A 140,805-nucleotide genomic window follows, 5' to 3' on the forward strand; every position below is an offset into this window, starting at 1 on the left:
TCTGAAGATCTACCTCCCATGTGTTTCAGCTTCTATGCTATACTGCCCTTTGCTCCCTCTGTTCCAGCACTGGCCTTCATTGGCTCCCTTATATCTGCCATAGTCCCTTCTGCTTCTGAGTCTTAGCACATACTATTTCTCCCTCCTATCTTTACTTCTCTGTACTCCCTCAGGGAACTCTCTTATTAGAATCCAATAGCACACAATTTTACATTCTTGTTCTTTTCATAGTTTACCATTTACATTTTATGTGATTATTTGGTTGACTAAAAAGTTCTCTCTTAGAACTCCAGTTGAGAAAAGCTGACCTTGACTATATATGACCCCAAAGGATAAAATCCACCTGTTTTTATGCACAAATATGTTCTCATCTACCTGAAATACAACAGGTGTTTAGCTGAAAATTGCTCAGTGATATGGGTATGGTGGCTGGATGTGGTGGCACATACTTGTATTTCTAGCTTTCAGGAGGCAAGAGGATCATAAGGGAGGCTAAGGCAGAGGCCAGCCTATTGAAACCTGTCTCAAAAAACAGGCTCCAGTGGTAGAGCATCAGCTATCAACCATGAGCAAGCAGGCTGAATGTGCACCTTACATGGACCTTACACAAGTCCAATACCAGCAAAATAAATTACCAAACAGTTCAATGAGTGAATAATTTTTAAAACACTCAACAATTGCTGGGTGCTGGTGGCTACTCAGGAGGCTGAGATCTGAGGATCACAGTTCAAAGCCAGTCCAGGCAAGAAAGTCCATGAGGGGCTAGGAAGGTGGCTCAGTGGTAGAGCGCTTGCCTTGCATGCATGAGGCCCTGGGTTCGATTCCTCAGCACCACATAAGCAGAAAAAAAAAAGCCAGAAGTGTCACTGTGGCTCAAGTGGTAGAGCGCTAGCCTTGAGCTGAAGAGCTGAGGGACAGCACCCAGGCCCAGAGTTCAGGCCCCACGACCAGACCCAAAAAAAAGAAAGAAAGTCCATGAGACTCATATCTCCAATAAACTACAGAAAAAGCTGAAAGTGGAACTGTGGCTCACGTGGTAGAGCACTAGCCTCAGGGTAGGCTCAACGACAGAGCCTATGCCCTGAGTTCAGTCCCTGGCATTAAAAAAAAAAGAAGACAACAATTTTTTAATGTATGTGTTTGCTTCTATACATTTAAAAATTATATAAAATATTATTGAGAGCTAAACACCTGTGGCTCAGCCCTATAATCCTAGCTACTCAGGAGGCTGAGATCTCAGAATTGTGGTTTAAAATTGCCCACCAAAAGTCAGAAGTGGAGCTTAAACAGTAGAGTGCTAGCTAGAACACGGAAGTTCAGGGGCAGCCCTAAGAGCAACATACATATCCACATTTTTTAAATTAAACACACATACACACATATGATCACATTATACATACGTTTTTTTTTTAACACTTGTTTTTGTGGTGCTAGGAATAGAACCCAGGTCCCACATGTGCTAGACAAGTGCTCTATCACTGAGCGTTGTTTGTTAATTCTGTTTTTAACTATGTCTTGGAACTCATTACAAAAAGATGTCATTCTTGCCAGGGACCGGTGGCTCACATCAGTAATTCTAGCTACTCAGGAGGCTGAGATCTAAAGATTGCAGTTCAAAACCAGCCTGGACAGGAAAGCCCGAGAGACTCTTATCTCCAACTAACCACCAGAAAACTGGAAGTGGCACTGTGGCTCAAGTGGTAGAGTACTAGCCTTGATCTGAAGAGCTGAGGGACAGTGCCCAGGCCCAGAGTTCAAGCTCCACAACCAGAAATAAAAAAAAGATGTCATTCTTTTAAATAAACAGTACAGATTTCCATTGTGCAGAGGTACAATCCATGCATGGACGAAAGGGTGACAAAGCTGAAATAATCATTTATTCTATCAAAACCTGCTTTTCTATGTGTGTGTGTGTACATGTGTGTACATGTCTACATGGTGTGTGTGTGTACATGTGTGTACATGTGTGTGTGGTGTGTGTGTGTGTACATGTGTATGTGTGCCAGTACTAGAACTTGAACTCGGGGACTTGTGCTCTTCTTTGGCTTTTCCATTCAAGGCTGGCACTCTACCACTTGAGATCCACCTCCAGATTTATGCTAGTTAAGTGGAGGTAAGAGTCTCTTGTATTTATCTACAGGCTTTGAACTATAGTCTTCAGATTTCAGCCTCCCAATTAGCTCAGATTATAGGCATGAGTCACGAGCACCGGCTTCTACTTTTCCTCTTGATTGCCCTCTATTCTACCATGAACTCAGTTTCTACGTAGAAGTCACGCAGGACATTCTCCATTCATACGTTTTCTACATCCATCAGAAATAGACTAGTCCCTCCCACCTCTTCAATATCTCTTGAATCATCTTTATTCTACCCCACCTCCACCACTTATCTTCAGACCTTCATCACTTGGCACATGAAAAACCACAACAATGACCTAATGGGTTCCTCTCTTTCTACCTACCCTTCATAAATCCTTCCTACAAGCTGCAGGTAGAGTGACCTTATGTAGTACATGATAATTATGACACTTTTCTGTTTAAAATCCTTAACTGTCTCCACATTTTCTTCAAGATTAAATTCAAGTGGGCTGGGAATGTGGCTTAGTGGTAGAGTGCTTACCTAGAATGTATGAAGCCTTGGCGTCAATTCCTCTGTACCACATAGAAAAAGCTGAAAGTGGTGCTGTGGCTCAAGTAGTAGAGTGCTAGCCTTGAGCAAAAGGAGCTCAGGGACAATATCCAGCCCCTGAGTTCAAGTCCCAGATTAAGTCCAAGCGCCTTGGAAAGGCCACAAAGCCATCCATGATTGGGCTGTACTCTCACAAGCATTATTACCAGGCCTTATGTCATGTTACAGTGTATCACCAGGTCCTGTATCCTAATACCATTCTGCACTATTTAGTATTTCCCCCAAAGCACTGTATGTATATGTGTGAATATCTTATCTGAGCATAAGCATGTACCTGAGATGCTCATTTGTTCCCTTTACCCTGTCTCTCCAGTCAAGGTTAGACGTCCCTCTGTGATGCTCCCAGGTCAGCCTGTCCATGTTACAGAAAATACCTGTTTTTCTGCTTCTCCCAATGAAATGATATTTCATTGAAGATTATTCCTCTATGTACACAGAATGCCTAGCACAATGCCTGGCATATGAGTAACAATTGTTTGGTGACTAAATGGGTAAAGATATAAATATATACATAGTGTTTTAGAGATGACAAGTTACTTAGGAATCGTAATCAAGAATCAGACATGATTCATTTGCTCAGTAAACAAATTTTTTTTTAGTAAACAAATTTTTGAGGTGAGTTATATGCCAGGCATTGGGGATAGAGAGACAAAACAAAAAAGATTCTAGGGCTAGGAATGTAGCTCAGTGAAAGAGTGCTTGCCTAATATGCATGAAACTCTGGATTTGATCCCCAATAACAATAATAACATTTTTTTAAGTAGGGAAAAGATCCAGCATTGATAGGGCTTATATTTTAGTGGGGAGTAGTGAGAAGGACAAGGATAATAAGTTTCAGATATATATATATATACATACATACATACATACATATAATAAAGACTAAGCAAAGGAAGTATTACTTTAAACTGAGTACTCACAATAGCCTCATCAAAGAGGTAATAGGTTAGCTGAGATCCAAGAGACAAAAGGGAGAAATGCAGGACAAAGGCAAAACATAAAGACAGGACATATTTGGCATATTTGTGATAGAGACAGAAGGCCCACATAGATGAAGGGTATGAAAATCACAGGATAAAAGAACAGTTAAGGAAGGAGGAATCAAAACACATAGAGTCTATAAGCATAACATTTAGCCTAATTTTTAAAAAAAAAAATTTTGTTGTTCCTAAGGCCTGAATGCTGTCCCTGAACTTCTTTTACTCAAGGCTAGCACTCTACCACTTGAGCCACAATACCACTTCCAGCCTTTTTTTTTTAATTGTGAAAATACCATACAGAGAGGTTACAATTACATGGACAAGACAGTGAGTACATTTCTTACCAAGCATTGTTGCCTCCTCCTTTGTTTCCCCTTCCCAGCCCTTCCTCTCCCCACTCCCCACCTCCACACCCCCCTCCAGTCTTTTTGAGTAGTTTTTTGGAGATAAAAAGTTTTACAGACTTTCCTGCCTGGGCTAGCCTCTAACCTCAATCCTCAGATCTCAACCTCCTGAGAAGATACAAATGTGAGCCACCGGCACCCAGTTTAGCTTGGATTTTATGCCAAGTGGGATGAAGAGCCATTGAAAGATTTTTAAGGGGAAGAGTAAGCTGGTGCCTTTAAATCACACCTGTAACCCTAGCTACTCCTTGAGGTTGACATCTGAGTATTGTGGTTCGAAGCAGCCCAAGCAGGAAAGTCTATGAGACTCTTATCTCCAATGAACTACCAAACAGCTGGAAGTAGATCTATGACTCAGATGGTAGAATGCTAGCCTTGAGCAAAAAAATACCCCTCAGGAACAGTCCCAGGTCCAACATTCAAGTCTAAGGAGGGCATAAAAAAAAAGTGAATAATAATATGATAGATAGATAGATAGATAGATAGATAGATAGATAGATAGATAGATCAGGGCTAGGGACATAGTTCAGTGGCAGAGAGTTGTCTAGCAAGCATGAGGCACTGGGATCAATCTTCAGCACAAAAAGAAACAAAAAAATCCAGGTAGAGTCCCAGCACTCAGAAAAGGTTAAGGCAGGAAAATCATGAGTTCAAGTCCAGCCTGAACACTATAGCAAGACCCTCTCTCAAAAAGTAAAAAAAGCCAGGTACTGGTGGCTCATGCCTGTAATCCTAGCTACTCAGGAGGCTGAGATCTGAGGATCACAGTTCAAAGCCAGCCCAGGCAGTAAAGTCTATGAGACTCTTATCTCCAATAAGCCACTCAGAAAACCAGACGTGGCACTGTGGCTCAAGAGGTAGAGCACTAGCCTTGAGCTGAAGAGCTGAGGGACAGTGCCCAGGCCCAGAGTTCAAGCCCCACAACCGACCAAAAAAAAAAAAAAATGTAGAAGTAACAAATAGAAGAGTATGTCTTTGTAAGAGAAATAAGAGTAGAAGGCTACCGGTTAAAAATTTGCTTTAATCTAGGCAAGAAACAATGGTAGTTTCATCTTGAAAAGATAAAAATAAATAGATTTATGATATACTCTGGACATTGTCCAATTGATATCTGAAGTATATTCTAGTAGCTGTATGGAGAATAAACTGAGAGCAGTGGTAGAAATGGAGGCAAAAGGTCATTTAGGAAGCTGTTGTAATAATCTAATGCAAAATACCCAATGGAGGGTATCTGTATGAGAACAATTAAAAAATATAAAGATGTTTCCCCTCTAGAAAGATGAAAGATCTTTACTCTTCGAAGTAATTCTATGAAGTAGGTATTAACCCATTTTATAAACAGGAAGAAACTAGAGTAGAGTTTTGTTTTGGGTTTTATTTTTGGTGTGTGTGTATGTATGTGTGTATGTGCGCATGCATGCGTGGTGTGTGTGTGTGTGTGTGTGTGTGCGTGTGTGTGTGTGTGTGTGTGTGTGTGTTTGGTGGGGTTTTTTGGTTGCTGTTTTGAGGGGAAGGCAGTCCTGGAGCTTGAACTCAGGTCTTGTACCAGCTAGGCACATCAAATAATTTGCCCAAAGTTATACTCTGGTGAGCCAAGACCTGAATTCTATAGACTGAGCTATTTTTAAATATCATATCAGCTCAAGGGGAAGAGGCAGGGCCTCCTGGTGTACGACAGAGGCCCACTCAAGGGAGGAGTTAGATTTGCAATCCACATGGGCCATAGTTTCTGTGAGATGGGGAGGATAGAGGTGATTCTTTTGGACAGGCCTGCTGCAATCACCATATTGGGCTGCTTCTTAGGGACCCTGTCTGGGAGAAGTGTGAAGAAGAGGCAGAACCAAATCCAGGATTACAGCCTCCTCAGCTCTCTCGCTGCCACTTCAGGTCACAGAATGACAGTGTTATTCACGTGCTTGTAGAGGTGACCACAGCCCAGGGTGCTGTTCACAGCTACCTAAGATCCCCTTTCTGGATCCACCAGGCTGGTAAGATCTTCCCTATTCCTCCCACACTGTTCTCACTCCCACCAAATGTATGTATGTGATTCCTTTAACCCTTCTGACCGATGCCTCATGCACAAAAGGGCTTAACCCAGGCCCTGCTGAATTCCCTGTAGTACTCCTCCCCACCCCAAGCTTGCACTGGAAGGAGGTGTCCAGCGGGCAGCTGGAGTTGGAGTGGCAGCACCCATCCTCCTGGGCAGCCCAAGAGACCTGCTATCAACTTCGATACACAGGAGAAGGCCATCAGAACTGGAAGGTACAATCAAGTAATAAATATCCACAGACTACTGCACATACCATTCCTAAGGTCTTCCACGTCTATACTGTGTTCCTCTATCTATGGTCAGGCTTGTACATCTATGTTAATCTGATTCAGCTGTAGCTGCTCTTGGGCCTGTGACACTGCTGGTTCCCCTGATTCAAATGTTCTTTTCTATTTATCTTTGGAATATCAGGCTCTGACTGAATTTTCTCACGCTCCTATTCTGGCTCCAGTCGTTCATAATAGCTGCTGTTTCCTAGAGTCTCATGTTAGACACTTTGCCTCTACGTAAACATATACATCTCTCTAGGTGAGTGCTTCAGTCCCATGGTTACAATATCTATATCCTAATAATCCCAGTTTTACCATTCTAACACACACACACACACACACACACACACACACACACATGGGTTTTAAGTAAGGGTCCTGCTTGCTAGGCAGATACTCTACCAATTAATCATGCCTCAGCATCTTTGTTGCTTCTATATAGTCTTGTATTTATGCCCAGCAAGCCTAGGGCAATCCTCCTACTTACACTTGCTGCATAAATGTGGTGATTAGGTAAACACCACTGCTCTGGCCTTTTATTGGGTAAGATGCAGTCTCTCTGACTTTCTTGCCAGGCTAGCTGGAGGACCCTTGATTTTCCTTATCTCTGCTTCCCAACTAGGACTATAGATATGAGCCACCATGGCTAGCCTAACTCCACTCTGAAAAGAGGTTAAGAAACATAGGCAAATTACCTCAATTTTCAAAGTCTGTACTTCCTTGTTGGTAAAATGTAAATAATGCCATCTACTATATAGAGTTAGAAAATAAACAAATAAATACCTAGCATAGTGCTTGGCATACAGAAGGTGCTCTAATACACTAACGTTATTTCTCTGCCTACTTTATATATATACAATAGAGAGAGAGATACACACTTCTTACCAGAAAGCTGTACCTAAAACAACCACCCTATCTCACACAGTTCAAATTCATTGTATTCAAAACTAAACTCATCTGCCCCCTCTAATGTACTAAGATTTAGCTCACATACAATGAAGTGTACAAACCTTAAATGTTGAATTGTTTTTACATACATACAGCTATGTGTCCATTACCAAGACCAAGATACTAATTATTTCCAGCATCCCATAAACTACTTTTGTCCGCTATTCACCTTACCACCAAAGAGGAATCACTATCTGACATTACCATTAATTGGTTTGGATGTAAACTTTTTTCTTTTTTGAGACAGAGTTCACTATGTAGTCTATGCTGGCCTGTAACTCAGGATTCTCCTGCCTCAGCATCCTGAGTGCTGGAACTACAAATGGAACCCACTAAACCCAGTAACTGTTAAACTGTATAAACTAGAACCATACAGCACTTCTTCAAGCTACTCCTGCTTCCTGTCTCTGACATTGCCACTACTTATTGTGTAACAAAGCCTGGAATCATATAGTCTTTTCCTTTCTCTTTCCTTCCTATTAATCAACAAGTACATTAAATAACATACTAATTCTTCAAATCCTTACTACTACTACCTTAGCTTTCTCTTTGACCATCCAACTTTGCCATCTGTGGCCTTAGCATACTGAACTATCCTTTAATCCCCAACCAAGCAGCTCAGGCAGCATTGAATGTTTCTTTGGGTTACCATGGTGCTTTGTACTAATTAGTTGTGATTCTTTGTTTGGCTGCCTCATTAGATACGTGAGACTGTGGGTCATTTATCTTTGCCTCCAGTGCCAAGCACAATGTTTGCATATTCTGAGCAATTCTTAACTTCCTAAGCCGTTAAGTTAATACGTCTCCCACTTGGGTGTGTCTCTGGGTGGCCAGGGCCCAATTAGGGCCGCATCTCCTTGTCAGAGATCTCTGTGCGGGTTGGGGGGGGGGGGTTCCCCACATGGTCCAGTTGCTTGGCTCTGGGAAGGTCAGGTCTGAGTAAAGGGTGTGTACTCTGTCTGGTGGGCTTCTCTGGCAACAGGGGAGAGGTCCAGGTTCTGCACCCGGGTGCTAAGGGAGGAAGAGCGTTTTGCAGGCAGTCAGGCCCTGGGTGGAGATCCCAGCCTTCCTGGGGATTTGACGCGGTGGGATTTTGGTCCAACTGGAGCAGAGCGCTGGAGGCCCGCTGCAGGCCCGAGCGCGGCCCACCGCTGGCTTCCCCGCGCAGGTGCTGGAGCCGCCTCTAGGGGCCCGGGGAGGAAGCCTGGAGCTGCGACCCCGATCCCGCTACAGCTTACAGCTGCGCGCCCGGCTCCACGGTCCCACCTACCGGGGCCCGTGGAGCGCTTGGTCTGACCCTGCGAGGGTGGAGACGGCCTCGGAGAGCGGTGAGGCAGGGCGGACGGGGCGCAGCTCCCCGGGTGACCCGGGCAGGGCAGGGCCGGGGGGAGGCAGGGGCGGAGCCGGGAGGGGGAGGGGGGAGCAGCCAAGGTCAAATGATTTTTGTCCCCTAGCCTGGATCTCCTTGGTGACGGCTCTGCTCCTGGTGCTGGGCCTCAGTGCCCTCCTGGGCCTGCTGCTGCTGAGGTGGCAGTTTCCCGTGCACTACAGGTACCGTCCCTGCCAAGGGGGAGAAGGGCAGTGGGCCCGGCCTGGCCCCGGAGCCTTGTTTAGAAGCCGCATCCTAGGGTCACTGGACGCCACGCCAAGTCTACTTCTGCAACTTCAGCTGTTTCCTGCACGCCCCCGGAGTCAAACATGCTCACTTCAAACAGCCCCTTCTCACTGCGCACGTCAGTGATCTGGCCCCCAACCAGGACACTTTAGCGCCTCCCCCTCCACCCCAGCCCATCCAATAGGCCATCATGTCTGGTCCTTTCACCTCTAAACCCTTGTTCAAACAATGACTCCCTTTCTCCAACCAGACACACGACTTGACTCGCTGAAACAGAGCCTCTTCTCTCTCCCATCTAGCCTCAAAGCCACCAGAAAAACCTTTCCAAAAGGCACTTGTGAGCCTGTCATTCTCCTCCTTAAATCCCTTCAATAGTTCCCCAGGATAAAAGCCAGACCAGTGAGTCTTGCATGCCCCACACCCTCTTCCATCCCGTGTATCAGCCTGGCTAAACTGTTGGGTGATTTTCGCCACAGCCTGTTTTGCTTCTCAGCTGCTTTGCACAGAATGTCCTCTGTGCCTTGATTATTCTCCTGGCTAAGTAATACACATTCATCTATAAATAACTTCACGTACTCTTAAAAATCTCTTCCTGATCTGCCTTTATTGACTGCTCTTCTGTGCTTTCTTATGGTTTTATTGTGTTTTTTTCTTTCTTTTTTCTAAAAAATGAACTCAGGGCTCATGCATAACGTTAAGCACACACTCCACCACTGAACCACCCCCATCTCCCTGGTCTTGTATGTATTTCTTTATGTCTTCTCCATTATACCTTACTTGGTCATTTTTAAATCCTCAGCACAGAGCCTGCCAAGTAGCAGGCCCTTAAATAAATGTTAGTAATGAGTAACTCACTTTTGTGAGGGCTGAGGAGAAATGCCACTGGAAATTATAAGCATGAAGGATAGAATCCATACCACCTCAGTGCTCCAACTGGTACAGTCTGCTGTTTGTGAACACTTAGAAGTGAGCTCCTCCAATCATTGTGTTTTCATAGTCCTAGGCTAGATTAGGTACTCCTCTTGTGGTCTCACAGCTCTCTTTGAACATGTTTCTCTTAGAACTTTTAGTCTGCCTATGTGTATGCACAACTTGGAATGAAACCTTCATGCAGATAGCAGATCCAACAAAAATATTAGGGGGGGTGGGGGTTGCTGAACCAGGAATACTGCATTTCTTTTCTACAATTAGGTAAGTCACCCTATTTTCTTTGAGGACATAGAGGTGACGTAATGGAAGAAGCCAGAAATGTTTAGCTAAAGCCCTGCATAGAATTATAAGGTTAAAGAACTGGAGGGCTCCCCAATTCATCTTAGACTGTACTCCCAGATAGATGGCCCTGTGTAGGAACTTTTTCTTCCTCTGGTACTAGGGTTTGAACTCAAAGTATTAAGCTCTCACTCAAAGTATTAAGCTTTCTTGCTCATTGCTGGTACCCTACCACTTGAGTCATACCTCCAGTCTAGCATTTTGCTAGTTTATTGGGGATGAAGTCTCATAAATTTTTCTGCCCAGGCTAGCTTTGAAGTGAAACCCTCCAGGTCTCAGTCTTCTGACTAGCAAGGAGTACAAGCATGAGCCACTGATACCCAGCTCAGTTCATAATTTAATAAGAAGCTCCAGTGGTTTTGTACATTCACTAAAGTAATTTCTTAAGCACTTACTATGATCCTCCAGATGCTGAAGATACAGGAGTGAAAAAATACACAAACTCTGTTCCCAATGAGTTTGATCTAGGGAGTAGACACACACACACACACACACACACACACACACACACACACACACACACACACACACACACACACCAATACAATAAATATAAAACAAATAAGTCAAGTGCTATAAGGAAAAATGAAACCAGGCATGGTGGTACACATCTGGAATCCCAGCACTCCACATACTCAGAAAGATCCCAAGTTGAGGACAGCCCAATCAATTATACTGAGACTTTGTCTTTAAAAAACAAAAACAAAAACAACCACCATAAAAAAGAAAGGAATGAAGGAAAATAAAGCAGAGCATAAAATAGTGAGGAGGAAGGGAAATGGTAATGTTAGCAACGAAGAGGGCATTGCTTATCCGGATAACATATTAACAGAGATGTAAATGAAGTGTGGGCCAAATGTTTCAGGAGAGAGAAGATCAAGTGCAAAGGTCCTAAAGCAGGACTATTTGGGGAAGTTCTGCTCAATACTCTGAACTATTTTTTTTTTTTTGGGTCAGGTCATGGGGCCTGAACTCTGGGCCTGGGCGCTGTCCCTCAGCTCTTTAGCTCAAGGCTAGCGCTCTACCACTAGAGCTACAGCGCCACTTCCGGCTTTTTTCTTTTTGCTTATGTGGTGCTGAGGAATCGAACCCAGGGCCTCATGCATGCAATGTAAGGGCTCTACCACTGAGCCACCTTCCCAGCCCCTCTGCACTATTCTTTTTGAAGCAGCCCACCAGTGACCACCTCCCTCTCCTACCTGAGGTTTCCTTATCTTCCTTTACACCTCTATCTCTCCAAGCTGTATTTCTCCACCTCACTGCCGACCCCACTGTCCTGCTTCACTGTTCTCTTCATCCATCCCAACTCATTCCCACAATTCAGGCTCCCCATCTTTCTTTACCCCTAGGAGACTGAGGCATGCCCTGTGGCCCTCACTTCCAGACCTGCACCGCGTCCTCGGCCAGTACCTTAGAGATACTGCAGCCCTGAATCCAGTGAGTACACCCTCTCTCCTACTTTCTCCTCTCCTCACCACCCGTGACCCTTGTCACCACCCAATGCAACTTGTTCAAGGGTCTTACCCAGCAGTGTACCACCCCCAGGTACTACCCCTAGCCCAATTCTCCTTCCACTGCATCCAGTTCACCAGGATCTGCTCTAACCCAGCTCCTTTTGTCCATTTCTCTCAGCCCAAGGCTACTGTCACAGATAGCTATGAAGAAGTGGAACCCAGTCTCCTTGAAATCCTACCTAAGTCCTCAGAGAAGACTCCCTTGCCCCTGTGTTCCTCCCAGGCTCAGGTGGACTACCGAGGCCTCCAGCCTTCTTGCCTGGAGGCCATGGCTCAATCTGGATCCTGCTGTACCACCCACATTGCCAACCATTCCTACCTACCACTAAGTTGCTGGCAGCAGCCCTAAAAGCAGGCCCCTCGCTCCCAGTTCCCTGGACAGATACAGGACTCTGCAAACCTTTTGACCTTGATCCCAAAGCCTCAGACCTCACACCTATTCCTGTCTACTTCCTTGGGCTTTATTGCACTGATCTTTCTAACCTCTTCCTGACAAATCAAGGCCCTGTTGTAAAAGGTATTTAAAAACTACTGCTGAAAAACATGACTCCCTACTTAGACCTCCAAATTACTTCAAGGCAGAATAAAAGCTAGGCATCCCTACCATGTATCTATGTCCTTTGCTCTGGATATTCTCTCCTGCAGTCACAACTATCTTGGAAGCTAGGAAGGAGGAACAAACCACTGAACCCACCAGGCATTATTATTCTTACTGTAATAAAATCCCATCTGACAAATCGTGACTGTCATAGCACCTTTGACCTGATACTGGGACTCTGACTCATTCCTCTGACCTAGGACTACAACTGCTTAACCCTGCCTTTCATCCCCTGCTCCTAGTTCTTTGTCTATTTAAACTTATAACTCATGTCGATAGCCCGAAGATGGCTGGCTGAAATGCTATCTTCCTATAGCATGTCCATACCATGTAATAAATTTCCTTTCTTTGCCCTTCACCATGTCTCTTTATTTGGCATTTAGAGGCAAGTGGCTGGACCTGACACATGGAAGCCTAGGAGTTTCCGCCTGAGATCTAAAATACCAGTTCCATTTTCTCCACAGGCAGGTTTGTTTAACTAAGTCTCTCTGCTTTTTACCTTACTCTCTCTCCTCTCAAATGTCAAAGTCATCAAACAGAAGCCTTATTCCACTGCTACTTTTTAGAATACTTCAATTGTTCCTCTAGTACCTACCACTTCTTAGTGAAACCACTCAGGTGAAGTTCACATCAAATCTTTTTTTTTTTTTTTTTTTCTGTCGGGCTTGAACTCAGGGCCTGGGTGCTATTCCTGGGGTTTTTGTTCAAGGCTAGTACTCTACCTCTTTGAGTCATAGCACCACTTCCTGTTTCTAAGGGTTAATTGAAGATAAAAGTCTCACCGACTTTCCTCCCTGGGCTGGCTTTGAACTACAGTCCTCAGATCTCAGCTTCCTGAGTAACTAGGATTACAGGCATGAGCCACTAGCACCAGCTCAAATCTTCTCATTGCAAAATCCACTAGGATTTTGTTAATCATCTATTTATTTGATCTCTCTGTGATATATGTCATAGTTGACCACTCTTTTCTCCTTTAAATTCTCTCCTACCTTAATTTCCCACACCATTGTTGCCTTCTCTCCTGGTCCCTGCTCCTTCTGAGTATACAAGCAGTAAGGTAGATAAAATTGGAGCCAGAGCTGGGTTTAATTCAGGTCTTTTACACTTGCTAACTACAACCTTAGGCAAATAATTGTCTCTGGACCTCATTTTTCATGTGTATAAAACAGGGAGAAAGCCAGGTGCCGGTGGCTGATGCCTGTAATCTTAGCTACTTAGGAGGCTGAGATCTGAGGATTGTGGTTCAAAGCCAGCCGGGCAGGAAAGTCCATGAGACTCTTATCTCCAATTAACTACCAGAAAACTGAAAGTGGTGCTGTGGCTCAAAGTGGTAGAGCACTAGCCTTGAGCTGAAGAGCTGAGGGACAGCGCCAAGGCCTAGAGTTCAAACCCCACAACCAACAACAACAACAACAAAAACACCAAACAGGGGCTGGGAATGTGCCTTAGTGGTAGAGTGCTTGCCTAGCATGCATGAAGCTCTGGGTTCCATTCCTCAGTACCACATAAACAGAAAAGGCCAGAAGTGGCACTGTGGCTCAAGTGGTAAAGAGCTAGCCTTAAGTACAAAGAGGCTCAAGGACAGTGCTCAGGCTTGAGTTCAAGCTTCAGGACCGGCAAAAACAAAAACAAACAAACAAAAATCGGGGATAATAAAAGCAATCCCACAGAGTTGTAAGAATAATTGAGATAATATAAGTAGAGGACAGTACCTATCTATAGTAAATGCTTAATATATCTTTTTTTGGGGGGAGGGGGGGGGGGTCCGGTCATGGGGCCTGAACTCTGGGCCTGGGCGCTGTCTCTCAGCTCTTCAGCTCAAGGCTAGCACTCTACCACTTGAGCCACAGCGCCACTTCTGGCTTTTTCTTTTTGCTTATGTGGTGCTGAGGAATCAAACCCAGGGCCTCAGGCATGCAAGACACGCGCTCTACCACTTAGCCACCTTCCCAGCCCGCTTAATATATCTTAAGTTGTTGTAACGATTTCTTTTTCATCTCTTTTTCTGGCATTTCTTTCATTCTTCTATTCCTTAATTATTGAAGTCTCTCAAGATTGCATTATGTCAGGTGCTAGTGGCTCACGCCTGCAATCCTAACTACTCAGGAAGTTGAGATCTGAGGATAGCAGCTCAAAGCTAGCCTGGGCAGGAAAGTCAGTGAGACTCATCTCCAATAAACTACTCAGAAAATGCCAGAAGTAGAGCTGTGGCTTTTAGTGGTAGAACGCTAACTAGCATTGAGCAAAAAAGCTCAGTGACAGTGCCTGGGGCCCTGGACCAGCAAAAAGAAAAGATGGTATATTTATTTTTTTGGTAGTGCTTAGAATTGGCCCTAGGATCTTGCACAGACTAGGCACATATACACATGCTTGACCTCAGAGCTACATGCCTAGTTCTTTTGTTTATCCCTTAAGACAAAGCCTTGCTATATAGCCCAGGGTAACCTTGAACTCTAGATCCTCCTGATTTAGCCTCCTATGTACTGACTAGACTCCATTCTTAATTTAATCTCCAATTCCACCTGCTTTTGCTGCCTTTACAGTATGTTGACCATTCGAAAGTTCTTATCTCTAGCCTAGACTTCTACTATACTTGTGATGCTTTGTGGAAATAGCTATTTACATGTTTGTTTCTTGCTACTTATTTCTTGAGGGCAAGGGCCATGATTTGTGCTGTTCCTCCAACAGTAGAATATTTCTTGGAGCACAATGGTAGACCTTCAATACATACTTTTTCTTTCTTTTCTTTTCTTTTTCTTTTCTTATTTATTACCAGTACTGAGGCTTAAATGCAGAGCCTTCCATTCTTACTTGGCTTTTTTGCTCAAAGCCTGGTACTCTACCACTGAGCTACACTTCCACTTCTGTTTTTTTATGGTTAACTGGAAATAACAGTTTCATGAGCTTTTCTGCCCAGGCTGGCATCAAATCACAGTCTTCAGATCTTAGTCTCCTGAGTAGCCAGGATTACAGGTGTGAGCCAACAGCACCCAGTCAAAAAAATGTTTTCTGGACCCCACACCAATTTCCCTCATCCTCTAAGCCATTAATACGCAGTGGTAAATGTACTTAAACTACTGAAATTAGGGAATCCCCTAACATACTCAGATTCTCAAACAGATGTTCTTCTGTTTATTTGGTTTTTCCCCCCAGATCCAAATATATCCAAATATATCATGGTCTTGGCAGAGCAGATGGTGCACTACTGGGTAATTTGATTCCTTTAATATAAGATATATTTCCAAATGTGAGGACGATTTGGGAAAACCATCAAGAAATAATGCAGTATTCCAGGGCTAAAACAGAGAGCTGGCACCAATCCTAGACATCAAGGGGTCAGAAGTGACCCCTTGTGATTACCTAGAGAAAATAACTGTGAGACAGGCCTTCTTGGCAGGAGTTGTGGCCTGTGGGAGGAAGATGCCACCAACCTCTGGGGACATGCAAAGAGGTAGACAGGGAAATAACAGTGCAAGTTCATGTTTCTCAGGAATCAGTGTATTTAACATGTCTGGGGGAGTGGATTATGGATATGCTCTATGCCATCTATTTTCCCCAACCAGATCCTCTCTATCCTTCTTCATTTTAATTTGTGCTCTGCAAAGCTGATTCATGTGGTTTGTATAGGTGGATTTCCCTGGACTCTGGTTTCTATTTACATGTTGAATTATGTGCCCCTCAAAATTCAGATGTTGAAGCTTCAACCCTTAGAACCTCAAGTGTGACCTTACTTGGAAACAGAGTCATTGTATATACAATTACTTAAGTTGTGATAATTAGCCGTAGTCTAATATGATTAGTATTCTTTTTTTAAAAAAAAAAAAAAAGGAAAAGGAAAACTCATAATCCTAACTATTTGAGAGAGGTGAAGATCAGAAGTGCAGTTGAGACCAGCCTGGGAAAAGAGTTAAAAGAAACTCCATCTCAACAGCAAGCTGGGTTTAATGGTTTATGCCTAGAAGCCCATTTATGGGGGAGGCCTAGATTAAGAGGATCAGTCCAAGGCTGGTTCCAGGTAAACAAAATTAAGACCCTATCCAAAAAGTAAACAAAACAAAAAGGAATAGAAGTATGGCTCAAGTGGTAGAGTGAATGCCTAGCAAAGGCAAGACTCTGAATTCAAACCATAATGATCCTTCCCCACCCTACCCCCACCCCCTATCCAAAAAAAGAAAATTTGACTACCACTACACTGGGAGAACGTCAAGTGAAGATGAAAGCAAATTGGGTGCCATCAAACCATAGGAGGTTAAGGCAGAAGCTTGGAACAGATTCTTTCTAATAGACAAGTGCTTGGACTATAGTTACTTATCACTGCACTTTGCATTTTTCTCCTTCCTTCCTTCCTTTCTTTTCTTCCTTCCGTCATGGGGCTTGAACTCAGGGCCTGGGCTCTGTCTCTGAGCTATTTTGCTCAAGGCTGGTGCTCTATCACTTTGAGCCACAATGCAGCTTCTGGTTTTTGAGTAGTTAACTGGAGATAAGAGTCTCACAGAGACTTTTCAGCCTAGGCTGGTTTCAAACCACAATCCTCCCATCTCAGACTCCTGAGTAGCTAGGATTACAGGCGTGGGCCACCAGCACCCAGCTTCTTTACTTTAAAATGTATGATTTCCTACAGTTGTACTCTTACTCTTATACAGTTAGTTATACTTAGTTTAGAAGTTGCAAATTACAGTCCATTTTCTCCCCTCAGATTTTCCTATAGAAAAACCCTTACGAACTCCCAAGTACCTAGCAGATTAAATCCAAACTCCTCATGGTAACACACTAGACCACCTTCTCTAAGCTTTCTGGGGTTCCAGAAAGTTTTCTGGGGGTCTAAGTAAACACAAACAGAAAACATAAAAGTTTTAAAGTGAAAGATAATAACAACATTAAGTTTGGGCTAAGACCTGCAGATTATTTTTGGTCATCTTCAATTAATCACTGAAAGTCTGGCTTTTTCAACTTTTTAATCCCCAACCAGCATTTTGTTAGGATTGCCGAGGCTACTCCAATTGCTTGAATCAGAGCTCTACATTGACTGTGTACCTTTGCTCAAGTTTTAAACCTCATTCTGACACCGTTTCTTTTTTTTCTGTAAAATGAAGATAATTATCTGCTTTACAGGATAAAGAAGTTAAGAAACATGTAAACGGTTTTTAACACATTTCACGCAGATGGTCAATTTTTTATTATTATTATTGCTGCTTCGTCTCTGAGCAAGTTAACAAATATAACCAAGCTGTTATTAGATTGGGAATCAGACCTTGATCCCTACCAACTTCTTTTATGACGTCAGGCAAATTGCTTCTCTGTAAGATGTGATTTCCTGACAGCTCTAAGATTCCAGAGTAAATAAGTTACAGTGTCTCCCAGGGAGTAGTTTAACCCTATCTTCCAGATGGGCAGGTTTGAATGCTGATCCTTTTTACTTGACCTTAGGCAATTCACTTTCCTCTTTCAGCTTTATTTTCCCTGTTTGTAAAACAAGCAAAACAAAACACACACGTGTCAGTTCCTTCCCAGCTAGGTGCTCCACAACTCCATCTCCCCACTCCCCGGACCCCACCCCTAACTGCCGTCTTCCCCCCCCCCCCCCCCCGGGCTTTCTTTTCCCTTTCCGGAACTGCCCAAGCAGTTTCAGATCCCTCCACTAATTCTGTGCATCCGTACCATAAACACGATCCCCCTGCCCCCTGCCCCGAGCCCGCTTAAAGGGTGCGCCCAGGACCCTCAGAGCCGTCCGCTCCCGTCCGAGCCCGGCGCGAGCTCGCAGGGGGCCAAGGGATGAAAGGGAATGAATGGGAGCAACTCCCGAACGCAGGCCCCGCCCAGACTCCAACTTTCAGAGCTGGGCTTTGGACCAGTCTCTTACCTTTCAAATCACGCTCCTCCCAGGACTCTCGTGAGATCTCTGACCTTCCCACCCCCGGAAAGCCCGCCCCCTGGTTCGTAGCAGCCAATGGGTGAGGGCAACAGTTGCGACGGTTGGGTTTTGAAGGAGCCAATGAGCGCTCAGAGCGGAGAGTTTAAGAGGAACTGGCCCTAGACACCGGGGCTTGGAGCTTGCTCGGTGTTGCACGGTGAGTTGCGGACGTGCCTCGGGCCCGGGGCCTGGGCGGCTCCTCTGGAGGGCATGCTAGGCCGGGAAGCCTAGATGGTGAGGCTGGCCGGCAATGGAGGTCCCCGCGCCGCCCTCGAGCACGGTCTCCTGTCCCTCCAGGGCCTAGCGTGCACCTTCTCCAAGCGCCCCTTGCCCTGCCGGCGCTCCCATGGCGCAGTTCGTGTTCGAGAGCGACCTGCACTCCTTGCTTCAGCTGGACGCGCCCATCCCCAATGCACCTCTTGCGCGCTGGCAGCGCAAGGCCAAGGAAGCGGCGGGGCCGGCCCCCTCACCCATGCAGGCCGCCAACAGATCCCACAGCGCCGGCCGCACCCCGGGCCGGACTCCTGGTGAGTTGGGGTGCGGCGGGAACCCAGGGCGAGAGGGACAGGTACCCGCCGGAGAGCAGTCAGTCTTCTTGTTTCTTCCGAAGCCTGGTCAGACTGTCTGGCTTCTCTTTCCCCACCCCAGGCAAATCTAACTCCAAGACTCAGACCACCCCTAGCAAACCTGGCGGTGACCGCTATATCCCCCATCGTAGTGCTTCCCAGATGGAGGTGGCCAGCTTCCTCCTGAGCAAAGAAAACCAGCCTGAAAACAGCGAGACCCCCACCAAGAAGGTATGTTTCCCAAAGGAGCAAAAGCCATGGGACCTGACTGTGTCCCTTGGATACCAGTTTGTCTCACCACAACTCTTATATATACCAGGAGCATCAAAAAGCCTGGGCTTTGAATCTGAACGGTTTTGACGTGGAGGAAGCCAAGATCCTTCGTCTCAGTGGAAAACCACAGAATGCCCCTGAAGGTGAGATCTAGAGTTCTAGGGAGTTTGGTGTCAGTTCATTGGGTAGGGGGTGAGAGGAACTCCTTTCCAATAAGGTGGAGGATAAGGGAGATGCCAGTTTTTCCCATGGATCTAGGCCCATTCCGTTGCCACAGGTTACCAGAACAGTTTGAAAGTACTTTACAGCCAAAAGGCTACCCCAGGCTCCAGCCGGAAGACCTGCCGTTACATTCCTTCACTGCCAGACCGTATCCTGGATGCTCCCGAAATCCGAAATGACTACTGTAAGTGCAGCCCTGTCAGTGGAAGGAGAAAGATGTCTTGAGGACCAAGCAAACAGGATGCTCATGCTCTTCCATTTCTGCCTTTGGCTAGACCTCAACCTTGTGGATTGGAGCTCTGGGAATGTGCTGGCTGTAGCTCTGGACAATAGTGTGTACTTATGGAGTGCAAGTTCTGGTGACATCCTGCAGCTGTTGCAAATGGAGCAGCCTGGGGACTATGTATCCTCTGTGGCCTGGATCAAAGAAGGCAACTATCTGGCTGTGGGCACCAGCAATGCTGAGGTGCAGGTGAGAATGGTCCCTGCATACTTATGACCACTTGACTTTGGAGGGACTTGCTTTGCCCAGTTAGAGGATGTTAATGCCAAGCCTCATTTTTTCATTCTACTGTCTTGTCTCTGCAGCTCTGGGATGTACAACAGCAGAAGCGGCTTCGAAACATGACCAGTCACTCTGCTCGAGTAAGCTCCCTAAGTTGGAACAGCTATATCCTGTCCAGGTCAGTGGTTTTGTTTGTTTTTGTGCTGCTTAGTTGTTGTTTTTACCATTCTATAGAAAAAACTAAGTTTACCTTTTGTCCCTAATGTATACATGGAAGCAGCTCTGGTTTGTATTTTGTGCATCCATAGAACCTAAATCTCTTCTTCCCATCCCCTAGTGGTTCACGCTCCGGCCACATCCACCATCATGATGTTCGGGTAGCAGAGCACCATGTGGCCACACTGAGTGGCCACAGTCAGGAAGTGTGTGGGCTGCGCTGGGCCCCAGATGGACGACATTTGGCCAGTGGTGGCAATGATAATGTGGTCAATGTGTGGCCTAGTGCTCCTGGAGAAGGTGGCTGGGCTCCCCTGCAAACATTCACTCAGCATCAAGGGGCTGTCAAGGTAAGAACGGGTTGGGCTGAGGTCTCTGCAGACCCTCAGGGCATCCTTCAGGTCTATGAAAAGGAGATGGTGTGGTAGCATTAGATACTGGGTTCATCTGCAGCCCCCTTTAGTTCCTTGTCTAGCTCTACCACCACTGACTGAATCCTGCTTTTATTCCACTTAGGCTGTTGCGTGGTGTCCTTGGCAATCTAATATCCTAGCAACAGGAGGAGGCACCAGTGACCGACACATTCGCATCTGGAATGTCTGCTCTGGGGCTTGTCTGAGCGCCGTGGATGCCCATTCCCAGGTACTTTTACCAGTTCCAGCATCTCACTCCAGGTTGTCCTTACTCTATGCAGTCTTCTGTAACCATGTCTACTTTGTTGTTCTGTAGATGAACTGCTGACTTAGGTCTCATTCCTGAACTCCATTTCTAAGTCTGGCTTATCTCACTGCCCTCTTGCTTCAGAATGGCAAAACCTGCTCAGGAATCTGGAATCTGAAAAGCCTCCTAGAATCTATTTGTTCTTCTCATCAGCATCTGTCAGTTAGTTGTACCTTAGTTTATCATTGGCATTTATTCTTTCTGTGGGCTACTTGACCAGTCTTCAGGGCTTTTTTGTTGTCGTTGTTTTTTGTTGGTGTTTTTCTGTGAAGGCAGAGGGAATACTAGAGTTTCAACTCAGGGCCTCACACCTGTGAGGCTAGTTGCTCTATCCCTTGAATCATTCTTGCATCTCTTTTTGCTTTTAGTGATTTTCTAATAGGCTCTTGCGTTTTTTGCTAGGCCAGCCTGGACCAAGATCCTCTTATTTATGTCTGCCACTTAGCTGGAATGATACATGCAACACCCTAACAATTGGTTGAGATAGTCTAATTTTTTGGCTATGCTAGGCTCAAACGACTCCTCCCAATCTCCACCCCTCAAGGAGTTGGGATTCTAGGCCATAGCCATTGTATCAGACCAACAATTCAGGATTTTTCTTTTGATTTTTTTTTATATGTGCTCCCTCACAGCCTGTGTTCTCCCCTCCCCACAGGCCACTTGCCCACTCACAGTCCAGGCTCCCTTCCAGCCTAGCGACCTTCCCCCACCCCAGGTCCCCCTCAGAGCCTGGGCTCCCCAATTCCACATGAGGCTTCAAATCCCTTGGGGAGTGAGTTACCCTTGGGTACACAGGATCTCAGAAAAGTGGCCCAACTAGTGTTTTACAAGAAGTAGAACTCAGGCACCATGAGCTGTAAATAAGGGTGAGCAGTGACAAAGCCTGGTGGGCACTATTGGAAGCCAGGTACAAGTTGGAGTCTCCCTGCTTCCCTCAGGCTCTCCAGAGGACACACTGGCAGAGGACTTAACTGACCTCAGATGTGAGTTGGCAGCAGCCCACCTTGACCTGCCAGGGCAGGGGCTGAAGCAGCATGCACCTCTGGGGCTAGGGTTGGGCTTGAATCCAGATCTACTGCAAGCTGTGAGAAGCTTACAGGAACCTCCAGAAGGGCTCAAGGTTTTTGTTGTTCTGAGTTGTCTCTCGTAGTACTGGGGTTTGAGCTTAGGGCTTTGCATGCTAAGCAGGCAGTCTACCATTTAAGCCTTACCCCCTTTCCAAAGCATTGTGTATCTCCCTTAATCTGTTTCCACTCTGACCTGAGTAGAAATGATGTAGTACTGTCCTCTAGTACCTCTAGTGGCTCCCATCACCTACAACATACAATCCAAATTAGAAAAATACTTGGCAGCTATTGCTGGTCAGCCTACCTGCAGCAGCTTTCTTTCCATTCCATCTACAAGCAGCCTTCACTTTAGGCCTGGAGTCTATCGTCACATAGCTCAATTTCAGATTCTTACTGTCAAAAACTTTCATGTAGTTTAGGCAACTTATTGAACTTGTGATTGACTCATCTGAAAAGGACTGACCATGAAAGTCTGTAACATCTGGCAGAATACCTAATCCTAAAATCGATTCAGTTCTGATTTGAGTAGCCTTATCTGTAGGTCATACTCATGCCAGCGTTTCTCAACAGGTGTGTTCTATCCTCTGGTCTCCCCACTACAAAGAGCTCATCTCAGGCCATGGCTTTGCCCAGAACCAGCTGGTTATTTGGAAGTACCCAACCATGGCCAAGGTGGCTGAGCTTAAAGGTAAGTCACTAAACTAGGCACCAGTGTGGCTCACGCCTGTAATCCTGTCTACTCAGGAGGCTGAGATCTGAGATCACAGTTCAAAGACAGTCCAGGCAGGATAGCCCTTGAGACTCTTATCTCCAATTAACCACAAGAAAACTGGAAGTGGCACTGTGGCTCAAGTGGTAAAGTGCTAACCTTGAACTGAAGAGCTCAGGGACAGTGTCTAGGCCCAGAGTTCAAGCCCCACAACTGACAAAAATAAATAAAGCCACTTAGGTGGCTAAGTGAGGACAGAAAAGCCACATATTATTTGACTATGAATAATAACCAAGTAGGTCAGTGTAAAGAGACAAAACAGACTAATGATTGCAAGGGCAGAGAGGAGTAATGAGAAGTAATGAAATGTTTTGGGACTAGATAGTGGTAATAGTATTCACTAGAATCCCACTAAATAGTACATTTTAAAAGGTACATTTTATGGTATGCATAAAATTGTCAAAATTAAAGGACAGCTGGGTACCAGTGGCCGCTAGCTAGCTACTCAGGAGGCTGAGATGAGGATCAGGCTTCAAAACCAGCCTGGGCAGGAAAGTCCATGACACTGTTATCTCCAATTAACAACCAGAAAACCAAAATTAAAGTAGTAGAATGCTAGCCTTGAGCAAAAAAACTCAGGGACAACATCTAGGCCAACCTCCAGCCCCAGGACTGGTACCAAAAAAAAAATCTTTTTTGAAGTGCTATGGGTATGTCTACATTCACATGAACTGCTTTCACTTGCTCCAGGTCACACAGCCCGGGTACTCAGTCTGACCATGAGCCCAGATGGGGCCACAGTGGCATCAGCAGCAGCAGATGAGACCCTTCGGCTATGGCGTTGCTTTGAGTTGGACCCTGCTCGGCGACGGGAGCGGGAGAAGGCCAGCGCTACTAAAAGCCTTATCCACCAAGGCATCCGTTGAAGACTACCCCATCCCCTCAATTTTGTTGTTTTTTTATTTTTATTTTCTAATAAAGTAATGTCTCCCTTTCTCCTTGGGTAACTTAAGTCCCAACAGCATCTTTTCCTGTTCTTATCAAAGCTAGAACTGGCTGTGGGAGCCATTACCATCCCTTCTGTTTAGACAGATAATGCCAACTATACCCCACCTCTGTTCACACAGGTCTACATACACACAGCCTCAGTGGTTTCCTCTGTCACTTTAATTAAGACACAAGTGAACAAGCAGCCCCCAAATGCTGTATTACCAGGCCCCCAGCCCACCTAGTCCTTTGGCCCAGAACCATCTGTTTCTGCAAGGGGTGGAGGAGCGAGCTTGAGTCCGTAGTGAGTTTATTGCTGACCTCTTCAGTATGAGGAAAAAGGCCACCAGCCCTATTGAGGGCCAGCCCTGAGTGTTCCTCTCCCAAGTTTAAGGCAGGGAGGGTGAAGTGTCCAGCCCTTTCCGCCCCTAGCTCTGGTGGCAGAGGGCATTGAGGCCACATCCTTTGGAGCTGGCCGGGAAGAGTGGGTGAGGAACGGAAATGGTGGTCCCTGTAGACCCAGCTGTGGGACGGGAAGGACCAATCCCCTGCTCAGTCCTCACCACATGTGCCCTGGTCACAGAAGTGGGGAGGACACTGATGGATGCTGCCCAAGGTGCAGTCCTGAGGCACTTCGGTGGGCACCTATCCAGGCCTTGCTTCTCAGTTGGCCTTGACCTTGTCACCATTTGGAGTTCCATTCTGCTGAAGCACACGAGGCAGCCGCTTGCCCTTGGTGTAAGAGTGATACCAGAAATTGGAAAACAGCACAAAGAAGATGGTGCCATACATCCAGATAAGGTGGATAATGACTGGGTACTGGTAGTTGCAGCTGGGCATGAAGTAGTACTGGGAGATGTGCAGAGAGACCAGGACAAACTGGATCTAGAATAGAGAAAGGCAAAAATGTCAAAAACAGGAGTAGAAGGGGTAAAGAAAGAGACAGTGGGAAGGGTGTCAAAATTGAAATAGGACAGAGAAAGGCTCCAGACTAGGAATTTGGGGGATAGTTAATTACTACCAGGCTCCTCACCAGCTGAATGGCTGTCATGTGCTTTTTCCACCAAAGGTAGGGCTGGGCCACAGGTCCAAGAGCAGACAATCCATAGTACAGGTACATTATAACATGCACAGAAGAATTTATCATGGCATGGAAAGAACCCATTCCTCCTGTGACGGAACCAAATAAGGTCAGGCGTGTTGAGCCTCTGCTCTTTGTGGTTACCTCTTTTCCCCAAAGGCCTTCACCTCTCACCTGGAGCAATCTTTATGCCCCACCACCAACTCCAGGGAAGCACTGAGTGATGGAAGACATGTAGGAAGGTCACCTGCCCGTCTTTCTTCCGGAGAATGAAGATCACCTGAGAGAAAAATCGGGGAAGGGTTCAGAACTAGGGCCATCCCTCCGTCCCCATCCCCCAAGTTCTCACAACTATACTCACTGTGTCCATCAGCTCAATGAACTTGGAGAAGAGAAAGAGCCAAGCCACTCGAACCATCTGGAAAAAGTCAGGGCAGCCTTAGTACTCCACACGGTACAATGAATCTCCCCAAACTTAAGAAGTTTGCATCACCTAGGTTTTGTTATGACTTACCCCGTCCCTACTTACCCGAAGTGCCTGAGGGCTATTAGAGTAGTCCACAGGGTCACAACGCCAGGTGTATGTACTCAGCCAACCAGACATTAGGAACTAGGAAGGAATGTGGATTAAACCACCAGATTTCCCTCTCCCAGCAATCCCTCCCCATCATGAGCTGAAGAAATGGATGTAAATGTCTCTGGAAAAGAGGTGCCATATTTTGGCCCTGTGGCCCACCCTTCCTGATAACAGAAATTAAAGCCTAGGCATTCTGGCCCACCTCATAGACAATGTAGAGGGAGAGTGCCACCAATGAGAAGTTATAGACAATCATGAAGTTTCGGAGTTGGAAGGGCTTCCGATTGGCCATAATTCGAGGCCCAAGTGAGAGGACGAAGTACACATAGGTCAGGAGGATGGAGGTCATTAGCAGGGGAGATCCCATCAGAGGATAGTTCTGGATTCGAGGATCTGTGAATAAGGGTCAAGGAGTCAGGAAGGGTCACAGGGTTCAAAGGGGGACTCACTAGGTCTATAGATATGAGATCAAGGTCAAGGGATTCATAAGGACTTCATTAGGAATAGCCCTAGATCCTGAGATTAAACCAGGGAATTGTGGAGGAAAGGGCTGGTAGACAACATCTTACCTGCATGCTTCATCATCTCCTGATACAAGTTCACAACAGCCTCCATCCTGGCTAAGGATTCTGGAGGAGAGATTAAGGGTAGCTATCAGACATGTCCCATTACATGCCACTGTCTTACATCTGATGAATGGAAACAACAGAAAGAACCAGACAACTCTCATGCCTCATTGATGAAGTTCAGGGCTGAAGACGAAGCTCAGCAGAGCACTTGCCAGAGCACAAGGCACACACACACACACTCAGAGAGAGGAGGGGGAGAGAGAGAGAGTGAAAGGAAGGAACTATTGGGGACTAGGAGAGGAAGAAGCAATTTGGTGGGGGCATCCTGCCTTCCTGCAGAGCATAAAAGTTGTTCTACCTTTCCTCTCCATACTATACACACTGCTCTTGGTTCTTCTCTAGAATCTTACTTCCTGACCTTACTCTTCTTCAACTCTATGATCTCTTCCCTGTTTCCTTTCTACAGCCTTCCCTCCTTAACTGATAAAGATCTCAGCTTCAGAAATGAACCCACCATCCCTGCCTCTATGGCTCAGAGAAGTCATTCTTCTCTACAGGACTCCTGCCTGTTTTTCTCCCAAGACCCCCCTCATCTCCCCAGTATTCTTACCTCCCGGCTTTTTAATGCCCTTTCCAGAAGCTTAGCAGACTAGGGTTCTTCCTCACCCCTGCTAGACACTTGTCTTCCTAGGTCTGTCTTCTGGGGTTCTCACCTCCAGCCTCTCTTCTCTTCCCTTCTCCTCCTCACTGGTGCTCTCCTCTCCTTTTCACTCCGGGAACCCTTCCTCTCTTGGAGCCTGGCTCTGTGAGACTCCTGCCCTGGCGGCTCCACCTGTCTGACTAGATCTGGCAGCAGCCCCGCCCTCGGCCCGCCCCTGCTGTATTGGACATGGGGTAGAGGGTGGGTCTAGGCCACAGGTCAATGCCTAGGGGAGCAGGACCCACCAAGATTGAGAAAGCCATGTAAAGCCCCAGACTCACCACCTACCAGCCTAGATCAGCCTGATCCTAGGAGCTCCAGAAACCTCTCCTGGCCCTGGCCCTGGCCCAGGCCTTGGCTCAACAACTTTCTAAAATTCCATGCCCAGCATCTTCCCCTGAACCAACCACAAATTCTCAGTATGTCTCATTTCAGAATGGGTACAATCACCCTTCCCTTCCTGGAGGTGGCAAAAACACCATTGGCATGTGAGGAGGTGGGGAGGAATCTTCCCCTCCCTCTGGGAGGGTTACTAATGGGCTAGGCCCCCTCCTCCTCAAAGCCTAAAGAATGTCGGGGGAGGGCTCACACGAATACAAAAACCTCTGCCTAGATCCAAGAGAGCCTGGGACATTAAGACTGTCCCAGAGAGATCGCTCAATAGCTAGGACAGCAAGTGGTCCCCTTTCCCTCCATCCAGAAACCCACCTGGCCAAGCCCCAAGCCCTGTCATCCACACCTTCCCACTCCAAACACCTGCTTCACACACACACACACACACACACACACACACTCAGGGCTAGCACATAGCCCACACACTTCCAGCTGTCCATAAGTGCCCTGCCTCTGACACACTACCCAAACTAGCCTCAATAGAACTGTGACACAGGGGCTCCTAAGCCTTACTTACACACCTGCTTGGACTGCAGTCCCCCTGGCACCCACACATCACCATGCACAGGCCCAGAAGCACTGTGTACACATGCACAAAGTGAGCAAGCATCTGGCCATGCACACCACATGTGGACACTCACCTCCCTCCCTCACACCAGTCTTCTGGCCTGTGACAGCTCCCGTTTCTTTACCTATAATCAGACTTTGGTTGGTGGCCTATGCTGGGGTAGGGCCTAATGCCTAGGCTTAGACATGTGCTCTCAAACAGTTCTCTCTAGCTTGTGTGAGGTTGCTAGCTCCTTATCTTGCTCAAGCACCCCTCCAGGATCCCTATCCCTCCCTACCCTACACACAGGCACCCTGAGAGGCGCAGGCTTCTGGGAAGCACCTCTCCAAGCTGAAGGGAAATCCGGGTGTGTCCCCAGCAGGGAAATGCAGCCGGTTCCTTCCTTCCTTTAAGATAGAGGTGAGGGAAAGGGCCATCGGCAAACGAAAGGATCGGGGAAAGGAGAGGATCAGAGGGAGAGGGGTAAGCCCCGAAGTGGTGGAGAAAGGGCTGTGGTTCGCAACTAGGGACCAGGGAGCTAGGGTCGAGCGAGGGAGGGTGATGGCCAGGCCCGGCCCTAGCGGCTAGGACCTCCCACCCACTCGCCCCAGGAACAGCCTCGCCCACAGCCTGAGCAAGGAAGGCAAGGCAGGGCAGGGCAGGGCAGGGAGGGCAGGGTAGGGGCAGGGCTGGCCAGGCAGGGGGCGCTGGCACGTGGGGAGCCGTGGAAGGTCCAGACTCACCAGTGGGGACCAGGCGGGCAACACGGAGGGCTCAGAGGGAACCGGACCAGAGTGAAGTCCCCAAGGCCAGCCTGCCGGCCACTTCCTCATCTGCTGGGCCGACTTTCTGTCACCAGAGGGGGAGGGGGCGGGCCGGGTGGGGGGACTGCCTGCTGATTGGGCAGCCGGCCTAGGCAGGAGGGCCGTCCAGCGCGGGCTTGGCCGCTGGGGCGGGGGCAGGGGCGGGCCGTCAGATCCCGGGGCAGGAAGCACACCCAGCCCGGGCTCCCCACCCCTTCCCTGGGCCCGCCTCGCCCGTGGCTGCGGCCTGGTCTGCCTGGGGAGCACAGCCTTCAACAGCCCCATTCTTGATCCTCTGATGAGTCCAGCAACAGGCCCCACATCTGCTGGCTGCGGCAGGCGCAGCTTAGGACTCTGGGGAAAGTTCCAGGGTTCAGCCCTCAGCCCAAAGAGCATCTCTTTCCTGCATCAGGGACCCACCAAGCGGCAGGGGAGGAGTAAGGGTGACCAGCTGTGTGTACTGAAGGCTGAGTCCGGTGGCCCAAGGGGGCTTAGCTGGTGGGAGCAGCTGGCCACAGATGCCAATCCTCTCTGAGCCTATAAACTTGGACGAGCTCCATGATAGAAGCACCAGAGTTTCCTGGAATGGAGGTGGGAGAATAGAAGCTTCTGGGGGCTAACTGCGAATCACTTACTAAACTGGCCTGCAAGGTAGTGAAAGGGGGAAAAGAAATTGAAATGAAGTTGGCTGGGGCTGAATGTAGGAACTGAAGACCAGAGGAGGCTGTATGACTTTTATTCTTGAAGCAGAGAACTGAAATGTGTAGTGCTCATGACCATGTTAAGCTCTGGTGAGTCGGACCCCACCTTCATAGGTTGCCAAGTCTCCCTAGAGTCACATAAGAGGAAACAGATGGGATTGGTGGAGGCAGACCAAGTGGGAATTCCCTCAAGATGCACCACCTGCCTATTTAGTTATCAATTCTATACTCTCTTGCCCCCACTTCCACCATCATTGGGAATAAGAAACAGATTTCAGTAAAATGAAATCTCTATCTCCAGCTCCTAAACAGTGCTTTGCATAAGTGATCCAAGAACCACTTATACAATTGGCTGATACAAATGTGAACAGAATTCAGACTGAAGAAAGAGGTGGTGGCTACATGGATGTTTTCATTGCAGAGCCAAAATACATCCCTTTAAGCCAATTCATTAGTACCTATTCTTTCTTTTTTACTTTTTTCATTCTTTCTTTCTTTTTTTTTTTTTTTGCCAGTTCCAGGGCTTGAACTCAGGGCCTGGGCACTGCCCCTGAGCTTCTTTTGCTCAAAGCTAGACCTCTACCACTTGAGCCACAGCACCACTTCCCGCTTTTTCTGTTTATGAGGTACTGAGGAATCAAACCCAGGACTTGATGCATGGTAGGCAAGCACTTTACCACTAAGCCACATTCCCAGCCCCATTAGTACCTATTCTTGACAGGAAATAGCAAAAAATAAAAATCCAACTATTCCAATGGTTCAGTCTCCTTAGCATCATTGTATATTAAGGTGCTACCAGGTCCTCTTATTCTACCTATATCACTCTTCAGAGCTACACCCTGTGCCTTCCAAGAATGTCAGCTAGCTAGGCACTGATGGCTCATATCTATAAATCTAGCTACTCAAGAGACTGAGATCTGAATATCGTGGTTTGAATCATCCCAGGCAGGACATTCCATGAGATTTTTCCTTCCAGATTACCACAAAAAAGCTGGCTCAAGTGGTAGAGCTCCAGTCTTGAGAGAAAAAGCTAAGAGACAGTGCCCCAAGTTCAAGCCCCTGTACCACATACCTACCTACCTACCTACCTATACACACACACACACACACACACATACATACACACGGTCAATTTATTTCATACTGTTCCAACCTTTAAGCCTTACCCCCTGACTCAGCACAAGGTATGGTCCAGTTCCCCAGACTATAATTTGCTCTCTCCTCTTCCTCCCCAAAATTTCCTGTAATGTAATATCTGCATTCTTGGGCTGCGAAGGTGGCTCAGTGGTAGAGTGCTTACCTTGCATGCATGAGGTCCTGGGTTCAATTCCTCAGCACTACATAAGCAGAAAAAGCCAGAAGTGGCACTGTGGCTCAAGTGGTACAGTGCTAATCTTGAGCAAAAAAAGAAGCTCAGGGACAGTGCCCAAGCCTTGAGTTAAAAAAAAAAAAAAAAAAGAGGAATGAAAGGGAAAAGGATACTGACAAAGGAAAGAGGAAAAAAAGAGCAGGGGGAGGTCATGTTTTAGTCCTCTCAAATCTCCATCATCAGTCTCAGTTCATCCTCCATCATGTTTACTGAGAAATAGTAGAATGAATGAGACAAAGAAAGAAAGGAAAGAGAGATCATGTTACCTAGAGCCAAGTAGAAAAGACAGGATAAATTCAAGTGTTTTACTTCCCGTAGGGTCAGTATTCATTAAGTCAATTCACATTTATGGACTAATTAAGACATTAAGGCCTAATGTCTTCCAAGTATATTCAAATAACTTTGAGGTCAGCTCTGACTCCAGATCATGAGTTTTAATGTTCCAATGAGTACCTGTGTGACCTTATATAAATTACAGGAGCTCTATAAAATGGAAACAATAATAGCGCCCCTCTCAGAATTATTGGGAGGATTAAAGGAGATAACTCATGTAAAGTGCTTTGCATTATCACTTTCTCAATATTAATAGACATGGTAGGAACTAGATGTGGCAACACACAGCTGTAAATTCCAACACTTGGGAAAGACTGAAGCAGGAGGATTTCAAATTTGAGGCTAGCCTGGGCTAAACAGACTCTGTAAAAATAAATAAAAATAAAATAAATAAAAAACCAGACAAGCTGGGGAAATAGCCCCATTTGTTAACAAAAAATATGCATGTATGTGGATTCACAAGCATTCATTTAACAAAGTTTTCCTAAACAATTTATTGTGTGCCAAGCACTGCTTTAAAAGCACTATACTCTAAAAGAACTCTATTGAAGATACAGAAGACTAGTATAGACTGACTATGAGCCTGTCCCAAAGTCCAAACATATTAGTGACAGAAAACTTCAACTATACATTTATTCACTTGGGCCACACTGATAAATGACCATGATAAGACCTACATAAATGTTGGCTAACTAAACAAAAACATTCTTTTTTTTTGTTGTTGTTTGTTTTATTGCTGGTCATGGAACCTGAACTCTGGGCCTGAGCACTGTCCCTCAGCTCTTTAGCTCAAGGCCAGTGCCCTACCACTTGTGCCACAGCACCACTTCCAGCTTTTTCTGCTTATGTGGTGCTAAGGAATTGAACCCAGGGCCTCATGCATGCAAGGCAAGCACTCTACCACTGAGCCACCTTCCCAGCCCCAACAAAAACATTCTTAAAGACTATTCAGTTCTAAGAGAAAACATCTTCCAGTATCTGATAACAGACCCAAATCATGCTAAATGGTATATCTATACCTTTGAGATTCTTGCGAAACTCTCTAACAGAATAGACAAACATAAAAATGACTACAGTAGCATGTAGTACTTCCATAGAGATAAACCCAGAGGGTTATGAAAAACACTGGGAGCAGGGTGTTAATCCAGGGTAGAGGTTAGTTCTTGAAGACTTCACAAAATTGATGCCTATGTTGAGCATTAAAAAACCCTGTCTAGAAGGTACAGAATGGCCTTTCAAGCAGAGAGGAGCGCGCATGCACACACACACACGCACATACACGCACGCACGAAGGCAGGAAAGGGAAATATAAATCATTTGAAGAACCTTGTAGCCATGGTTAAGTGTGTGTTGAGATAAGGTCTTGCTATATATATAGATGGCTTACAAATCCTCCTACTTTCTAAGTGTTGGGATTACAAGTGTGTGCCACCATTCCTAGCCTGTTTTTATTTTTCAGCTCAGAAGCACATTAGAGTTATCTGGGGAGTTTTTAAGTGCCTAGCTCTTACCTCTAGATTGATTCTAATGGCATTTTTTGTTTGTTTTTTATAGGAAGAGCTGGAGCCTGTTTTGTTTATATGTGCCGAAGGGAACAATGGGATCTACTACACATGAGGAGACATTGGCCTCGGCTAATAGACTGAAACATATAACAGTGAAGATTAAGTCTGTAAGTGGATTGGGAGGATCGATGAAATTTTCATCTAAAGGAGTCAATTTTCCCTTTAGTCAGATGGTAAGACATTCATTAAGCATGCAGGTTGTAAGAATTTTAGGAAGTGATAAAAGTCTAATATCAATGATGATAGACACTGGGTAGGCTCAGTGGCAGAGATGAAAGGCCCATAGAATAGGGGGACCATGCAGAATAATAGTCCCTAGCAGAGCTTAGGTCCTCTGTTTGTTTTGAGACATGGTCTCACTATGTAGTCCAGGCTGCCTTGAACTCAGGATCTACCAGCTTTTGCCTCTTGAGTACTGGGATTACAGGCAACACCACCAAGCTAAGCTCCCAGCAGAGTTTAGGGAAGTAGGCAGGAAGACAGTGGGAAATGAAATTGGGGGATCTGTGGGGAAACTAGGGAGAAGAACTTGGAGGTGAGAAGGCTCAGAGAAGATTAGGTAGAAAGAAAATCAAGCCAGGGTAAGCTGACAAACTGGAGAAACTGAACCCACAGGTTCAGGATGAGGATGAAGTACTGCCTAAAATTCCACCTCCTTTGTGGAGGCTTCCTGACTCATGGGAAGTGAGGTGACAACTTCCCCCTTTCCCACCCTGGATGACTCATTCTTCACTCACTGTTCTTGAAGCGGTTCTTCTGTCATCTTTCCTCAAAAGATAAAACATTATGTCCTTTCTCAGCCTGCAAGCTATCCTCTGTAGAAACTCTATCAACTCTATTACCATTATTTTTTTTCCTATGCTCTGTGTTTCAGTACAGAAGTTAAATGGAAGTGGGATCAGAGAAGTAGCAATGGCAGTAAGGAAGAAAGGCAGAGTATGCCCACTTGTTTGTGTGAGTGAGTGAGCAAGCAAAGCGAGTGAGAACAGTAGAGGGAAGACAGTATGGGATACACAGTGTAATCCACTACAAAGAACAGGAAGTGACAAGCTTGGACAAGGAGCAACAGGAGTGGGGTAAAGTTGAGAGCAGTTTTCTAGGGTCTGTGTCAAATTTCCCCATCATAAACAGCAAAGGGCATTTTCTACCTACTACCCACACAGAGGAGCTGAAAGAGGACAGAGGAGCTGAGAGCAAAGGGTTTGCCAGTTACTCATTCTGTAGGTCTCTGAGCTTCAGTAAGCTAACTTGTGGATACTGGGATCATGGACTGGAAATACATCTGGCTTGCAGAAGGGAGAGACTATTCAAATGCTCCTCTTCAACTGGAATTTGAAGATGTGCCTGGACTTTTAAAGGTCACTTACTATGGGTAGCATTTAGTGGTCACCGAATTCAAGAAACACAGGAAAGGGGAAGGGAAGCTCCCTGAAGAGAGAAAAGGGGTGGATTTTTGTTTGGGGATGAACCAGAATAGATTATAAGGATGGAGGTAGGAGAATTAGTAAGATATGTGAGAAAGATGGAGAAAAGAAATGCATATTATTCTATCCCATTCTTCCTTTGACAAGGAGACCAGCTGCTTTTCATCTGCTCTTGTTGAGCAGACCTGTCAGTACTATTATCCCTCTTAGCAGATGAAGAACATAAAATCAGAGAACTTGATTTACATAGCAAACAAGTTTGAAGCAACATATAAGTATTTCAGGCAGAGGAAAACATGTAGGGCAAAAAAAATGGATAGAACCAGAAAAGCATAGGACAAGCATATAGAACTGTAAGGGATTCTGTTTATGATGAATAAAAGGCCTTCATATAATAGGTTAAAAAGTAGGTTGGAGTCTAGTGTGGTGGCTCATGTTTATAATCCTAGCTAATTAAAAGGCTGAGCTTGGAGATTCAACAACAGTCAAAAATTCATGAAACCCCATCTCAACAAAAAAGCTGGATGTGGTGGCATGAACATGTCATCCTAGTTTTGGTGGGAAACATAAATAGGACTGCGTTCAGGATAGCCTAGGCTTTCCAAAGCAAGACTTTCCCAAAAATAACCAAAGCAAACAGGGTTAGAGTCATGGCCCAAGTGGTAGAGTGCCTGCCTAGCAAGCAGGAAACCATTTCAGTACTGCAAACAAAATAAAACAAAATTGGTTGGCCTAAAGTCATGATTCTGGATAGAAAATAAGGAGCTGTTTGTATAAGATCATCTCTGAGGATATTTGAAGAGGTTGATATGATCCCCATTGTGTTTTGAAAGACAAGCTTGCCACTGTAGGTATATTATCAAGAAGAAAATAGGAAGAAATAGGAAGAAAATAGGAAGCTGGGGACCTATTCAGGGATACAGGTGTGCAGATGTGATACAGCAAGGACTGACCTAGATCAACAGTAGAGAGAAGAAGAAAAGGTAATAAAGCAGAGTGAGCCCAGAACTGACCCAACGTAGGCACACTGGATAACATGGGTGGAACAAACGGAGAACATGAATGTAGTTTGGACACGAGAGTGAGGTGAGATGGCACAGCCAACAATCTGAAACATGAGGCTGAAAATTCAGGAGAAATGATGGGGCTCAAGAAAAAAAAATTAGGATTTTCCATAGAGGTGAAATACCACCAATACTACTATGGGAGATCTAGCTTTTGTACTAGCTTTGGTTGTGTTCAAACATTTACCTATCCTTGGCTTTTATTTCTTTTAAGGAATTCCTCCCTTCTCCTTGAGCTCATTAGTCCTGCTGCCAGCCCCTACTCCCCACTAATCCAAGCTCCTAATGGCATTTCATCCAGAAAACCAAGTTCTTCCATAGGTAGCTACATGATGTAGAATGGAGAAATGCAGAGGCTGCTCACACATTTAAGTCCTTAGGCCTATTGAAAGCCATCCACATAACCCAAATACAAGTATATGTCCTATTTTTTGTTTTTGGTTAGATAATTGTAATGGGTTATAATAAAAAAAAAAACAGTTTTATAGCTGGATGCTTGTGGCTGATGCCTGTAATCCTAGTTACTCAGGAAGCTGAGATCTGAGGATTGCAGTTCAAAGCCAGCCCAGGCAGGAAAGTCCAGGAGACTCTTATCTCCAATTAACGACCAGAAAACCAGAAGTGGAGCTGTGGCTCAAAATGACAAGAGTACTAGCCTTGAGCAGAGCAGAAAAGCTCAGGAACAGCACCCAACCCCTGAGTTCAAGTCCCATGACTGGCAAAAAAGCAAAAAACAGTTTTATGGAATAAAAGTAATTCCATAGGAGAAAGAAAAAGAAGAAAATAATAGCATTTAAGTGCTAACTATGTGCCTGAATAACTGAATGCTCTTCTAAGAAGCTTGGGCTTCTTCTTGTTTGATTGAAGGTACTCTTTGATTTGTTTTGTTTTTTGGGGGGTCTGGTCGTGAGGCCTGAACTCTGGGCCTGGGCGCTGTCCCTCAGCTCTTCAGCTCAAGGCTAGCACTCTACCACTTGAGCCACAGCGCCACTTCCAGCTTTTTTCTTTTTGCTTATGTGGTGCTGAGGAATCGAACCCAGAGCCTCATGCATGCAAGGCAAGCGCTCTACCACTGAGCCACCTTCCCAGCCCCTGAAGGTACTCTTTGAGATCAGTACTATCATTCTGCAAAGATTCTTGGAAATGAAATAACTTATTTAAGGTCCCACAATAGGTGCCACAGTCAGCATTCAAACTTATACAAAAGAATTTCAATGGAGCTGAGTATGGTAGTATATGCCTACAATCCTAGCACTTTGGAGTCAGAAGAATTGTGAGTCCAATAGAAGCATTGTCTATATGGTGAGTTCCAAGTTAGCCTGGGGTACTGGGCAAAATAGCAAGGCTGTATCTCAAAAGACATATTGCAACAGAATTATGAGTGCTGTAATGGCAGTGCATAGAGGGTTCACAGGTAGTTTGAGAATAGTCAAGTATACAAAAAGTAGGTGACACTTGAAGTAAAAGGATGAACTGTCCACCATCTGAACAAGGGAGCAAGAAAGAGGACAGATATTAGGAGTGGGTATGTTAGGTCATGAAAGCTGAGGCAGTTTTTGGCCCCAGGGATTTCTGTATGGCTACAGCTGAGAATCCTTGCAGCAAAGTGACAAGGAAGGTACAGATGTCATGAGCCAAGGACTGAAGGATGGTTGCTGGTGAAAATGAAAGACAAGAATGGGACCAAGGAGCTCTGGTTTTGACACCAGTGAATTAGACAGAGATACTTGTGTTAACCTGAGCCTGACCTAGCAAACAGGCATAGACCAGAGAGGCAGAGAACCATCACAACTACAGAGAAAAATCTGTAAGTAGTTCAAAACCCCTGTTTACAGCAGAATGCAGGAAGACTGTGGAACTGAGTCTGTAGCTAGCTTGGATAGACAGGAGACACCGTTTAGAAGTGATTCTTTTAAAAAAGAACATTTTTGGTGAAGGAGTTTGTCATTGAGGCTCAACTCAAAATGATATGATTTAAGACCAAACTGGGCTTACGAGAACACAGGTAACACCTAAGTAGAAATAAAACTCACAAAACTAGACGCAAAATTGATTCGTCATATTAGGCTGTCCCATGTGAAAATGTTCCAGGGCCTTCTTTGTAGCAATTTCTAGGGAGACACCATGGGGAATGGAACTGGCACAAAGTATGTTTGCTGAGGAGTTCCTGAGGCTTCATTCAGCACAGGAGAGCTATATAAGGAGGGAAAAGTTCCGACTTCTCAGAAAGATTTGTCAGTCAATGATTTATTCAAACAATGACTGCTGTTGTGGGACTAGCTAATGTGTACTGAGGCTCTCCGACTGTTAGGAACTATCTTAAGCACTTTATATACGTTGACCCACTACAGTCCCACTGAAGACCCACTAACGTTTGCAATTTTGTAAACTAGCCACTATTATTATCCTCTATAGGACTAAGGAAATGGAGGCAGAGAGAAGTACACTAACTACTCAGGGCTACAGAGGTAGTGATTGGGCAAAGATTTAAACCCAGGCATTCTGCCACTAGAATCTATTCATTCAAACTGTTATTTTATGTTACCTCTCCAAAGCTAAATCATAATGGAAATAACTATAGTAGCATTCCTATTGTTAGTGTTTCTGATAAGTCAGATACTATAGTATACCAGGCACACATTATCTTACCAAAGATTATTGTTCTCAGGTTAGAAGAACTATGGCCAAACTTTGACAGTTCACGGTACTTAGACTTAAAGGACAATAAAGTGTAGCAAGAGCTAGGATAGATTTGTACATAGTACAAAGGTGGAGCATGACAGAGGAGGTGACTGACTTTTTCAAGCGGCAGTATCATTGAGCTATGAAGAGCCTAGGATGTTAGAAAGTATCACAGTCACACAAGTGATGAATTTGAAAGTTAATGGGGTATTTGTCAGACAGCATGAGGGTACAACATAGAGGAGTAGTGGGGATAATGGAATGGAGGTTTGAAAGTCAATTTACCTTCTGGAAACTAAGCTGTTTACACCACAATATAGATGAATTAGGAGGAGGTAAGGGTCTGCATCACAGAATCGTACTTGCCTTTCAAGAAATGTGAGCTATTTCTAAAAACTTTTCCAATGGGTAAATATTGCCAACGATTATGGTGTCTTAGTCTGAAGTTCTTCAGACTAGCAGGAATTCTTTGGAGGTTATTTCCTGTTAATAATATATGCATGCTAAATTTGCATTCCTTGCCCCTCAAATAAAATGAACACTTTGGGATGATTTTATTTTATAATTTTATTTATTTATTGCCCATCCTGGGGCTTGAACTCAGGGTCTAGGCACTGCCCCTCAGCTTTTTTTGCTCAAGGCTAGAACTCTGCCACTTGAGCCACAGAGCCACTTCTGGCTTTTTCTGTTTATGAGGTACTGAGGAATTAAACCCAGAGCTTCATGAATGCTAGGCAAGCACTCTACCACAAAGCACATTCCCAGCCCAGATTTAAATTTTTGAAAGATCTATCTGGCAGACTTTTGGAAGAGAAGATGGAATTTCCAGGACTAGAACTAGGGAGTCTGAATAATATTTTTATTGAGAGGCCCAATATATAAGCTATAAGACAGGATAGATACCAATGAATCCACACAGAATTATATTGAGGAAACAAACTGATAGAATTCAGTATCTGATCAGTTATAGAACTAGGGACATGGAAGAGAAAGAGTGTAGGATAGCCCCTGTATTCCTTGCTTAGATAATGCCCAGAAAAATCAGAAAAGAAGTTATGGTGGGGGGGAGGGGCAGGGAGGATGGCTGGATTTGGACATCCAGAGCCCAAGGAACTTGTGGCTCCTATAGGTAGAGATACTTGACAGTAATCTGCATCTCAGCAGAGACATCTGGGCTGTCTGTTTTTGGGAGAAAAGAGGATTAAAGACAAGTCAGACAAAAACAACATTCAAGAAGCATACAAAAAAAAGCATACAAAGGTCCAAAGTCCAGAAGTTGCAAAGAAGAAACGGCCAGAGGTTAAAGAACAAGTTAACTTGTGCCACAGAAGTTGAGAGAAAAAGAGATTTGAAGGAAATGTTCAGTATTATTAAATGCTGTAAGGAAATTTGGTCAATTAAAGGGCTAATACTTGGCTCAAGTAGTAGAGCACCTGCCTAGCACATGCTAAGTCCTGAGTTCAAACCCCAATATTGAAGAAAGAAAGAATTAAGTTAGAGAGGGCATATAGAGCCAATAAGGATTTGTAACTCTGAAGACACATAAAAACAACATTAAGTAATAGTGCTAATGATGCCTGCCTCTAATCTTAGCTAAGGAGGATGAGATTTGAGGATCATGATTCAAAGCCAGTACAGGCAGAAAAGTGAGAAACTCTTATCTCAAGTAAACGATCCAAAAGCAAGAAGTAAAAGTATGTCTCAAGTGGTAGAGTGTAAGCCTTGATTGAAAAAGAGAGCATAAGACTCTGAGTTTAAGCCCCAGTTCCAGTGTGTGCACATGTACACACACACACACACACACACACACACACATACACACTAAGTGGTCAAGCCAGGCACTGGTGGCTCACACCTGTAATCTTAGCTACTCAGGAGGCTAAGAACTGAGGATCATGGTTCACACCAGCCCAGGAAGGAAAGTCATGAGATGCTTATCTTCAATTAACCACCAGAAAACCGGAAGTGGAGCTATAGCTCAAACTGGTAAAGTGCTAGTGTTGAGCAAAAAAATTCAGAGACAGCACCCAGACCCAAGACCAAAACAAAACAACAACAACAAAAAGAATAGGTGGTCCCAGAAATGACAAAAGATGTGGGGGAGGGACAAAACACAATGAAGAATCAAAAGGACTACAAACTAAAGAATTGGGGTGCGAACAAGGCAAGGCAGAGGAATGGCAGAAAGTAAGAATGGCCCAGGGCACTTTATATTTAGTTCAGTAAGGGAAGTTACTGTAATGGAGAAAAAGTCTAAAATCAGGCTGGGAAGATGGCTCAGTGGTAGAGCACTTGCCTTGCATGCCTGAGACCCTGGGTTCGATTCCTCAGCACCACATAAGCAGAAAAAAAAAGCCAGAAGTGGCGCTGTGGCTCAAGTGGTAGCTAGCTAGCCTTGAGCTGAAGAGCTGAGGGACAGCCCCAGGCCCTGAGTTCAGGCTCTATGATTGACCAAAAAAAAAAAAGAAAAAGAAAAAGTCTAAAATTATGCCTCTGTTGAAGGAGTCATCTCTCCATCCACACATCTTATCCAAGGGAGAGATAGATGTCTATAGGAAGGTGATTTCCAACATACACATACCTTGATGGTAACATCTCTTTGTTAAATATTTATCAGAGAATTGTATGAAAGTCAGAAAACTGTTAGGGAAGTGGTTTACAAAAGGTTGCAAAAGTGGTTGCAAAAGTGAACTTTGGGAACGGTTTGTAGAAGCCTTAGGGAATTAGGATTAATCTAGAAAAACTGGCCTATCTATGTAACATAGCCCTATAAGTAAGGAAAACAAACCAAAACAAAAACCAAAAGGTCTGCACAAGTTTGTCAAGGTCTGCACAAGTTTGTCAGAGACTTTCAACCTATAGAGATCACTGGGATCATGTAGGTTAAAAAAACCCCAAAAAACCAAAAACCAAAAAAAACTGAGGCCCAAGAAAGTCAGGAAACTAGTCCAAGCTGTGCCTAGGAAGCTGCTATATCCAAATAGTAGCTGACATCCTGAAAGCACTCAAGAACAAAGAAAACAGCTGAGTGCCAATGGCTCACCCATATAATCCTAGCTACTTAGGAGGCCGAGGACTGTGGTTCAAAGCCAGACCAGGCAGAAGTTTATAAAACCCTTATCTCCAATTAACCAGAAAAAAAGTTGAAAGTGGAGCTGTAGCTACAGTGCTGGACAAGTGGTAGAGTGCTAGCCTTGAGCAAAAAAGCAAAGGGATAGCAATCGGGCCCAAGTTCATGCCCTCATACTGGCACCAAAGAGAGAAAGAAAGAGGGGAGAAGGGAGGGAGGGAAAGAAAAAGGAAATAGAAATAGAAATTATCCAAGGAAAAAAACAGAAGTTTGTCCTGTGGGACAAAGCACATGGTGGTAGGATGGAACACTATGGTCTTGTCAAATGAGCTGAAAAATTGCCACCTTTTCTAATCAGAAAACTTTCATCCACATGATGACAAACCCTAAGTGCAAGCATTCCAGATTTTCATGAAAGAGCCAATCAAGCCTCTTTAAGTTGGAACTATGAACTCTCAAGCATGACCAGAAAATGGACCACAACTCTTGGTCCTACTTCTGGCTAACACTAAACTACTAGGTTTAGCATTTGGGGCTCCCGGCAGCCCAAATCTGAGGCAGACAGGAAAAAAAAAAAATACAGCCCTTATTAGTTTCCTCTGGATAGTAATCAGGAACTGACCCAGGGTGGGCATTTGGAAGGATTCAGCCTCTGTCCTGCCCGGTGCTGGGATCAGCTTACACGGCCCCTGTGTCCACAAGACACAGAGAATACATTGTCCATAAGGAGGATTATTCTGTACAAGAAAATCAGACAAAGGGAGAAGTTGTTTCCAGCTGCCTGGGGGAGGTGGTAAGGGAATAGGAAAAAAAGCCAAGCCTTGTACTAGGGTATTCTTGCAGAGTTCGGCTTCTTCCTTATAGCTACAGGACAGAGGTGGACAATCACATTCCCCCAGTTCAGGCCTTGTGCTGGGATCTATTATAGAGCTAGACACAGCACTTGACTGCAATCTATCAATCTTAGACGTTTTCCAAAACAGTGAATGGTTGAGTGAGGTGAACCTATTAAGTAGGGCAGCAATCCACACTGGAAGGAAAACAGAATAAGGTGACCTGAGCAACGTGTAAAAGAGGTTCATATATGACTGAATCTTAGCTTCAGGGAAGAACTGGACACGGAAAAGTCTTAGGCAATGGATGATAATACTGACATTGATTCAATAACCTTCCGCCTTCAAGGGGATGAACTGTGCTATGTAAGCCCTTGAGATTTCACAGCTGCCTCTTCTTTCTCCATCCCAGAAACAAGCCTGGGAGACAGTCTAATCCTTTTTTCCAGAGTTTACAAAAGTAGGAGAAAGTGCAATCCCTGAGAAAAACTGGTCAGAATCAGAAAAAAGAATACCAGAATAGGACAAGAATCACCTTTTGCCAATCTAAATTTGAGCAAAAAACAGTCATGAATGTCCTCTTCTTCACATATGCTCCCTCCCAAGGGACCAAGTGGCATGGCTGTCAAGATCTATTCCTTCCATTGAGGTGTTCACTTAGGTATAAGGGCCTCAAAGAGGAGTTGTGACAGAGGGAGTTGTGTTTTCTTTTTATATAAGAGATGGAAATGAGAGTGTGTGTGCCTACAGTGACGGGAGGTGTGAGCACCTCCTTGGCATGGAGTGTTTCTTAAGGGCCCAGAATGTAAGTGAGGCCTTGCACTTATTCCTGTTGGAAGATGTTCTGCTTTTAAGGAAAAGGAACCCATTTCAACAGGATGGTGGAAATAAGATCTCAGAATCAGCCTGGGATACAAAGAAACTTGTCAGGTACATCAATACGCCTGTTAATTACAACACTGGGGAAGATTAAGAGTTCTGCACAGATCTGAGCTATATAATGAGACCCTCTCACAAAAACAACAAAAGTCTTTGGAGTTGATACAATGGAGTTGATACATTCACTGGAAGATGATCTGGGGAGTCTAGAAAAATCTAGCTTGTGGTCTACCCAATATTGAAGTTAGCTTTCTGAGTGGAAAGAGAAGAACTGAGAAGATACCACTTCAGTGGGCTGATAGGTCAGTCTGTTTAAGTGGGAGAAAGGTCTGGGGCCCAAGAGATGACAGCAGGACTCCCCTGCTGTGGTGTGTGTGGTCACTAAGCTTGTGTTAATGGACCAAGTGACATCTGGAACCACTTTTTTAGACCTCTGCTGCCACAGTCTGGTAGAATATTGTCTAACACTGATCAAAGGTCAAAGTACCAGTGTATGACATTAGAGAAGAAACAACAACACTTGGCAGGTATAAACTGGGTATCTCTAGGTTTCCACATCCAAGATAATTAAAGACAAGGAAATGTTTACAGAGATCAAATTAGAATTGCTTTGAAGCACTGTTGAAATTCTCAATATTAACTCTCATAAAATGCTGTCAGATAACCCTGAGCCCAGTGAACATCAACATAACTAACTTTATTTTATAAAGAAACTGTTTTGGCTCACTTTTGCTGATTAAATACATATTCCTGCCTATAAAGGAGTGCTGAGAAAGGCAACATGGCTGGCTGCCCAAATGCACTCTGTTCTACAACTCTGTAAAAGCAAAGCTACTATTGGAGCTACTCCTCCCATCACCAGCCTGTGGCTTAGTGAAATGTAAGAAAGGCACTTCCTGAGAAATCTCCCACCTACTGGTCCCTTGACACCTTTCTTCTTGTGTATAGGGCAGAAAAAAGGATGGAGACTATTATCCATTTCCAAATAAAAGCTGATTTAAGCCAGTTCAGAAGACACAGGCCCAAGCGTCATCAGTTATAGGTGGAAGGTTGTCCTACCCTAGAAACTTCCTCACTTACAGTCTAAAGGGCCAGCAGGATGGACCCTGAGCAAGAGTGCTTACAGAAACAATATGCTTCCAAGACATATAGGCTGCTTTCTGGAAGCACAAAATCATCCCGGGTTTTATCTGATCAGATCAGCTTCACCATTGATATGGAGCAGTATCAGCTCAGGATGAGTTCATGATCAAGGACTGGCGGGAGGGGTCGGGGGAGGGCGGGGAGGAAGGGGCAGAAAAATAGCTGTAAAAACTATCTTTTATTGAGAACTTATTATTTTCACATACTGTGCTAAGTTGTTGGTTTTTTTTTTACAATCTTTTTTCTCATTTTAATCCTCACAACAACCCTATGAGGTAGGTATTACCATCATTTACAAATGAGAAAACAGGCCCAGAAAAATTGCATTATTTGTTCGTTGTCACATAGCTATTCACCAGTGAAGATGAGATGTGTTGCTGAGAGCCCGTATTCTTTTTATGAGGTCTACAGGAAAAATGTAATTTCACTGCCCACCACAGATCACCTGGGAGTGGAGGCTGCTGTCCATGCTACCGTTGGTAAGGATGCATTGAAGCTGACTTGATGTTGGTTTTTATTCCACTTGGCATTTTCCCTAAAAGGAACACAAAGAAAGACATCTGAAACAAGGTAAGACTTTTACAATAAACCAAAAAATGTAGTCTCTCAGGTTCCTTCCTGTCATTTGCCTTATTATCTCAGAACCTCTGGCCCTGATTGGCAGAAATCAAAAATTATGGTTCTTCAGTAGATCCCTTTCTGGAGTTATCTAGAAGAAAGTGGTGATTTGGTAGAATGGTGAGAATCAGAGCATTACTTTCTGTTTATCTATTTCTGGAAAAGATAGCTAAACCTGGGGTACCACTGCTTAATGTCATAGGTGATAAGGTACTGTCTAATCTTATTTTAGGGTTGTTTTTTTTTTAATCCTAGAAAGTCTGGAGGAAATCTCTGCTAGCATCTGGACTCCTCCAAAGTGTTTTTAAAATTACTAAAAAGTGACCATGAAAGAAGGCAAGAGGTCAGGTGCTGGTGGCTCACACCTATAATCCAAGCTACTCGTGGTATTTGGGGATTGTTGTTCAAAGCTAGCTGGAGCAGGAAAGTCCATAAAACTCCTATCTCCAATTAAGCACCAAAAAACCTGGAGTAGAGCTATGGCTCAATTGGTAGAGTACTAGCCTTGAGGTAGGATGGGGAAAGCTCAGGAACAGTGCCTAGGTTCCAAATTCAAGCCCCAGACTTGGCACAAAAAAAAAAAAAAAAAAAGGCAAGAAGCCAAGAGCTAGAGCAATAGACAGAGTAGTAAGAGAATACCTACTTTTCCTGTATAGGAAAAGTACCTGCTTGTCAACAACTGATTTACCTAACAAATGGTCTTGAATAAGATCTGACTGTTGATTTCTCTATACTGACCACACACTTAATATCTTGAGTAAAAGGGACAAAACAACTGAGAAGAGATGAGGATGGGAGGCAAGAGCAGTTTCTGCTGTCCAAAGTTTTTTAGCCAGTGTCTACTACTATCTCAAGTGAGTTGTTTTTTTTTTAACTGCTGAAAATTATTTTCCAAGTCACCTTTTGTTTTGTTTTTTTTGCACTGAGTCACAACATAGAGGAGAAAAGAGAAAATCTTCAGGTCTGAGAATGCTAGGGGCCCAGTTAATGTACTTCATTCCTATATATTAGCTCAACCACTGCCACCTTACCTGGCTGACTTGCTTGGGCCATTTGCACCCCACTAAGCATTGGCTGCTGCTGGCTTGGAGCACCTGCCATCTGTACTTGCTGCAGTCCTGAAGCCCCTGCAAGGATTGTTCCAGTTCCTGGCTGGCCTGGCTGGCCAGGACCACTGCTGCCTGAAGGTCTCCAATTAGACAGCCCCTTCCCAAAGGCAACAGCTGCTACCAAGGCATTGGTGTCTGCAGGGTTGAAGGTCTGTTTGTTTGGCCGAAGACCTGAAATAAAAGTGGACATCCTGAAATCTGTGTCTGGCTCTGAGCTGAACTTAACAGTTGAAAGACTGGTGATGACTGCCAAGACATGAAGTTCTGACTTCAGTAGCATCTAGACTCCCTTACAATTCAGGGAAAGAGCCAGAAGATCCCAAGTCTATCTCCATCCCATTTTGTCATTTGATATGTTCCAAGATTGACCTTAAACACAGAAAACTAACATGGTTGCAAATCCTTCCCTAAGCAGTTTATGCTTGTGTCTTCACTTTACTAGCTGAACCACCATTCCTATTCCAGTGATCTTACATACCAGTCCCTGTTTTGCCACCAACCCCTCATTACCTCCACTCTCTGATTCTCGCTCCTCTTTACTGATTTTTTCCAGAAGGTTTGAGCACATTTTATTCAAGCTCTGGATTTGCTTCTGTAACACAAATTTGATAATGATTAAGGTAAGCAGGACATGATTATGAAGAAGTTTCTTCTCTGTGCTCTTTCATAGACAAGCCAAGTGTGATGAGCTGTGCATCCCTACTACACAGGAGTGCTAATAGCTTGTGATAGGATGGGGGCAGCAGGGCAGTGGCTCCATCCAACCTGAGCTACATCAGCACCAATTCTGGCAGCATCTGTTGTCAGTTGCTTCTCTTGCTCTTCAACTTCTGGATCAGGCTTGGTTCTCAGATGGTCAGGGACCACCTCATGGCTGAAAACAGGTACCCGTCCTTCAGTCTGACGCTGTAACACAAATTTTATGGGGTCTATTATGCATTCAAGAAGACTGAGCCTGATTTTCACAGGCAAACAGTGCATGTTCGTGTAAAACACAACCTGAGATATAGTAACTAGCTTCCTAGGACAATGTCTCATTCACTTGTCTTCTTATAACCTATCTCTAGCACACCTAAGGGCAAATTAAACTGTCTCTCTTTCTCTCTGAAACATTACTTCAAGACTGGAATAGACAAGATCACAAAAACACAGACCTTTTCCCCCTCAAAACAAGTATCACGGGCTGGGAAGGTGGCTCAGTGGTAGAGCGCTTGCCTTGTATGCATGAGGCCCTGAGTTTGATTCCTCAGCACCACACAAGCAAAAAGAAAAAAGCCAGAAGTGGTGCTGTGGCTCAACTGGTAGAGCGCTAGCCTTGAGCTGAAGAGCTGAGGGACAGCGCCCAGGCCCAGAGTTTAGGCTCCATGACTGGACCCCCCCCCACCCCCCAAAAAAAAAACAAGTATCACAAGAGAAAGGTCTTCCTTTGCCTTGGTAACATAGTCTCAGAAATTTTAGGGTATTTGACTTTCTCATTTCTAGAAGAAAAGCAGTATTTCCAAAATATAGTCATTGGTTTTTTGTTTTTTTTGTTTTTGTTTTTTTGCCAGTCCTGGGGCTTGAACTCAGTGCCTGGGCACTGTCCCTGAGCTTCTTTTGCTCAAGGCTAACACTCTACCACTTAAGTCACAGCACCACTTCCGGCTTTTTCTGTGTATGTGGTACTGAGGAATCGAACCCAGGGCTTCATACATGCTAGGCAAGCACTCTACTACTAAGCCACATTCCCAGGCCAAGAAGCATTATTTATAATTTGGAAGAAAATGTTAGGAATTCTCAAAATATCTCTCCTTTACTTTTTTTTTTGCCAGTCCTGGGGCTTGAACTCAGGGCCTGGGCACTGTCCCTGGGCCTCTCTGTGCTCAAGGCTAGCACTCTACCACTTGAACCACAGTGCCACTTTTGGCCTTTCCTGTTTATGTGGTACTGAAGAATTAAGCCTTGGGCTTCATGCATTCTAGGCAAGCACTCTACCACTAAACCACATTCCCAGCCCAGTCCTTGCTTCTTACTGCCACACACTACCCCACATCCAGAACTCCTAAAATAGCCAATCAATAATTGGGCTCTAAATTTTCATGTAAGAACTTCCAAGTTGGATCTTTTTCCTCTTCTTACCATGAGATCTTCATCCCGGTCTGGAGACAATACCAGAGGTATGATGACCTGATTACGGAACAGTGGTGTCTTCTCATGCTTCAAGACCTTGTTCAGAGTATTCAACTGTCCAGACAACAAGGCAAAGCTGTCCAGAACAGAGGGCCTAGTGATGGTAAAAGTATATCAGAATGTTCCACTCTCTCTCTGTCCTGTAATCTTGAAGAGGTCCTTTAGACTAGGCACACCCCCAAACAACTGATAGCCCTATGACTACTAGCCTAGATGGGAACCAGATTAACTAACAGTAATACTAGTTTGAAAAAGAGGAATAATCTTTCAATTTCTGACATACATGTAGACAAAAAATAGTTCACTGTTTGACTGGGTTGAGAACAGTGGCAAAACAGGAATGATGGCTATACTGTTACAAGTGAAAATTGAGAAACTGGATAAAAGTTTTTATCCTAGCCAAGAAGTACAATCCACTATTTCAGAGGAGGTTGGATGTTAACATTCAGTCAGAGCTGTGGAAACAAATCTGGCATTAAAAGAGCTAAGAGGCTTCTCCACTGAAGGAAGGCCTCCTTACAAAAAAAAATCAAAGAATAAGAAGCAAAACCTAGAAAAAACCTGTTTAAAGAAACTGGGCATTTCTCTATTTCCTTGCCATTGAGACTGTAAACAAAACTATGCATTAAATGTTGGGCAACCAGGCTCTTTCCAAATCAAGAGATGTTTGATAACTGGTGAGTTACATCACTGCACATGTCCTGTCCATCAGGGGGTCTGGTCCCCCACCCATGAAACCCTCCCTGGCTTGTCCTGGCAACTCTTACCAAGTCAGCCGGTCATACTCGTTCTCCAACTTGTAAATGAAACTCCCTAGTGAGTTCTTCAGATCAGCCACTTGATTGAGCAGTGCATCTAATGATGCTTCAAGCTGCTTCTCCTCCCTCTGCATCAAGAGTAACAGACTGGTTACCCAGATAGATGAATGTAGCACATTCAGAAGAAAGCCGAAAAGCTATGTTGTTTTCTATCTTTGGCATTTGTGTTACAGACAGCATCAACTCTGACCTCAGTTCTCCTACCAACTTATTTCTTCTCTTAACACCTCCTAATCCATGCATAGCATTAAATGTAGCATAGCATTAGATATACCCTGCTCTGCTTCACTGAGAAGTACTTGTCAGACCTAATTCTTGAAGTTGTTTATCTAATGGGTAATTCTGAACCACATGTATACCATCTTTCCCTGTCTTAGACTATGTCTTATGACTTTTTTCTGCTTTGGAGTACTGGGGTTTGAACTCAAGGCCTTGGGTTTGCTGGGCAGGTGCCCTGTTCCTTGAGCTACCCCCTTGCCATAGGCATATTCTGAACACTAGCTCTGTCCTGCCTCTCAGCTCTTCATTTATCCTTTGTATTGATATTTCAATCTTCTCCCTGATGACTTAATGTGTACTCACTCTGTGCTAATATTTTTGTGTTCCTTTCACAAGCTCAGCTGAGCCACAAACATTTACCAAAGCAGAGCACCAGTGGCTCACCCCACCTACTCACACCACCTACTCACACCATGCTACTCAGGCGTCTTGAGATCTGAGAACTGACATTTAGAGCCAGCCTAAGCAGACAAAATTGCAAGTTTCTTGAGTTCCATTATCCAGCCAAAAGCTGGAAGTGGAGGTGTGGCTCAAATAGCAAAGTACTAGCCCTGATGGGGTGGGAGAAGAAGAGAACTGAGTGAGAATCTGTATGAGGCTCTGAGTTCAAACCGCAGTGAGAAGTCTCTCACAGGTGCATACACTAAAAGAAAAACAAAACCAAGAAAGTTCGTATGTGTTTCTTATCTCTTGAAAATCTGCAAAGCATTTCTTTGCCGTACAGCATCTGTGGTCTCCCATTTTATATCAGTCCTTCACCTTCAACGATTATTAGGGCACGAGCTGGGAAGAAGGATGCAAAAACCCAACACGATGCTTGACGGGGACTTAATCCTGGGTTCCACCCACAGCATCAGATTACAAACACAGCGTAGCTTCAGCCCTCAGCTTCTCCCCAATTACAGATTCCCTATTGTACTTGTATCCAACAGCCCAGGTCGGTCTGAGTCAGCCCACCACTTTCCTCAGCTGTCTTTCCTTGGAATTTTATCTCAGCTTCTCCAAAAGACTATCTGATCGTTTCTCGGCCCCCGGCAGGTCGGCGCTGCCTCTCTCCCCCGGTTAGCCGAGCTGTCCCTCTGTCAGCCGGGTTCAACCACCCATGTCTCTAGGGCGCTGCTTTCGGTCCCGTAGGCCTCGCTCCCCCTCCCGCCCCCGTCCGCTTTCCCTCCACAGCCACGAGTTTTGCCCACTCTGCCAGGTACCAACTCTTCCCTGTCCTCGGCCAGCCCACTCTCAGTCGGGTTGCCCAAGGTTAACTAGCTGCCAGTAGAATCAACTAGGTTCCTCCTCACCTGCATAGCAGCGGCCCAAGCAGCCGCGGCGACCGCCACTTCCGGTTTCTCGATCCTCAGGCACCTCCGCCCGAGAGCTTCATTCACCAATCAGAAAGCTCGGGACTCGGCCTTCCCAGCGACTTCCGGTTCCTACCGGGGGCAAAGGTAGCCAGGTCAGGGGTCAAGAGAGGCACAGCCTCCCTAGGCCGGGCCGGGCCGGGCCAGGCCGGTGCTGGTGGGCTGTACGATGGCCTCGGAGCGCCCGGAGCCGGAGGTGAGGGTGGGCGGACGGGTGTGTGGGTGGGCGCAGCGCGGGGTCGTGGCTTTGGCCTCCTCCCGCCTAGCCTGGACGGGGACCAGCCCCGGCTGCACCGTCGCGGTCAGCGATTTCCTCCAGAGACTGGAGAAGTCACTTCCTTTGTTTGATTGACTGCAGTTTCAGCCTAGTCGCCAGCCGTTGACCTGATGACAGTGGTATTAACAAACCTTGTGTTTTAATTCACTGTTGCCGTCTTAGTGGGCAACACCGCAGCCGACTGACTGCCGGATCCTGCCGTTCATCAAACACCGGGAGGCCACAGACGGCGTGCGTGGATGTCGTTCTAGCGCTCGTGATCTTTGAAAAACGTTTTCTCTCGAAGTGAGACCTCGATCTAGTTATTGGTGCTACCATGTAGCGATCCGGGCAAGTCTTAACTTCCCAGATCCCGTTTCCTTAGTTATAAAATATCTGTCCCATGGTGTGACGTGAGCATCCTATGCATTAAGCCAAAAAAGGCATGTGAGCTATCTCTGTATATATACTCTGTCGTTCAGATTTGTGCAAGGAAGGTGGCAGTGTTTGCTCTCATTTACAGAGAAGAAAACTGAAAAGTCAGATGAAGTACCTTACCTAAGACCTCTTCACTTGGAAACAGACTCTAGATGCCTTAGGAGATATTTGAAGGGGGGAGAGGGGTGAAATCTCAGATTGGTTGTAGTTGACCAGTACTACAAGAGAATATGGCAGTTGATGGGAAGGGTAAGAGTTGTGTATGATCCAGAGAGTGGTCATTAATTTTTGAAAACGCATTGCATGCCAGGTACCATTCTAAGAGCTTTACTGATATTTCTCCCAATTCTAGAAATCATAACTCCTCTTTTCCAGTGGAAAAAAACCTGAGACACAGAGCTATTAAGAGTAACAAAGTAGCCAGGCTCTGGTGAGTCAGAAGGCTGAGATCTGAGTATGGATGTTCAGCCTGGACAGGAAAGTCTGTAAGACCCTTATCTCCAATTAAACAAAAAAAAAAAAAATAAAGCCAGAATTGGAGCTGTGGCTCCAATGTAGAGTGCTAGCCTTGATCAAAAAAATCAGGGAAGGTGCCCAGGCCCTGAATTCAAGCCCAGGACTGGCTGGGGTGGGGGGTGAAAAAAAAAGTAAGTTATACAGTTAGTAAGTCATTAGGGTTAAGACTCTGGAGCCAGACCATAATGGTTAATTCTAGTGCAAATAAAGTAGTCAAGATGGCAAATGTCTTAATGGTGCATGTGTGAAACACCCAACATTGAATATGATTGGTTGTTGATAGTAACAAATTACCTACAAATTACCTTACTTAAAAGAATCAGACATGTTCAGAAGTGTGATGGATTAGCCCATGCATGAGAAAGACCAATATTTAGAAAAGCTGAGAAATTTAGAGTATTATTTCTGAATGGATTAAAATGAGAATCTGTGGGGTAAATAAAACATGCTTTTTAGGCAGGTGGTGTAGAAAGCAGTACTGTTCTGCAGGAAACTATTGTAAACTGTATATGTAATGTTAGATACATAAAAGAAGTAGTTGACAGCTAAAATTTACAGCATTTGTTAAAAGTGTTTTTGTTTTCAGTGCTAGGGATTGAATCCAAAGTCTCCTGCATGCTAGGCAAGAACTTTCCAAAGTGACATCCCCTTTCTATGTTTATTAAATTCTTAATTTGAATTTCTGAAAATGTTATCTCAGAAAGCAAAAGGGGCCAAGAGTTCTGCACTTGGAAATGTGACTGGCGCTGGGGGAAAATGCAAGAAGTTTTAAAAGGAAAGTGGCTTAGAGGATGTTAGCATCCTAAAAATTGTCATGGTAAGATTTAGGAAATCATTCATCAAATACTCAAAATGTTTTGTGAGTGCTGCTATGAACTCAAAATATGCTAAGTACCAGAGTAGGTATATGGTAGTATGAGAGTGGTATCCCCTATCTTTATGGAGTAAACACTGAATTGTAAGTGCTATAAAAGTGAGTGAGGATGTTTTAACAGGTTTTTATTTTGTACCAGTCCTGGGGCTTGAACTCAAAGCACTGTTCCTTAGCTTTCTCTGCTCAAGGGTAGTATTCTACTTGAGCCACAGCTCTACTTCTGGCTTTTTGGTGATTAATTGGAGATAAAAGTGTTATGGACCAGCTTCAAAACCTGATTCCCAGATCTCAACCTCCCAAGTAGCCAGGATTACAAGCCAGGTCCCTGCATGCTTAATAGATTTTTTAAATATTATTGTTATTGTAAAGGTGGAGTTACAGTTACATAAGTTTCCTACCCAGGCTGGCTTTGAACCACGATCCTCAGATCTCAGCCTCCTGATCTCAGCCTCCTGAGTAGCTAGGATTACAGGTATGAGCCACCAGTGCCTAGCTTGTTTAACAGTTTTTAACCAGGGTATTTAATCCAGTTTGTTAAGAAGTTAGGAGAGGAGGCCTTTTTAAAGGAATGGCCTTTATGTTAATTCAATATCTAATACTCATAAAGTCCTTGTGAAGTAGGCACTATTGTTACCCCAACTCACAGATGAAGAAACTGAGGCACAGAGAGGTTAATCTCTATGCCGAAGCTACATATCTACTGGAAGGGGTAGAACTACATCCTTCTTATGCTAACACTAGAGTGCATGCTCTTACCTGAGCTTTGATAATATGGGTATGTGGGATTGGTGAGCAGTGAGACTAGATAAGATTCAGTTTAAGGCTATGATGGAAGCTGAGTACTTTGGCATAAGTATAATGATAAAGAGGCTTCAGATCATTGGAATGGGGAGAGTATACATTATTTTGTGTTGACAGAAAAACAGTCATGGGCTAAAAATGGGTTAAAAAATAATTCAAGCCAGCCTAGGCAGGAAAGTCTATGAGACTCTTATCTCCAATTAGCCACAGAAACAGGAAGTGGTGCAGTGGTTCAAAGTGGTAGAGCACTAGCTTTGAACAAAAAAGCTCAGGGACAGGACTCAGGCCCTGAGTTCAGGCCCCACAATTAACAATAAAAAATAATAATAATTCAAACCTTAATCTCAAAGGAGCAAAAGCAAAAACTAGAAAACAACAAACTAATAAGATGTACCATGTTTCATTCATCCTGGTATCCATGATATGCAGCCCAGAGCCTACTAATGTTCTAGTTATCTTGATATAAATGGTATGTAGGCCTCAATAAATATTTCAAAGAATGATAGCCTTCCTCTACCATTGTACTGACTGACCCATTTAACTGCAACAACATCCTTATAAAAATATTCTTATCTACATGTCATCAGTGAAGAAATTGAGATCTGGAAAAATTAACCTGCCAAGAATAGCAAGATAGCAAATAAAAGAACAAGATTTGAGTCCAAGCCTGTAAACATCCATGACTCTAAACATTTATTTTTGTCTTCTTTGCCAGACTGCTCCAAGCCTTCAGATTCAAAGGTGATTAATAGGGGCTGGGAAGGTGGCTCAGTGGTAGAGTGCTTTGCCTTGCATGCATGAGGCCCTGGGTTCGATTCCTCAGCACCACATAAGCAGAAAAAGCTGGAAGTGGCGCTGTGGCGCTGTGGCTCAAGTGGTAGAGCACTAGCCTTGAGCTGAAGAGCTGAGGGACAGTGCCCAGGCCCAGAATTCAGGCCCCACGACTGGCAAAAAAACCAAACAAAGGTGATTAATAGTGGATACTTGAAGTTTCATATAAATGTAGATTTGTTTAATTTTTAAATTTTATTATTAGGTAGTTTATACAAAGAGGTTACAATTCTGTAAGTACAGTTCATCTTGATCTATGTCACCCCTTCCAACAATGTAAATGTTCAGCTCTTCAGCTCAAGGCTAGCACTCTACCACTTGAGCCACAGCGCCACTTTCAGTTTTCTGGTGGTTTATTGGAGATAAGAGTCTCATGGACTTTCCTGCCTGGGCTGGCTTTGAAGCATGGTCCTCAGATCTCAGACTCCTGAGTAGCTAGGATTACAGGCATGAGCCACAGGTGCCCAGCTAAAATGTAGATTCTTGAGCTCTGTCAACTTTTAATTTACTTCAATGCTTCTAGTCAAGGTCACTATCATCTCCCCTCATTGATAGAGGTTGTTTTTATGAACCATGTGGTAGCCAGAGTTTTGTTTTTAAATGAAGACAAAATGCTTTATTGGACCCTTTCACTTGCCTTTACTTTCAGGATAAAATCTAAAATCCATAGACAGTTGTTTTTCCCATGTAGGTATTGTAGAAACGAAGTACAGATAAGATGAGCTACAGAATATCAGCCCTTGCCAGTACTATGGTTTGACCTTAGGGCCTTCTCCTTGTGGCTAGCATTCTACTACTTGAGCCACAGCTCCCACCTGACTTTTGTGGCTTAATTAGACATAGAGTATCTGTCTAGGCTGGCTTTGAACTATTATCTCAACCTCCTGAATATAGATGTGAACCATGGCCACCTGACTACCTATTATGCTCCTTCTTATTAGTACTTTACATCTTTTCTGCACTTTTTTTGTGTGTATTCATTGTTGTTTTGTCTCTGCCTTGTTCTAGTTGGAGCCACACTTTCAACTCTGTTTTTGAGATAGGGTTGTACTATGTAGTCCAGGCTGACCTTCAATTTTCTATTCTTCTGCCTCAGCCTCCCAAGTGCTAAGATTATAGGTATATAGCGTTGTGCTTGACTGTTTTCAACTCTTCTTTTTAATTTAATATTTTATTGTAAAGGTGATGTGCAAAGTGATTATACTTACATAACTGAGGTAAAGAGTACATTTCTTTCTGGACAATATCACCCATTCCCTTGCTCTCTCCCAGTTTGTTTCTACTGTTAAGAGAGAAATGGACATTTGTCATTCAGTAGATGAGCTTTACTCATCAGGTGTTGCTTTGATTTCTTTGATATTAACTACTCAGTTCAAACTTCATTTTCCTCCTATTACATATTTTGCTATGAAGACTGAGTTTACTTATACGAAACACCTACTGTTAAGACCTAGTAATCTGTAATAGTTCACCTTTGCTATGTTCTTATAAAGTACTAGGCACTGTGTGGGCACTTCATATGTATGATTCCCTTGATCCATATAACAGCACTTTAGATTGGTATTAGGATTAGCTCTGTTTTACATGTGAAGTCACGGAAGCTTAAAGAGGTTAAATGCCTTTTCTGAGTCTCACAGCTAACAAGTTAGCCTAGGTTGACTCAATCAGAAATTCTTGCACCTAACCTTTACAGAGATCTGTTGAATTCATTTTAGGTATTCAGTAGGTATGAATTCCTCCCTTTGTCATTGCTCAGTACCTGCTTTTGTGTCTTTTTATCCTTGCCCTTTGTCTCAGAGAATAAGACTTTCTAAATCCTCATCTGTTGCTTCTTTGCTGTCTACATTGTTTTCTGGCATCTGGCACCTTTCCTTACTGCTTTTTCGGGGCTATTTCGGTCTCTTTGTGCATATTTTCTCATTTGAGGTGAGGGCGGGGGAAATCTTCCTTTCAGCATTAATATTTATCAACAGGCAGTCATTGGCTTCTGTTCATGTCTTCACTACCCTGTCTTCACTACTTGCGACTGATTTATTTCCCCTCACTGTCAGGAACAGGAGGAGAAATGTGTGACTTGTCTAGAACAAGCTAGAGTAGGAAGTAGGGCTGGGAGAATGATGGTCAGTTGTCCCTTACTTCCTCAGTGAACAGTGAACAGTCTGGTCTTCTGGGATTTCAGGATTGGGAGATGAAAAATCTTATGGAGGGAATAAAAAAATTGCTGATTGGTAAGTCAGTAGACTGGTAAAGGCCTGCAAGAATTGGCACTGCTGGCAAGGTGATAGGTTTCTTCATGTCACTAGTACAGTTGCCATGCTATATATGTTGACCAAGGAAAATGTCATGTTCATCCCAAGTCCAAGCTTTGGCAGGGCTTGCATAGTGGAAGGACAAGGACATGGGTAAGGAAATTGAGGCTAGTTGGAACATTGCAATGGCCACCTCTGAGGCTATGGAGGAAAGGAACTAGGAGGTGTATGAGTAGAGATTGTGACCCACAGACACCTAATTTGAGATACTAATTTGAGGCTTACATTCACACAGCAAAGGTTTCTTCACTGCCTGCTATATTCAAGAAGGACTGTCATATATTCATGTAATATTCATATTTATGAAACATTTAAGGACTTATTAGGTGTCATCTTTTAAATCAATTTGCCAAGTATGAGCTCAAAAGCAGAACAGGACACAATCTCCATCCTCAGGAGCTTATAGTTTCTTGGAGAAACTCACACATTTGTAGAAACAATGTGGAAAGCTCACTTCATTGGTATGGAGGTCTGTTGGAGAAGGGGAGGGAAGTTGTGAATTGACTTGCCCGGAGCAGCATGCATGGTAGCAGGGGTAGACATCACCTCTGCTACCTGGCCTCTTATATTACAGAGTGTGAGCTCCTTGGCCTGCTTACACAGGATCTGTGTATATGGGGAACCCAGTCCCCTTTAACTTTAGATACATTAATGTCTCTATCCTTAGGTGGAAGAAGCTGGGCAGGTGTTCCTGCTGATGAAAAAAGATTATCGAATCTCCCGAAATGTCCGCCTGGCTTGGTTTCTCAATCATCTGCATCAAACTGTTCAGGCCACACCCCAGGAGTTGCTGGTGAGGCCTGGAATAGGTGACATATAAGGGGTTATCCCAGAAGGCTCTATTTTTTTTCAGAGCCCTGACTCTAAGGGGTCCATGTCTAGGAGGGACAAGTATCTTTAACCACAAGAAGATTCCCTAAGGGATAGTGGGGGGAAGGATATATGGTTGGTTTGCTGGAAATGGAGCCAGTAGTGGGTCATTTTGGATATAAAAGATAGATCCAGGGAGCACTCTTATGCATGGTTTCACTTTATTCACACAATAACAGCACTAAAGTGCTGGTGTTTGGATTATTTGCATTTTTACAAATGAGAACACTAAGTCTTAAAGAGGTTAAGTGCCTTTTCTGTGATCTCACAACTAATAACTGATTGAATTGGAGTTCAGAGTAGACAGTGATGACTCTTTCTAACCCTTTTCTGTTTTTTTCCATCTTAATTGTCAGCTTCAGTCGGAACAGGAGTTGGAAGTCCTCAGTGTCCTTCCCCCTGGGTGGCAGCCAGATGAACCAGTGGTCCCAAGGCCGTTTCTTCTGGTACCTTCCACCCAGGTTACCTTCCTGGCTTGGCAGTATCGCTTTGTTATTGAGCTGGACCTTAGCCCATCTACTAGCATTGTGGTGAGCACTTGGAAAGTGGTAGTAGGAAGGAAGGATGGGATGGGATGAGAAGTCCTGGGGGAGGTAAAAAATGTTCCTAACCTACCATTGTGGGAAGCAGAAAGGCTTTATAAAGGAGTGATGAGCATTCAAAGACAGATTCCACTGCGAGTAATGCACTATTCTGGGGGTATAATTAACCATAAGGTTCCTGCTGACCTACAGAAGCTGATTGTTCCTGCTTAAAGCTGCCTTTGACCATCCTTGAGAGTTCTTTCTCTATTTTGCCCTCAGGATGATTCCACAGGAGAGATCCTGTTTGATGAAGTTTTCCATGCCCTGTCGCGCTGTCTAGGAGGGCTGCTTCAGCCCTTTCAAGTGCCTGGATCTTGCATTGACTTCCAGCCTGAGATCTACGTAACGATACAGGCCTATTCTTCAATCATTGGCCTGCAGTCCCACCAGGTATTGTATCTTCTATCCAAGTTTCTACCCTCAGACCACATTTCTGATAGTCTATTGGACCACATCCTTACCATTTGTACCCAAGTACCCAGTTCTCTGTTTTCTCATTCCCATGAGTCTTTCCCCTTGAAAAGACCAGTTTCTCTGGTTTTAAAGAGCCTCCTCATGAACTTTAGTTGGCATTGATTGGACAAATACCTCACCCTCACTGCAAATCTTGATGGGTCTGACCCTTGGATATTTTTTTCTGTTTCCTCCCCAGCTCCTTTGAGTTTTATCATGATCGCTAAAGCGCTGATCCCAGGAAATGGAATAGTTTTGTGATTTTGAGCTACTGTAGGTCCACAGAAACATAATCTATTTTAAAGACAGAGAAGGTAAATTTCTGAGGGGCTTATGAACTGTTGGTATAATGCTGACCATTATGACAGAGCTTCTCTGCTACCTGGACAGGTGATCACAAGACAGTTCTTTTGAATAATGACCGAGTTTGTTACAGGAATATGTTTTTAAACTTAGATAAGCATTGGCCCTATTTCTCCTCATCGAGTCTTAACCATCTTTAACTCATTAGTTAGGGACTTGCCCTCAAACTATCTCTGATAGTAAACTCTCATCTTAGCCATTAGTTTATTTAAGAGATGGATGCCAGACACAGCACCTGAGGATCTGAAATGTACAACAGTAGGTATATACTAAGTTCTAGGGCAGGAACTGCCAGCCTTCTACCCACACTCAAAATGCTCTCCTGGTACAACCATTAGCCTGGTGTCTGTGGGCCACTTCCCTGGACAGAGGCCAAACTTTTGAAGGTATTATAGCCAAGACAAAGAGAACAAGGGTATTAGGTAATCGCTCCAAACTTGGTTCTGCTTGACAAACACTGAAGCCTGATCTATGCCAAACACAGGGTAGATCCCTGGAGACAGAGAAATCAGGTATTATCCTTGTTCTAGTAGGGAGGATTGAGAGCTTATAGAGGGAGACAGATATTAAAAGAGATGATTGCAGTTGAGTGTTATAGGGCATTGATAAATTACGATTCAGATGCTGTAGGGACACTAAGAGGAGTTGGGAGAGCCAAAGAGGAGACCTTTAAAACAAAGCTACATTTGAACTGAAGAAAGAATTGAGGTTATCTGTTCAAAGAAGGGGAAATAGGCTTTTTCGGGAGAGAGATTAACAGGTGCAAAGGCACAGTTGTGAATCTACACTCTCAATCACAGGTGTTTTAGAGAGATATATATTATTTGGTTTTGACAGAGTAAAAGTTTAGATGTGGGAAAGTAGTAGTAAAGAGGAGACTGGAAACATAGTGGGAGCCAGGTATGAAAGACTGAATGTTATGTTACACACTTTGCCCTTGATAGTGGGGTTCAATGTAGTGGGTACAAACACTGGATAATTGTCTGTGTATGCTTCCTGGAAGTACCACTTCCTTGGCTGTGTGCCTCAAGCTAGTTACTTAACCTCTCTGTACATTTATATCTTTTCTCCACAATAAAAGTATTAAAAGCACTTGTATTACACACAATACAAGTCAAGCATTTAGATCAGTGCCTGCCGCATAGAAAACATGCAACTTGTCAGAGCCACTTGTCAGCCCACAGCTAGACTCCATGTTTTCTCAGTCATTCCTATATACTGTATCCTACTGCTCTAAAAAGGATAAAATAAAATGCAACAGAGACTTGAAGCTACCCTAAATACAAAGAAAGTTACATTATACTCTGAAATAAACTCATAATGTGTACTTGGAGAAACCTATTGTTAACATTTGATGGAATTTCCTTCTATCTAGTGAATGTGTGTTGACCTTCCTTCATACATCCTTTTATCCAAAAAGAGGAGAATGGTCAGGTATCTAGAATTAGGTACACGTCTTCATGTCTCACTTTTTAAAATACAGGCATTGTTGTACATCATAAAATGTTTGTAAGCCGGGAGCTGGTGGCTCACGCCTGTAATCCTAGCTACTGAGGAGGCTGAGATCTGAGGATCGCGGTTCAAAGCCAGCCCGGGCAGGAGAGACCGTGAGACTCCTATCTCCAATAAACCACCAGAAAACCAGAAGTGGCGCTGTAGCTCAAGCGGTAGAGTGCTAGCCTTGAGCTGAAGAGCTAAGGGACAGAGCCCAGGCCCAGAGTTCAGGCCCCACGACCGACAAAAAAAAAAAAAAAATGTGTAAACATGATTTTTTGTGTGTGTGTGTCGGTCATGGGGCTTGAACTCTGGACCTGAGTGCTGTCCCTCAGCTCTTCAGCTCAAGGCTAGTGCTCTGCCGCTTGAGCTACAGCGCCACGTCTGGTTTTCTGGTGGTTTATTGGAGATAAGAGTTTCACAGACTTTCCTGCCTAGGCTGGCTTTGAACCGTGATCCTCAGATCTCAGCCTCCTGAGTAGCTAGGATTACAGGCGTGAGCCACCAGCACCCAGCTTGTAAACATGATTTTAATGGCAACTTCCATTCTATCTTGATATTTTTATATATTGATATTTATAAATTAAGTTGTCTCACATTTCACTCTTCTAAACATTATGGATATGAATATTATTCTCACCCTGTGGTTCCAGTTCCTGATACTTATGTTTGGTTTGTCATTCTCACAGCTGTACACTGGGGCAATGTCCCACTTTCCCTGTCTGGCTGTCCCCACCCCCTTACCTGGGTAGGAATAAGTAGAAGTAGCTGTTCTGCAGGAGGGAGGAGTCAGAGAAAGTGAGCATATGGTACAGATGATGAGGAAGAGGGTCAAGATCCTAAGGGCCGCCAGGGGCTGCCAGGCTCCTATTGCAGTATACTTACGCTCATTTGAAGTAGAAGGAAAGGAGCCCATGGAGAGAAAATGAGAAACAAGGTTAAGATGAGATGGAGAGACTGGCTCTAGGGAAAGAAAGGAGTAAGAGAAACCCTTTCTTCAGATCTTTAAGAAGAGCAAGAACTCAATGCTAATTTTCAGAGGAGTGGAATATAGTACATCCTCTAGGGTGGGATGTCAAAGTGGTGTGCCTAGTAGTTGACTTCCTTTCTCTTTGAAGAGAACATAGGAGTTACTTAATGAGGGTAAAGGAAGGGGAGGAACTTTCCTTAGGGGAATAAAAGATAATGAGCTTAAAGATCAAGATGGCTTCTTCTATATGCAATATACTTAGAAAACAAAAGGAATGAAAGAATGAGAATCAGAATGAGAAAGATTTCATCTGGCTGAAGTAGAATGATTTTACAGATGTCATCCTCTAGCCTAAAATGGAGGGAGCTGGAAGATCTTAGGGCGCCCCCAAGAGGGAGGTTGGAAAAGCCCAGGGTAGCCAACCATAATCACAAGAAAGTTGACTCCAGATTAAGATGATTAATGGTTTAGTGCCTTGAGCTGGAGTGTACCTGAGCTGCTGGAGTAGATGACGCAAGAAGGAGAAACTGCCTGTGGAGTTATACATTTGATCTTAGTTGGATAAGAGTCAGGATTGCCTAAAGGAAAATATATAGAACAGAGGTATAGTGTCTAGTATTTTACCTCCTCCTCCACACTGCTACACCCCAGACACCCTCGCCTGAGCCTTTCCTTTGTGCTTGCCAGGTGTTGGTGCAGGGCTGCCTCTTGGACCCTTCCCAGCGGGAGGCATTCCTGCAACAGGTGTATGAGCAGCTCTGCCTCTTCGAGGATAAGGTGGCTACCATGCTGCAGCAACAGTACGATCCCCAGAGCCAGGTATGTGGAAGACAAAAGTGGCAGAGACCATTTTAAAAACCTCTAAAAAGAACCTGAGTAGAACAAGCCAAGGAGGGATGTGCTAGTGATAACACTTATGACCAGCTTCCAGCTGGAAGACCATAACTAACATATACTCCCAAAACATAGATTTTTGCTGGGGAAAAAAGTGTAAAGGCCACTGGGTGCCAGTGGCTCACACTTGTAATTCTAACGACTCACAAGGTTGAGATCTGAGGATTGTGGTTTGAAGCCAGCTAGAGCAGGAATGTCTGTGAGACTATCTCCAATAAATGACCTAAATGCCAGAAGTAGAGCTGTGGCTCAAGTGGTAGTGCCTGAGTAATACTCAGGCTCTTAAGTCCCAGGACTGACACCAAAACAAAACAAAACAAAAAAACCCAAAAATATATATATATAAAGTCCATTTATGTGTTTTTTCAGTCCTGGATTTCCATGCATACCCTGCATATCTGAAAGGTGATTATGGACAGATTTGATCTCTAGTTAGCATTTACCATCTGGGATAAAGTTACTTCTACTTACTAGAGTGCCCTAGAAGTGGCTAAGCAAATGGAAGTTCTGTGTGCCTAATGTTTGTAACAGTTATGGTTAAAGGTAGAGAAATTCTACCTTGTGCTAGACTCCCTTCTGAGGTTCATCATCTAAGCATACACTTTAGGAAGGAACACAGTAGAACAGCAGCTATAGAGTAAGAGGCCAGAGTCTTCACAGGTCTAGGCATATCTGACCTGTCAGTGATAGACTATAAGTTCTGTTTTGTGGGTGAGGGGTATAGCTTAGTGGTAGACCACATGCCTATCTTGTGAAGCTCAAGGTCCAATCTCTTGCACAGCAACAAATTAATTCTGCTTTCATTATGGATGGAACAGTAACAACATCTGTCACATTCTGTCTTTTCTGTAATTTAGGGCCAGGCAGAAGACCAGTCCTCAGACTCTGGGGAGCCCTTGGGCCGGAAGGTGGGAGTCTCCATGGTGACAGCTGATCTTGGGCTGGTCAGTATGATTCGTCAGGGTATCTTGGCACTGCAGTTACTGCCTTCTAACTCTAGTGCAGGTTAGTAAAAAGAATATTGATGGGAATGGGGAAACAAGTTCAAGAAAGGTGTGGGTGATTGGCAAAACTTGTGGTTCCCCAGGATCACTGACCTCAGGGAAGAAAATCATTTGCTTGTTTGCTAAATACAAGTCTGTACTTCTGTACTAGTGAATATCTCAAGTAACTTCAGCTCTGACAGCCATCAGTAACCTTAGAGGGAAGGATATCATCTAAGGGCCATTACCAGGAGAGACTGGTCTGGCATTAAAAGGGAGAAGCAGAAAGGAAGAAGAGAAAGAAAGGTGTTTGTGATTTATAAAATGCTTGCTGGGCAGATACTAAGGTCTTCAGGAGTCTGTCAGTGGAGTGCCTCCCTGTGACTTTGATCTGGTCAGTACCTTCAGGTCTGAGTCTCGTTTTCTGCTTAAGGTATCATTGTGATTACTGATGGGGTGACCAGTGTCCCTGATGTTGCTGTCTGTGAGACACTACTGAACCAGCTTCGCAGTGGCACTGTGGCCTGTTCCTTTGTGCAGGTAAGGACTTTCTAGGAAGGAAGAGAGGGAAGTAGAGTATCTCACAAGGCCAAGCATAGACAGCTACTTTCTTAAAGGCAAAATTTCTCTACTTACTATTAGTGCCAGGTCTAAAGCAGGGCAGGTGATAGTGATGGGAGAGAACTTTATCCTTACCTCCTTAGGTTTGGAAGACAGGATGTTACAGTAAAATGAAGAGAAGGTCTGAAAACTGAGTCAGTTCCACCTGGCTTATTTAGGCTAGTTATTATTGCCAACCCCATTCCAACTAAGCAAATAAGGGAGAAAAGACATTCAGAGAATTGGAGCTTATTTTGATTGGCAGATTATAAGAAAGCAAGCAAGGGTGGACGGTAGGCATATCTAGAGCATAAAAAGCTGGTCCTGCTGTTTATAAAGTGCTTGGTGGGCAGACACTGAGGTGTCTGCATAATTTTGTGAGTGATATAGATGATAACATAACAAAGTCATTAATTGGGTTTTGCTGTTGGATGAAGAACATGAATATTGGCAGGACACTATTAATTGCAGGGTCCAAGAAGGAGGATTAAGACTTAATTGTGGAATTTGGGCTAAGAAAGTTCAGAAAATGAAAAGGTAGCATCTATATAACTTATGAAGCTGGGTTATGGCACAGGCCTATAACCTAACACTGGGAAAGTTAAGGAAGGAAGATCATGAGTTTGACACTAGTCTAAACTACATTATAAGACCCCCATCTCAAATATCAAAGCCCCCAAAAAGGACATGACTAGCAAAACAGAAAGGGACAGGTGAAGAAGAAAGAAGGGCTATTGTTTCAAAGATTGTGACTTCAGTGATAACTAGGTCAAAGGCAGAACAAACAAGTAAAGAAGCTGTTAGGATAGAGTGAATGCAGGTGTTGCATGTTGTGTTTAAAATGCCTGTAGGTGAACATATCTTAGCAGTAATAATATTCCCCTTGGAATTAGGCATGGCTAATCTGAATCCTTGCTCTATTACTATTAGCTTGTGACAGTAGTCATATCACTTTCACTCTAAGTTGGATTCATTTATAAATGGAGGGTGTGATGATTCCTTTAGAGTACAGAGCATAGGGCTGGGAAGGTGGCTCGGTGGTATAGTGCTTGCCTTGCATGCATGAGGCCCTGGGTTCAATTCCTCAACACCATATAAGCAAAAAGAAAAAAGCCGGAAGTGGCGCTGTGGCTCAAGTGGTAGAGTGCTAGCCTTGAGCTGAATGGCTGAGGGACAGTGCCCAGGCCCAGAGTTCAGGCCCCATAACCGGACCCAAAAAAAAACAAAAAACAAGAGTACAGAGCATAGTTCATAATTACATGGTAAAAAGCTACTACTCATAGTAATTAGCAGTTGGATATGCAGGTCCTGATCCAGGAAACAGTAGTTGAGAAGTAGATGGTGAGACCATCAATGTTTAAAGGTCTCTCACAGTAAGAAGCAGCACACAGGAAAATGAAGGGAACCAAGTCTGAGAAGAAACTGGAGGTTCTAATGTGAAAGAAGTCAAGAGTTTCAGAAGAAAAGAGTAGTGCATATTTCAAGACACACAAGAAAGTTCAAGTAGGAAGAGGAATTTAAAGTGTCCTTTGGATTTGGTGGATTCCAAATTACAAGGAAGTTTTTCTGAGGCATTTCGATGAAGTGGTGGTAAGGGAAATGAGTGCTATGAATAGAGGAGGTGGTAGAAACAAGTGTTGATGAGAGAAAGTAAAGTATTCAGACCACGCAGGGAACAAGAGAAAGAATGGTAGCCAGAGGGAAGTACAGAGTAGAAGGGAGGATGTTTGTTCTGTTTGGTTTGGTTTCTTCTAGAAAGCTAAGTATAATTTTAAGGGGCCATAGTGAAAAGGGGGTTGGAAGTAGGGAATGTAAAGGGATCTTGATAAAATCTCTAAATTGACAGAATCTGGGCCCTGCCTCTACAAACAGATCAAGAGATTCTTTTCAGAGCAGAAAGCATCATTTTCTTTCTTTGAGATTAGAAAGTAGAGTAGCTAGCAGAGCAGTAGAATGCCTGAGTTAAAAATTGCATACTGAAAGAAAAAAGTGCAAGATAAAAGGTAGAAATGAGCTGGGCGCTGGTGGCTCATGCCTGTAATCCTAGCTACTCAGGAGTCTGAGATCTGAGGATCACAGTTCAAAGCCAGCCCAGGCAGGAAAATCTGTGAGACTCTTATCTCCAATTAACCACTCAGAAAACTAGGAGTGGTGCTGTGGCTCAAGTGGTAGAGCACTAGCCTTGAGCTGAAGAGCTGAGGGACAGCACCCAGGCCCAGAGTTCAAGCCCCATGACCGACAAAAAAAAAAAAAAAAAGGTGGAAGTGAAGTGTGTAAATTCTACTAGTGGCCTCTGATTCCTCCAGGAAGTAAGGTGACAGTGAATATATACGGAAGGGAGACTAGAATTAGGAAGAAGAAATAGTCCTGCAGACAGCCTTGAAGAAATAGCTAGGTAGAGTGTCAGTTTTAATGTGATATCAGCCTATACAAAGGTAGGTTTCTTCTTTAGAACATCATTGGCAGAATCGATGTAAAGGTTGTGATCCTTGTTGGGATTTTGAGGTAGGAGCAGAAAAAATGAAGAGGGCCAGAGACTTGAGAATGATGTTTATGAAGTTGCTTGGCTAGAGGATCCAGGCTAGATTGAGAAAGGAGGAAGAAAATGGAGTAGATGACTGGGCCAGAGCAGAGGCTGGAGGCCTGGCCAATCTAGTGAGGTCAAAGTACTTTATAAGAGGTGGGTAGAAGGAAGCTAAAGGTAGAATGCTGTATTGTGGGATGTGGCAATTTGGAATTGCAAAGATGAGTTTGTTTCAAATGAAGCCAAGAGCCAAGCATTTAGTCAGTGTGCAGGTGAGTAGAGCAAAAACAAGGATTAAAGAAGTGAGTGGCCTGGAAACTGAATGAGTCATTTAAACCCGTCACGTAGAGCAGCAAACATTTGCTGAAAAAGCCTGATAGTAAATATGTAAGTTTTGAGGTCCACTCAGTCTTTCTTTTGCTATTTGACTTTGCTATGATATGTAAAAGTAGTCACAGAAATGCAGTGATTGGTCATGGTTGTGTTCCAATCAAACTTCATTGACAAAAATAGGTTGGTGGGCTACATTAGGAATGATCTTCAGCTTTAGTGTTGGCATTAACAGAAAACTTATTTGCCAGTGCAGACTCTCCCAAACCTATCCCTTATATTTTAACAAAATCCTTGGGAGTTTTATTTATTATTTTAAAGGTTCAAGTAGAAAAGTCCAGGATGATGACAGGAAGCCAATGAACCAGTTGCCAAAATCTCTAGTGAAGGGATAGAAGAGTATTTGATGTTAAGGATGAAGAGCAGAGGATGTGACCAGTTAGTATCAGCTTTAGGCAGAAAGGCTCCAAGAAAGGGTAGTTTTAGGGCAGTGGGTCTGTCCTGGGAGCATGACAGCCCACGTTCCCTCCATGGGCAAGGGGAGCTGAGTGCTTCTGTTGGAGCAGATCTCTACTTGCTCATTTTTTTTTCCCCAGGTAGGAGGGGTTTACTCTTATGACTGCAGTTTTGGCCACGTGCCCAATGTGGAATTGATGAAGTTCATTGCGATGGCGACATTTGGTTCCTACTTGTCCACTTGTCCTGAACCTGGGCCAGGCAACCTGGGTTTGACTGTCTACCACCGAGCGTTTCTGTTCTATTCATTCCTGCGCAGTGGGGAAGCACTGAACCCTGAATATTACTGTGGTGAGAGTCATGCTGGGTAGGATTGGGAAGTAGGACTATAGGACGGACCCAGAGATAATATGGTCTAGATTTGGGGTCTGAATATCTAACTGGGGCTGGCTGTTCTAACATTATTTTCCCAAGTGATTTCTGCACTTCCCCTAGATACCTGTCCTCTAAAAAGCTCACTACTTTCATCTTCCCTATCCTCACTGATCCTCCAGGCTCTCAGCACCGCTTGTTTAATGAGCACTTAGTTTCTGCAAGCAGCAACCCAGCCCTGGCCTTGCGCCGGAAGAAGCACACAGAGAAGGAGGTGCCAGCTGACTTGATCAGCACTGTGTCTGTACGCCTGCGAGAGGGCTACAGTGTCCGAGAAATTACACTGGCCAAAGGTAAGGGTCTGTAGGCCTCACTTCATAGGCCTCTAAGTGCTCGAATGTGGTTAGATCTGCTGAACAAGGTGGACACTCAGCTGTCACACATTGAAGAATGTCACCATGAGAGTCTTTGCTTGTTTTTTTTTTTTTTTTCTTTTTGGTCGGTCATGGGGCTTGAACTCTGGACCTGGGCGCTGTCCCCCAGCTCTTTAGCTCAAGGCGAGCGCTCTACCACTTGAGCTACAGCACCACTTCTGGTTTTCTGGTGGTTTATTGGAGATAGGAGTCTCACGGTCTCTCCTGCCTGGGTTGGCTTTGAACCGCGATCCTCAGATACAGGCGTGAGCCACCAGTGCCCGGCTCTTTGCTTGTTTTTTAAGACAAGAGAGCTTTGAGCTGTTTTCAGAGTTGAGTTCTCCTAGCATGTGGCTTCCCAATTCCATATCCTTTTGCCCGAGTGAATCAGCTGAGGGGGATATGGTGTCCTGAACTCGGCTTTGTTTTCAGATTACCCTTGTAAACTTCTATTTGCCTTTTTTGTTTTGTTTTTTTGGGTCCAGTCATGGGGCCTGAACTCTGGGCCTGGGCGCTGTCCCTCAGCTCTTCAGCTCAAGGCTAGCGCTCTACCATTTGAGCCACAGGGCCACTTCCGGCTTTTTTTCTTTTTGCTTATGTGGTGCTGAGGAATTGAACCCAGGGCCTCAGGCATGCAAAGCAAGCGCTCTACCACTGAGCCACCTTCCCAGCCCCTGTAAACTTCTATTTGCATCATTTGGGATGCTTTGATTCTGAAACCTATGGAACCATGCTTGGACCCATTGACCAAGCTAGTGTTCCAGGAGATAGGTGAGGTTTCAGATAGGGCTCAAGGCTCAGGCCTGGACTCCCATATTACCTTCCCCTCACTGGCATTTCTGCTCCCCACTGAAGGAGGGTCCCAACTGGAGGTGAAGCTGGTGCTGCTTTGGAAACACAACATGCGCATTGAATATGTGGCTGTGGCACCCTGGCCCCTGGAGCCTGAGGGCCCTCAAGGAACACGGGTGGAAGTGACAATGGAAGGTGGCTATGACATTTTGCACGATGTATCCTGTACACTAAGGCAACCCATTCGCTCACTGTATCGCACCCATGTTATCCGCCGTTTCTGGAACACATTACAGAGGTAAGCGAGGTCACCATTTGTTGAGTGATCCCTCATTTATTGGGTAGAGGGTCAGGTTTGTGAAGCTGGGAGCTTGAGGGGAATCAGTGCACAGGCTCGTGTCCAGGGTGTTTTCTTTTGTTTGTTTTATGCCAGTACTAGGGCTTGAACTCAGGGCTTTGAACTCTCACTTAGCTTTTTCCACTCAAGCCTGGTGCCTAGCATTTGAACAACACCTCTAATTCTGGCTTTTTACTAGTTAATTGGAAATAAGAGTCTCACATACTTTTCTGCCTGGGCTGGCTTCACACCACAATCTTCAGATCGCAACCTCCTGCGTAGCAAGGATTATAGACGTGAGCCACCGCACCGAGCTTGTCCAGGGTTCCTTCTTCCTCATCCAGCAGTGTCATCTGTGACTTTGCCCTTGTTCTACAGCATTAACCAGACAGACCAGATGCTAGCCCACCTTCAGTCTTTCTCTTCGGTCCCAGAACATTTCACCCTTCCGGACAGCACTAAGAGTGGAGTGCCACTCTTCTACATCCCTCCAGGCTCTACCACCCCGGTGAGTGGCTCTGATGCTCAGTATCCCCTCCCATGCCCACCCAGACTGGAACTGGCATAGCATCTGGAACCCATCACCACTTCTGTTCCTTCTCTGTCAAATCCGAGGCCCCAAGTCAGAAATTCTCAACAGTAGCTTTAAAAGCATTTCTTCTCCCCCTCCTAAGACCCTGGGGAGGAGAACGATCTAAAAGAGATTGCCTTTAACAGACCATGCAGTCGGTGGTGGCATCTCAACAGGCTCTGAACCTCCTCACCCCATTTCCATATAGCATCCTTCATCTGTTTCCAACCACAGCCAGCCTCCATGATCTGAGTACTTCCTGAAGACTATAGCTTCTGTTGTCCTGTGCTCTCTTCACAGTTGTCCATGGCACTGGTTCTGATGGGCATATGGACCACATAAGTGGTCCATATGAAGTCTATCTCTGACTCAGTCATCCTAATCCAGCCTTTATACTAGAAACCATTTTTGCCTCTGTCCCAAGATGGGCTGTACCCCTTAATATTAACCCACTTCTGCCTCTGACCTGAACTGAGTCTTTCTTGGCTCTGTTTGCTCTTTGGAAGTTGTATCTGCTTGTCCACAAATGCTCCTCTACCTTTTCTGTCCCCAGGTGCTCTCCCTTCAGCCCAGTGGTTCTGACTCATCCCATGCCCAGTTTGCTGCCTATTGGAAGCCAGTGCTATCCATGGATGCTAATTCATGGCAGCGGTGGCTGCACATGCATCGCCTGGTGCTAATTCTGGAGCATGACATGTGGGTATCCTCAGGACCAGGGCCATGCATGGGGTGGAGGAGCAGGAGCCAAGGGATAGAAAATGATGGGAAGAGAACACCAACTGTGGCCAATTTTCCTGCTCATTGACCCCCATCATTTTAGGCAGGCCCATGAGAGAAAGATAGTCATCTTTCCTATCCTCAAGAACAGGTCTAGGAAGTCTGATCCCACTCTACACCCCTATTCCTAGACCAGTCCCCAAGCACCTGCACACCCCGGGCAGCAATGGACGCTACAGCACTATCCAGTGCAGGATCTCGCACTCCTCGCTGACCTCTTTGCTTCGTGATTGGAGCAGTTTTGTGCTGGTTGAGGGCTATTCTTATGTCAAGTTGCTCTCCAGGTGGGCAATGTGATGTCCCTCACCCTTCCCCCATCATCTCATCCCCCATCTTCTCCTCTAATCCCATGCCTCACCCCTACCTCCTCCTAAGCCCATTTGCTCCCAGCCTAGGACTGTTTACTTACTCTCATTTCTCCCCAGTGCCCCAGACCAACCTCCTTCCTCCTTCTACATGGTCCGCATCATTTCCAAGGCCCCGTGCATGGTTCTTCGCTTGGGTTTTCCCATTGGCACGCCAGCCCAGGCCCGGCACAAGGTGAGCTGGACCCTGACTGACTTCAAGACTGAAGCCGCCTGTGGTATAGACAAACTCCATTTCCCTAGCCACCACAGGGACAAATCTAGTAGGAAATGTTACTCCCAGAACAACTAAGGCTTGAGAAATACGAAGGAGGCTGCTCTTGCCTTGTAGACCCCCTCTTCCCAGACTTTGAAGAGATGGGAATATCAGGGCATTAACCCCATTTTCTCCACAGATCGTGTCAGACTTGCGGGAAGAGATCCTACGCCTTCGTTTTCCCCATCGGGTGCAAAGTAAAGAGCCTACACCAAAAGTTAAACGTAAAGGGCTGGGGGGTGTTGGTGGAGGCAATTCTCCCTCCAAGTCACCCCCCATGCTGGGACCACAGCAGGCCTTGTCAGACCGGCCCTGCCTTGTGGTCCTCCATAAGCCACTGGACAAGCTCCTCATTAGGTTTGTCTGGAGAGTGGGGAGGGAGGGCCCAAAAACATGAAGGATAGCTGTGAATGGAAATCAACTAAGGAGTTGCCACATTTCCCAGGTATGAGAAGTTACCTCTGGACTACCGAGCACCCTTCTTGCTGACCCTGGAGCCACCAGGGCCATTGCCTTTGGTGTCAGGCCGCTCTGCCTCATCTAGTCTAGCATCACTGTCACGCTACCTCTACCACCAGCGCTGGCTGTGGAGTGTCCCATCAGGCCTGGCCCCGACGCTGCCACTCAGTGCCATCGCCCAGCTCCTCTCTGTCCTGACTGAGTACGTCACCTGAGCCTTCCAGGATTCTGGGGCAGGGAGGAAACAAGTGTGAATTCTGGATTTGGGATACTGGCAGGCAGCTAAATTATATATTTCCCCCTCTCCAAGCCTCAGTGTCAAGTACAGAGCAGCTCATGCTACTGCCCTCCTCATCTGCTCCCTTCCAACTGCTTATTTTGGCCACTGACTTGGACCTGCATCCTAAAGGACTGCTAATCTGAGCAGGAACTCCACTGGTCCAGGCTGCCACAATGGCTGCTGGGGGCTAGGTATGTTGGGGGCACTGTACTGAGTGTTTCTTCTTTCCTTTTCTTATTCTGGTCCTGCCCTGCTTTTATGGGTTTCAGAGTTCGACTTTCTGAAGGGTTCCATTTTGCCTGCAGTGGGGAAGGAATCATCAACATGGTTCTGGAGCTTCCAATTCAGGTATGTGGCAGTCCTCATGATAGCTAACCTCAATGTCCATCAAAATCCAGAGACCCTCACCTTAGACCTGTGTAGGACTGCTATGAAGTTTGTCTCACAAACTGGAACTTGGTTCCAGGACCCGGGCCTGAGGCCAGAATCATAGGATCCTATAGTGAGAGGATTAAATTTCTGAAGGCCAGATCCAGGTCAGGCCAGGACTCTGTGCCATCCGGGATTTTCCCAGTGCCTCCCTTTTACCCATAGAATGAGCCACTGGGGCAGGCTACTGCTGAAGAGAAGCACACGTGTGTCGTCCAGTACATTCTCTTCCCTCCTCACTCTACCTCCACCAAAGACAGGTAAGCCTCAGCCCTCTTTGAGAGGCATATCTCTGTACCATCTCCTTCTTTCTAGGTTCCCTAAATGTCTAACTCCCTTATCTTGAGATGATCTCCATCTCAAGCCTGGAGGAGGGGCTGCTTATTTTATTTGTTTCATCAGTCATCTTTGCTAGTCTGCAAAGGCTAGCCAATTATGACTGTCCTTCATCCTTCATGCCTGGCTCATTCTCCATGAGGCCCAACCCCTGCCACAAGGCTGTGTTAGATTCCCTCTCACCCAGGCTCAGAGCCCTTCCTCCTTTAGCTTCTCAACAGATGATGACAATGATGTGGAGGTAGAGGCCCTGGAGGGGGACTCTGAGCTCAATCTGGTCACTGAGGTATGGGTGGAGCCACAGTACGGGCGAGTGGGACCTGGTCCTGAAAGCTGGAAGCACCTACAGAACTTGACATACTCTGAAATCCCTCAAGCTGTGAGTGACCTCTGAACTATACCCCACCTCTTACTGGATTGTATCTCCTTTGGATACTGAAGCCTATGGGCTTCCTGGCACTCTGAATCTCTGTCTGCAATTATTTTGATTTCCTTGATAGCCAGAGAAGGCCAGGGCTATAAAAGGGTAACCCTTGACCTCTGATGTTTCTCCCCTAGCTCCACCCAAGGGATGCTGCCTGTATAGGTTCCATGCTGAGTTTTGAATACCTGATACAACTATGCCAGAGCAAGGAATGGGGTCCTCTGCCCCCAGAGCCCCGAGTCTCAGATGGTCAGTGGGGAAGGTGTCTCACTGGGTGGAACAGGGAGAGGGTAGGGTGAAGGCAGCCACAGATAGGTAATCCGAGTTTCACCATCTGTCCTTCACCATTCCCTCCCAGGACTGGATCAGGGAGGAGACACCTGTGTCTATGAGATCCCTTTTCACTTTGACCTACTAGGATTGCTGCCACAGTGCCAACAGCTACAGATGTTCTTCCTTCTGCTGTCCAGAGGTAGGTGAACATAGTACGCACTCACCCTTTCTGGGGGCCAGCAAGCCAAGCTTAGGGATATTAGAGAACAAGAGCATATGAGTTAGGGAAGAACAAGTTCAGGGTGGGGAGGGGAAGACTAAGGTGGAAGGGCTTTGCTGGTCAGGGTGAACCCTACGGGCCGTGGGCAGCAGGAGGCTCTCAGTGCTGAGCAGAATGTGTGTTGGGCAGAGCCAGAGGGTGTCCCTCTCACCGAGGGGCCCTGTGCCACCAACGACATGGTGCTGTGCCTGCTGCACAGCTGCCTGGGACAGGAGCTGAGTGACCGGGAGATCCCACTGACCCCTGCTGACCAGGCTGCCTTCTTGAGTGAAGCATTGCGACGGACCTGCTATGATCCAGGTGAACTTGTGTGTCCTAATGCTAGACTCCAACACTTTCCCTAACCCCCAGGGTGGTTTCTGCCTTTAAGCTCTGGCCTCACCCTTCTCTTCAACTCAGAGCCCTGCTCCACACTGGCTTTGCCCTCTCTACTCCATTGTAGGTACAGAGGGTCCACCTGCTGGGGGTGATGGGATCCTGAAGGATCAAGTAGTTGAAAGCACCCAGACTACTGGAGACCCAGCCCTTCCTTCCTTGGTGAGCACTGGTTCTTCTTTGTGAGCCCTTGTGATACTGGCTCCTTTCATCACCGCACACCCATGCCCAGACCCAATTTCCTTTTTTTTTTTTCTTTGTGGTGGACATCACACCCAGATTTGTATTTGTTGAGATAGCCCAGGCTAGCTTAGAATCACAATTTGCTAACTTCCCAAGCAGCTAGGATTACAGATGTGAGCTACAATGCCTGGCTTGACTTCTTCATGAACCTGTTAGCCTTTCTATGTTTTCCTTTTATTTTTTTAATTAGCATACATGAGTTGTACAAGGGCAAGTTCATTGTGACATTTCCACACACACGTAAACAGGGTACCTTGGTCAACCTCCTTTTCTCTGTCCCTCTCCATCCCCTCCACATTCTTAAAACAATTTCAAAGGGTCTGACTCTTCTATTTTCATAAATAAACTATGTTGACTATATTCATCTCCGTTCATCTTCCTTAGCCCTCCCACCTCTTACCAGTGTGTGTATGTGTATATTAACTGCACCAAGAGTTTTCACTATGGCATTTCAAGTAGGCTTATATTATGTTTTGCCAGAAAAACCTTCTTTTGCTTTCTCTGCCCCCCACATCCCCTAGTGACCAGTGTCTTTCATTGAGGATTTTTTTAATGCCTTATTCATACATAGATGCACTATATTTGAAATTAATTCACTATCATTTTTTTTCTTTTTTTCCCCTTTTTATTCTTTTTCTTTTTTATTGTGAAAATACCGTACAGAGGGGTTACAATTACATGGACAAGGTAATGAGTACATTTCTTATCAAGCATTGTTGCCTCCTCCTTTGTTTCCCCTTCCCATCCCTTCCCATCTCCCCACCCCTCCTACCCCCCTATCATTTTTTCTCTATCCCTTTCTCATCATCCTCTATGATCCCATAGATAGAATCATGTTTTATGTATTATGTGTGCGTATAAATTTATGTTTCTGGTGTGTGTGTGTGTGTGTGTGTGTGTGTTTGTGTGTGTGTGTGTGTGTGTGTACATGAATATGTATGTCTTAGGTCTAGCTTCTACATATAAGCAAAAGCATATAGTATATGGCTTTTTGAGTTTAGCTTATCTCATGTAACATGATATTCTCTGTTGTAAATGACATTTTGTTTTTATTACTGTGTAATCTATGATATCTATATATGTATATATATAAATATATATATATATACATATGCTATAACTTCTTTATCCATTCATCTGTTAGGCACATTGGCTGATTTCACTATTTGGCTAGTTTGAACAGTGTTGCACTAGACATGAGTATGCAGGTGTCTTTCTTATACATTGATTTGCATTTTTTGGAGTATATGTCCAGTAGTACAATGACAGAGTCATAGATAGGTCTGCTTTTATTTTTTATTTTTATTTTTTTTTTGGTCCGGTCGTGGAGCCTGAACTCTGGGCCTGAGCACTGTCCCTCAGCTCTTCAGCTCAAGGCTGGCGCTCTACCACTTGAGCCACAGCATCACTTCCGGCTTTTTTTCTTTTTGTTTATGTGGTGCTGGGGAATCGAACCCAGGGCCTCATGCATGCAAGGCAAGCGCTCTACCACTGAGCCACCTTCCCACCCCCGATAGGTCTGCTTTTGGTCTTTTGAGAAGCCATCATACTGATTTCCAAAGATTATATTCCCACCAGCAGTGTATGAAGGTTCCTTTATCCCCACATCCTTAACAGCTTTTGTTGTTGTTTTCTTGATGATTATCATTATGACTGAAGTGAGATGGTATGGTAGTGTAGTTTTGGCTTACATTTCCTTTATGGTTAGTGATATTGACTTCTTCATGAACTTGGGGCTTCATGCTCTCACTTAGTTTTGTTTTTTCCATTCTTGGCTGGTTCTCTACAACTTGAACCATGCTTCCAGCTCCAGCTTTTTGCTGGAGATAAGAGTCTTTGGGCCAAGTGCCAATGTCTCATACCTGTAAGTCTACCTACTTAGGAGGCTGAGATCTGAGGATTATGGTTCAAAGCCAGCCAGGGCAGAAAAGTCTGTGAGACTCATCTCCAATTAACTACCAGAAAACCAGAAATGGCATTGGTGGCTCAAAGTGGTAAAGTGCTAGCTTTGAGCAAAAAAATCTCAGGGACAGTGCCTAGGTCCTGAGTTCAAGCCCCATAATTGACAAAAAAAAAAAACCAACTTTGGGGATTTGTCTACCTGGGCTGTAATTTATCTTATTTTTTTCAAAAATCCAAATTTTGTTTTGCTGATTCTTTATATAGTTTTTTAAGTCTATTTCATTTATTTCTGTCTTAATCTTTACTATTTCTGTCCACTAATTTTGGATTTGTTTCTGTTTGTTTTAGAAGTTTGTATTATTAGGCTGTTTGAAAGCTCTGTGTTCTTTTGATGTAGACACTCATAGCTATAAATTTTCCTTTTATTGTTTATTTATTTATTTATTTTGTCGGTTGTGGGCCTGAACTCTGGGCCTGGGCACTGTCCCTCAGCTCTTCAGCTCAAGGTTAGCCCTTTACCACTTGAGCCACAGTGCCACTTCCAGCTTTTTCTGCTTATGTGGTGCTGAAGAATCGAACCCAGGGCCTCATGCATACAAGGCAAGCACTCTACCACTGAGCCACCTTCCCAGCCCTAAATTTTCCTTTTAATACTACACTGCCTTTGCTATATCCCAACAGGTGTGTTTTCATTTTCATTAGATGCCAGGAACTTTTTGATTTCTCCTTTTATTTCTTCAGTGATCTACTCATCATTCAACAAATGTTTTGTTTGTCCTCCATGTATTTAAATATTTTCTGTGATATCTGTGATATGCTCTTGAGTTCTAGCTAAATTCCATTATAGTCTGCTAGAATGCAGGAAGTTATTTCAATTTTCTTACATTTCCTTAGCCTTTCTTAATTTCCTGCAGTATGATCTGTTTTGGAGAAAGTTCCATGGGCTGCTGAAAAGAATGTGTATTTTACTGCTACTGGATGAAATATTCTGTAAATACCTGCTTAATCCATTGGTCTATGGTATCATATATTTTTGAGGTTTCTGTTTGATCTTTTGTTTAAATGATGTGTTTATTGGTAAGAGTGGGTTATTGAAGTGTCCACTATTATTGTGTTTGTAAGTCCCAAATTGTGTGTTTAATAAGCCTGAGGGTGCCAGTTTGGGATGGATATATGTTAAAAACTTCTTCATGGCTCCTTCCCTTTATTAATATAACTAACCTTTGTCTTTTCCAACTGATTTTGTTTGAAGTCTATTTTATCAGATATAAGTATGGCTACTTCTGACTGCTTTCGGGATCCATGTGCTTTTCTATTCTTTCAGCCTATGTTTGTCTTTTCAGTGGCATATATTTCTTGCAGGCAACACGTAGTTGAGTTGCCATTTTACATCTTTTGATTGAGAGTTAAGACAATTAACATTCAACATAAATATTGAAAGATGTGTCATATTTCCTGTCATTTTATTGTTTTTATGATACTTCTTCCCTATTTCTCCTTTGCTAATCTACTCATCTAGTAGAGTTTATTCTTTCCTGTATTTTCTTTTTCTGTGGGTAGGATTCCTTCATGTATCTTTTGCAGTGCTAGTTTAGTAGTCTTGAGTTCCAGTAACTTTAGCTTATCGTGGAAGTTTCTTATTTCTCCCTTAATTATGAAGTATAGCTTTGCTGAATATACTACTCTAGGTTGATACTTAGGTTTTGAGCTTGAACATCCTTGCATTTAGAAATCTGCTGTTATTCTAATAGGCTTGCAGTTGTAAGTTACTTGTTTCCTATCTTTGTAAGCTTTCAATATTCTTTCTTTATTCTGTATATTTGCATATACAAGCATTATAATGTGAGAGATAAGTTGAATAGGAAAAGTTAAATAGGAAATGGATTGAATGAGTAGGAAAAAAAATTAGCTAAATACTGGGTGGTGAAGGCAAAATTAAGAGAATTCACTATACATACACAATAACAATGAAAAGAGAAAAAGAAGCAAAGTGAAAACCAAATAGTACTCAAAATGCCTAACATGAAACAAAAACACATAAAATGAATGATATTCAAGCACCCAGTGAGAGTATAGGTAATGAGAAAAGACTAAGGTTATGGAAACAGAGGTAGAAGGAAATACGGGTAACAAAACAGCTGTACTTGGTAGAAGAAAAGTATAAATGGGGAAGAGCTATTAAATGAGATAAAAATATTTAAAATCGAATACTGAAAGGCAGGTGTTATTGTACGGATATATGATGAATTCAAAGAAAGGAAAGGAGCAGGGATAAGCAGGCCTAAAAAGTGAATGGGAAGAGGTAAATGGCTTACGTCAGAAAAAATTATACAGTTAAATAAAAAAGTTAAAACCAAGCCTGTAATCCTAGCTACTAAGGAGGCTGAGATCTGAGAATCACAGTTTGAAGCCAGACCAGGCAGAAAAGTTCCCATGAGACTCTTATCTCCAATTAACCACCCAAAATCCTTGAGCACAGAGACTCATGGACAAGGCCCAGGCCCTGAGTTCAAGCCCCACAACTGACCCCCAAAAAAGTTAAAACCAAAATAATAAATTAGACACATATTAAAAAGTAGGAATAAATTATTCTTGTGTGTGTATACGTAAATATATATTTATGTATATATACATACATGTGTACTTGAATATATGTGTACGTTTGTATATATACGCATATGTATGTATGCATATATAAACATACACATATACTTCTGCAAAGTGCATGGGGCTGTTGCAGTCAGCACTTAAGCTTAGATGATAAGTAACTCATAGAACTCCCATTCAAAAGTTCATTTTATCCTAGCCTCTGGCTATGCAGTTCTCTCCTAGTCAGTGAGGATGGAGTCATGGAAAACTACCATACCACTCCCTTCAGAGTCTCTGCTGCCTGTTATATAGCCTGTGCTCTGTGGTCTAGTCAGTAATCCCAGAGCTCCTTGACTTCCAGACATCTGAGGTGGCTGCCTTTTGGGGCCCTAGCTGTCTCTGATGGTGACTTTTGCTAGACATTATGAATGGCCAAGGTACAGCTCTCTGTAGGAGAAAACAATGGCCACCAGGCCTTGTAGATTGCTCTAATAGTCTGTTTCTTTCTTACAGAGTATGGGTCTTGAAACTTTAAGGCCTCTCATCTCTTCCCAGCCCCCTCAGTGGCGCTGCTATGCAAGGCTGGTGACCCCACAGCATATGTTTCTGACTTTTCTCCCAGCTACTTTCTCAGGTACTAACTGCTGACCTTCCTTACCTCCTTGGGTATAAAACCTTGAGCTCACTCACTGGCCTATCAGACAGCCCTGATTGGTTTGTCTCTTCCCTAGATGTTCAACGTCTGGCTGCTTGTGGCCTGGAGGGACCCTTTCAAGAGGAAGCAAAGCCTAAGTTTGGGGATTGGAGTGGAGCCCCCAACCTGAAAGATATGGAAGAAACTGGGACCAAGGCTACAAAGCCACAAGTCCCTATTCTCAGTATAACCCCAGTTGGTGGTAAGACTGCTGATGGAAATCAGTTAAGCAGAAATGGGATGGGAAAGCAAATAGAAAGTGTAAAGACTAAGGTACACCTTTCCTCACAGACAGTGCCTGTGATCAAGGCGAGCAAAATCTACTTTTCCGTCGGGACTTACAGGCTTGTACTGGGCGTCAGGCTTCCCAGACAGAGGGTACAGATGGACTACGGACCCGGTGTCCTGTCTACATCTATAGCTGTTCACTGGAAGCACTGAGGGAGCAAATGGTTGGCGTACAGCCCCCGCAGGCACCTCGAGACCTCATTTTTAGGTGAGTGCCCTTGACTTTGACCTGGTATCTTTCTCTGACAAAGTTGGGCATACATTCAGAGGTAGTCAGCAGGAACTTCTTAGGTATATCCTACCAGCTTCTTGATTTAGTTTTCCTCATCAAGTCAGTTGAACATGCTATGGAGTACAGGTGGCTGATGAGTTCAAGGTACCACTTAGGGGAGTTATCCAAGCTGTTTTCCCTCCCGTTCCTAGGACTCAGTTCCTAGACCATCCCTCAGCTTCCTCAGTGTGGATGGAGCCCAGATATAAAGAGGCAGCCACCCATTGTACCTTGCTGCAGGAGCATGCACAGCGATGCTATGTTCGTGGTGAGTAAGAACGCCATGTAAAGGAGTGGGGATGTGGAAGTAGATACATGGAGATGGCAGGTGGGGCCTGGAGAGACTGCTCCAGAGCTGACCCTGATCATGGTCCATTCCATCAGGGCTGTTTCGGAGCTTGCAGCAGGCACAGAGTGTGACTTGCCAGGATTTGCTGACAGCGGTGGATGCCTGTGAGGAGCTACTACAAGAAATAGACATCACCTCTTTCTTGCTTGCACTGTGTGGCCATACTTGGGGTTTGCCTCATGCACCCCCAAGCCCTGGTCCTCTAAGCCCAGGACCCTTCAGCAGCAGCATTGAGGAGGGCCCAGAGCCTCGGGAACGAGCTGTCTTAGCTTCTGAGTCCAGGTTAGGGTTGTTCTTGAATGACATCAGGGCAGGGAGGCACACAGATCAAGTCCTTATTCAAAAACCTAGCCAGATATAGTGGCCCACATCTGTAATCCCAGCTACTTGGGAAGAAGAGGCAGGAGGATCACAATTTTAGGTCCACCCCAGGCAAAGTTATTGGTACAAAAAAAAAAAAAAATACAACAAAAATGCTGGGGGTGTTGCCCAAGCGGCAGAGTAGCCTAGCATACTTGAAACCTTGGGTTCAATCCCCAGTACTAGGGGCAGAACGGGTAATGAGGGACCTTCTAGTCCTGGAATGTAGCATGTCGTGTCACTAGCTTTCTATGCAGGATGCTTTCTCCCTTTGACTCTGGCAGCAATCTCACTTCCAGACAGCTCCAGGACTCTGCTTCTTTAGTGTGGTCTAATGAGCCAAGTCCAAGCTATGGAGTTCCCAGTTGTTAAAGTGAAGTGGAGATTTTCTGGGAGGCCCTCCATAGAATAGTAACAATCTCCCAAACTAATTTGTGTACATCATCAAGCCCAAACCTGTTTTCCCACAGTAAGCCCCTCCCTTTGGGTGAAGGACTAGAAGGAAAACACAAGCAGGCAAACAGCTCTGTGCTAGCCTCTGCAATGTGTTGCCATTGGAACTAGAGTGGTGGGAATACTCATAGGTCCGAACTTAGGAACTCCCACTTCTCATGTCCTCAAAGTGAACACATTTTCTTCCCAACAAACCTTGCCTTCTCCATTCATCTTCCACCTACTGATACAAGTCAAAAAACTACCATCATCCACACTTTGTTTCACAGAAATGTCTGGCCCTTAGATAAGAAGATTGGAACTCAAATGAATGGGTTGGTTCTCCTTGCCTGTATCACCACACCAGCTGTTGTGCTACCCTGAACAGACGGAGACTGGTGTACGCTGCTCCCCGGTTGGGAAGCAGACACTTTAACACTTAAAGTTCTTAACACTGGTATGCTTTCTCCCCAAACCCAACTACTCAGTATAGAGACAGAGGACCTAAGTGAGCCTGAGTTTCAGAGCACCCGTGTCCCTGGTAATTCAGACCCTGGCCCAGAGATCTCTCTGACAGATGTCTGCCAACTCAGAGGGGAGGCACATGATGCCCTTCATAGCCTCATCCAGGTGAGAACAGAAGAGGGATACATTCCTACTCATGCAGAGGACAGTGTTCTCTGGGTTAAGGGTACCATCCGTCTTGTTTTAGTAAAAAATTAACGTTCTTCCAGGGGAAACTGACATCATAGCTCTTTTTACACTCTACAACAGGAGAAGTTCCTAGAGATCAGTCATCTCCACTTCCGCACAGTACCCTCCAATCCCCACTACTTCTTCTACTGCCCTCCATCCAGTAGGCGAGAGGTGAGTGGCTTTCTTCCTTCCCTGTCTTGTATCCCCAACCCAGGGCCTGGATGTGCATGGATCCTTTTGGATCAGCTGTATTTTTTACAGCTATATTTTTTTACAGGATGAGGGTCCCCGGGACACAGTAGACAGGAAAGTCAGTGACCTTGAGTTTTCAGAGGCTGAGATCATGGGAGAAGAAGGTATGTGAGCAAGTGATTACGGTGTGGGAGGAGGCTGCTTTAAGGCAGGCCCAGTGACCTCTACTGCCATCCTGCTGACCATGTTCTATGACCCACTAGGATATACATCTGCCTGTTGTGTGGTCACTGAGAGTGACCCAGAGCTGGAAGTGGAATACCGTGAGACCCGTGAACCCAACCTGGGGCTTGCTGGGCTAGACTCTGCCTCGCTGTCAGATGCAGACACTGTTAATCCTGACGAAGACTCCTTCAGTATCTTGGGAGGCGATTCACCCACTGGGCCTGAGAGCCTCATGCATGACCTGCCACCCCTCTTCCTACACCTTACATGCTCTGTGCGACTGCGTGGGCAGCACAGCTCGGTACCTGTGTGCAGCCTGCCCACCTGCCTGAGTGAGTTTGGGGGAGCCCTGGGAACACCAGAGATCATAGTACAGCTTGCTTGCCCGCCTGGAAATGGAGGACAGCCTGGAAGTATGGAAGATATGCTTTTCCCAGGGTCCCCAGCAACCTCTTAACTGTCCCCCTCTCCCAGGCCAGGTGCTTTCCAGTCTGGAAGGACCCCCAATTGGAGGCCGAGTTCCCCTAAGGGACCTCAGTATCACTCTGGATGTCTTTGTGCTGACTTTGCCACTAGAAGTGGAGCTCCCTCCAGCCTCGGACCCACAGCACCATCGGTGTGGCAGCCAGCTTGGTAGGGGGTGGGGGGGCCTGGGACTTTGTGGAAATTGAGGGCCAGTAAAAGAATTTAAGGGACCTGGGGACTAAGGAGACCTGGAAGATGCACTGGGAGAATATTATCTCCTGACCTTTGACTTTTGCTCCCATCCTGGTACAGGTCAACATCTGAGAGCAGTGCTTCATTCCCACGGTCCCCAGGGCAACCGTCCTCCTTAAGATCAGATGATGGCCTGGGACCCCCGCTGCCACCCCCAGAAGAGGAGAGGTATATTATGTTCTTATGCTCCTCTCAGAGTTCCTCATTCCCCTCAGTTTCATTTTTCTGGAAACTCATACCTAAACCTTTCTTCCATTTAGGCACTCAGGACTATCCAATTTAACCACACCCCACAGACTGGCTATTGAAACCACCATGAGTGAGGTGAGGGCTTTCTATGATCCAGCATAAGCAACAGACCCCTAGTGCTGTAACTCATACCCTTTCCATCATATAAGTGAGATGGGGCACCCTTTTTATTCTGAGATTGAATTGAGGCCTAGAAGGCATCTCACAGGACTCTGTCTAGAAGGCAGAGTATCATCTAGACTGTTCTGGTCTAGAATTGAGATAAAGCTTCAGTAAGCAAGGGGTTCGTTCCTCTCTGCCTGTAGATCCGCTGGTTGTTAGAAGATGAGATGGTGGGGGCACTCCGAAGAGGGGGAATTCCCCAGAGCCCTGCCCTGCATCGAGCAGCTGCCCATATCCATAGCTCTCCTGGGCGCTCCACCTGCCTTCGACAGACCCTTCCACTGAGTTTTGTGTTTGGGCCAGAGCGCTCCCTCACACAATTCAAGGAGGTAAGCTGCCTTCCAAATACTTTATGGTCTGATTGGAGCCCATCCTTCCTGGACCCCACGCACAGAACTGGGTTTTCTTAGTTTGAGTCCATAGAATTACCGTTCCTGTTTCCCTCCTCATCATATTGTCTGCTCCTCATCCCTATGCCTGGCAGGCCAGTGGAGAGAGACCCAGCTTCCAACCTTGTCACTGGGCTTACTGAGCTATGGAAAATCACTAAACCTTATCTTACCTCAGCAGTGGGATTGTTGGCGTCTGCTTCACCGGGTGGTTGGAGTGTCTGATCAGGAAGCGTAGGCTTCTATATATTGGGAAGGCTACTTTTGCTTAAACTGTGACCTTAACTCCTGCTCCCCAGGAGTTCCGCCGCCTCTACCTCCCTGGCCATATTCTCCTTGAGGACCCTGACAGTGGCTTCTTCTTTGTGGCAGTTGGCCAGCAGCCAAGCGGGCCCCAAGGGGAGACCCCTTCAGAGGCCTGGGCTTGGCACGGCCATGAGGACAGGGCTGAAAGTGGTGAAGGAGAGGTAAGTCTGGTGTGAGGATGGAGAAGGATGGTGGGGTGTATGTGGTACTGTACATTAGTCTTGATTTCTGTCCCTCAGGCCGTGACAGCCAGCCCCCATACCCTTGGCTCCCCAGAGGATTCTGAGTGCACCCCCGTCATCAGCCTGCCTAGCCTACCACAGGAAGGTGAGAGCTTGAGATGTAAATCTGGGCCAGTTTCCGTTTCTAAAAGGAGGCTGTAGAAAATATCCAGAGAAGTTCCAGAACTTTCCCTTATCTGTTCAGGGAGCCAACCTGGGCCCAGCCGGGGACTAAGCCTCATGTCCAGTCAAGGCAGTGTGGACTCAGATCACCTAGGTAAGCTGGGGCAGAAGTAGAGGATTCTAAGATGATGGCAGGTGGTCTTGGACTGCACAGAGGAAGATATGGGCATAGATATCAAAAGGAGCTCATTTGAAGGGAATCATCAAGCTCAGTATACTAAAGGGCTCAAGTGAGTCAGGCTGTGCTAAGGATGAACTAAATGTTTCCGTATGTTTGACACAGGTTATGATGGTGGAAGCAGTGGCTCTGACAGTGAAGAGCCCCATGATACTCTTGGTGAGAAGGCTTCCTTCACATTGCGGACTCCACCTGGGCCAGCACCTCCTCAGCCTTCATTCTCAGGCCTCCCTGGGCCTTGCCTGCCTGACTTCTGGCTTATTGCTCGAGTCCTGCAAGATCGTGTGGAAGTGTATGCACATGCACGGTAAGTGGAAGCATGGAGGCCCTGCACCCAACCCTAATTTAACTGCTTTTTCCTGACCCTGGCATTATTAAAAGTTAGATTTGAGACTGAGAGCTTCAGTCTGATTTGTACTCTAAGGTCTAGGCTCCAGCTCTCTTCCCAAATCTTCCTAGCAAAGCACAGTACTCTCACCTTTCTCAATGGAGTTGCAAAGCTAATGGTGATTTTGGCTTCTAACTGAGCATTAAGAACATGTACAGTTCAGAGTGGCTTCAAAGGGTGATAAAACAAGGGAGTAATAAAACCGGGCACTGAGTTCTGAGGATCAAAGTTTGAAGCCAGTCTGGGCAAGAAAGTCTGTGAGACTTTTTTTTTTTCCTTGCCAGTTCTGGGGTTAAACTCAGGGCCTGGGCACTGCCCCTGAGCCTCTCTGTGCTCAAGGCTAGCACTCTACCTTTTGAGCTACAGCCATACTCCCGGCATTTTCTTTTTTTTTTTTTTTTTTTTTGGGGGGGGGTGTCCAGTCATGGGGCCTGAACTCTGGGCCTGGGCGCTGTCCCTCAGCTCTTCAGCTCAAGGCTAGCGCTCTACCACTTGAGCCACAGCGCCACTTCCGGCTTTTTTCTTTTTGCTTATGTGGTGCTGAGGAATCGAACCCAGGGCCTCAGGCATGCAAGGCAAGTGCTCTACCATTGAGCCACCTTCCCAGCCCACTCCCGGCATTTTCTGAGTAGTTTTTTAGAGGTAAGATTCTCACAGACTTTCTTGACTGGGCTGGCTTCAAACTGTGATCCTCAGATCTCAGCCTCCTCAATAGCTAGGATTATAGCCTTGAGCCATCTGCACAGGCTCATCAGACTCTTATCTCTAGTTAACCACCAGAAAACTGGAAGTGGAGCTGTGGCTTAAAGCAGTAGAATGCTAGCTTTGAGCAGACAGTGCTTAGGCCCTGAGTTTAAGCCCCATGACTGACAAAACAAAAATCAAACAAAAAAACAAAACAAAACAAAGGAGCCTATAATTCTATAGGCACTCATAGCATTTTACATGGAACAGCTTATCTAATCTGTGTAACATCCCTACATCATATTACCATGAGGGCATGAAGGAAGTAACTCAGCATAAAGCAGTGGAATACTTGGTCAAGTCAGAATTTACAGCTAGGCATCTCTTACACACTCTTTGTTCTTGGAGTGGGGTTGAGAGCAGGGAAGACCCTTCTTATGAAGAAGAGCCTCATTGCAGGGCGCAAGTGCTAGTGTTAGTGTGGCGCCACCTGGTAGCTGGTGTAAGGCAAGTGTGGAGCTAAGCCTTCCAGAGCTGCTCTTGAGAATTCCATTTTCCCTCTTTCCTGTCAGGTTCACTTCCCTCTGTCCAGTCCTGCTTCCTTCTTATGGGTTCCCCAGATCATATTCATGACACTTAAAACTCCTTCCCCACTACAGCTCTATGTCTGATCCATCCATCCTTCCTAGGAGCCTGATTCGGGAGGATGGAGGGCCTGGCACTGAGTGTCGCCACCTGCAGCAGCTCCTGGTGAGGCGAGTTGGGGAGATCTGCAGGGAGGTCAACCAGGTAAGAAGCAGCCAGGGCGAGGGCTCTCCAGCACTGAGACAAAACAGAACAAAAGAGGAAGGGGGTTTCCAGGAACTGACTTTCAGAGGCTGTCAGTGTATCTCAGACTCAGTAATAACTCTGGGCTGTTCTCTTAACTCCTTACCAATAAGGAAGCTCTCCAACCCACCCCTGGAAGTGGAGTTCCCTTTTTTTTTTCTTTTGTTCCATTCTTGGGGCTTGAACTCAGGTCCTGAGTACTGTTCTTGAGCTCTTTTTGCTCATGGCTAGCACTCTACCACTTTGAGACACAGCACCACTTCTGGTTTTCTGGTAGTTAATTAGAGATAAGAGTCTCATGGACTTTCCTGCCCGACTGGCTTCTAGCCTCAATTCTCAGAGCTCAGCCTCCTGAATGGCTAGGATTATAGGCATGAATTCGCAGCCCCTGGGCTGAGTTTCCTTTTTATTCCTTGCCAGTGACTGAAATATTTCCTATCATTGTACTGTGTGCTAGCATTAGAGATTTACTGTGAAACTGACTCTAGAGCTTAGAGTAAGGGATATAGATATTGAATAACTAAAGTATACAAATTACTTCAGTGATGGTTGTGAAGAATCTCAGAGGAAAAGCAAAGACTGCTATGAGATCATATAATAGGAAAGGAGCTGACCATCCAAAGTAGTTTTAGTTTAAGAATTGAAGGAAAGTGACTAGATACTGACCAAGAGTAAGGATAAGTGCTCCTCACTGGATTTGCTTTCAGCCCTAAGCTTGTTTAGGGTAGGACACCATCTCTGATTACTGAGGTCCTTTTATGTTAATGTGGTGTTTCGGTTTTTGAGATAAGGTCTCAGTATGTATCCCAGTCTGGTCTCCTAATGTCCTTATTTTGACCTTCAGTAATAGTAATCAAAATGGTGGGCATTCTTTCTAGCCTCCGATCCTCCTGACCATCATTCACTTAGGAAGAGGTATTTCAGTTTTCTTACATCTTGTTATTTTTCCCAGCGATTGCTCCTTCAGGACCTGCATGACAGTCATGTGTGTAACTCCCTTCTGGTGGCAGAGAGTGAAGAAGATCTGTGGCGTAGCGAGACACCCTTCCACTCGCGCCAGCGGGCACTGCTACCTAGTGATGGTATGATCCCATCCAGCAGCCTCCCTCACGAGGTGGTGCCACTGCTCTTTCTTATATCCAGTCTTTGGGTTAGAGTCATGGGTAAGTAAGATAGGATGCCTGGATCCTGCTGCTGCTAGGCATCAGTGACTTTCATGAAAGCAGTTTCATTGGAGAGATCGAGAAGGAACTGATAATGGAAAAGTCAAGATAGACAGGTGAGACAAAGAATAACCGTTCTTTCAAGTGGTGGTGAAAACAAAAAAGAGAATAACTGAAGGAAGACAAAGGCAAGGAAGGAACTTTAAGACAGAGACTTGAGTATGTTTATGTCCCTTAGAGAAAGAGCCAAGCAGGGGAGATGATTAGCATTTGGGTATCACATAGTCCTCAAGGGCAAGCCTCCACATGGCCTTTCTTGATACTGTCACCACAGTTGGGTTTGGTTTGGTTTTGGTGCCAGTACTGGGGCTTGAACTCAAGGCCTCCCTCACTTGGCTTTTTTCACTCAAGACTGATATCTACCACTTAAGCCAAACCACCACTTCTATGGCTTTTTGCTGGTTAAGTGGGGAAAAGAGTTTCACAGACAGCAGCACCAGTGGCTCACACCTATAATCCTAGCTACTCAGGAGGCTGAGATCTGAGGATCACAGTTTGAAGCCAGCCCATGCAGAAAAGTGCTCGTGAAACTCTTATCTCCAATTAATCATTTAAAAACTAGAAGTGGAGCTGTGGCTCAAAATGGTAAATTTCTAGCCTTGAGCACAAAGAGACTCAGGGACAGTGCCCAGGCCCTGAGTTCAAGCCTCATGACCAGGGGGGAAAAGTGTTTCACAGACCTTTCTGCCCAGGATGGCTTTAAACCTTGATCCTCAGATCTCAGACTCTTGAGCAGCTAAGATTACAGATATGAGCCACCTGTGTCCAGCTTTGATATCCAAATTGTTTAATTTTCCCCAAAAGGGGACTAGACAGGGATAAGGAGTCTAAAGGAGTGAGAATAAGTAGGCCAGTTCCCACATGGAAGAACAGAGGGGAGAGGCTATGGTCCTATAACAGGGCTGGATTTTTTTTTTTTTTTTTGGGGGGGGGGAGAGAGGATCGGTTGTGGGGCTTGAACTCAGGGGCTAGGCGCTGTCCCTCAGTTCTTCAGCTCAATCAAGGCTAGCGCTCTACCACTTTGAGCCAGAGTGCCACTTCCAGTTTTCTGGTGGTTTATTAAAGAGTCTCATGGACTTTTCTGCCTGGGCTGGCTTTGAACTGCAATTCTCAGATCGCAGCCTCCTGAGTAGCTAGGATTATAGGTGTGAGCCAGCAGCAGCCAGCCAGATCTGGCTTTTTGACTGGCTGTCTCTGTGAACAGTCAGGCACAGGGCTCTTTAGAGTTTTTTGGGATTTCAAGTCACGGTAAGGAAACATGTAAATCTACTTGAGCTAGTAATAGGAGTCTCAACACTTCTTTCCCCTTCTTTTACTTTGATAACCTCTTTTCCTAGCCCATAGAAGAGAAAGCAAGTCTTGTCCTTTTACAGTTCTTCCTTCTGGCTTCAAATCAGATCACTCTTTATGTTTAACATTCTTAAGAATGCCAGGATATGGTGCATCTCAGCACATCTTGGGACATTCCTCATATTAAAGCAGTAAAGCAGAAACCCTATAACTAGTGGACTCTTGTGGTTTTCAAGACACTTTCTGCAACTTGAGAATATGCTAGGACAACAAAGCACTTCTACTTCAGGGTGACTCCTAGCAGCCTGGGATATTAGACCAGTCAGAACCCAGACACAGCCTTTCTTCATTTTAGTCTCTATCTTTTTCTCTGAAACCCTTAGCAACAGCATCCTGTGCCAGTTTCTATGCAGAAACTCTGCAGTCTCCTGAGTATCCTGTTTGTTGCTGACATCTGACAGCATTTCTGGGAAACAAAACTTTTCACCTACTGAAGGTTCCTTGTCCACCTAGAAACTGACAAAGATCAAACAAGGCATTGGACTGTGGCCATGGCTCTTAAGTATTGTCACATCACCCTTTGGTATATCTATCCTCCAAAGATAGGATATATTTTCCCTCACTCCACAGCTGGAATACATAAGTAACCATAGCCTTTCTGTTCTAATGAGGCTACTATTGCCGCTTCTTTTGAGGACAACGGCTAATAGGGCTCCTGACATATGTCATAACAGGACCCAAAACCTGTGGCATTGTCTTCAGAATTGCCTTATGCTTTGCTTTTGTCAACACTTGTCCTTAGTTCCTTCTCAAATCTCCTTGAGATGGTTCTGAAAGCCTCTGTGCTGTGACCTGGCTTCCTTAGGGCATGCCTCTGCTTAGCCCTGCCTTGTCACCAAAGATCAGCTTTTTCTGACGAGCAAAGAGGGACAAGAAATCTGGAGGCGTTGAGAACAAGTGGCTAATTCCCAGGTGAGTATTCTGGTGAAGAGCTAAGAATCTTGTTTCTAATCCATGTTTTCTCTCCTCCAGATTATGCTGCTGATGAGAGCTGTGCACCCCGAGGGTATCTGGCAGCCACCATGCAGTTTGTCCCTGGCCATTTCTCCTGTGATGTTGTATGGGGAACAGTGATCCGAGTCCATTCACGCCTCAAGATGGGGCCCAGTATGGGGGTCTCTCGTGGTATGTAATGGCACGAGAGAGTAGGGTGAAGGGTGTGGGGAAGAGAATTTCTTAAGTCCATGTTACTCCCCCAGCCATACAGGCCCTGCGCTCTGTGCTCAATGCCTTTTCTGTGGTGAACCGGAAGAATATGTTTGTTTATCAGGAGCGAGCAACCAAGGCTGTATACTATCTTCGGTATGTAGATCCCAAAAAGCTGGTTTAAAGTCAGGGACAAGTTAAAGTCAAGAGACACGTCATGCCTCTTTCTTTCTCAGGCTCCTGGAGACATCTTGCAGTGACCGGCCATGGGAAGGGGATACCCTGCCCCCTTCCCTAGCTCTGTCCCGGAGCCAGGAGCCTATCTACTCTGAGGAAGCCTTGGCACGTATTGCTCCCACTCCTCATGTCCCCTGTGCTCCCCTTGTACTTTGTTTCCTAGAGCTAGAACCTGACCGTATTTGTCCCTGCAGGGTCCTCGTTCTCCAATGGACATGGCTTCCAGCCGTAGTTCAGATACTGCTCGCCCCGTGGGCCAAGTGGACAGGCATATCCAGCTGCTGGTACACGGTGTAGGGCAGGCAGGTAAAAAACAGGAAAGGTTTGGAAGTGACTCATTATATCCCAGAATCCTTGAGAATGTCTCTCAAAGTCTCTTCCTACTCTGCTTGGGGCCCCCTCTTCCAGTTGCTGCTCTGAACAGGAGCTGGGTGGGAGAGGACAGACTCCAGTAACATTTAGGTGGATTAGGATAAGAACTAATTGAGTTACAACGTGGGAAGAAGAGCTGGGTGACTAGGATAGTTGCCTTCATGGGCCTGAGACCAGGGGTGGACAAGAGTAAAGATAATGGGTTCATTTGGGGCTATGTTGAGTCTAAGGTCCCCAGGTAATGTGTACAAAGTTTCAGGCTAACACTCTTATATACCTCCCTCATAATATTTGCAACACACCTGTGAGGTTGATGCTGTTGTAATTCTCATCTTTGGATGAGTGCACTGAATCTTTGAAGTAAAATTCATGTGCCCATATTTACAATGATTAGCTTGGCAGAACCAGACCCTACTTCTGGTACCTTCTAGCTTTAGTACTCTGAATTACTGCCAGTATATGAGGGGTGGCATGGGTACAGCTGGATCTTATACCAATGTCTCCGTCTTTCAAAATGGCTTTGTAAAGGCCCTGAGATCACAGATGAGCTGGTGCGGGTCCTGCGTCGACGCCTGGATGAGGCCACGCTGGATGTCATCACAGTCATGCTGGTCCGGAACTGCAAGCTGACACCAGCTGATGTGGAGGTCAGTTCTCTCCCACACTCTCCTTTAGCTCAGCTGCAAGCATCTGACCAGTTTACAGTGGAGCTTGCACATTCAGCTGACTTCCCTTTCCCACTCGCAGTTCATCCAGCCTCCTGGAAGTCTCCCCTCAGAAGTGCTACATCTGGCCCTGCCCTGCTCCTGCAGGCCCTGGCTTCCTGCCCTGGCCTGGTACCTGAGGCAAAATCTGCTCATCTTCCTGCACTCTCCAAAGTACACAGACAGCAACAGCCGGAACCACTTCAAAGTAAGATTGTCCTCACCTCTCATGTGAACTCATCCCTTGTACTGCTCCCATATGTGTCTTTGCCCATGGGCCTGTATGCACCTAGCCCTCCACACACGTTCGTTTTCTGCCTGTGTCTCCCTGATCTCCCATGTGCACTTATACCTGTGCACACTCTGGATGCCTGTCTTAGTGCTTCATGCCTTTTCTCTCCCAGCATCCACTCCCACCACAAGGTGGCCTTCCTGACTTGGACATCTACTTGTATAACAAGCCTGGTGGACAGGGCACTGGAGGCAAAGGTACAATGCAGGGCATGGGCCTGTGGTACTGCCCGGTACAGGAAAGGCTTTTCTCATCTTGTGGCTGAGAGAGCCTTTGCCAGCCTTGCAGGTGAAGGGGATCTCGGGAGGGGAGGTCAGCAAGTGCCAAAGCTGAGTCTTCCCGTGGGTTTCTACGCAGGAGTCGCCTGTATCACTCTAGCCTTTGTGGATGATGCAGGAGCACCCATTTCACTGGCATTGTGGCCCCCATCTTCCCCGGGACCCCTAGACTCACTGCAAGAAGAAGAATTTGAGCAACTGACTCAGGTCATCCGCTGCCCAGTCACAACGGACAGTTCTTCAGGTGGGGCAGCTTGATGGAGGAATGGAGTTTTCAGTCCGTTATGTGGCAGGCAAGAGCAATGAGTAGGGTGGCATCTAGGGGACCCTCAACTAACTCCCATTCTTTTCTTCAGCTCTGAATGGGGCCCCACAGCTTCGCCTGGATGTGTGGGAAAAGGGGAACATTAGCATAGTGCAGCTGGAGGAGAAGCTGCGGGGAGCAGCTCGCCAGGCCTTGGCTGATGCCCTCATGGAGCTGCAGTTATTGCCAGCTTCACTGTGTATAGAGGACACACCCCCAGGTATGTGAGTCAAGATCTCTAATCATAGGTTGTTTCCCATTCTCCCCACACCTGAAATGCTTTAAGTCCAGGAAAGACAGTATGGTAGGTGAGCGTACAAAGGCAGGATTCAGAGAAAACATCACAAATGTTTCATCAGAGGTGGGCACACACAATTGTCCATCACCTTGTCTCTACATCATCAAGGTAAAGCAGTGACAGTGAACACATGGCAACTGAGATCACCTGAGGAAGGAGCTCACCCTAGGATCTTACCTCACAAATACATCTCAGCTGCATGTGCTCAGTAGCAGGTAGAGCAAGTGGCCAGGCACTCTCATGCCAGTCTTGAGCTAGCTTGTCTGGAGCGGGGTTGATTAGTGATGCAGTCTGTAATGTCTGGTATCCACAGGAAGTCTCAGCAGTGGATCATTGGAAACCAAGAGTTCTGCAAGCCGAGCCAGCACTTTTCCTTCTGGTTCTGGGGAGCCTGTGACTCCACCCAGCAAAGCGGGCCGGCGTAGTTTCTGGGATATGCTGGTAATGGGAGGAAGCAGTGAAGTTGTCCTTTATCTTGTTGCCTGTCTCCTAACTCCTTCAACCCCATCCCAACCCCAGCCTTGCTTTGAGATAAAACTGCTCTGTCCTTTTAGAGCACAACATGGTAAATTTTCACTGATGTAGAGAGCCCAACTTATTCAATGCTTTTGCCTCCATTTTTTTGTTGGATCCTCATAATAGCCAGTGAGATAAGTAGAGCTTAAGCTCATGAGGAAGAGGCACAGTAAAGTTGAGTAACTTTCCCATGTCTGTTTAGTCACATGGATGCCAGGGCCAGAGCCCAGGCCTCCAAAACCACCAGACTTGGCTATCCCTACCCCTTCTTCCCAATAGCCCTTCCTCATTCCCTACATTATCCCTAGAGTAAAACAGAATGTGGAGACTTGGGTTCTCCCAAAACAACTGATGACATTGTCCTGGATCGGCCTGAAGACACTCGGGGTCGCAGGCGACATAAAACTGAAAATGTTCGGACACCAGGTGGAACTGAGCGAGCATCAGGCCCAGATTCCGGAGCCCAAAGACAAAGGTATATGTGTGTGCTATGGTACTGCATCATGGGAAGGTATAGGTGTAAAGTCATAGAGCAGTGTACGATTTGTACACACTTACTTGTGTCCTGTATGGATGTGGACGTTCTTACTTCTGCTCTATCTTTAGACGCCGGACAACACAGCTAGAAGAGGGTGAGGTGGGGACCCTGCACCCTGTGTTTGCTCGTATCATTCAACGCTGGATGGGGTTTATGGTTCAGATTGGTGAGACCTCCCAGTCCTCCTCCGTCCCTCAGCACCCTGTCTTGGTCCCCAGCCTTCAGTCCCACAGTGACTTCTCTGTCCCCTAGGTTGTGCCTCGGTGTCCAGAAGCTCCACCCACATGGTGTCCCGGTTCCTTCTTCCATCCATCTTGTCTGAGTTTACCACTCTAGTCAGCTCCATGGCTGGAGACACCAGTGTCCGTGTCTTTGAGCAGCATTTGTGAGTTTGGGTTCTCATGGAATTGGAGGGAACTTCCCCAAACCCCCTAAAGCTGGGAACTATAGGAAGCCAAACTCATAGATGCTGGGCTAGGAGAGGTGGGAGCCAGCAAAGAGAAAGGCTATGGAATGGGGCCATGGATGGTTTCCCTTTTTTGCCTGCTCCTCCTTCTCATTAGGGGTTCAGAAGCAGAGATCTTCAGTCCTTGCACCCCTGGGCAGTTGGGCCCAGCTCCTCGCCCAGCAACTGAGCGACACCTCCTGCTTCTGGGAAGGAACTTCATGCAGTGGAGGAAACCAACCCAACAGGGTGAGGGTATAACTAAGGGGAGGGACTACCGGTTGCTCTCTGACCCTGCAGTGGGTAAGATGGGGCTAAAGGGGTCTGCTCACAGGCCCCCATTGTGTCCTTTTCCACCCTGTAGCTGCCAAAGCCCTGCAGCGCTTTGAGTCAGGAGGTGATGGGAGCTCAGGACGAAATGCTCCCCGGCAGAGGCTCCTGCTGCTAGAGGTCGTGGACAAAAAGGTCAGTGTCAGGTCACTGGAAGGGAAGAGGGGTCCTATGATCTCACTAACCCTGACTTCTAACTACAGCTACAGCTGCTGACCTACAACTGGGCTCCAGACCTGGGGGTGGCCTTGGGCCGAGCACTGGTTCGCCTCGTGCAGTGGCAGAACGCACGGGCACATCTCATCTTCTGCCTGCTCAGTCAGAAGCTGGGGCTGTTCCATCATTATGGCCAGTTGGACTTCCCTGTGCGTGATGAAAAGGTACCTGCTGCCTGCATCCCTCTTCTTTTTCTTGCCACTGAGATCAAAGAAAGCAGGAGAGAGAGGACAGACTTAAGAACAGAAGTAATAGGGAAACTCAGAGGGGAAACCCAGAAATGGAGAGAGGGTCCAAGGACAAAGGCCATGCGACAACTGTGATGCTCCATGTCTCTCAGGAGCCAAACCCATTTCTGCTGCCGACCATGGAAGTGGAGACCCTCATCCGGAGTGCAAGTCCCCCACTGAGCCGTGAGCAGGGCCGGCTGAGTGGGTCCTCTCGTGGTGGGGGTCCCCTTTCCCTGGACACATTTCCCTTTGATGAGGCCCTGAGAGACATCACTGCTGCCCGCCCCAGCTCCACAGTTGGTCCTGTACCCAGACCTCCAGACCCTGTCACATACCATGGACAACAGTTTCTGGAAATCAAGATGACAGAGCGCAGAGGTGAGAACTTTGATCCAGGCGGTTGGGAGGGAAAACCTGTGGGCAGCTCCTGGAGCAGTTACTACGGCTTTCCACCCACAGAGCTGGAGCGCCAGTTGAAGATGGAGAACCTGTTTGTGACCTGGCAGCAGCGTTCTGCCCCCGCCAGCATGCCAATCAGTGTGAGTGACCCCCATTGTAACCCCAGCCTACATCTTTCATGAAGACCCAGTGACTCTTCCCTAGCCACTGCTCCAGAGCTGACTGCCTCCCGAATGTCCTCAGGCTGGGGAGCTGGAGACCCTGAAGCAGTCATCTCGCCTGGTCCATTACTGTGCAACAGCCCTGCTCTTTGACCCAGCTGCCTGGCTGCATGGACCCCCAGAGTCTTCTGGGCCCCCTGAAGGGCAGGTGAGGCTCCAGACATAGATTTCTTCTCTGAGAGCTGTTTACCTCACTGGGACCTCTTCTCTATCTTCAAGAGGTTGACAGTGGGTAGAGCCTTAATGTCCACTTCCACAGCGGCGCCATCGCCCAGAGTCAGGTTCTGGGAACCGAGAGGCCCCTGAATCCTTGGATGTGCCTCTACCAGGAGCCCGGGAGGAGCCATGGCTGAAGGAGCTAAGCGTAGCCTTCATGCAGCAATATGTACAGTATCTACAGAGCATCGGCTTCGCACTGGTACCACTGCGGCCCCCCTCACCCTCCCGCAGGTGAGCCCACCTCCCTTTCCATAACCCTTCTCCACTGCGAGTGAGACTCCATGAACTTCCTCCTCACATAGATCCTGCTTTCGAAACTTGGCCTTGTGCACATTCATCCCACTCCATTGGGCTGGCACACATCTGTGAGGCTCTTGGACGAGCACTTTCATATAGACTTCAGGGGTGTCCTGCAAACTTCATATGACTTGTGGAACTCAGGAGCACAATTTAACACAGAACTACGTACATTGTCACAGAACTTATGTACACCTGTACCTTGTGTGTTTACACACATATACCCACACATGTGAATCTCTTAAGCTCTTGGGTCTGAGTCTGACCAACTCCTGTCCTGACCACCCCCCTAGCCTCTCCTGAGATTTCATATGGCTTCTCTTCAGGACTAGATGGCTTTTCTCATCAAGGCCCTCGCACTGGGCCTCCTTGCACCTTTGTCTATGGCCAGTTTTGTCCATAGTCACTTCCTGGCCAGTAGTGACAGAAGGAGGCAGTCCTCTGTTCCTACCTACCATCTCCCCTGAGCACAGCTTGCTGTCCCAGATAGCAGGTCCAGCCTTGCTGCTTTCTCACTGCACATCTCTGAGTAAGTTTTTTCCAGTAAGACCTTGATAGCCACAGTCCTTCACCTATCTGATCTGCCTCACAGGGCTTGAACTCTGGGCCTGGGCTCTGTCCCCAAGCTCTTCAGCTCAAGGCTAGCGCTCTACCACTTGAGCCACAGCACCACTTCTGGTTTTCTGGTGGTTAATTGGAGATAAGAGTTTCAGGGGCTTTCCTGCCTGGGCTAGCTTTGAACCACGATCTCAAATCTCCTGAATAGCTAGGATTACAGGCGCTTACCAAGGGGAGCCCAGCTCTGACTCATCTTTTTATCTCCCTTCCTTTTCTATAGCACCAGCCGCCTGCGGGCCATGGCTATTCTTGGAACAGAGGGCCGAAGTTCCTTCTCTTGCCCGAAAACCAAGACTGAGGGGAGCCCTAAGGTAACTAATTATCCTATCATGATGATATCAGCAATGTCATAGACACAAGTCACTGACCCTGAATTATCTCCCCATGGTGAGATCAGTGACCCTGAGTGATATACTATGGTCGCCCAACCTAGACTGACACCATTAGTCGGTAACCTAAGGGATTTATGCCAACACGTGCCCCATTTTTCCTTTCTTCAGAGCACTAGTGCTCCTGTTACCACTTACCACCTGCAGCGGGCACTGCCTGGGGGCATCATCCTCATGGAGCTGACTTTCCAGGTGAGTAGGGGAGCACTGAGTGGGAAGAATCAGACCTGTCTGATTCTTTTTTTTGTTGGTGGTCATGGATCCTGGGTCCTGTCCCTAAGCTCTTTTGCTCAAGACTGGTGCTCTATCACTTTGAGCCACAGTACCACTTCCTGTTTTCTGATAGTTAATTGGAGATAAAGAGTTTCACAGCCTTTGCTTCCCAGGCTGGCTTTGAACCATGATCATCAGATCTCAGCCTCCTGAGTAGCCATGATTACAGGTGTGAACCTCCCTGACCTTTAATCTCACCTTCTCTCCAGGGCTGCTACTTCTGTGTCAAACAGTTTGCTCTGGAATGTTCCAGAATCCCAATGGGGCAGGCTGTCAACTCTCAGGTAAGTGATAGGGACAGACGAATATGGGCCCCATGGCCCCATGACCCACATAAAGGACAATAACAAACAGTTGTCAGTGTGACCTAGTGATTGACCTACAGCTGTGTTTTGGTCAGGTCAGTGGTCATTCCACATTCTGGTACTATGACCACCTGCTGGTTGGACTCTGAGTATTCCAAAGCTTCATTGAGCTACAACACCAAGATAAAAAGCCAGCCAGCATGGTCTAGCCCAGGGATCACCATGGCACTGACAGTAGTTGGCACAGTGATCATCCATGACATGATTATCTGGACAGTGAGGACATTTGAACACAGTGGGTAATGTGTCACATTCAGGTCAATGCTTTGCACAGTCCTGGCCTAATCTAGAGCTGGAGATAGCCTGCCATTACCAATATTAGTAATCACCCATACAATGTACCCTGTACTAGGTTATTATTTATGTCCCTGTCAGTCTGCCTCAAGGCAGGGCCTCATTACCCCAGGAGGGGTAGCAAGCATTCAGAAGTGCTTAGAATGAGTTGAGAATCTAGTAAGATCAGAGGCCTGAAGCCCTTGCTGTACTTAGTTGGACTTCTTAGGTTGGAAAAAAATGCCACAGTAGATCCCTGCCTTGAATCTACATATACTTTCTTTTTTTTTTTTTTTTGGTCGGCCGTGGGGCTTGAACTCTGGGCCTGGGCGCTGTTCCTCAGCTCTTCAGCTCAAGGCGAGCGCTCTACCACTTGAGCTACGGCGCCACTTCCGGTTTTCTGGTGGTTTATTGGAGATAGGAGTCTCACGGTCTCTCCTGCCCGGGCTGGCTTTGAATTGCAATCCTCAGATCTCAGCCTCCTGAGTAGCTAGGATTACAGGCGTGAGCCACCAGCGCCCGGCTAAATCTACATATACTTTCTGAGAGATGAGGATTCAGCTGGGCCCAGTGCAAGCAGTGAGATCTCATAATCTTCATCGTGGGGAGCTCTCCATATCTGGACAGCACAAATCCAGTACCAGATGGCTGTCTGAGGATTGCAGTTCGAAGCCAACCCAGGCACCAAAGTCCACTAGACTATTTATCGCCAATAAATTACTGAAAGTACAGAAATGAAGCTGTTGCTCAAGCGGCAGAGTGCAAGCTTTGAACAAAACTCTGGGACAGTGCCCAAGCCCTACATTCAAGCCTCAGGACTGGCGAACATGCCCATTTGTGCGCGCACACACACACACACATACACACACACACACACAGAGCTGGAGGTATAACACAAGTGGTAAAGGGCCTGCCTCATACGTTCAAGGCCTTGAATTCAAACCCCTAGTCCTGCCAAATAATAGTAATACTAGTGAGGGAGATCACATTCTAGGCAACTAGCATACGAGTACAAAGTACAGAGGAGATAATATGAGCTATCCTAGGGAAAGGCAGGTAGTTTAACAAGCAGACAAGGCTGAAGAGATGAAAGTGTCTGGGAAAGTCTTCTAATAGGAAATGTACACCTGGATCCTCATCTTACTTTCTATAATATCACCTTCTAATACGGTTTGTAATTATTCATTTATTCAACCTAATATTGTCCTGTCTCCTACAATTAGATTGTAAGCTCCTTGGGTTACCCTGCCCATGGTCTGTTCTCCACTGCACATCCAATAGTGACCAGCCACCAGTGGATACCTAATGCACACTTGGCAGACATTTGCTGCATTGAGTCTGTGTCAGACTCTGGTAGAATCTGACATACAGGGTAAAAAGGCCTAACTATTTAAAATGATCCCAGATTCGTGTAAATAGTTATAACACAGCAATAAAAAGTGTAACAAAGAGCAAGTCTGTGCATAGTTGTGCATAAACAGGACTCTGTCAAAGCTCCTCTTCTCCCTGGAAGGAGGGAAGTGTGCATCAGGCAGCTTGTGCTACTACAGCCTAACTCTGCTGTCTGTCCCCAGCTATCCATGCTGTTCACAGAGGAGTGTGACAAGGTGCGGGACCTGATGCATGTGCACTCCTTCAGCTATGACTTCCACCTGCGCCTAGTGCACCAGCATGTGCTGGGCACCCACCTGGTACTGCGGCACGGCTACCACCTCACTACCTTCCTGAGACACTTCCTGGCCCACCACCCTGATGGACCCCACTTTGGCCGCAATCACATTTACCAAGGTCAGTGCCCAAGGCACCGTGGGACCAAAAAAGATGATTGTGAGGTATCTCCTGCCCAGGGCTTGTGGGATCAGCTCCTGGGCAAGTAGTCCCCAGTCATTACCACTCATATCACCCATCCCATTCCTATGCTTCCATGTGTCTCTGCCTTAAGTTCTTTATGGCTTTATATCAGAATTCAGGTCCTGTTTCACGCATACCCTGTCCTCTAATCTCAGCCACTTTTATCTTATCCCAGTGTTCCTCAGGATCTCCCTAAGAAAGCTAAGCAACTCTCAGCCCCTGCCCTGCCAGGTGAAGGTACTTGTCCCAGGCTTAGTGTCTGTGTCCTGAAACTTGCCCCTTAGGGACACTGGAGCTCCCCACACCACTCATTGCTGCCCACCAACTATACAACTATGTGGCTGACCATGCCAGCTCTTACCACATGAAGCCACTGCGCATGGCCCGGCCAGGGGGCCCAGAACATAATGAGTATGCCCTGGTATCTGCATGGCACAGGTAAGGCTGAGAGGGGGCATCCAGCACACAGTCTGGTGGGGCTGAGGTTGGGACCACACTGGCAGTAGGCAAGAATGCAGCTGGTTTCATTAGAACCTCAGAATTCAATCCTCTCCACCCCCACTACACAGCTCTGGCTCCTACTTGGACTCAGAGGGACTTCGCCATCAGGATGACTTCGATGTATCACTGCTGGTCTGTCACTGTGCTGCACCCTTTGAGGAGCAAGGAGAGGCTGAGCGGCATGTTTTACGGTCAGCTTTACGAGTTTTGCCGTTTTACGAGTCCACTCTAGCCTGCCCCTTGCTCTTGTCCTGTCTTTGTGCCTACTCTCATGTGCTTCCTCCACCCCAGGCTACAGTTCTTCGTGGTGCTCACCAGCCAACGAGAACTGTTCCCCAGACTCACTGCTGACATGCGCAGGTTCCGAAAGCCACCCAGACTACCCCCTGAGCCAGAGGCTCCTGGGAGTGCAACCAGCACCCCTGGGGAGGCCTCGGGGCTTATCCCAGCCCCTGGGCCAGCTCCTCTGTTCCCACCACTGGCCGCAGAGGTGGGCATGGCACGGGCACGGCTGGCTCAGCTTGTCCGGCTGGCTGGTGGTCACTGCCGTCGGGACACCCTCTGGAAGCGCCTCTTCTTGCTGGAGCCACCAGGGCCTGACAGGCTGAGGCTAGGGGGACGCCTAGCCCTGGCAGAGTTGGAGGAGCTCTTGGAAGCAGTCCATGCCAAATCCATTGGGGACATTGACCCTCAGTTGGTAAGGGACTGTAGTAAGGGCTGGAAGGGTGCCAGGAATGTCACAGGCAGCCAGTGGAGAGTAAAGGAGTCCAGGTGACTCTGGGACAGAAAAACCCAGGCCTATGACATACACTTCCCCTCCCTCCAGGACTGCTTCCTGTCTATGACAGTCTCCTGGTACCAGAGCCTGATCAAAGTTCTCCTAAGCCGCTTCCCCCAGAGCTGCCGCCATTTCCAGAGCCCAGACTTGGGAACTCAGTACCTGGTAAGTCCCTTACTCCTACTCTGAAAGGGGAAACAGCAGACATCTTCATCAGAGTTCACAGCTAGCCCTCTCAGGGAGCCCCAAAACAAGCCCAAAACTCCACAGATATATGTAAAACGTCAGAGCACTGGGCATCAACTCCTGGTTTGTGATTTGCTGAGAGCAAAGCTCTTAATTGAGGGCTAAAGATTCTGAAGGAAAACAGCCTCTGACATTGGCAACCCAGGGAGTTCTCAGGACTTCAACAATGGTTGGTCACAAAGATTGGAGTCCCAGAAGGGAGCTCTTGGGTTTTAACACCTGGTCTTCAGACCAGCAGTGGCAGCATCACCTGGAAACCTACTGAAATACAGATGTTCAGGCTCCATCCCACATGACTCGGGATCTGTCTTAGCAATATTCCTAGGTGATCTGGGCATCCGTAGAGTTTGAAGACACAGCTCTGAAGGACAAGCAGAGAGGAAAGCACTTCAGTAACAGGATGATGGGCATGCACACAGGGAACTAGAGACTAAAGAGATAGGCACAGTGAATTCTGTGGTTCAGAAGAGGCATACAAGAGGAGACATTCAGGCAAGAAAGTACAAGTTGGACTCTGGTGAAGTGGTCCCATGGTAAAAGGTATAAGAGGGAAAACTGGGGTATAACAGGTCATCCAGGTAAACTGAGGTCTATTAAGACAGAACTACAGTGGTGTAGGTGAAACGAAGCAGGTTTAGGGAAAGAGCCGTGTATTCTGCTCAGAGTAAGTTGAGTGTGAAGCCTGCAAGGATGTTCACTGTCTCGAAAGCCTATGAACATCAGAGCACAAGAAAGACCTAAGCAGCAGCTATATGAACAGATGGTACTGATGCCTGGGGAGGGGCAAAACCACCCAGAGAGTTGATTCCAGAGCCAAGCTTTAGCTAACACCTAGACATGGCGGGGGGGGGGGGGGGGGGGGGGGTGCGGGCGCGGGTGGCACAGAGATAAGAGAGTCAAGCCTAGAGGCAAGAAGAGCACTGTACCCATGGTAGAGAACTCTTCTTTGACCAACTTCAGTGTGGCAGGCTCTTGTAGAGTCCTGGACCAATCTGAGGAGGCTGTAACAGGCTAACTGGGATTTGGTTTGGAGGCACAGGCCTGAGTAGCCTGGGAGTGCAGGTGGGCTCTTCCATCCAGACAGGAAGCCCTGCAAGACAGTCTGTTCCTCAGGTGAGACAAAGCTCTCTTCATCTCATTGTCACTGCAGGTTGTACTGAATCAGAAGTTCACCGACTGTTTTGTGCTAGTGTTTCTGGACTCCCACTTGGGAAAGACGGTGAGAACAGGAAGTGGGGGGCTTTCATGTCAGACCCATGGGAGACTACACCACATGCCCTCCCTGCTGAGCTGGGGATGCCCCTTCTTCCTGAGCCGTCTCCTGTTCTCTCACCACTGCACTCTCACTGTCTTTCCCATAGTCTCTGACGGTGGTTTTCAGAGAGCCCTTCCCAGTTCAGCCCCAGGACAGTGACAGCCCCCCTGCCCAGCTGGTGTCCACCTACCACCACTTGGAGTCCGTCATCAACACAGCATGTTTCACCCTTTGGACCCGCCTCCTCTGAGGAAGTGACCACTGAGTCACTATTCGCCAAAGCATGGATCTATAAGATTGTCTATCTGAGGCAGGATTGATCAGCTCTTCTGGGGCACAGGGTAAACTCGGGCACTAAGTGACACCCCAACGATTTGTGAATGTCTGAGATTCACTGCTGGAGCCTGCCCTCCCAGAACACTCATAACAACTTACTAGCCAGGACTCTAGAGTTGGGTCAACTCCCAAAGTGCCCATTCCCTCTCAGGCCCTTGGGCCCTTCCAGAGTAGATTACTCTTTCCTCTCATCCTAGTGGGATCCAGAGAGTTCTCTGAATCAAGTCGCAAGCATTCATCCGTTAAAAGCTCAGCCTGAATCCTGCCTCACAGTATTTGGTCACTGCTAGCCACCTGCTCTCAGTTGGCCGTCTAGTCTTTATTTCCACTTGGACATCACTGCTGGACATTGCCATCGTCATAAGACACCGTGGTTCCAATCCTAGCTTTGCCATTGAAGCACCTGAGCACAGTGTCAGGTCCTTGTACTCTTGGACCCTTGGTTCTTCTCCTGTAAACAAGGAGGACTCAATTCTCTGGTCTCCACAGGAGTCCTGGCACTGGCTGGAGGATCTGAGCATAAGCTATGTGTTCCTTCTCAATGGGAGGAAAGCAACCCAGAGACACTGAAGCATTAGACACTGTGTGTCCTCTATCCCAATAACATACACATATGAAAATGCTTAGCAGGTTGTCTTTAATTCAGAGGAAGAGATAAGACGCTCACTCACTGTCCAGAGAAGTATTCAGGTGGTTTGCAGGACCTCACTGGCCAGTCTGTGGTTGGCCTTGCCTATCCCAGTATGAACGCAGCCAACTTAGACCCTCCACTGTGTCTCCTGTGTGGAGAGAAAGAGAGTGGCATCTCAACTTACAACAGAAAGCCCTGTCCAACATGTGTTCCTCCAATCCTCTTCCCCTGGCTACACCTGGAGCCTCACCTTGAGGCTGATACTCGCAGCCCACAAAACCTTGGTAGCCTTCATCTTCCAGCAGCTGGAACAGGTAGGGGAAGTACAGCTCTCCAGGGCTGTCTGGCTCACCTCGACCTGGGACCTGTGCCACTTGCACATGCCCTGTGTACAGATGTGGAGAGATAAGGGACCTAGACTACTGCTGAGGCCTGAGGGACAGTAGAGGGGGATGTAAGGGTGGGTGACCATAGGAAGCAGCACCAGACCAGGAGAGCAATTGCCTCTCACCAACAATGGGCAGGAACTCTCGGATATTTCCTGTCAGGTTTCCATCCATGATCTGCCAGTGGAATATGTCCTGGGGAAGAGATTACTACAGTAAAACCCCTCAGGTGACCCAACTATTCTTCCCAGATTGGGAAATAGGGCTCTCTGAGCACCCCCTTTCTCCTACTCACCATTTGTAGTTGGAGGTTGGGTCTTCCCACCTTCTGTAAGATGGCTGCCGCTGTAAGAACCCAATGAGTGGGGTTGTGAGACTCGAGGGGAGCACAGGAATCAAGGATAGGAGGCAGCATGGGGCTGGAGTCCTACCCTGCTGGGGTGTGTCCAGGAAGTATTGGGGATCAGTGATCCGGGTGTTAATGGGCTCCAGCAGTCCCACGAGGTTCTCCTAGCACCATGTTGGATGCATTCATCCCTCATCAATCAGTTACCAACACCACCTGTCTCTAACCTGGACTAGTGCCCAACCTAGTGCCTAAACAGCTCTCCCTTCTCCATCCTTTTGTGCATGTGCATGCATATACACACACATACATACGCACATAAACATCGCCACTTCTCACCTGAGCCAAAACATCAGCTGCATGCCTCAGGTTCTCCAGAAAAACTGTCTCCATCTCACCCCTGACTGCATCTCGGTCAGCCCCCTGGGGTACCCGGCCAGCCATTAAGTGTATCCTGTGGGGAAAATGGGATTGGAGGCTTCACACTGCCCTGACCATGTCAGCCCTTGCTACTGCTTCAGGTCTTCTGTCCATACCACCTGACCACATGCTGACTTCCCAGCCACCCCAGTCACTTGTACGCAAGCCAGGTCAGGATGCTTCCTTAGAGCCAACCCATCCTCTGGCCCAAGGGACCTCAGTCCATCCCTTACCCCCTCCTGCACCTTTCAGCCTTTCTTTCCCTTAGTCCTTCTCAGGCTATGAGCATGTTTGAGGTTCACCTTTTTAAATGACTTTGACCTTTGCCCTTGTACCCATCGTGTCCTGCTTGCCTCCACTTCTCCTTGCGTCTGTTTCTTGGCTTCTTCCTGATCTGTTTTCCGTCCCTACCACTCACCAACAGCAATGAGCCCCTGGTTACCAGTTTCTTCTCAACAAGTCTATTTGACCTCTGCTGAATCTGACATTTGTTTACTCATTCCCACTTTGAGGCTTCCACCTTCTTCCATCACCTCCTGATCTCTTCAGTTTCAGCATCCAGCTTAGACACAACAGACATGCAGGTCCTCCTAACCCCAGCTATCTAGCCCTCCAGTCTCATAAACTCCAGCTGAACTCTCAAATCTTCCTCTTGCTCCTGGCCACAGCATCCTTGCCTAGAGTAGTGTACAGGCCGAAGGTGAGGCTCCTTTGAGCACTAAGGAAGCAGCTTTTGTTCTAGTCAAAGGGTTAGGTGCTGACCCTGCGCCTATAGCTTCCTTGCCCTAGAATGGATCACTAGCTGGATTCCCCCCCCCCCCCCTGCTATTTCCCTGTCACCCAGATGGGACTGGGCATGAGATGCGCGTGGACGAGTGGTCAACAGGACCACACTGGCAGATAAATGCAGAGGACCCGGATTACCGGGGCGAAGGGGCAGGGCAGGATACCTGGGGCAGCCCAGAGCCTTGGCGTACAGGACGGCCTGCTCCAGCCCCTCGCGGAAGGCCGCCTGCCTCCCGGGGACGGCCCCCAGCCCCATGTCCCCCTTCTCTCGGTCTCCTGCGGAGAGAGCGGGCGTCAGTAGGGGCTGGGCCCCGCGGCCCCGGATCCACCCACCCACCCCACCCCCACGCCCGCCCCGCCCCGCCGCTCCGCGCCGCGCGCACCGGGCGGCGTGTTGATCAGCACCAGCCGCAGCCCCGCGCTCCGCGCCGCGCGCGCCAGCGCCTCGGGCGGCTCGGTGTACGGCCAGGCCACCTCGGCGGCCTCGAAGCCCGCGCGGCCTGCGGCCTGCAGTCGCGCGGGGAGCCCGTGGAGCTCGGGAAACAGCCAGGACAAATTGGCGGAGAAGCGGACCGGAGCCATGCCGCGGCCAGCGGGGCGGACGGGACAGAGTCCGAGGGCCGCCGGAAGACGGAAGGCCGGGGCAGCGGCGGGGCTCCGCCCTCCGAGTACACGTGTGCGTGGTGTGGTGCGCGCCCGATCCGCGACCGCGCGGACCCGAGAGAGCCACGGCAGGGAGAGGCGCGGGGCCGGGCCGGGCCGAGCCGGGCCGGGCCGGGAGCCGGACGCGGGCCGCCCCCAGGCCCCGCTGAACAGAAGCTGGAACTTTTAACCCTCCGTCTCCCCGAGGCTCACTAAGGAACAAATGAAAGCCATGACCAAATAAATAACTTGTGTGCCGCTCGTTCACACCCCTAACCTGTCAACTTCCTCTTACAGATTTAAGAAGAGAATAACAAATGCAAGGTGGTTTTTTTCCCCCCCGGAAAATTCTGATCGTATCAGATATATAGGATTATATAGCCTGTCTTTTTTTTCCCCAAGCAATAGTTTGTGAGCAATTCCCCACGTTCTTCAACAGTCTCCGAAGTCACTGCATTAGCTGCTCTTTGTTGCACACCTAGGCAACACACAATTATCCTGTTGTGTGTGTGTGCCCACGCACGCGCACTTTAATGCACTTATTGGTCCCCATCTCTACGTCTTTTCCTTAGATTCCATTTCTAGAGATGTCCTTCCTAGGTATTTGCCTTCATAAACTTTCCCACTACTGATCACTGCTTAAGCAGCTATGGGCTGAATATCTTCCTAGCCTCTGCTGATGGGGCTGTGGACAGACGTTGAATCCACGACTAATAAAGATGGATTACTTGAGTGGTTTGGAAAAATAACATCCAATCAAGGTTCTCCTTATCAAGAGTTAAGAGCCAGATGGCTTATGGTGTGACTCCCCGCAACACACACACTTCCCCCACACCATGTGCAAGACAATGAACTCAAACCTAAGTTCCAAATCAAGGGTCTAGAGCTGGTTTTGCCAGATGACTGGGGATATACAACCTAAAGAAACAAGAGTTAGGTGGTAAAGAAAAGCTGGAGCATATAGGTAGATAACTTGATTCCTGTAAGTTGAGGCTACACATTGAGAAATCCTGCTATCCCAAGGCTGAAGCCTGAGTTCCCAGCTCCATGCACTTCCAAGGCAGGGATGTTTCCAAACTCACGTGTTTCCTCATCTGAGTAGCTTATTCTTCTTGTGGTGATTAAAATTAATCCACTTTCACTTGACTGAACAGATTCCTACTGGTAGACTCATATGTCAAAAAAAAAAAAGGGACACAACCAGGGGTTATGACCCACACCTGTAATCCTAGTTACTCAGGAGGCTGAGATCTTCAGATCAAAGTCAGCCCGGGCAGGAAAGTCCAGGAGACTCTTACCTCCAATTAATACCCCAAAAGCCGGAAGTGTGAAAATGGCTCTGTGGCTCAAGTGGTAGAGTGCTAGCCTTGAGCAAAAGAGCTCCAAGAAAACACCCAGGCCCTGAGTTCAAGCCCCAGGACAGACAAAAAAAAAAAAAAAGGAACATGATATGCCTAATACAATTAGCACATGATAGCTATTCTAAATTACTTTTCAAAAATGTAAATTTATAATCCCGGCTAGTAGGGAGGCTGATATGAAAGGATCCTAAATTCAAGGAAACCCTGGGCAACGTAATGAGACTGTTTAAAAAAAAAAAAAAGCCACAACATTTTAATGTAAATTTAGACTTCAACAATCCATGAGTAAAAGTCATCTTGAACTATCATCTATGTGAACATTGACAGAAGCTCAAAGTGCACCTAGCACCCAGCCTCCTCTGTGTAGTCTATAACTGACCAATCCAACCTCACTTAACTCAGGCCCTCTCAGACACCTGGGGTCCAGGCACATCCTGGTGCTTGGCAGGTTCCATTTCCTAAGCTCAGCCTCCAGGACAGACTGCCCCCAGCTAACAAGGATCACTTGACTTCTTACTCATTTGCAACTGACTTTATTCTTAGACCTTTGGCTTGTTCTGGAACATGTTGGTTTGAGTAGGATCCAGTCTGGATATGACCTCACCAAGTTTGGCATTTGAATCAATCAACAGGTTTATAGTCCACAGTTGTCAATCCAAAGTGAAATCTAAGGGGAAAATCCCTTTATTGACACTTCGCTGTAAATCTCCGAGATTACAAATTATATTTAAAGACCCTAAGAGCACCATCCCCTGGGCTCTGAATCAGGAACAAAATATATCCAGCCCACAATGATACACCTTATATATTCCTTGAGTGCAGCAGAAATAGTTTATATAAAATAGACATATATGACTCACTTTTTCTCTTAATTTCTTTATAACACCTTTCCTATAATGAATATATGAGAAGTACAACATCCATGAACATTATTTTCATTTATCCTTCCTCCCTCTTGCTCTTTTCTCTTTCTTCTTCTCCCTCCTCTCATTTTCTTTTTCTTCTTCTTCTCTTACTCCTCCTCCTCTTCTCCTTCCTCATCTTCCTTTTTCTCTCTCTCTGTTTTTTGTTTTGTTTTGTTTTGTTTTTCTGAGCTAGGGATTAAATTTAGGGCCCTGTGCATGCTAAACTTGCTCTACACTGAACTGCATAGTCTCCCAGCACTCCCAGCCTTCAAAATTATTTTCTTTATTCATCATTTTATTATCTATCTATGGCTTCTACCACTTTGCAGCATAAGCATTACTAAATTATTACTGATTATGATTTCACATTAAACTTTTTTTTTTTTTTGGTCGGCCCTGGGGCTTGAACTCTGGGCCTGGGCACTGTCCTTCAGCTCTTAAACTCAAGGTTAGCACACTACTGCTTGAGCCACAGCACCACTTCTGGTTTTCTGAGTGGTTTATTGGAGATAAGAGTTTCACAGCTTTCCGGCGCTGGTGGCTCACACCTGTAATCCTAGCTACTCAGGAGGCTGAGATCTGAGGATCGCGGTTCAAAGCCAGCCCGGGCAGGACAGCACCCAAGCCCAGAGTTCAAGCTCCACGACAAAAAAAAACAAAACAAAACAAAAAAAAGAGTTTCACAGCTTTTTCTGCCCAGGCTGGCTTTGGACCATGATCCTCAGATCTCAGCCCTAGGATTACAGGCAAGAGCCACCGGCACCCGGATTAACTTTCTTTTTTTTTTTTTTTTAGGATTCAATCTATGTGGTTTTATTTATTTACTCATTTTATTTATTTGGTACAGAGTAATTGAATCCAGGGCCTCATGCATGCTAGGCAAATACTCCACCACTAAGCCACATTCCCAGTTCCTTAATTTTCTTTTGTATGCTCATTCTTGGGGCTTGAACTCAGGGCCTGGGCTCTATCCCTGAGCTTTTGTGCTCAAGGCTAGTACTCTACCACTTAGAGCCATAGTTCCATTTCTGGCTTTTTGGTAGTTAATTGGAGAAAGTCTTACAGACTTTCCTGCCTGGGATGGCTTTGAATTTCAGTCTTCAGATCTCAGCCTCCTGGATAGTTATGATTATAGGCATGCATTTAACCTTTAACCAGAGAACTTACAGGTACAGTATTTTGTTAAGGTAACAACAATCTGTAAATAGTTACACATGATGGCTAAAACCTATGTATAAAGTTCAGATTCTCATTTGATCACTGGATAGTACTTACTGTAAAATACATTACAATTGATGATGAGTGAAAGACAAATCAAACCTCAATAAAATTTCATCTGATACCTTCCAGATTGACAAAAAAATTTAAAAATCAAACATCATCAAATATCAGATAGGATTTGGAAAACTAGAACTTTACTCACTGTTGATTGGAATGTAAATGACTACAACTACTCTGGAAAACAATTTGGCATTCTCTCTTACAGCTGATACACCTTTTTTCCAACAGTTCCTTTCCCAAGTATAAACTCTGAAGAAATTTGCACAATTGTGCCAGAAGCAAGCTTTGTCATGTTCATAGCAGCATTATTTATGCAGTTACTATGATATAGCTAGCCCAAATATCCATCAAGACATAGCTAGATGAGTTGTATACCATATTGCATAGAGAAGTAAGGAGACAGCTGGAGGTTTAAATGATGTGTTTGAGTTTCCTCTTGTATTTGAACAATATGTGAAGAACTTAGTGAAGTTTGGTTCGAATTGAAAACGTCAGTGTGAAGGCATCAAATGGATAAATGTTCAGAAACATAATCTTGAGAGAAATATAGACAGTATGCTTCCATTTATATAAAATCAAAGGCAGGGAAATCCAAATGATATCTTGTATAGGAATAAGAACATCTGTAATAAAACAATGAAGAAGATAAAGTGAATGATGATCCCAAAGTTCAGCAAACAGTGTTTTCTGGAGAGGGTAGAAATGGTGTGGCATTAAGAGACCTTATGAAGTCATGTGTATTAATTTTGTCACTTTTCTTTATAGTTTAATTGTGTTTTATAGACACCACTTTTGTGTAGCACTTTTGTATTTAATAAAAGCAAAAAATTAAAAAACTTCTGTAGGTATTGCTAACTCCTGTTAGCACATTTTAATTAACATTTTCATTGTAGTACCATTATTATGGTTTTTCTGTATACTCACTTTTATTGTTTGTATAGTTTGGACTATACTGCTTTCTTTTTTTTTTTGGTCGTGGGGCTTGAACTCTGGGCTTGGGCGCTGTCCCGGCACTCTTCAGCTCAAGGCGAGCGCTCTACCGCTTGAGCCAAAGCACCACTTCCGGTTTTCTAGTGGTTTATTGGAGATAAGAGTCTCAGGGACTTTCCTGCCGGGGCTGGCTTTGAACTGTGATTCTCAGATCTCAGCCTCCTGAGTAGCTAGGATTACAGGCGTGAGCCACCGGTGCCCAGCAACTATACTGCTTTTTAGATTGTCACTGATCTGTATAGTAGTATTACTGTATTATTTGTTCAGAACCAGTAGTAGGCTGCCTATAAAATGGTCCCCAAAGAGCTCTGCCTCCTCATATTCATACTTCTGGGTATTCCTCTTCCTTTAAATATGTGACTCATACATACAATAGGGAAAGTGGTGAGATAGTCATCTCCAAACTTAAGTTAGAGAAAGCCTTGGCTTCTGTCTTGGGCATCATCTCTTTCAGTCATCTGCTCTGAGGTAACCAACTGCCATGTTGTTGGTTTTGTTCATTTTGGCTCATGCAGGCCTGTGGAAACATCTGTGTGTCAAGGAACTGATTCTTAGTTATTAGGAACTAAATGTGCTCCCCACACCCATTTTTATATGTTGAAATCTAAGTCAAACTTTTGTTTTTGTGACAAATATCTAAGAGAAACAAGTAAAAAGGAGTAAAGATTAAAGATATAGTTTGACTCATGGTTTCAGAGATTTTAGTCCAAAATTGTCTCAACCTATGGCTTGGGGCCTGAGTTGAGTCAGAATACCATGAAGGCAGGAGCAAGTGGCAGGAGCTACTCACCTCAGGGTGGCCAGGAAACAGAGGAGTAACAGGAAGAGGCCAGGGCCTGCAATGCCCTCCAGAAGGATCCCCTTAGTAACCCACTTCCTCCAACTTCTAGAACCCACATTCTACAATTCTACGATCTTCCAAGAGTCTGTTCAAAATTTGAACCCACCAATGGATTAAACTATTAAGTCAGAGCCTTCTAGATCTAATCATCTCTGGAAAAGCCCTCAGAGATATACCTCAACTGGTCCTTTACTGATCACCTAGATGTCTCAATCTAGTCAGGATGACAAGATTAATCATTACAAGCTCTAATCTCCAATGTGATATTTAGAAGTGGGAGATAATTAGGCTCAGATGAGATCATGAGAATAGAACCCCATAATGGAAATACTGTCCTTCTAAGGAGAGGAAGAGAAACCAGAGTGATACGCACCCTCCCTTTCTCTACCATGTAAAGACACAAGGAGATAGCCATCTGAAAGCCAGGAAGAGAAACCTCCTGAGGAACCAAGTCTTCTGGTATTGTGGTTTCTGATTTCCCAGCTTCAGAACTCTTAACAAATAAATGCATCTTCTTTTAGCTACCCAGTTTATAGTATTTTATTTCAGTAGCCTCTATTAGGCAGCTTTCCATTATTGTAACACGTCAGATAACCAACTAGCAAAGAGAAAATGTTCATTTTGGCCATGACTTCAGAAGTTTTGGTCCATGAATGTTTGTCCCTCTCACTTTGTACCTGTAGCAAGGCAGCACCTCATGGCAGTAGCACATGGTGGAACAAAACTGCTCACTTCCAAGACAGGAAGTGCAAGAGAGAAAGAAGAAGGTTATGTCCCAGTCTCTATCAATGATGTGAAGACCATGCCCTACCTCTTAAAAATTTCTACCACTTTGTAATAGAGTCAAATCAGGGCTAAACCTTTATCAAAGAGGCCTGATTGTAACACATAGCCCAAGCTGACTAACACACTGCCTATCAGCTGGCAAGGATCTGAGGCCTCCTGCCAGCCACAGGAATAAGCTTAGAAGCAGATTCTCCAAACTGAGCTTTACTGTGAGTGTACTCTTAACAATTAGAGCCTTATGATTAGAGCCTTATGAGAGCCCTTGAGTTAGAGGTACTCAACTAAACTACACCTGGTTACCTGATCCACTGAAACTCTTGGGAGAAAAGTATTATTTTTAGGCACTGACTTTTGGAGTCATTTGTTAGCCACCTTAGCTGACTGATGGAGGATCTCTGTTTTTTCTGGAAATAGTTCCCTTGTTTGAGGGGACTACAATATATTATCACTTTAATTACGGCTTCACCACCAGGTGTGAATAGGTGTTGTCACTTATATGATCCTTATTTCCAAGCCACAGTGATGGGTCAATGATAGACCAACCATAATACCTGTTATAAACAACACTGTCTACTCAACATCTATCCCTCTTCTCTCCTTACTAATAGAATGCATGTGTGTACATGTAGGGATGGTCAGCCCAGGAGAATAAACCTAATGCCAGAGGGGTGTGGCAAAGACAAACCAAGAGAGCCACTATTTTCAGCACTTAGAGCCCCTGTAAGGATCAATTAAGATGACTTTCTCGCTTCATCTGAACTCTTCCCAAACTGAAGATGTCCTAGAACCCACTCATTTGTCTTTCCTATCCCAAGGTCAGCATTATGCACATTTCAGTACATACTTGGTTCTCTTGGTAAAAAGCAGTATAAAGACCTGACTTTTAAACTGGGCACTGGTGTCTCATGCTTGTAATCCTAGCTACTCAGGAGGCTGAGATCTGAGGATGGCAGTTTGAAGCCAGCCCAGGCAGGAAAGTCTGTGAGACTCTTACTCTAATAAACTACTCTGAAAAGGCCAGAAGTGGCGCTGTGGCTCAAGTGGTAGAGTACTAGCCTTGAGCAAAAGAAGCTCAGGGACAGTGCCCAAGGCCTGAGTTCAAGCCCCATGACCGGAAAACAAAACAAAACAAAGACCTGACCTTAGGATACTGAAGTTATGTATTCACATCATTTCTTGAATTTATATAATGTCACATATCTTGTGAAAGGCTGACACCATAGCAACACAAAGATTTCAGTGTCTAAGAGGGACTTTTGTCTTTCAAAGTCACAGATTATGCTAATGTTTTAGTTCACCCACTCTTCATTAAACCCTTCATGATCTTGCTCTATACAAGATCATATTCATTTCTCTTTAACTTCCTTATTGGAGCTACTAGCTTTTCTATCACTTTTATGCAGCATGCACAAACCAGATTCCAGTTGTCATGCTATATATTCTCACACCCAACTATGAGTTCACTTACCACTTGCGTAGATTTAAGAATATCAACATTCAAGTGTCACTCTATTACTATTATTTTTTGAGCCATTGAGCCTGCATTTCTAACTCTTTGGAATTGAGTTTCCCTACTTCACTCAATTTTACAAGTAATAGCCCATAGCGCATGGATTCACGACAGCTTGTAACAGTATCAAAAAGGGAACTAAATCTTGGGCACATTTTTTTTTCTTTCATAGATTTCTACTGTATTCAAGCATTCATACAAGAATATCCATGGTAAATCTACATTAGGATTCTGTAAGTAAAATGTCAGCAAATTTAAACAGAATAATCTCACACACACAGTACATTGAATAATAACATCATTATACAAAACAGCATTGAATCACTTTACAAAATTTGTGCTGGCATGAGCAATCATCTGTATTCTTGGAAGGATATTATAATATTTGCAGTTCTGTGTTATATTCCATGAACTTTGAGAAGGAGTTCCTATAACTGGCCCTTTATCTTTAATTTCTTTAGTACTCTTTAGATTACTGAGTGGTTGGATCACATCCAAAAATTCTTCTCATTCACCTCTCTTATATACGCATGCTTAGTGACAAACAAAGGCTTTTGGCAGTCCATTGGAAAGCTAACTAATCTCACACCCATCCTCATGCAAACCTTTAAACTTAGTAACACCCTGCAAGCATATGGTTTAAAGAATACAGGTGTAACTTTTTTTAAGTTTTAAAGTTGGCAATTTTGAAAAAACTCAGTAACCCTGACTACAGATTTCTTTTTCTTCCTCATGTTTAATTTTTACGTTCCTGGATACTTGTCAAGGTGCTATGTATATATTTCTGTAACTTGTTTTTTTTTTTCATATAGCATTATATGTAGGAGGTACTTCCTTACAAAATATGTAAAATCAGCCTTGCTTATAATTCTCTCTCACTTTCATCATGATTTTTCTGTTTATTCCAAATTCTGAAGATTTTGTTATTTCCCCAATGGATAAAGATTTCTTCCATACCTTCACTGTTACAGATGATAAACATCCATAAACACACTATATATACACATACTATATACATATACAGGCATACTATGTATATATACATATAGTGTGTGTATACAAACATGAATACTTCTCCAGTGTAAATTCCCACAAATGATTTGCTGGGTTGAGGGAGTGTGTCTCCTTTAAAATTACAGTTCAGTCCTACATTGCCCTTCTACTTCATCAATTTATACTCCTAAACTCCTGTAATCATTTCAGCACTCATCTCTATCACTAGGTATTATCAGTCTTCAAAATATTTGTCAGCCCAAAGGAAGAAATTTCTTTTAAATCAGTTCTTTGATTAATATTAAATTGAACTTCTTTTCGCAGCTGTTTAGTAGTTGGTAATATTTTTTTATGGCTGGGTGTAGCTCAGTGGAGGAGTATTTGTCTGATGTACTCAAGGCCCTGGGTTCAATTCATGCCTCACTTTCTTTTAACTCCCTATGTGAAATATTTATTTATCCTCTGTGTCTACTTTTCAGTGGAAGTCTTAGTGTTTTGATTAAGCAGTTTGCAAGTGTTCCTCTATTACAATGTTGATTTAAATCTTCGGCTTCTTTCGTCCTTTTCTTTTCTTTCTCCTTCCTTCCTTCCTTCCTTCCTTCCTTCCTTCCTTCCTTCCTTCCTTCCTTCCTTCCTTCCTTCCTTCTGTCCTTCATTCCTACCTTCCTTCTTTCCTTCTTTCTTTTGAGATAGGGTCTTGTTATATTGTCCAGGCTGGTCTTGAACTCCTGGGTTGAAGTGATTCCCCCAACCTGTCTTCCAAATGCAGGTACTGTGTGCCACCATGCCAAGTTAATTTTTTTTCTCTTCTCACTCTTTTTTTTTTGCCAGTCCTGGGGCTTGAACTTAGGGCCTGGGCACTGAACCTGAGTCTCTCTACGCTCAAGACTAGTACTCTACCACTTGCCACTTCCAGCTTTTTCTGTTTACGTGGTACTAAGGAATCAAACCCAGGGCTTCATGCATGCAAGCACTCTACCACTAAGCCACATTCCCAGCCCATCAACTTAAATTTTTTTAAAGTGCTGTTGGCTGTTCAAAATGTTAGCATTGACAAGCTTCATTTCTCCTTGGGAGAAGTTGCCTTTCAGAATAAGTCTCCTGATCTCTTGCAACAATTTTTGGTGTCTCCCTGGGACTGGGAACTGACTCTACTGGCTGGTGACTTCGGCAGAAAGAAGAGTTCAAACTTCCCAGATCAGTTTCGTCCTTTACCAGCTCCATACAAAAGCACACACATCTAGAGTTTGCTCCTCCATGGGGCAGGTGTCTCAGGGTCATACTCTTCTCAGGGATGACCTCCTGGGTGACATGTTAGCAAGCATGCTTGCCAGCAGACCTAAGCCATATTGTCCAGTATCAATTTTGATGGTAATAAAAGTAATATTTGTATCCCCATCTGCCACAGTCCTCTGTCTATCTCTTAATAGGTTCTTGTATCAGTCACAGTCCAAACAGAAAACAGATGGCATATTCAAATTAGTATAATTCTGGAGATTTAATAGCAGGACTATTTGTGAAGGTGTGGGCAGGAAGCTACAGAGATACATGAGATTCTGCAGCAACCTGAGGCCCTCCGCAAGGCTAAAAGAGTAAGAAAGGTAGGTTTGAAATCCAGGAGGAGAGAACTGGGTAGTGTCCCAGAGTAGAAGAAGCCTTCAACCCAAGGACACTGACAACTTCAGGCCAACTTCAGGGAGAAAGCTTGAGGAAGAAATTCCCTGACCTTTCTCTCCTCGGATCCCTGCTATATAAACCAGGCGGGGCCCAAAGGTCAATACAACCAGTGGATCCAGCTACTAAGACAAGGGAAGGAGGAGGGGCAGAACTCTGAGCACAAATAGAATATATCTGTACCCATTGGGTACACTTAAAACACAACCTGCCTTTGGCTACCATATTTTCCAAGACACCTTAATCTGGCATAATCTCTCCAGAATCCTAAAGCAGAACCACTGGCTCTCCCAATAAAGAATTGGGGAACAGCCAGAAGAGTTCAGGAAGGTAGTATATGGAAAAATGCCTGCCCAAATTCCTGTCCCCTTGCAGGAGGACACACACTCCCCCCACCCACCCAGTTATCCAACCAAACACTACCCAAGGGGCTTCTGTGCAGGGATTTTGCAGGTATAATTAAGGTCCCAATCAGTGACAGGATGTTACCTTGGGTAAGCCTGACCTAATCAAGTGCATTCAAAAGAACAAGAAAAGAACTAGAAAAGATCTAGTTTCTGGTATCAAGCGGGAAATTTCCATAGAGCAGTCCAACTAGACAATAGCAATAACTTTTGATCAGAGGATATAGGTAGCTCACATTTGCAAACCTTTAAGATCTTTTACTCTCTTTCTTTCCCTAACCCTCTCTCTTTGTCCCCTACTCTCTGCTAAGGATCTGCATCAGTGAAAAGAATCCATGGGCAAATTACATGCCTATCAACCTTCTTAGGCAAAAAGCAGGGCAGACAAGAGTGGCAGCAAGTTGCAATAGTGACTGTCGCTTTAAAATTTTCTGACACATGCAGTTTATTTTTCTTCACATCTAAGTTTACTGTCTGGCTCTTTGTTTTCTGTTTGTCTTGCCTAGTTTCTGTTCAGATATTTTTCTGTCCTTGCCTTCTTTGAGACTAATTATTTTTTTTATTATTCTATTTTTCCTCCATTGTGTTAGTCATACTTTTTGTCATGATGACAAATATCTGAGGGAAAAAATAAATTAAGAGAGGAAAGCTTTATTTTTGGCTCATGGTTTCAGAGGTCCAGTCTATGGTCAGCTGGTTCCATTGCTGGGGGCCGGCTGAGTATTGAGGAAGGGAGCATGTTGGGAAGCAGAGCAGCTCACCTCATGGTGGACAGGAAACAGAGTGACTGTCTGTGCCCATTGGCTTCTTCCACTTCTGTTCCACCTAGGCCCCCACCCAGTGGGCTGGGCCACCCACATTAAAGGAGGCAGGGTTTCCCTCAGTTGCTGTCTAATGTGCCAACATTCTCCAGAAACATCCTTACAGACATACCAAGAAATACATGTTACCAGCTTCTTAGGTGCTACTCAATTCAATAAGATAGATAATTGATTAACTATCACATCTATTACTTTGTTATTTTTATATTCTTTTATTATTTAGTGGTTACTATAGACACAGATGGTTATATGTAGAAATATGTATGTATGTACATCATACATATTCATATGATATACACAAACATATGTCTGTGTAAATAGGCTGATGGACACACATACATTTCTATGTTCGGTCAGCTGAGAAGGTCTTGAAGAAATGATACCCTAACAGCTAAGAGCAGGCCTAGCACCTAGGTCTAATCCATTCTCAAATAAAGAAACCAAAGCATCTTGAAGAAATGGATGACCAAAGTCAGGAAAGAAAATACACAACATGAACCAGGATTCTTATATAGTGCCATATAGCTAAGGGACAGTGCCCAGAGTTCAAGCCCCACAACTGACCAAAAAAAAAAAAAAAAATCAAAACAAAAAAAGAAATAACAAGGATTGGGGTGTTTAGTGGTAAAGCACTTGCCTAAAACACACATGGACTTGGGTTTAAACCCAAGCACTGCAGAAAAATGAGGGATGATTGTATAAAAAAAGACAAGAGTAGGCACTGGTTGTTCGTGTCTATAATTTTAGCTACTCAGGAGGCTGAGATCTGAGAATTGTGATTCAAAACCAGTACAGGCAGTAAAGTCCATGAGACTCTTACTTCTTAACTACCAAAAAGCTGGAAGTGGATTTGTGGCTAAAGTGTTAGAGCACTAGCCTTGAGTACAAAAGCTCAGGGATAGCACTCAGGACCTGAGTTCAAGCCCCAGGACCAGCACCAGAAAAAGAAAAAGGAAAAAAGAAAGAAAGAAAGAAAAAAGAAAAAATCAACAACAACAAAAAAATCAGACAAATTCCAACTGATTTTGGATATTCTACAAAATACCCAAAATATTCCTCAGAACTGTCAAGAATATAAAAATAGCTGGGTGCCAGTGGCTCAAGCCTGTAATCGTAGCTACTCAGAAGGTTAAGATCTGAGGATTGTGGTTCGAAGCCAGCCTGAGCAGAAAAGTCCCCATGAGACTCTTATCTCCAATAAACTACTCAGAACTAGCCAGAAGTAGGGCTGTGGTTCAAGTAGTAGAGCACTGGCCTTGAGCAAAAGAAGTTCAGGGATAGTGCCCAGGCCCAGTGTTCAAGCCCTGTGACCTGGGGGGGGGGGGGGGGGGAAGAATACAAAAAGAAGGAAAGTTTGAGTAACTATTACAGCCAAGAGGAGCCCAAGTAGATATAATGTGATCTCTTAGACAGAATCCTGGACAAGGAAAGGATATTAAGTAAAAACTACAGAAGTATAACTATGAAGTTCAGTTAATAATAATGTGCCAGTATTGTCTCATTAGTGTACCATAGAATGTCAGATGTGACAAATATGCCATAAAATATAAGATGTTAACAATGGAGCAAACAGCATGTAAGGCACAGAGGTGCCTTATTCAGGCTTCTCAACTTTTCTGTAAGTCTAGAACTATTCTAAAAATTCAAAGTATATTTAAAAACACAATGTAGGGCTGGGAATGTGGCTTAGTGGTAGAGTGTATGCCTAGCATGAATGAAGTGCTGGGTTCAATTCCTCAGTACCACATAAACAGAAAAAGCCACAAGTGGCACTGTGGCTCAAGTGATAGAGTGTTAGTCTTGAGCAAAGAAGCTCTCAGGGATGGTGCCCAGGCCCTGAGTTCAAGCCCCAGGATAGGCAAACACACACATACACACACACACATACACACACACACACACACACACACACACACACACACACACACACACACACACACACCAAAAAACAAAAAACCCACAGCCCAGTCATTGTAGCTCTCACCTATTACCTCAGATGTTCAGGAGGGAAGGGAGAGTGGGAGGTTCAAGATTCAAAGCCATTTGGTACAAAAAGTTCAAGGGATCCCAATTCAACCAATAGAGCTGAGTGTGTACATGATAGTCATCCAGCTGCTCAAAAGTTCATAGGAAGGAGGATCTTTGTCCACGGCTGGTCCTAGGCAAAAACTGAGACTCTATCTGCAATAAAACCTAATGCAAAAAGGGCATGGAGGTATGCCTGAAATGGTAGGGCGCGTGAAGGTGCAAGGCCCTGAGTTCAGCTCCCAATACTGCTCAATAAACAGGCCTCACTGGGACACGTGCTGAGGTCTGTTTACTTTCATTTTATCCTGTTTGGGAATACTCTGCTTTTTTGTTTTTCAATCTGATACTGATAATTGGCATCTTTCTTATGCTTTGGAAACTCTCCATTGAAATCTCTGAATCTACAGCTCCTATTCCTTCTCAAGCTCCTTTTAAACTTACGTTAGATCTCTCTCATTTCTTCGTCTTCGCTAACCTTTCCCATTTTCACTATCATGGTCTCTATTTAATGCATTCTTGGTAACTTCTGAGGTTTATCTTCTCTTTCACCTGGGTATAAACTACCCTTTAAGCCCTTTATTTTTTTCCCCATTTTATTTTATTTTTTTTACTATCTGGAAGTTTCTTATCAACTCTGCCTCATACTTCTTGACATTCTGTTGCTCCTTTGTCAAGCTTTTGATGTCTTTGGCATTATTTTAAACATAGTAGATACATATTTTATGTTCTGTCTGATCAATCTGGTAGCTGTCACATACAGAAGTCTGTTTCTACTGTGCATTGTCTCTGTCAATTCCCATTCTTTGGGAATTTATCTGTGGAGTTGAGGTCTGTATGAAAACATGTTCCTCCATGGAAAATTTGTGTTTACTTCTGCAAACTCAGAATTACTTTAAATTTCAGGCTTACAGATTCACAGTTAGGAACCAACTATCCTCACTGTCTTTTTCTGTTGGTTAGGAATTGGCTGGCTTCTTCATGTCTCTAAATTATCCGAAGGGATCATTTTTTACCATTTAATGTGTGAGGGTTCCAACCCAACTTCCCTGGACCTTAAAACTCAAACTTCAATTCCTGTCCTTTGTCTTGGCCACCAAGGACTGGCAGATATTGCCATGCAAAGGCAGGCTCCAGCTGGAATTTTCCTGAAGTAGAACTTTCTCCTTGTTTCTGATCATTTTCCTTCCTTTCCTGACAACATTGCCATGCCTTTAAAAAGAAAATGCTTTTTGTACTTCATCCAGCATTTTAAGTACTCTATACTGAGAGTTTCTCCAGACAGCTATTGCTGGAAATAGATTACAGTCATTCCTCCCTATCTTGAGGGACTGGCTCCAAGACCACCCAAGCATGCCAAAATCCACTGCTGCCTAGGTCCTTTATATAAAATGGTGTCGAATTTGCATAGAACCTACATACAATCCCAGGCACACTTTAAATCACCTCTGGATTACATATAATAGGTAATGCAGTGTAAATGTCGTCTAAATAGACTGTATTGTCCAGGTAATAATAACAAAGAAAAAATCTTTTTCCAAAATTTTTGTTGTTCAGGTGATCTCTAGAGGGGCTACAGTTACCTAAGTCAGGTAATGAGTACATTTCTTTTTGAACAGTGTCACCTCTTCCCTTGTTTTCTCCCACTTAGGAAAAACATCTTTACAAGTTCAATGCAGATACGTTTTCTCCCAAGTATGTGCAATCCGACTTTGGTTGGATCCATAGATACGAAACCCAGTGTTGTGGGGGGTTAACTGTATTTATATTTTTTTAGCCATCTGGGATTTCTTTTTAAATGATGAGAGGCAGGAATCTAAGAGTCCTGGTACCATTTTTATTGTTTCTTCCTTTTCCTCAGAAGTGATTTCTTTATTTTTTTGTTGGTGGTGGGGCTTGAACTAAGGACCTTGGTACTGCCCTGACCTCTTATGCTCAAGGCTAGTGCTTTACCACTATGAGTGACAGCACCACTTTTGGTTTTCTAGTGGTTAATTGGAGATAAGAGTCTCATAGACTTTCCTGCCTAGGCTGGCTTCAAATTGTGATCCTCAGATCTCAGCCTCCTGAGTAGCTAGGATTATAGATAGGTGTGAGCCACTGGTGCCCAGCTAAGTAATATATTTAAATCAACATTTTTCCCTATACTATATTCAATGAAATAGAGCACTGACATCACAGATAATGATATCAAAGCACATTTATGTTATACATAATATAATGTAAATATTATTCATAATATATAATATTCTATTATAACTTACATATAATAGATGTATAATTTATGTAATATATTATAGAACTTATATAGTGTAATATACCAGTGTAAATATATACCATTTAAGCTATGTGTTTTATATAATAAGTTAGTATAATATATACTATATAAATATGGATATGTATATGGATATTATACAAATATAAAGATATTTTTATATTATGCAATAATCACTATTTTTACAATGACATATAGAGCTAAATAATCAACATAAAAAGTGGAGCCATACATAGCCAAATTATATAACAGTAATATATAGCCTGAAAATTATAATCATAAAATTTGATAGAAACATTGCCCACCAGTATATTCTTTTTTTCCCACAGTCCTGAGACTTGAACTCAGGGCCAGGATGGAGCTTTTGTGCTCAAGGTTAACACTCTACCACTTGAGTCACAGCTCCACTTCTTTCTGGCTTCAAACTTCAATCCTTAGATCTAAGCCTCCTCAATAGCTATTACAGGTGTGAACCACTTGTTCCTGGCTCCTATGTATTGCTTTATAAATGAATCACAAGCTCTCAAAATCTTTATAACAAGATTTCTTTCCTAAGAATCCAATTTTATCATTTAAGGTGGGGGGTGAGGGTGACTAGATCTCTCCTGATCTATAGATGATGCAAACAGAAATCAATAGCATTTAACCAAAAACATACTGGGACATAGCTTAACATCAATTAAAAGACCACAAGTTTGTATCAGCTAAATTCATACGCAAGGAGGGGAAAACAGAACATTTATAAAACAATTTACCATCTTTTTTTCATAAATTTTAGAGTAAATGGAATGAATTATACACTGTTCAATCTCATTCACATATAGACAGATAGACATTAAAAGAAAACATCTGTTGCAGTTTTCAAAACATAAATTTATATTTTCAATCATGCTAAATTGCTTACTTGAGAAGCATAATTTCAAAGAAACAATAATTTCTGAAGTCCTATAAACACTGGATTTTATTTGATTAGCTCTCAATCATGCTAAAATATCAAAGGAGACCTCTAGCATTTTTGTTTTATTTATTTATGAATAAATTTATTTACTTACTCACTTATTTTTATGCCAGTCCTGGGCCTTAACTTCAGGACACTGTCCCTGGTTTGTTTGTTTTTTATTTTGTCGGTTGTGGGGCTTGAACTCAGGGCCTGGGTGCTGTCCCTGAGCTCTTTTTCTCAAAACTAGTGCTGGGGGGAGGAGGGGACAGAAAGGGATGGGAAGGGGAAACAAAGGAGGAGGCAACAATGCTTGATAAGAAATGCACTCATTACCTTGCCTGTGTAATTGTAACCCCTCTGTACGGTATTTTCACAATAAAAAAAAAAAAAACTAGTGCTCTACCACTTTGTGTCATAGCTCCACTTCCAGTTTTTTAGTTAATTGGAGATAAGAGTCTCATGGGGACTTTTCTGTCCAGGCTGTCTTCAAACCATGATCCTCACATTTCAGCCTGCTGAGTAGCTAGAATTACAGACATGAGCCACCAGTGTCTGGCTGTCCTGGAGGTGTTTTGCTCATCATGTGCTCTACTACTTGAGCTACAGCTCCACTTCCAGTTTTTTGGTGGTTAATTGGAGATAAGAGTCTCATATACTTTCCTGCCTGGGATGATTTGGAACTGTGATCCTCAGATCTCAGCCTCCTAAATAGCTAAGAGTACAATCATAAGCCACCACATACATTTTAAAGAATTTAAAAAGCTTTACTCAGCAAATGAATTCATTGGGAAAAATATTTCTTGGTTCTTTTATTATAGTGAATTTTGTATACAATAAAATACTCAGATTTTAATGTTTTGACAAGAACATATAGCCTACTAATCACCATAATTAAAATATTAAATAGCCAGGCGCTGGTGGCTCACGCCTATAATCCTAGCTACTCAGGAGGCTGAGATCTGAGGATCGCAGTTCAAAGCCAGCCCAGGCAGAAACGTCCGTGAGACTCTTATCTCCAATAAACTACTAGAAAACCAGAAATGGCGCTGTGGCTCAAGCGGTAGAGCGCTTACCTTAAACTGAAAAGTGCAGGGACAGCACCTGAGCCCAGAGTTCAAGCCTTATGACTGACCAAGAAATAAATAAATATTTCCATCACACAAGAATGTTCCCTTAAGCCATATTCCAGAATCTCCCACCTGCTCTGCCAGAGGTAACCACTGTTATGACTCTCTCAGTGGAGCTTAATTTTGACCCAGTCATGCACTGGAAAACTTTTCCATAGTGGGAGAGTAAATACCACTGTCTTCTCAAGCCACATATAGTTTCTCTCAATTCCCTCCTCTCCACCCCTTAAAAACAGTAATGCTTGAGGATGTGATGTGACTCTTTTCATGTGGCTTCTTGGAACTAATCTATAAAGTCTATATTCACTAGTGTAGTCAACAAAGTGTATTCAGTTAGCTTAGAGGTCAACTGTGTGAGCCAAGATTTCCTTAAATCACTATAACTTGTAAAGTATCCTAAATCTTGCCCAGGGTATATGTTCGTGTGTGTGTGTGTGTGTGTGTGTGTGTGTGTGTGTGTGTGTGTGTGTGTGTGAGAGAGAGAGAGAGAGAGAGAGAGAGAGAGAGAGAGAGAGAGAGAAAGACAGAGACAGAGACAGAGACAGAGATGCAAACAATTTTCAACCCTGCTTTGGCCCAGCATGCATGTGCTGGTCCTAGAATTTGAACTCAGGGCCTAGGTGCTATCCCTGAGCTGTTTTCGTTCAAACTTTCCTATCCAAGCTGGCTTTGAACTGTGGTGCTCAGGTCTCAGGCTCCTGAGTAGCTAGGATTACAGATATGAACCACCAGCATCCAGCTCAATTTTTTTTTAATGTATTGACAATGGTGAAGCCATTACCATAACAAATTTTAGACTCTTTAACCCTTCCTTGCTTACAAGAGCACAACCCATTAGCTGTCACTCCTACCAACACCTGGCAACCCAACACTATTCTATTTCAGACATAGAATCACAGGCTTCTTTTGTGTATGTGGTGCCAGCTGGGTCTGACTTTAACATCTATGTTTATGAGATTTATCCATATGGTACCATACATAGGTACTTCATTCCTTTTTATTGCCAATTTAGCTCCATTGTATTAATAGCCCAGATTTATTTATTTATTTATCCATTCACTAGTAGGTGGACACTAGATTGCTTCCACTTTTAGGCTATTATGAATAACACTGCTAAGAATATTTGTGTGCAAGTTTTGGGGTAAAGATGTTTTCCTCTCTCTTCGTATACACATAGGAGTTCCATTGGGGAATCTGTGGTGATTCCTATGTTTAAACTTTTGTGGCTGCATCATTTTACACCAACAATGTAGGAAAATTCCAATTTTTCATCTTGTAAATAGTTATTATCTTCTCATTTTATTATAACCATTGCAGTGATGTGAGATGGTATTGCATTGTAGTTTTGATTTGCTCTTCCCTCGTAGTGGGTGATGCTGAGCATCTTTTCATGTGTTTACTGATAATTCACACATCATCCTTGGACTCCATTAGCTACCTTCTTTTATCATTATGTAGAAGCTTTTCTAGGAGTTGCAATATTAATCCTAAACTTTTCAGCATAATGTACTCTAAATTAATATCATACTGCATCACACATAAGATAATATATAATAATGTAATTTTATCTCTATCCCATTCTTTCTGTCATTTTTGCTGTTTTATTTCTACATATTGTATAACCACACAGTGCACTGTGATTGTTTGTTTTAAACATATAATTGGCTTTTAAATAATTTAAGATAAAATAGTTTTATATTTAAAGGTATATGCACCCTTTCCAGTAGTTTTCAGTTCCTCCTTGAAAATTCATTTTCCCATCTGCTAATTCTTCCCTTCCATCTGAAGAACTTCCTTTACTATATCTCATAGTGCAGTTTGTGGGCAGTGAATTTTCTCAGCTTGTACTCATCTGAAAATGTCTTTATTTCACTTTCATTTAAAAAATATTTTTTTACTCAATGTGGAACTCTAAGTTGATGATCCTTTTCTTTCAGCCATTTAAATGTTTCATTCCATTTTCTTCTGGATTGTATTGTTTCTAGTGAGAAGTTGGCTGATATTCTTATCATTGTTCTCCTATAGCTAATGTATGTTTCCTTTCTTGCTGCTTTTAAGGTTTATTTCTTGGGGATATGACTCAAGTGGTAGAGCATTTGTCTAGCAAGTGTGAGCCCTTGGGTTTAATACTTAGTAGATCAAAGATATACTTTAATTAAGTATTTTTAAAGTATGCATCCTCTTTAATGTTAATACTACACAGCACAGACATAACTCAAGAAATACATTATGTGATTTGGGTTTATGCATTACATTTTTAATTACCAAGAATGTTATTTCAAATTTATATTCTCAGCATGAAAATGATATTCTGTGATTTTTATACCACAAACACAAGTTATGAGTTCGTGTTCAATAGCTTGACTCCACTGTTCATAGATGTGATTATGTTTGCAGTTAGTTTGAGAATTCCTAAGGCTCTTGGATTTAAGACTGCTATATATTTTTAATCAAATTTAGAACAATTTCAAGCAAAATTCCTGTAAATAGAATTCAAACATGATTTCTGCTCCATGCTATGTCTCTTTTTTCTAAAGGTTTCCAGTTACGTGGGTGTTACCTCTTGATGCTAACTTCTATATCAATGATGAGCTGTTATTTCTCCTTTTTCTTCCTTTTTTTCCCTGTGTTTCAGTTTAGATTATTTATAACGTCCTATTTTCAAGATCCTAAATCTTTAATCTGAATGTGTCTGATCTTATTTCTAAATATTTTTTGTTTTTAATTGACACATAGTAATTGTATGTATTTGTGGAGCACAGTGCAACATTTGCATCATATATACTTTGTACAACCACCAAATAGATAAGACAGTTGGCATATTTCTCTTTCCAAACACCTATGTCTTTGTCTTAGAAACATTCAGACTCTTCTCTACCCACTATTTTGAAATTTAATTTTTGTTCACCATACTTATCCTACTATTATGTAACTTCTAGAAGTTGTCTCTGAATGTAAGTAAGTACATCCGTGACTCACTAACCATCTCTCTACCTTTTCTTGTATCTTTCCCAAATGCTCCCACCATCTCCCCACTCCTTTCCCCTAATTTCTCCAGACTCTCCCACCCTCAGCCTCCTCAGTAGCTAGGATTACAGATGTGAAACACCAACACCCGGTTGTAAATTTTATCCTAGTTACTGTGTTTTTTAACTGTAGAGCTTACCTTCTCATATTTTGGGGGGGGGGATTCCGGTCGTGGGGCCTGAACTCTGGGCCTGGGCGCTGTCCCTCAGCTCTTCAGCTCAAGGCTAGCGCTCTACCACTTGAGCCACAGCGCCACTTCTGGCTTTTTTCTTTTTGTTTATGTGGTGCTGAGGAATGAAACCCAGGGCCTCATGCATGCAAGGCAAGCACTCTACCACTGAGCCATCTTCCCAACCCACCTTCTCATATTTTTATAACTTCAATCTCTTTACTAATATTTACATGTGGTGAATGTAAGATGCATATTCTTAATTAAGAGTACATCCTTCTCATTGTCATACTTAATCATTCTCATACCTCATTCTCATACTTTAGTTGGTTAGTCAGTGCTCTGAAGATATTTAAAATAGTCCATCATCTGGACTTCCTCAGAGACAGTTTCTATTTGTTTCTTTTTGTCATGAATGTTTTCTTTTTTTTTCTTTTGCATGTCTTATAATTTTTTATTGAAAAGAGGATCTTGGATTGGAGGTTTGACTTAGTGTGAATCCCTAAGTTAAAACTCTAGTACCATAAACCAAACAAACAAACAAAAAACAGGCAAAACTTCTAAAATGCCGTAACACATAAATCTAGAAATCAGATTCTCTTTCCTCTTCTACAGTGCTTCTTATTGTTGCTGCTTGCTGAGGTTATTTATGTAGTCGCTTCTCTGAACTAATCCATAAAGTTTATATTCACTGTGTGTAGTCAACAAAGTGTATTCAGTTAGCTTAGAGGTCAACAGTTTGAGCTGAGATTTCCTTAAATGACTACAACTTGTAAAGCATACTAATTCTTGCCCAGGGTATTTGTACGTGTGTGTGTTCCAAATAATTTTCAACCCTACTTTGGCCTTTGTACAGACCTTTAAGGGCACAGGCAGGAACTTATGGTATTCTCCATTACCTCCTGTAAATGCACTCAGTCTTACACATACATGTGGTCTTGTAGATCACCAAGAATAATGGTGGAGATTTTCATGGTCCTCTTCTTCCCAAATAAATATACTCCAGATTGGCCTGCAACTTGCTTAAACTCAAGATCTTCCTTCCTTAGCCTCCTGAGTGCTGGGATTACAGGAGTAAACCACTCACCATACTTGTCTCCAAGATTTTCATGTAATTTATTCTTTTTAGTTCCCTGGTCCTCTCCCACACCCAACTTATCCATTGCCTCAGTTTACCATGTTGGTAAAAACACTTGCTGTAATTATTTTTGCCTACAACTGTTTTCAACAAACATCCCTTTCACCCCCAGGGAGAAGGTTGTTCATGTTGGGTTAGTTTTAAACCAGCTTTACAATTGGAGTTTCAAGGGAATCACTAGACAAATCAAAAAAGGAAAATGGAAGACTGTTTGTTTTCAAGGCCACTACTGAGCTAGAGAGAGAAGAGTAGGTCAGGCTAAAGTGCTACAAAGCTCCTGTTTTTGAAATATAGCTACCTTCTTTGTAAGGAATATTCCCCCTAGTTTGTTGTAAACCTTTGGTTAATTTTCAGAGTTCTCAAAAATTTATTCTAGCCAGAAGCTGGTGGCTCATACCTATAATCCTAGCTACTGAGGAAGCTGAGGTCCAAGGATTGCAGTTTAAAGGCCAGCCCCAGCAGGAAAGGCTGTGAGATTCTTATCTCCAATTAACCACCAGAAAACTAGAAGTAGTGCTGCTGTTCAAAACAGTAGAGCACTAACCTTGAGCAAAAGAGCTCAGGGACAATGCCCAAACCCTAAGTTCAAGCCCCATGTCTAACCAAAAAAAAAAAAAAAAGATTCCACCTTTTTCCCTATTTTTTGTGGTTGATGCTACTTATTTTATGGAGTGGTAATGTTTTGGAAAATATGTGTGTGTGTGTGTGTGTGTGTGTGTGTGTGTGTGTGTGTGTGTGTGTGTGTGTGTGTGTGTGTGTGTGTGCCTATGCATTGCTCCTTGGCTTGAATTCAGGGTCTGGGCACTGTTCTTGAGTTTTTTTGCTCAAGGCTAGTGTACCACTTTAAGCCACAGCACCATTTCCAGCACTGTGGTAGCTAATTGGAGATAAGTGTCTCATAGACTTTTTTGCCTGAGTTGGCTTGGAACCATGATCCTCAGATCTCAGCCTCCTGAATAGCTAGGATTACAGGCATGAACCACCAACACCCAGTTTGAAAAGTCTTTTTTTGTTGTTGTTGTTCCATTCATGGGGCTTGAACTCTGAGCCTGGGCGCTGTCCCTGAACTCTTCAGCTCAAGGCTAGCGCTCTACCACTTGAGCCACAGGGCCACTTCCTGTGTTCTGAATGGTTTATTGGAGATAAGAATCTCATGGACTTTCCTGCCCGGGCTGGCTTTGAACCGAGATTCTTAGATCTCAGCCTCCTGAGTAGCTAAGATTACAGGTGTGAGCCACTGGCACCTGGCTTGAAAAGTCTTTTAAAGTCCATTTTCCCAATTTGCTTTTCCCAATCCTATAAAGAGTATTTTTATTTCAGTTAGTCTATTTTTTCAGTTCAGATATTTCAATTCATTTTTATGTTTTATATATCCATTTAGATATTAGTTTGTTTATATATGTATATACACATATTTATATATAAGCAATTTTTGGGGGGTCCATCGTGGGGCTTGAACTCTGGGCCTGGGCGCCCAGCTCAAGGTGAGCACTCTACCACTTGAGCCACAGTGCCACTTCCGGTTTTCTAGTGGTAAATCGGAGATAAGAGTCTCACGGACTTTTCCTGCCTAGGCTGGCTTTGAATCATGATCCTCAGATCTCAGCCTCCTGCATAGCTAGGATTACAGACGCCCGCTATATATGCAAATTTTATTCAGACAATTTATAACCTACTCATTGAATTGTATAATTTCCCTTCACAGAGTTATAAGGTAATCATAAGTTTGTTTGCAATTTTAATATCTTCACTGAAATTATCTTTTTTTTTTTTTTTTTTGGCCAGTCATGGGGCTTAAGCTTAGGACCTAGGCTCTGTTCCTGAGCCTCTCTGTGCTCAAGGCTAACGCTGTACCACTTAAGCCACAGTGCCACTTCTGGCTTTTTCTGTTTATGTGATGCTGAAGAGTCAAACCCAGGGCTTCATGCATGCTAGGTAAATATTCTACCACTAAGCCACATTCCCAGCCCTGAAATTATTTCTCTTAATTTATTTTTATGTTCTTCTGTGGCTCTTTTCACATAGTTATCAATTACCTTCTCTGCTAATTCCAACATTAGGCTCTCTGAACTTTTATTTCTACTTTTTTCTTAATTAAGGGTGCCATTTTTCTGCTTTTTCACCTGTCTAATAACTTTCAAGGCATGTAGGACATTGTAAACAGACTGTTGTTAATTCATGATTTAGTCATCTTCCCTTGAACAGAATTGTGTTTTATTCTAATAGCCAGTTAAATTCCTGGCAGTTAAATTCCAGTGGCATGAAGGCTTGGTTTCACGCTTCATCAGGATTTATTTATCTAACTTTTGTTACTATTCCTAGATATAATCTCTTAATTCTGGCCATGGTCTCTCTGTTCAAAAAGTGCCAAACTTCTCCAACACAATGACACTCAAAACTCCAAAGACTATTTCTCCTGAGGTGGAAAGTAACAAAGTTTGTGCTCAGCTCTTTCTGGCTTCCAGCTGTTGTTTTCCCACAGTCTCTCTGGAGTCTCTTCATTCATACAGTTCTGGAATCAGCCAAGGAGATGAGGGAAATTTACATATAGATTTGCTACTTAGCCCTCAGTAGTTCCTTCTTTTCTGATTTTACCCTTTTCACTTTCCTACTGCTCTGGCAGGCCCAAACTTTGTCCTCTGAATCCTCAGGCTGCGGCATTCTATTTATTTTCCATCTCTATGTTACTCAAGAATTAGGAGGTATTCTCCAAGGAGAAGCCATAAAATTGTGCATGTCACACCCTGCATGATCCCCTTCTTGTAAGAACTGAATTCCCTTAGGTTTCTGCTTTTTGTTTATTTTTACTCATGTTTTTGTTTTGACATTCTCCCGTAGATTTAAGCCATTAAAAAAAATTTAAGTCAGAATTTATATATTTTTTATCTTAGCGAGAACTAGTCAGATACAAGCTGCTTTGTCAATACTAGAAGTCTGGACCTTGTTCTAAAACTGTTACCTTTTAATATTGTTGACTAAGAGACTGTCATATATAATCTGATTTATAATACAAGTGATAAACACATATTTTAAAAATGGCAAAGGATACAGAAATATACAAAGGATAAAATTAATCATTTTAATTCTTTCATTGCAGGCTCCCCCCTCCATGACAGTTTGGTATTTATCCTTCTAGCATGCACACACATGCACATACATACACATACAAACACACACACATTGCTTTCATGTAACAGTATGTACTATTACCTTTTTATTGTTTTGTTTTGTTTTTTGTTTTTTGAGTCAGGGTAGCACATTTTAGCCTCAAACCCTAATCTTTCTACCTTAGGTGCTAGGTTTATAGACATGTATCACTACACCCAGCTCATTATAAATATTATTTGATCATTTTCCTTTATTATCAATATATATTTTAGTTTTTCTAGTACACAATTTTCTTTTTTCTTTCTTTTTTAAGTCTAAACTCAGGGCTTTGTAGTTGCTCGGCAGGCACTTAATCACTGAACCATGCCTCCAGGCTTTTTGGAGGCTGGTTATTTTGAGATGAGGTCCTGTCCTGGGACACGCCTGGATCCTGATCTGCCTATTTTAGGACCCCCAGTGTAGCTAGGATGACAAGTGTGCAGCACCATAGTCAGTTGTTGATTGAAAAAGGGTCTCATAAACTTTTCTACACACAATGGGGTTGAACCAAAGGTCTCCAATTCTCAGCCTCCCAAGTAGCTAGGATTACAGGTATGAGCCACTAGTATCTAGCTCATACTCATTCTATCTTATATTCGTAGAATGCTAGTTATATAGTATACATTCCTCTAGGTCCTAGGGATAAATCAGCTAACCAAACAATGAGGGGAAATCATCTTCATTGAAGGTAAGGGGTGAATTGGGCCTAAAGAAGCAATAGAAAAAAAAAATAGACAAGGTATTAAATCCTGTGGGGTAAATCAAATGGGAAAGACAGAGTTCAAGGCCCACGACCGACCAAAAAAAAAAAAAAAAAAAAAGAATATTTGGATCTATCTTAGAGGAGAAAGGATTTTTGAATTGTAAAAGAATTTGAAGTAAGGAAGGTCTTGTTCAAAAGGTGAGATTTGAGCAGACCTAGAAAAAGTGAGACAATATAAGAAAATAATTTTCCAAGCAGTAGGAAGAGCAAGAGCGAAGATTCACCAGAAGCATATGGCATGTTTGAGAATAATAAAGGAGCATATGCATCCGAATCAGAGTGAGTGAGGGGATAGTCACTGGAGATGAGATCAGATTGCGATTGAGGACCAACCAGATAGCACCAAGCGCTGGAGGCCACTTGTCGCCTACTTCTCCCTGTTATTCTATGGAGTGGGTAGTTGAGCCTCCTTGAGCCACCTATTTTTTTTTTTTTAGCTAAAACTACATGATGTTGCTGTGGAACCCTGCCCCTACAAACCAAAGAATATTTTGTGCTTGAAATTTTGGTTTGGATCTTTCTTACTGGTGCTACAAATCAGCTATTGCTCTTAAGACACAATACCATATTGAAATACTCTGGTCAAAAGACATGGCCTTCTCCATGATCCTTGAATACTTATTTGGAGTATAGACTCCGACTTCTTTCATGAGACTCTCCACTGGAAACCGTAGGGTCCTTCCTGCCAGCACACCCATATCTGAATTTACTTTGCTTTCTCAAAGACAAAGCTACCATCCCACAGAGAGAAGTGTGAAGCCACAGAAGTCTCCTTTTTTACCCTTCTGTTGGGACAAGGAATGCCTACCTATAAATAATGCCATAAATAATGAATACCACTGAAGTTGTCCTTTCCTGAATGGAGGAGGTCTGCTTCAAGGTGAAACATTGAGTCCAGGAGAGACAAGATGCAATTCCTTGGTATTCTCCTACATATGGATGGACTATAATTTAATTGATCTTTCTTCTACTTTGGGATATTTGTTTCCCTCCTTTTTATTATTATAAATAATTCTACAATGAATGTCTTGGCATGGGTACAAGACGTTTCTGTAGAACAGATTTCTGAAAGCAGAATTGTTGGGTCAAATGTCATATGCATTTAAATTTGAAACATCCCCAAATTGCTTTACAAAAATGTTCTACCAGTTTTCATTCCTATGAGAATGTCTATTCCTACTCCATCACCATCACTGAATATTAAGAATCATTTCTCACCTTTGATAGTAATATTGTTTCAATTTCCATATCTCTGATTACCACTGAGGTTGAACAAGTTTTTATGGTTATTGGCCATTTTTCTTTTTATGGAACCTGACTATTCATAACCTTTGCTTATTTTTCTATTGAGTAGTTTGTCATTTCCTTATCTTATACGTGTTGTTTTAGGTTGATTTCTAGGTATTTTGAAGATGAGGTTGTAAATTGATTACTACAGACAAAAAGGAAAGCTATTGATTTTAGCAAGTTTGTCTTATTTCTGGTGTCTATCCTGAACATGTGTCTTGATTTTAATAGCTTTATACTTGATTATCTTTCTTTTCTAGGAAAACCATCATATTATTTGCAAATAATGGTTTATTTTGATTACTGATGTTTTTCCATTCACCATGTTTTCTGGTTTTTTTTTAAAAAATCACTTCCTATTTTGATGTTTCTGGGGGAGGGTTGTTTTGCTTTTTGCTTGCTTGGTTGTTTTTTCTGCATGTACGTGTGTGTGCAAGTGTATTTGGGTGTAGGGGTGTTGAGTTGGGTTTAGGGTCTCACTACGTATCACAAACTGGCCTCTCAATCCTCCTGCCTCAGTTTCTCAAAAGTCTGGGGTTACAGGCATGTAACACCTAGCATAGCTCGTGTGTGTGCGTGTGTGTGTGTGAGAGAGAGAGAGACAGGCAGACAGACAGACAGACAGAGAGAGAGACAGACAGACACAAAAAGAGACAGAGACAGAGAGAGACACAGAGAGACAGAGAGAGATCAAAACTGGGGCCTTGCACCTACTAGGTAAGTGTGTTCTGTCACTGAGCTATATACTTAGGCACTATTTTGTTCCTTTTGTGATCTGGAAGTTCTGTATTCTATTTCTGTGCTCATGATGGTGTCTAGAAATATAGTTTTCTGTCAGTGTCAAGAAGCAATTCATACCCTCCCCCACAAACAAGATCATTAATTCACTTGAGCCCTATGTCACATGCCTAATTACCATTATTTAATTGAAATCACTTGAGATCTTAGTACCAGGGTTTTTTTTAAGTCATTTTACACATTGAATCTCTATTTCTTAAAATCCTTTATTTTCCACTTTTGCTCTATAAAATGCTCTTTTCTTTTTCTTTTTCGTGATCTGAAAGGTTGTAATGCTGTTTTCACTGTTACTAGTGATCGACTTTTGTATTTACCAAATACATTCGTAAACTTCTGTTTCTCCAATGATGGAAGTTAAGAGCAATCAATATCTCCTCCTTCTTCTACTTTATGTCTAATGAAAATTTTAGTGTTCTTCCACCTGCCTTGCCCTCTTTTTGCTTGTTTTCAATCTCTTCAAATTTACTGTGGGTTTATAAATCCAACTTGCATTTCAATCATACACCTCTTTTTAAAGCATAGGGTTTTTTTTTTTTGTTCAATTCCTATGATATATTTAGTTGGTTCTAGTGGTTGCCTCTAGTCTTTTATATTGTAATGTTCCCATTTCCAAGTCCTTAATTTTAATTCATCTCTTGAGCAACTTAAGTATGTTTTCAAGTTGTTTACTTTGGGTTAGCACATGGGTGGTACTTTTTCTTACCCCCTTCTCTGCAAATATGAAATACATTTGTTGTTATCCCACAGGAAGGATAAATTGCTGGGAACAAAATTCTTGTGCAGACATCTCTCTTTCTACAAACTACAACCATTGTTCTTTATCTCTTGGCATATAGAAACATTGAGGCAAAGCCTAAGACTAGCCTAACATTTTCTATTCTGTAATCCAATTTCATATGTGAATCCAGGGAATTAATATTTTCCGGCATCTTAGTAAAAAAGTTTTTCATTGCCAAGACATACCCTGGTATATTTTCTGCAGAACTCATTGATCCATGCATCCTATCATTTTAGCTTAGAAAATAAACTTTTTCTTTCTCTCTTCCTCTTTCTTTATTTGTGCCAGTCCTGGAGCTTGAACTCAGGGACTGGGTGCTGTCCCTGAGCTAATTTTGCTCAGTGCCAACACTCTACCACCTAAGCCACTTAAGCTCTGTTTCTGGCTTTTTTGGTGGTTAGTTGCAGATAAGAGTCTTATGGACTTTCCTGCCTGAGGTGGCTTTGAACTGTGATGCTCAGAACTCAGCCTCCTGAGTAGGTAGAATTACAGGTATGAGCCACTCATGCCTGGCAGGAAATCAACTTCTTTGGGGTATGTAAATATGACTTCCATTCATTTGACTTAATGATTATAAATATTTCTTCACTAATTCCCTTCTGTCCATCATCTCTCACCAAGGTGCCTTCCTCCCACCTCTACTTATACCCATGACTCTTGTTTACTGCTGTGAGCACTGGAATATGATCCAAACTTTTAGATTGGCCACTGAAGCCTTAGAAGAGTGTCCTCACCTTCTTGTGTCCCTCATCTCCCCTTTTGCTCCCCTGTATCTCCTTTGATCCAGCCACACTGGTCTCCTCTTACTCCTTTATCTGAGCCCCCTCTCTCCAGTCTTCTTTTCACTTGCTGCTCCCTCCTGGCCTCATGGCCTGCCAACTCCTTCATGTTCTTTAGATCTCACTCTAAATGTTACTCACTGAAGAAAATCCTCCCTGGCCCTCCTTACCCCCGACTCCATTATGTCCTATCATAACCCCTCAGCCATGTCTTCTTTTATTTTTGTACTAGTACTGGAGCTTGAACAAAATGCCTCACTCTATTGATTGCTTTTTTTCTCAAAGCTGGTACAATACCAATTGAGCCACACCTCCAACTCTGGGTTTTTGCTGGTTAATTGGAGAGAAGAGTCTCATGGTCTTTTTTGCCCAGGCTGGTTTGAAACTACAATCCTCAGATACCAGCCTCCTGAATAAGTAGGATTACAGGCTTGAACCACGAATGCTAGCCTTTTTTCATTTTTTACAAGTGGCTACCATGCATCACATCAACTAAAGAGACTAACTTTTCTGCCCACATGGGGCTTAATTTTATAGAAATGCCCTCATAATGCCTCTTTATAATTTTTATTGAGATTAAGTGATTACATGAATTTCACAGTATTGTGGGATAGTGATACTAGCTAAAGTCACAAACATATTTTAACATTCACAGGCAAATTGTCATTATCATGGTCTATAAAGTTTGTGAATTCTATGAGTTTTGATAATGCACCTATTTCTTCCACATCTGGTGATATGTACTTTTCTTCCCTTTTGCTTAGTATGAAGTGTTCCCTCTTTCCTTCTCATTTCCCTCCCTCCCATTGCTGCCCTTGAGTTGCTTAGTTCATTTTCATCCATGTCCAGCGCAGCTGATGGGCCCATTGTATATTCCCCTGTTTCCCTCTGATTCTGTGCCCTCCTCCTAGCTTCCCTCAGATGTGCACATTTATGATACATATGTGATATGTATATGATTTATATATCATATATGTGGTCAAAAACATGGAGTCATTTAGAAATGATACATCAAATTAAGTAGAAGTCCTTTGTTTCTTGAGTCCTGTTTACTTTGTCATATCTCCTTACATTTTGAATTTAACATCCACATATGAGAGAGATCATGTGCCATTTGTCTTTCTGTCTTGGCTTACCTCTCCCAAAATGATTTGTTCTAAGCCGGTCACTGGTGGCTCACGCCTGTAATCCTAGCTACTCAGGAGGCTGAGATCTGAGGATTGTGGTTCAAAGCCAGCCCGGGCAGGAAAGTCCGTGAGACTCTTATCTCCAATAAACCACTAGAAAACTGGAAGTGGCACTGTGGCTCAAGCGCTAGAGTACTCACCTTGAGCTGAAGAACACAGGAACAGCGCCCAAGCCCAGAGTTCAAGCCCCATGACCGACCAAAAAAAAAAAAAAGATTTGTTCTAGTTCCATCTATTTCCCTATGAATGCCATTTCATAATACCTTTTAAAATTATTATTAACCTAAATGATTGTGGAATTAATTTTATTGTGTCTTCTTCAGAAAAGTCATCTCTGTGAAAGCAGGGATCAAATCTACTTGATCATCTTTTTTTTTTTTTTTCAAGTTCTAGATATGAAACCCAAGGCCTCATACATGCGAGGCCAATGAGCTACATCTCCCATTGAGCTACATCTCCAGCCGTGATTTCTGTTTGATCTCTAGTGTAAGCCATTCATTCCTGGTATATAATCGACAATAAATGTTTGATGGACAAATTAATGCTCTGTAGAATTCAGGACTCTTTCAAGTTGCAGTCTATCTCAAATGTGCTACAAGGAGAAAAAAGGAAGAAAAAGAAAGAAGAAGGAAGGAAGGAAGAAAGGAAGGAAGGAAGGAAGAAGGAAGGAAGGAAGGAAGGAAGGAAGGAAGGAAGGGAAGAAGGGAAGAAGGGAAGGAAAAGTGAAGTGGATTAATCAGCTCAGTAACTGAGAAGCCTGTGGGCAGCTCTAGCACCATACACAGCTGGATCCAGAGTCTTATGTGATGCCAACAGGGCTCCGTTAGCTCCCCTCTGAGTGTTGATCTTATTCTTTCCAGCTCTAGATGGATTTCCTCCATGTTGCCAGGGGAGATAGGTACTGACAGTTCCAAATGCACATATTCTCAGCTTAGCAACACCAGGCGGGAGGGAGGGGGAGGGGAGAGGGAAGCACTGCTTCTCTGTCTGTGCATATGCATCTGTATGTATAGAGCCCAGACAACTGAAGACCTATCCCACTTAGATACCCTGGCCCAATGTCCAACCGCTCTTCTGAATGGCCAAGGCCTGGTGGTCTTTTTTTTTATTTTATTTTATTGTAAAGATACTGTACAGAGGGTTACAGTTACATGAGTAAAGTAATGAGTACATTTCTTGTCGAGCATTGTTACCCCCTCTTTTGTTTGTCTCCTACTATCCCTTCCCTGGTGGTCCTTAGAATGTGAAGCAGCTGTCAGGTGGAGGGGGTACCTTTATACCAGCATGTCTCAGCGTTCAGGAGGAATTGTCTGAAGAAATGATAATACATGGGCTGGGAAAGTGGCTCAGTGGTAGAGTGCTTGCCTTGCATGCATGAGGCCCTGGGATCGATTCCTCAGTACCACATAAACGAAAAGAAAAAAGCCGGAAGTGGCACTGTGGCTCAAGTGGTAGAGCGCTAGCCTTGAGCTGAAGAACTGAGAGACAGCACCCAAACCCAGAGTTCAGACCCCACGACCAGACCCCCCCCCAAAAAAAAAGAAATGATAATACATGTTACCAACAGAAAGAATGAAATGTACTACTAGGACAAACCTCATAATGTGTTTCCTTGCATTCTTTGTTGTTGTTGTTGTTGTTGATTTGTTTGTCAATACTGAGGTTTGTACTCAGAGTCTTGTACTTGTTCTCCTTGGTGACTCAGCTGGCCCTCTACCACTTGATCCATGCCTCCAGTCCAGTTGTTCTATTTATTTTGGAGAAGGAATCTTTCAGACTTTTTTCCTAGACTGGCTTTGAACAACAATCCTCTTGGTCTCAGTCCCCAAGTAGCTAGGATTACAAGTGTGAGCCACCAGTGCCCAGCTTTCTTGCATCTTGTACTCTCTACAGCCAATGGAGTTTGCCTCTTTCTCTCTCCCTCTGCTTGTCTTTTGTCTTGTCCTGAGTAGCTGTTTCCTGGAAGTGCTGCCCTTTGGCAGTGGAAGAGTCGAGGAGAACTTGCACTTGCTCTACACAAAACTAGGTTTAGAGCTGGCCTTTTCATACTTGGAAAGACTCTGCCTTATGGTAATGATTCACTGGACAAGTGCAACCCAGACTCAATCAAATAATTTAGCCTCTGCCATCTGAAAGAGCAGGTTATCAAAACTCCTATCTGATTTCAGGTGTCAAGGAATGATCACTTTGTTTAGAAGGGGCTTCCTACATATCCAGCTCACTGCCTAGGTTCCAGGGATAGGTATGGGCTAGCTCCCATTATGTACATGGCATGCTGTCAGCATTCGCTATGTCATTTTAGAGGCTACAGTTTCAAGGGTCACACTATTCTGAGGCCACCACACACTGCTTTTGTATAACTCCAAGCTAGACTCTAGGTTCAGATCATGATAAACAGGTATATTCACTTGCATGAAAGTCTAACAAGAATATTCCCAAACCAGGAAGGATATAGGATAATTCTTCACTATGCAGAACCCTCCAGAGTATACCAAACATATATCATCCCTGGCATCTGACCACTAAATGCCAATGGTACCCTTTAATCATTGGAACAACCAAAAAGTGCTCCACAAATTTTCTAAGCACCTGCTAAGGGATTGTCTGCACACAGCATCTCATCTTTTAAAGACTTTGAACCTGCATCCCCAAGCTCTACATAGATCCTGAGTTCTCTACGCATGCAGAAAATGCCTCCAGGAAGGCAGCACCTACAGTGTAGATCAAGAGAAGATTGACCTTGGTTCTGCTTAGAATGTTTCCAATAGTTTCTCACCACTGGGAACAACACTGAGAGCAAAGCCCCTTGAGGTCATGCCAATACCTTGCAGTGCCTCATCTGCAATGCAGCTGTGGTGGTCAGAGATTCTGTATTCACATACAAGCCATACAAGCTTGTGAGCCTTTTTTTTAATGTCTCCAGAGCCTGAGCATTTACATAGAGATACGCAATTCTATTATAAGAGACTATTCTCCTTTTTATAACTGTTGAACTGTTGAGTCGTGTGTGTGTGTGTGTGTGTGTGTGTGTGTGTGTGTTTATGCTGTCCCTTAGCTTTTTTGCTTATGGCTGGCACTCTACCACTTGAGCCAAATATCCACAACCAGCTTTTTTCTGATTAATTGGAGATAAGAGACTTGTGGCTATGAACATCAATCATCAGATCTCAGCCTCCTGGGGAGCTAGGATTATAGGCCTGAGCCATTACCAGTGCCCAACTGGCCTGTTGAGTATGGACATTTTTTGGGAGATGGGCATGGGGCTTGAACTCTGGGCCTGAATGTTGTCCCTCAGCTTTTCGGGTCAAGTCTAGTGCTCTACCACTTAAGCCACTGCGCCACTTCTGGTTTTCTGAATGATTTATTGGAGTCTCATGAACTTTCCTGCCCGGGCTGGCTTTGAACCTCGATCCTCAGATCTCAGCCTCCTGTGTAGCTAGGATTACAGGTGTGAGCTACTGGCACCCGGCTTAAACTTTCTATAATTTTGTTGGTGGTGGTGGTGGTTGTGGAGCTTGAACTCTGGGCCTGGGCACTATCCCTCAGCTCTTCAGGTCAAGGTGAGTGCTCTATCACTTGAGCCACAGAGCCACTTCCAAGTATGGACATTTTAACATACTGAACATTTAAAACTATACATATAGGCAGGTGCTGGTGGCTCACAGTTCAAAGCCACCCAGGGCAGGAAAGTCTGTGAAACTCTTATCTCCAATAAAACACCAGAAAACTGGAAGTGGCATTGTGGCTCAAGTGGTAGCGCACTAGCCTTGAGCTAAATTGCTGAGGGACAGCACCCAGACCCAGAGTTCAAGCTCCATGACCAAACAAAAACACAAATATAAAAACCTTCTATGTATAGTAGATAATACTGTTTATGCCTTTATCTCAAGCTAGCCAAGAAGATGTTATAAAATACTTATTATCAATATGTATTGGGTATGATAGAGTTGAGAACAATAAGTACAAGTTTTGCAGATGCCAGCAACAAACAGGAATTACTTTTATGGTCAGAGCCATCATACTGTTGGGCACTGATGGCTCAGGCCTGTCATCCTAACTAATCAGGAGACTGAAGTTTGAACCTAGCTGAGGCAGAGACATCTATAAGACTCATACCTTGAATTAGGCAGCAAAAAGTTGGAAATAGGAAAATGTGGCTCAACTGGTAGAGCATTAGCTTGAAATGAAAAAGCCAAGTGAGAGCCCAAGGTCCTGAATTCAAGCCCCAGAATTCACACACACACACACACACACACACACACACACACACACACACACACACACAAGAAAAATGTTACTTTTCTCAATATCAGATCTGAATTTAAAGATATTTAACTTGCTTTTTTGCTAAACTTAATCAGTCTTTGAGCCTGAGGTTCCAAGAACAGCCATAATTTTCACTTTCCACTTGTTCCCATCACAATATCATGTTTATTTTTTTTATTATTTACTTTTTTTATTTTCAAAGCATCATTTTTGGGTTTTTGTTTGTTTGTTTTGTCAGTTGTGGGGCTTGAACTCTGGGCCTGGGCATTGTCCCTCAGCTCTTCAGCTCAAGGTAAGCGCTCTACCACTTGAGCCACCGCGCCACTTCCGGTTTTCTGGTGGTTTATTGGAGATAAGAGTTGCACAGAGTTTCTTGCCTGGGCTGGCTTTGAATCGGAT

At 44.4% G+C, this 140,805-nt stretch overlaps 6 protein-coding genes, 1 long non-coding RNA gene and 1 other non-coding gene across 14 annotated transcripts in view; 4 read left to right on the forward strand and 4 right to left on the reverse strand.

Annotated features, from left to right (window-relative positions):
• Positions 1 to 12,600, forward strand: part of Mpl (MPL proto-oncogene, thrombopoietin receptor) — a 15,904-nt gene extending 3,304 nt beyond the window's left edge. For both annotated transcript variants that reach the window (XM_042682619.1, XM_042682629.1), the window contains exons 7-12: positions 5,876 to 6,060; positions 6,192 to 6,334; positions 8,508 to 8,667; positions 8,794 to 8,890; positions 11,573 to 11,660; positions 11,856 to 12,600. In XM_042682619.1, the coding sequence (XP_042538553.1) occupies positions 5,876 to 6,060; positions 6,192 to 6,334; positions 8,508 to 8,667; positions 8,794 to 8,890; positions 11,573 to 11,660; positions 11,856 to 12,086 (904 nt within the window). In that variant the 3' untranslated portion in view covers positions 12,087 to 12,600. The remainder of the gene's footprint in view (positions 1 to 5,875; positions 6,061 to 6,191; positions 6,335 to 8,507; positions 8,668 to 8,793; positions 8,891 to 11,572; positions 11,661 to 11,855) is intronic.
• Positions 12,601 to 18,353: 5,753 nt separating this feature from the next.
• Cdc20 (cell division cycle 20) lies at positions 18,354 to 23,519 on the forward strand. Its single transcript, XM_042677507.1, has 11 exons — positions 18,354 to 18,403; positions 18,544 to 18,773; positions 18,895 to 19,043; positions 19,132 to 19,228; positions 19,363 to 19,491; positions 19,583 to 19,779; positions 19,896 to 19,990; positions 20,150 to 20,378; positions 20,545 to 20,670; positions 22,386 to 22,503; positions 23,275 to 23,519. The coding sequence occupies exons 2-11, from the start codon at positions 18,593 to 18,595 to the stop codon at positions 23,448 to 23,450; spliced, it is 1,497 nt and encodes a 498-aa protein (XP_042533441.1). The 5' UTR covers positions 18,354 to 18,403; positions 18,544 to 18,592; the 3' UTR covers positions 23,451 to 23,519.
• Positions 23,520 to 23,673: 154 nt separating this feature from the next.
• On the reverse strand, positions 23,674 to 28,243 carry Elovl1 (ELOVL fatty acid elongase 1). Of its 2 annotated transcripts, none has more exons than XM_042677513.1 (8): positions 28,122 to 28,243; positions 25,739 to 25,798; positions 25,372 to 25,562; positions 25,122 to 25,202; positions 24,954 to 25,010; positions 24,767 to 24,872; positions 24,545 to 24,681; positions 23,674 to 24,396 (listed from the first exon to the last, which is right to left on the reverse strand). In XM_042677513.1, the coding sequence occupies exons 2-8, from the start codon at positions 25,782 to 25,784 to the stop codon at positions 24,175 to 24,177; spliced, it is 840 nt and encodes a 279-aa protein (XP_042533447.1). In that variant the 5' UTR covers positions 25,785 to 25,798; positions 28,122 to 28,243; the 3' UTR covers positions 23,674 to 24,174. The 2 variants fall into 2 exon arrangements, with proteins under 2 accessions (XP_042533447.1, XP_042533453.1); XM_042677519.1 differs by lacking the exon at positions 28,122 to 28,243 and adding an exon at positions 27,473 to 27,494.
• Positions 28,244 to 42,316: 14,073 nt separating this feature from the next.
• LOC122110904 lies at positions 42,317 to 47,607 on the forward strand. The gene is made up of 3 exons (XR_006147948.1): positions 42,317 to 42,492; positions 44,073 to 44,077; positions 47,596 to 47,607. It is a non-coding gene; the product is annotated as an uncharacterized LOC122110904 (long non-coding RNA).
• Med8 (mediator complex subunit 8) lies at positions 43,459 to 49,578 on the reverse strand. 2 transcript variants are annotated; one of them, XM_042683595.1, is made up of 7 exons: positions 49,533 to 49,578; positions 47,908 to 48,026; positions 47,090 to 47,234; positions 45,737 to 45,877; positions 45,482 to 45,563; positions 44,894 to 45,142; positions 43,459 to 43,779 (listed from the first exon to the last, which is right to left on the reverse strand). In XM_042683595.1, the coding sequence occupies exons 1-7, from the start codon at positions 49,536 to 49,538 to the stop codon at positions 43,715 to 43,717; spliced, it is 807 nt and encodes a 268-aa protein (XP_042539529.1). In that variant the 5' UTR covers positions 49,539 to 49,578; the 3' UTR covers positions 43,459 to 43,714. The 2 variants fall into 2 exon arrangements, with proteins under 2 accessions (XP_042539529.1, XP_042539538.1); XM_042683604.1 differs by lacking the exon at positions 49,533 to 49,578 and adding an exon at positions 48,960 to 48,977.
• A 109-nt stretch (positions 49,579 to 49,687) lies between these two features.
• Positions 49,688 to 102,547, forward strand: Szt2 (SZT2 subunit of KICSTOR complex). Of its 4 annotated transcripts, none has more exons than XM_042675200.1 (72): positions 49,688 to 49,788; positions 56,285 to 56,410; positions 56,844 to 57,017; positions 57,291 to 57,461; positions 61,039 to 61,170; positions 62,103 to 62,250; positions 62,662 to 62,768; positions 66,279 to 66,489; positions 66,693 to 66,863; positions 67,779 to 68,013; positions 68,431 to 68,560; positions 69,177 to 69,319; positions 69,532 to 69,684; positions 69,826 to 69,940; positions 70,161 to 70,378; positions 70,467 to 70,682; positions 71,030 to 71,108; positions 71,355 to 71,449; positions 71,736 to 71,904; positions 72,084 to 72,198; positions 72,308 to 72,421; positions 72,632 to 72,802; positions 72,945 to 73,039; positions 78,125 to 78,245; positions 78,343 to 78,507; positions 78,597 to 78,801; positions 79,017 to 79,132; positions 79,249 to 79,495; positions 80,494 to 80,635; positions 80,780 to 80,872; positions 80,979 to 81,057; positions 81,157 to 81,450; positions 81,593 to 81,734; positions 81,896 to 82,003; positions 82,096 to 82,159; positions 82,390 to 82,575; positions 82,935 to 83,102; positions 83,181 to 83,268; positions 83,347 to 83,439; positions 83,629 to 83,830; positions 85,285 to 85,384; positions 86,376 to 86,505; positions 88,969 to 89,121; positions 89,196 to 89,298; positions 89,379 to 89,484; positions 89,574 to 89,685; positions 90,280 to 90,398; positions 90,499 to 90,663; positions 90,860 to 90,944; positions 91,105 to 91,269; positions 91,382 to 91,549; positions 91,941 to 92,068; positions 92,452 to 92,618; positions 92,750 to 92,847; positions 92,934 to 93,066; positions 93,245 to 93,375; positions 93,491 to 93,591; positions 93,660 to 93,836; positions 94,013 to 94,280; positions 94,362 to 94,441; positions 94,545 to 94,670; positions 94,782 to 94,972; positions 95,877 to 95,967; positions 96,157 to 96,237; positions 96,528 to 96,602; positions 98,531 to 98,744; positions 99,092 to 99,245; positions 99,377 to 99,499; positions 99,600 to 100,005; positions 100,135 to 100,251; positions 101,483 to 101,551; positions 101,694 to 102,547. In XM_042675200.1, exons 1-72 carry the CDS (start codon positions 49,762 to 49,764, stop codon positions 101,835 to 101,837), a joined length of 10,308 nt encoding a protein of 3,435 aa, XP_042531134.1. In that variant the 5' UTR covers positions 49,688 to 49,761; the 3' UTR covers positions 101,838 to 102,547. The 4 variants fall into 4 exon arrangements, with proteins under 4 accessions (XP_042531134.1, XP_042531154.1, XP_042531145.1 ...); XM_042675220.1 differs by having other exon boundaries at positions 83,368 to 83,439; XM_042675211.1 differs by having other exon boundaries at positions 62,109 to 62,250.
• On the reverse strand, positions 74,557 to 74,629 carry Trnaa-ugc. The gene has a single exon. It is a non-coding gene; the product is annotated as a tRNA-Ala (tRNA).
• Hyi (hydroxypyruvate isomerase (putative)) lies at positions 102,542 to 105,111 on the reverse strand. The gene is made up of 8 exons (XM_042675239.1): positions 104,876 to 105,111; positions 104,657 to 104,768; positions 103,626 to 103,740; positions 103,372 to 103,450; positions 103,236 to 103,285; positions 103,066 to 103,135; positions 102,805 to 102,939; positions 102,542 to 102,702 (listed from the first exon to the last, which is right to left on the reverse strand). Exons 1-8 carry the CDS (start codon positions 105,072 to 105,074, stop codon positions 102,629 to 102,631), a joined length of 834 nt encoding a protein of 277 aa, XP_042531173.1. The 5' UTR covers positions 105,075 to 105,111; the 3' UTR covers positions 102,542 to 102,628.
• Between the last annotated feature and the right edge of the window lie 35,694 nt (positions 105,112 to 140,805).

Source organism: Dipodomys spectabilis, unplaced genomic scaffold (genome assembly GCF_019054845.1).
Source record: "Dipodomys spectabilis isolate Male_0828 unplaced genomic scaffold, ASM1905484v1 ptg000002l, whole genome shotgun sequence".
Classification (NCBI taxonomy): Eukaryota; Metazoa; Chordata; class Mammalia; order Rodentia; family Heteromyidae; genus Dipodomys; species Dipodomys spectabilis.

Coding starts and splice junctions, on each gene's coding strand:
- Cdc20 (XM_042677507.1), top strand. CDS start 18,593: ATGGCGCAGTTCGTGTTCGAGAGCGACCTGCACTCCTTGCTTCAGCTG. Junction 19,492..19,582: donor CGAAATCCGAAATGACTACT/GTAAGTGCAGCC, acceptor GCCTTTGGCTAG/ACCTCAACCTTGTGGATTGG. Junction 20,379..20,544: donor AGCATCAAGGGGCTGTCAAG/GTAAGAACGGGT, acceptor TATTCCACTTAG/GCTGTTGCGTGGTGTCCTTG.
- Elovl1 (XM_042677513.1), bottom strand. CDS start 25,784: ATGGAGGCTGTTGTGAACTTGTATCAGGAGATGATGAAGCATGCAG. Junction 24,682..24,766: donor GGGCATAAAGATTGCTCCAG/GTGAGAGGTGAA, acceptor GTTCCGTCACAG/GAGGAATGGGTTCTTTCCAT. Junction 24,397..24,544: donor ACATGACAGCCATTCAGCTG/GTGAGGAGCCTG, acceptor TCTCTATTCTAG/ATCCAGTTTGTCCTGGTCTC.
- Med8 (XM_042683595.1), bottom strand. Junction 45,878..47,089: donor ACCGGGATGAAGATCTCATG/GTAAGAAGAGGA, acceptor TTTGTGTTACAG/CGTCAGACTGAAGGACGGGT. Junction 45,143..45,481: donor GCGAGAATCAGAGAGTGGAG/GTAATGAGGGGT, acceptor CTTTTATTTCAG/GTCTTCGGCCAAACAAACAG.
- Szt2 (XM_042675200.1), top strand. CDS start 49,762: ATGGCCTCGGAGCGCCCGGAGCCGGAG. Junction 72,803..72,944: donor ACGGACCTGCTATGATCCAG/GTGAACTTGTGT, acceptor ACTCCATTGTAG/GTACAGAGGGTCCACCTGCT. Junction 89,485..89,573: donor TCTACTCTGAGGAAGCCTTG/GCACGTATTGCT, acceptor TTGTCCCTGCAG/GGTCCTCGTTCTCCAATGGA.
- Hyi (XM_042675239.1), bottom strand. CDS start 105,074: ATGGCTCCGGTCCGCTTCTCCGCCAATTTGTCCTGGCTGTTTCCCGAG. Junction 103,286..103,371: donor CCTGGACACACCCCAGCAGG/GTAGGACTCCAG, acceptor GGGTTCTTACAG/CGGCAGCCATCTTACAGAAG. Junction 102,703..102,804: donor CTGCGAGTATCAGCCTCAAG/GTGAGGCTCCAG, acceptor CTCTCCACACAG/GAGACACAGTGGAGGGTCTA.